Below are 144,179 nucleotides of genomic sequence, written 5' to 3' on the forward strand. Positions count from 1 at the left end.
AAACTTGTTTTTAAAATCTGTACAAACTAAGAAAGATCCATTTCTAGCTGTATTAGATTATAATACAACTCCAAAACAAAATTTACCTGCTCCTTGTGTGTTGCTAACTGGAAGAAATTTCAGAACCAACTTACCAGTCAGTATGGAATTTCTAAAGCCCAGACATTCTAATAAAAGATATTTTACACAATTGAGAGAAAATCAAAGAAAACAAAAACACTATTATGACAAAGGAACAAATAGGTTACCAGAATTAAAATCAGGACAACAAATTTTACTTCAAGAAAAGAAAAGGAAATGGAACCCTGGAGTGGTTATGGCAAAGAAAGGATCAAGGGATTACATGGTTAAAGTAAATGATACTGCTTATAGACGTAATAGACACTATCTTAGACCTGTACGGTCAGAAGCACAGCAACATGCAAATGCAAATTGTGAGCAAGCATATGTGAAAACTAGTCATGAAAATGATATTGTGACTACTGGAAGGACAAGTATGGGAAATATGAGAGCAGTTCTTTGTCCTGATGTACCTGATGATACAAGGGACTGTAAAACAAATAACACTATCAAAGATATTGATGTACCTTCAACATCTAATAGAACATCACCCATCAATGACATTAATGTACCTTCTACATCATACAGTACTTCACCTGGTTTGAAAACCTCCAGAAGTGGTAGAGTCATTCGCCCTCCTGATAGATTTACCTATTGATATATTTGTGAATTATTGTTATTTATGTACTTATGATATATTATGTGAATTAATTTTTGTTTATTTTGTTTTTATTAAAGGGGACGTGTTATGTATGGTTTTCATGTACGGATATACTTGGCAACGTTGCACTTGGCAAACGGAACCTTAAGTGACAGCAGTGACATGACAACCACACATGACAATAGATTCAGGTCATGTCATGGACTACATGTGAACTGAATTAAGGTTAAGTTATACAATTCTTATAAAGCTTAATAAATTAATAAAACCTATCGTAAGTAGCTTTATGTTATGTCCAACAGTCCTAAAGAGGAATACATTACAGTGTTTACGATCACTGGGACACGTTATGAGAAATCAGCACCGTTACTCCCTGCCGCAGTCTATATTGCAAGGTAAAGTCAAAGGTAAGCGAGGACCCGGTAGAAGCAGAATATCATGGCTGCGGAATTTAAGAACATGGTTTAAGAAAACCTCAACGGAGCTGTTTCGAGCCGTAGCGAGCAAGGTTAGCGAGGCCAGAAAAAGAATACACTGTATATATCTGTATATACGTTCGTAAGTACACTTGTCACGTACATGTACAATTAAAAAAGTTATAAACCATTTCTGGTTGTTCATTTTTAAACAGTGTTAAATTATATCAACTGTTCTTTCCAATTGTTATTTGATTTAAAGCAGGTACAGACGCAATACAAAATTACAACTCATATTTACTTGATTCGCAAATTCTAATCGCAACTTACACGACAAAATGACCTGATTTTATACACGCGCACACAGCGTTCTTGAATTCCACAAAGTTAAACAAGGATGATGCTCCTTGTGTTGTAACTCACATTCTAACAATGATTAAATTATCTAAAGTTCGCTTGACATCAACAGAGAATCTCCTCTTCATTCAGGAATGCCTCAAAATGTGTGTAACTAACCTAACCTAGCTGGAACCGTAACATCGTTAGGGCATCTGTAGCTGTAGTCTGCCTCGACATGGCATTGTGTCATCATTAAATTAATTTCTGTTCGTTCGTCTTAAGTAACATGGAAATGTGATATTGTTTAAAGACAAGATGTTCAAAAGCGTTTCTATTATATAAGTTATGTTTGCCGTTATAATTGGAGATTTTTTTTGATTGTATTAAGCTTTTATCCAAAGAATACAATACAATAGTTAATCTTTTAATTGAAACTTGTTAGCAAACGATTGTTTTTCTACTAACATAAATATCGATATTAAAGGTGTATTAGTACATTCTGCATAAATTAACAGTGTTAAACTTCTAATCAAATTGAAAATCATATTGAGAGATAGAGCAAGTTTTTCTCAATTGTATGATCATTAAAGTGATCAATAATTGATAAAGACACTCTGTCGAAACGGCGTAGTGATAATCAGCATCATCAGTTGGCGCTACAGCCCTTCGTGAGCCGTGGCCTGCTTCAAAACATTCTTCCATCCTTCCCTATCGAGTGTCTGTCTTCTCCAGCCCCTCACTCCAATCTCCCTCAGATCTTCCTGTACATCGTCCAGATATCTGAGTTTAGGTCGCCCCCTTCTTCTTCTTCCGACCGGCCTGTTTAGCATAGTTATTTTAGTGGGATCACTCTCATCCATCCGCATAACCTTAGGCGGTTTATTTTGATGGTCTTCATAATATCTGCATCACCAAAAAGTCTATAGAGTTCAAAGTTATATCGCCTTTTCCACAGACCCTGTTCGTTTACTCCGCCATATAATGGTCCTCAATACTTCTCTTTTAAAGTGTATGTGAGCACTGGGTATTATTGTTTTATAAAGTTTGCACTTTGTTGCTATTGACATACTTTTCGCTCTTAGTTGAGGGCCCAGGCCAAAATAACAGCGGTTAGCCATGCATATTATTCTTTTTTTTATCTTGTTGGATGTGTTATTTTTGTAGTCTACCAAGTAGTGATTACCAAGTAGTACATTGTAGTGTACATAAACGTCTACGAAGTAACGGTCGAATCCATCACCTATTTATATTTTTATTCTGTTCTATGGCTTCTTCCACTTATTGTTGGTATAATGTTTGCATTTCTCTTATAATCATTGTTCTAGTTTATATTGTTACTTCCTTATATCCGTCTGTTTTTTGTTCTTCCTCTTTAAATAGTGATCTGTGCTTTGCATTATTTATTTTGTTTTTTTTTGCAACCAATTTTCATTTATATTTCCTTTTTTAACAATTTGTAGAGCAGTCTCTGTTATTTTTTTGTTAGTTTTTCTGTCATATCTTTTATGTTGTCCCTACTACTTATATCGTTTGCAGATTCTTCTCTTTCTTATATTTTTCAGTTGTTTTTGCTGAATTTTATGAAATTTATTTTTGGTCTGTTTGGTTTTAGTACTGCTATTTTTTTCTCACCATCCTTTACTCACTTTCGGTGTCAAATGAGTTAGGCACTGCGAGACCTTTTATTTTAATTTTTTTATAATAATAGTATGAACGTTACCGTAGTTTTTATTTAAAGAAAATATTTACAACAATTAATGTCTGATTTTTTATGGAAATTTGAAAGCATTACTATGGCTCTTTGGTTTCTGCTACCTATTCTAAATTTTTCCATAAACATTTCTACGTTTGAACTTTGTTTTTGAATAATCGCTGTTAAGTCTCCTATGGGTAATGGTATATTTATTTTCTTCAATGACTTTGGTTATGTTGCTAGGCTTTATATCGGTTTTTTGAGCCCTGTTTTCTTTTACAATAGATAGGATGCTAATCTGGCCTATCAAATCTGCTTTTTATTCGGGCTTAGGACAGGCTACAGACATGAACGCGACTTCTGAGCTACTCAATTCACCTAGTTCTCGACCTCATAACCCCTAGGCAGAATCGTGTGTAAAACTAACACAGTGTATATCAGTACAAAGTGGAGTTAGAGAGGGTGACCGTTAAGCTCACTTGAGGGACACTGCTATGAGGGACAGGGCGAATGGCTGATTGACTGTTAAGGTAAGATAAATCCTTTTTGTTTCTTAAATTGCAACCTTGTACGTTGCAAAAACAAAAATAGCAGTCATCACTATGATTTTTGGCCTCCCTCCAAAACGTAAAGACTGCTTTTTACCTTGAAACCATTGCCTTAGTTTTTCAACACACACTGAACAAATTTTGTGTGGGGCCCCAGGCTTATCTTAATCACCTGACCTTATATCAAAATAAGCGAAATATACTTTTTTAATAAAATCGGAAACGTTTCTTTCTTGCTTTTTAGCGGTATAGTTACCGCAAATGTAACAGAAGCAATCTGGCGAGTTTATATATCCTGTGGTAGCTATTGTCCAATGTCTATACAACACAATAACTTTACAACACAAGAAAACAGTCACAACTGCACCGAGTGAAGAGCTGCTGTGACACATAGAACAGTATCAGAGGCTCATTGCTTGGTAATGGCGGTTAATGGGAAATGAAACAGCGACAGATAGGCACTGATATAAAAGAAGGCGCAGTGAGGCAGCAAGTGAATGGGAAGGGGGTACGGCAAGAACAAGTGCTGACATAAAGATACTGCTGATTTCTCCTTCTTCTTCTTAACATGCCATACACTAAAGTGCGTAGGCAACTATCTCATTACTAGAATTCTGTTCTTGGCGGCGTGACACAGCTCGCCTGTATTGTGTATTCCTGTCCATTCTTTAATATTCCTTAACCAGGATAATTGTTTGCGGCCGGCTCCTCTCCTACCTTCGATCTTCCCTTGTAGGATTAACTGTGGTATTTCATATTTTGCTCCTCTCAATATGTGCCCAAGGTAATTAATCTTGCGTTTTTTAATTAATTTAAAGAGTTCTCTTTCCACGCCGGCTCTCTTAAGGACGTCATCGTTTCGAACTCTATCCACCCAAGGTATGCGCATCATTCTTCTTAATGACCACATTTCAAATGCTTCGAGTTTGTTGATAGATGTTTTTTTAAAGTCCACGTTTCCATACCATACAGCAAGATGGACCATATGTAGCACTTGACCATTCTGTAGCGTATTTCGAAATTTAGGTTTTGATTACATAGGAGCGGTCTGAATTTCACAAAAGCTTGTCTTGCCATTTGTATTCGGGTTTTTATCTCTTGTTGTGGATCCGATTGTTGGTTTCTCCTAAATACTCTTTATTATATCATTTCGTTGGGCCGCCTGGGACTAAGGGCCTTTTTCTAGTTTGTGTCATGTCATTTACGGGGAAAATTAGCCATTTCACTACCACGCTGGCAAGTGCAGGTTGGTAGCGGAATATATCGGGATGTGGTAAGGATTGAAAAAAGGGTAGGAAGATAGGTTGGGGACCTAGCCTCTCCTAAAGGCTTGGACATAGGAGAAAGTCAATAGCTAGCGTACGACAGGGACGCCTCTCCCTGTAGCAGCCTGTCGTCTACCGGGATCGTAGAGGAGTGCTACCCGCTACCCGTCATCACACCGTATCACCACAAACTGGATGCAAGAAGCTCAAGATAGAAATAGGTGGAAAATTTTACGGGAGGCCTACGTTCAGTGGTGGACAAATATAGGCTAATTGATGATGATATCATTTTGTAAAATAACTGTACGTTATGGAAATTTTTTCACTTTTTTCCCAAAATCAGCGTTGAAAACAGTATGAAAATCACTTATTGAATTTTAAACAAGTTTTTGGTCGCAGATCTGTGTTTTTATATGTAATGTGTTATTTATATATTTTTGCTTTATTTTAAGTAAATTCGTCTCCAAAACATTGTATATAAATTCCGCTGTGTTCCAAATTAAATCCCCCAGATTTATTTGTAAATTAAAAAAGGGTGCCCTACAGACTATTTATGTATATTACAAGAAGGAGGTAATTAAGGTTTAATAAACTTAGTGTCGGATACAAATACGAGCCTCAGGGAGGATTCCGCCCTTTACGGCGTCCTAGACACTTGTGATAAATGATGAGGAGTAATTAAGGGTTGAAATGTGGGCGATCTACTTCTTACCTACACAATCCGGGAAGTTCTACAGGAATCGTTTACTCCCACTTATGAAAGCCATTTCTGGAAGAGCTAAGCAAACTAAATGGGCTCGATGGGGATTAAAATAATAAATATGGATTTGTGAATATAACGGACGACTTATAAAACTCTAAAGTACCCTATTTCTGTTTATTATTTTGAAAAATATCTTATTAACTACAAAAATAAGTCGTAGAAGTTAAGTTGGTCTGGTAAAATTGTATATCGAGAGCTAGTATGCTTGTAAAAAGTCTAGTACATAAAAGCGAAAATCTGTTAACAAAATGTATAAAAATAATGTTAAGGAAATTTACCTATAGGCAATCGGAAAATTGAGTATTAAAAATTTGACATTCTCTTTGACAAAATGGCATAAAAACTGCAGTACAGTTTAATATTTTCATGTCTTTTAAATAAATCGTAATGTAAAAAGCCTTAAATAAATACCGACGAACAGGCAATAAAACAGATCTTATACATTTTAAAAAAATGAGAGCCATATCGAAACGTACCCTTAAGGTAAGCAAAAAGGATTGATGAAAAAAATACGTTAGCTCGATTCATCATATAAAATTCCTGCACTTATCTAAATAAATTAAGTTATTACAGATGACCAGGAAAATTCAGAAAAAATTGCTGAATATTTTAGCAACAAAACGAAAGGTAACAATATATCCTTAGAACACCAAACATTCACAAAAACCTATGCGACAAATTCCAGTCATATAGAGTGCACAAATCTTCCGTTTTCTTTGTTAGAACTCGAATTTGGCATTTCAACTTAAGAATTCGGCAGCAGGACCCAATATGATCCCCTCAATTTTCCTCCAAAATTTACATCCAAATACGCAACTAAAACTACTTGAATTATATATAACATTCTATGGGCAAGTCAAAAATTACCTTTTCTTTTACCTGCCTTTTACATGCCTTCGCCAGCAACAGGGAACTTATTGCTGTATCTCTCGATATTGAAAGCGCATTTGATACAGTTCAGAAACCGGTAATCCTAATAACACTATAGAAAATGAAATTATATGGTAATGTATATTACTGTCTTGAGAACTTTTTGTCTAATAAAACCTTTAGATTCTCTACTAACGGAAAATTCTCAGCAATACATCTTACAGAAAATGGCATACCACAAGGATCTGTCCTAAGTACTATTCTATTGTTAATAAGCATAAACAATATTAGTACACTTCTTCAACCCCCAGTCAAATATGCAATATACGCAGACGATCTAGTAATTTTCTCTGAAAGCAAAACCACAACATCCACTTGCTCGTTAATTTTAACTGTTAAAAATGATATTTACAGTTGATTAAAAGGAACAGGATTTAAATTTTCTTCAAAAAATCTAAAATAGTTCATTTTAGTAAAAAAACATTATCCCAACTTAATTAATTTAACCATAAATGCAATTCCACTACAAGTAGTATATTAACAAAAATTTTTAGGTGTAATCTTTGATAAAAAGTTATCTTGGATATATCATATTCAAGAATTAAAGGGTATCTGCCTCAAAAGAATAAATATCTTAAAATCATTAGCGCACCATTAATGGAGAACAGACAAAGATATATTGCTGATAGTTTACCGATCTTTATTTCGTTCAAAAATTGATTAAAGTAGTATTGTTCAGCAGTCAACAGTGCAAGAGCCGTCCCTGCACGGACCACAGGGCGCATGGATCGAACACTAGCGACAACGACGGCGCGTAGCTGTCAATGAGAAATAAGACATTCCTTTTTTGGGTTTTGTTAATTTTAAGTTCTTATAAAATTATTATAATAAAGGTGTTAAAGTCAGAATAAATATTTTTTATACAAGGAATACAGTCCACAATACTTCTGAAGGCTCAGAAATAAAAACATTATTCATGGTCCTTCGAGCCGGATTTTATCAACAAGCAACAAGTTAGTGTATTTTTTATCGGCAAGTGAAAAAGTTTATATGGCATGGTATGTGGTGAGTACACATTTTTCATTCCTATAATACCTATCCTGGAATAAGAGAGATATTAATTTGTGTCACAAGGTTATTATAATTTCGGTTTGTTAGGATTTATTAATAGCAAGCTTTAAACTTTATTAATATTATACATAGTCGATGCAATGGATCAGTTAACAGTTTTAAAAAGAAAGCGTGGTATCTTTAAGGCACAAATTACAAAATTTGATTCATTTATAAGCAGTTTTACTCACGATAAAATAGTAGAATTACAAGTTAGGGTTGACAAATGCAAAGAATGGTGGAATGATTTTGATCAAATACAAAGTGAAATTGACTTATTAGACACATCAGAGGAACAATTACAAGAAAGGTTAGATTTTCAGGATGCATATTTTAAACTAATAGCCTCTGCAGAAATTATATTAAAGAATGAAGTTAATTTAAACGATACTATAGCAAACTCAGGTCACAATACTAGTTTAGATCGAAATAGCTTAAAAAATGTACGGTTACCACCACTGGAGGTTCCAACTTTTAATGGTTGTTATCAACATTGGTTAGAATTTAGAGATAGTTTTACTAGTATGGTCATAGAAAATTCTGATTTAAATGATGTTGACAAGCTTCACTATTTAAAAAGGGCTTTGATAGGGGATGCCCAGGATGAACTGGAGCAGCTAAAAACTACTAGCAAAAATTTTACTATTGCATGGCAACTTTTATCTGAAACATATGAAAAGAAAAAACTTATTGCACGTGGTCATATTGAAGCTATATATGAATATCCAAAAATAACTCAGGTAAATAGTTTAGAATTAAAGAAATTGTCAGGTTGTATAAAAAGAAATTTAAAGTCACTAGGTATGTTAGGTTATCCAGTTGAACATTGGGATGTTCTTTTACTTTGTACCATAGAGAAAAAGCTTGATTATTACACAAATAAGGAATGGCAAGAAAAGGGTCCAGTTAACGAATTTTCTACGATACAGGAATTCTTAGCATTTATAGATCATAAAGTACAACACTTACAAAATTCAGAAGGGGATAAACAAGATATAGAGCAAATATCAAAGGAAACAAAAAAAAGGGTGCAAAAAATGACATTATCAAAGTCATTCATTGCAGCGTCCAAACAATGTGCACTTTGTAATTTACCGCACTATTTTTATTCATGTAAAAAATTTCATAATTTATCAGTGTCGGCTAGAAGACAAGAGGTAACAAAATCAAAAGCATGTTGGAACTGTCTAAAGGATGGACACTTAGTACAACATTGTACATGGGGAGGTTGTAAACTTTGTGGAAAACAACACAATACTCTTTTACATATGGATGGTAAATTTATAAACAATTCTCATTTACAAACAAATGCAACTCAACTCAACGGATCAAAGGTTGAATCACAAATTTGTGGTATATCTACCCAGAAAGAAACACACACACAGGGAAATGACATATCTAATCAGGGAAAGGAAGTACATATTCAGGGACAAGGTGCATTCCATAATAATTCAATGGAAGGTACATCTCAATTAAACTTTTTGGGTCAGACAGGTTTTTTGGAATCACATTCGGGTGATATAGGTCAGACATGTTTTTTAGAATCACATTCGGGTGATATAGGTCAGGATTCAATTAATTTTTTAAATCATTCTAAGCAAGGTATATCATACAGATTAAAAACTGATATTTTACTTTCAACGGCCTTAGTATATATGCAAGCCAAAAATGGAATTTTACATGAATGTAGAGTTTTATTGGACTCAGGTTCACAGTCAAATTTTATATCACGTTCATTTTTTGAAAAATTACAATTACGGGCAGATAAGGTACACATTCCGGTTAAAGGTTTAGGTCAAGGTATAACAAACATTTCTCAGGCATTAAATGGGACACTTTTATCAAAGTTTAGCAATTATCAAACAAATGCATTTTTATTGGTAATTGATAAAATTTCTGACAATTTACCAACTTCGGATTTAAACTTGGATTTTATAAATATTCCTAAAAACATTGTACTTGCAGATGAAACATTTGGGGTTTCAAAACAAATTGATGTATTACTGGGAGCATCAGTTTTTTGGCAATTATTATGTGTGGGTCAGATAAAACTTGGCAAAGATCAACCAATTCTCCAAAAAACTAAGTTGGGATGGGTTATTTCAGGGCCAGTTAGTCAATCAATTAAGGTTAGCAACAATTCAGTGGTATGTAATTTTTCGTCTAATGTTTTGGAAAACCAAATTGAAAAATTTTGGTTAATAGAAGAATTTGGTGCAAAAAAGGTTATGTCCAAGGAGGACATTTATTGTCAAGAGTTGTTTGAAGCTAGCACGATTAAAAATGAAAACGGTCATTTTGTTGTTAAATTACCAACAAGGTCAAACATTTCTGACTTAGGAGATTCTTATAGTAATGCACTAAAAAGATTTGAATTATTGGAAAATAAATTAAATAAAAATTTGGAAATGAAAATTAAATACCATGAGTTTATGCAGGAATATATCCAGTTGGGTCACATGTCAAAGGTTGAAGATAAAACTGACTTCAATTCAGAAACACCCAACTACTATCTTCCACATCATGGAGTTTTAAAAGAAACGTCTTTAACTACAAAATTAAGGGTAGTGTTTGATGGGTCAGCTAGAACTGACAGTGGTTTGTCATTAAATGATGTTCTAATGGTCGGACCAAAATTACAAGATGATTTAATGTGCATTCTTCTTCGTTTTCGAAAACATAATGTAGTTATAGCTTCAGACATCGAAAAGATGTATCGACAGGTTTTTGTTTGCAAAACTCAGCAAAAACTACAACAAATATTATGGAGGTTTTCGGATGAGCAACCAATTGAGACATACAAGCTGAAAACGCTAACATATGGGACCGCTCCAGCAGCATTTTTGGCTATAAGAAGCTTACAACAATTAGCTCATGAGAATCAATTGAACCTGCCTCTAGCTTCCCAGGTGATTTTAAAGGATTTTTATGTTGATGATTTGCTTACAGGAGGGAGTTCAATTGAAGAAGTAAAATCATTAAAGGATGAATTAAATAATATTTTGTGCACAGCAGGATTTTCACTTAGAAAATGGGTATCAAACAAACCTGAAATTTTTGATGAGGATATTCAAATAAAGGGAGACATTGAACATTATCTTGCAGATGATGTTACAACAAAAACATTAGGGCTTTATTGGAACTCAAAGATAGATTCGCTTCAATATAAAATCAATTTTTCTAATTACACAAAGGTTAGCAAAAGAACAGTTCTGTCTTTAGTTTCACAGATATTTGATCCTCTTGGACTAGTAGGGCCAGTTATAATTAAAGCTAAATTAATAATGCAATCACTATGGCAATTAAAATTAAATTGGGATGAGTCTTTACCTTTAGATTTACACACAGCTTGGAACCAGTTTAGGGAATCAATTGCAGATTTGGAGAAAACTCACATTAGCAGGCAAGTTTTGTGTTCTAATCCAATTAATAGACAATTACATTGTTTCAGTGACGCTTCAGAGTCTGCTTATGGAGCAGCACTCTACATTCGGTCACTGGATCAAGGTGGTTCTTGCTTAGTTCATTTATTATGTGCGAAATCAAGGGTAGCACCCTTAAAAACAATATCTTTGCCTAGATTGGAATTGTGTGGTGCTTTATTGGCTGCCAAATTGGCATCGGCGGTTATCGCAACAATAGGTGTTAGCTTTGATGAGGTACATTTTTGGTCTGATTCAATGATAACTCTTCATTGGATTTTGGGTGAACCGTCACAATGGAAAACCTTCGTTGGAAATAGGGTGTCGGAAATACAAAGGCTTTCTAATGGATATAGCTGGCATCATGTTGACTCGCATGATAACCCAGCCGACATAATTACGCGCGGATATGAACCAAAGTTATTAAACACTTCAAAATTGTGGTGGAATGGGCCACCATGGTTAGCTTCTCATAAATTGTCTTGGCCTACTAAGGCTTTGTCAAATTCACACATTTCTATCATACCTGACCAGAAGGTAATTCAAACATTTATATCAACTGTGCAATTTGCTGAAATTTGGAACCGTTTTTCCAGCTTAGCTAAATTGCAGCGTGTTTTTGCATATATACTTCGGTTTGTCACCAATTGTAAATCATCTAATAATAAGACAACGGGTCCTTTTACTGTAGATGAAAAAGAAAGAAGTTTTTTCTGTTTGGTATATATGGCACAAAATGAAGTATTTCACCAGGAAATACAAACAATAAAAAAATCAAAACCAATACATAAATCGAGTAAAATCTTATCATTAAATCCTTTTCTTGATGATACAGGACTATTACGAGTTGGTGGACGTCTTCAAAAGTCAGAATTGTCTTTTGACCAGAAGCATCCAATCATACTCCCGGACGGTCATGTATTAACTAAACTTATAGTGATATCGTATCATCATAAATACTTGCATGCAGGTCCACAAGCATTGCTATCAATAATTCGTTTAAAATTTTGGTTATTATCTGGACGTAGCACGGTTAGGCACATTCTGCATAAATGTGTTACTTGCTTTCGTGTCAAACCTACATTGCTTGTACCTCTTATGGGAGATTTACCTAAATCTAGACTTCTGCCTACAAGGCCATTTTATAATTGTGGTGTAGATTATGGGGGTCCCTTTGAATTGAAAACAAGCTATTTACGGAATTGTAAAGTAGTTAAATGCTATATATGTATTTTTACATGTTTTACAACAAGGGCGACACATATTGAACTTGTATATGATTTAAGTACTAATTCATTCTTAAATTCATTTAAACGTTTCATTGCTAGAAGAGGTCTATGTAAAAATATGTATTCTGATAATGGAACTAACTTCGTTGGGGCAAATAATCATTTGCAGGAGTTATATTCATTTATGAATGATGCAACGGTAAAATCAAATTTTTTAGATTATTTTTCGGAACATAAGATTCATTGGCATTTTATTCCAGCTCACTCACCACATTTTGGTGGCATCTGGGAATCAACTGTAAAATCGGTAAAGTTTCATATACGAAGGGTAATGTGTAATAATAAATTTACATATGACGAAATGTATACTTTGTTGACGCAAATTGAGTCTCTCCTAAATTCCCGTCCTTTATTACCTCTGTCGGAAAGTCCAGAAGACCTTGGTGTACTCACCCCTGGACATTTTCTAATTGGAGCACCACTTGTAGCACTGCCACAAGAAGAGCTAACTGAAATAAATCCGAATAAGTTGAAACGGTATCATCACCTGACTCAGATAATTCAGAGTTTTTGGGTACGCTGGTCACGTGAGTACCTCTCTTCACTTCAGCAGCGAACCAAATGGAGAACAGCAGCTGACAACGTGAAAATTGGATCATTGGTTATTATTCAAGAGGATGGTCTTCCTCCTACTAAATGGGAATTGGGTAGAATATTGCAACTACATGCTGGGACAGATAATGTTGTGCGGGTTGTGACTGTGCGTACTTCTAAAGGTGAATTCAAAAGGCCTTGTGTAAAGTTAGCCGTCCTGCCAATGGATGAACAATAATGGTTATGGTTTACAAGAAGCGTTGTTTGAAAGGCATCACTTAAGCCTTTCAAGGGGGGCGGCATGTTCAGCAGTCAACAGTGCAAGAGCCGTCCCTGCACGGACCACAGGGCGCATGGATCGAACACTAGCGACAACGACGGCGCGTAGCTGTCAATGAGAAATAAGACATTCCTTTTTTGGGTTTTGTTAATTTTAAGTTCTTATAAAATTATTATAATAAAGGTGTTAAAGTCAGAATAAATATTTTTTATACAAGGAATACAGTCCACAATACTTCTGAAGGCTCAGAAATAAAAACATTATTCAAGTATACTATACAAGTCAGCTCCCAACTCTCAACTAAACTGTCTCAACATTCAGAACACCGCTCTTCGAATATGTCTTGGTGTTTTTAGATCTAGTGACACAGAAAGTATTCTATTCAAAGCTAACGAACCACCTATTAATATTCGTACTTATTTTGTCCTACTTTGTCAAAGCATTAGCTAATCCAAATAATCCAGTCAACGGGTTAATACAAAGTACTACTATGCCATCCTTAATGTACCTTATTGAACAAATTTCAAATATATGAAAAATATACCTCAAAACTACACACAACCCAAAAATTTAATAAAATAGTTTAAAAATGTAAAAATATGAGAATGTGTTGACATTTTTTAAACAAAGCCCTTTACGATAATTATAGTATTTGACAATACATTATATAGAACAATAATAGACTATTAGCGGACCGGATAGCTCAGAAATTAGAGTGTATATCTTTCATGTAGAAGGCCGGGGCGTCGGAAAAAATAACTAGATATTTTTAAATATCCCAAATAAGGCTAGGCGCAGATACAGAGGAAGTTTAAGGGCTAATTGGGTCTAAAGGGTCCAATTTCTGCTGAAAATCTTCAACAAAAACAAATGAACACTCCTTACGAAAAGAGGATGGATATATGTGTAATTTTTGGGAGATACTCCAGCATACCAAGTCATCTATGGCTCGATAACACGGAAAAAGTCCCACCAGAGCTTAATCCTTTTGATACCTGAATTTTCCCCTTAGAGGTAGTGAGAGCCGTATGGGTAAATCTAAATCCCCCTTTTTATACATATCTAGATCCCCACCTGAATATGATAAATACAACAAGATATAGAATATAGAATAGATATAGAATAAGATTATATATATATAGAAATATATATCACAACACAAATATTTAAAAATGTAAAAATATGAAAATATATTGACATTTTTTAAAACAAATTATTTGTTTAGCTTACCCATGGTATTTAATTCTGATAAAAAATCACTACCACTAATAAATTAATTAAAAATTTTATATATTCTGAAAACGACCGCCCTTTGGGAAATTTATTATCGAGGTATATAAAATATCACAGGAATATTTATTTACCATCGACATATTTTTAAAATGTAGGTAAAATAATATTCTGGTATCGAAAACGTTTTATGTTTTTCATTTAAACAAACATCAAATATTAACATATATTATCATTTTTGATTAATTAACTAAATTAGATGCGGAAATAATAATTTTCCACTATGTTTTAATGGATATAACATATATTCATTTGAAAATACATATAATTTGTATAAACATTACGAGTAATAAATTTGTCACAAATGTACTTAAAGTACGATAAATTTTGGTATGGTTGTAAGATAAATGAAAATAATTTTAAAAAATCACTTCTGTACAGTTTAGTTCATTTTTTTTTTCGATTTTATTTTATTTTAGATACTACTACTACTTGTCGGTTTATAACGTTCTCCACCGTTTTCCGACTTCCAATCGCCACTTAGACCGGTTGTTCTATAAATCTTCTTCTATGGCCCTCTCTCTCAGTTCTTTATTTATTCCTTCGCTCCAACTTTTTCTCGGTCTACCTCGTTTTCTCTTTCCTTCTGGTTGCCACTTTAGTATTTCTTTTGGCATTCGTTGTTCGTCCATTATTTGTATGTGTCCGAACAAGATAAGTTGTTTTGTTGTTAGGTCATCTGTGATTGTTCGTTTGATTCCCATTATTTCTCTAATGCGTTCGTTGGTAATCCTTTCTCTTCTAGATTTTCCTGCGGCTCTTCCCCAAAAATCCATTTTCGTCGCTTTCAGCGTTGACAGTGTTCTTTCTTTCAGTGGCCATACCTCACAGCTGTATAAAGTGATACTTTTTTACAATAGTCTCATATATCCTCTTTTTATTTTCTTTGCTGATGGATTGATCCCATAAAATGGTGTTTAACATTGTGATAGCTTTTCTCCCTGACGTATTTCTCTCTCTTATGGCTTTGTCTAATGTTCCATCTTGGGAAATAGTGATACCTAGGTATTTGTAGTCACAACAGTGCTTTATCGTAGTGTTATCGTCTAATATGAGATCTTTTTGTTCTGCTCCAATGCACAGGTATTCGGTTTTCTTTTTATTTACTTCTAGACCCCATATATCATACTCTTCAATTAATTTTCGTGTCATATAGTTTAAATCGTCATAATCTTGAGCCATTATTACTTGATCGTCTGCAAAGTTAAGCGTATATACTATAGTATTGGTGAGCGGTATCCCCATTGTCCTGCATTTTTGTTTCCATCTTTTTAAAGCACTTTCGAGGTATATTTTAAATAAAGTGGGAGGCAAGCAACATTCTTGCTTTAATCCTTTTGTTGTAATAAATCCTGTTGTTATTTGTGTCCCTGCTTTTATCTTTGTTATTGGTTAATTATATAGCACTTTGACGGCTTTTATTAATTCTATATTAATATTCGTGCTTTCCATTGATTGCCACAGCTTCTTCAGTGGAACGCTGTCGTAGGCTTTCCGTAGGTCGACGAACAACATATGAATCTCTTGATTCCTTGCCATCTTTTTTTCTATTATCTGGGTTAAGGAGAAAATGTGGTCAATAGTGGATCGACCCGTACGAAATCCTGCTTGTTCTTCTGCTTCATAATCTAAGTATTCTCTCTCGATTCGGTTCTTTAACACCTTTCCATATATTCGACTCTTAGATCCGGTTACAGATATTCCTGGGTAATTTTCACAATTATTTTTATCACCCTTTTTATGTATAGTGCTGAGGTATGATATCTTCCATTCCGTAGGGATTTCGCTTGTGTTTATGCATTCTTGAAAAAGTTGTCGAAGACATTCGTACATTTTGTTCATTCCGTAGTTAAACAATCCTCCGGGTATATCTCCTGGTCCGGGTGCTTTGTTCCTCTTCAGCTGTTTACATACATTTTTAATTTCCTCTGTTCTTAATCTTATTGGCGAGCCAACTACTGAAATTCTATCTTGGTTTTGATTTCTATGTTCCTGAAATTCGACTCTATTCTCTACCAAAAGTCCTTTGAAATACTCTTCCCAGTCTTCAGGTTTTATGCTCTGTATTACTTCTTTATTCTTTTCTTTTGTCAATTTTTTTATCAGTTTCCAGCATTATTTTAGATTCATATCACTAATTCTTTAAATTTGTCTAAATTAGTTGCCAAAAATCTCTTATAATAATAAAATACATTCATTTTTACATATTTATGAGAAAATTTTTTCTATTATAATCCCTATCTTTAGAAAGAGGGTATTTTAACATTTACAGTTAGTCGTATTTAGCGGTTATTATTCGCTACGTATTTATGTGTTTCTGAGAAGGACAATATGAACGAGTTTGTGTAATTTACCTTTTCCACCAAAATAAAATTTTATAGTTTTTAGGAACGACCTCCCCTCTACTAGGGACTTCTGTTATGCATTTTTGTAGCTTAAATTTATTTTTGTAGTTAGTAGCCAGCGAAACTAAGCTCTGTAAACATGTATAGTAAGCAATAAATAGTTCTTTGAAAGTTTTCGTCGTATATTATTTTAATTTGATAAAAAAAAATTATAACTATTTGCAACTATAACTCACAGTAAACTAATCATGGGCCAATTCAACTTTAAATGTTCAAATTGCTCGCCGTTTATCTGCTGACAATATGCAAGCCCATTAGTAAATTCGTAATTCACTCTTTCTAAGACTTCTCCACGTATTAGTTCACATTCATTATAAATCCTTTGTTTAAAATCCTGTAAACATGTTGACCGCACAGTGTAAATACGTGATTTTAAAAAACCTCAAAAAAAACTAACTGAATAAGGGCCGGAGAATATGAAGACCACTCTATGAATCCTTTATGTCCAATCCAACGATTCATTTAGAAAATTTCTAACCTGTCGATAACAATAGAGAAGCGCTCCATCTTATTAAAACTAAAAATGTTGTGGTAAGTGGCCATTCTATTAAAGTGCAGGAATAATTTGGTTGTTAAGTCAATCTAAATACTATTCCAGTCAAGTTTCGGTCTATGAAAAATGGATCTATAAGCCTATTTTGGACAATTTTCATTCAAACATTCTACTTTTTTGGATGCTTACAAATATTATTATTCCTAAATACCAAACTGTATTTTGTCAAATTTATTTTGGTTGAATTTGGTCTCCTAACGCAGAGGAGTCAAGCAAGAGATTTCAGAGTGGAAAGATGTTTGGGCGATTTTGAATCGGGAGTCGATTCAATTTTTTTGTGTAATGTCTTAAGACCGGTTAAGGTGATAATACTCTTTGCATAATGGCAAAGTTTAGAACAGAGTAATAATCATAAGATTTATGCAGTACACCGGAAGTGAAGAAATTTTGGAAAATGATTATATCGGATGTCCCACTAGCTTTGTTGCGTTTGCCTGCTTGATCCAACCCCATCTACGTCAGATCTTCATTCCTGCATAGCGAAATGGTTTCCTTTTTGTCCCAGTTGAGAGTTTTGTCCTTGCAGCTCGAATCCCAGAGAAAGCCAGTTTTTTTTTTCAAAGTTAAGTGGCAAAGTTTGTGAAATTCAGGCAACTTTTTAAGCGATTAAATTTTAAAGTAAAGACAGACATTTTTTGCTAAAGTAATAATTGCTTTCATAACAATTTAAAAATTGTAATATTTAACAATTTTAATTTGATTATTATATAGAAGAGATATTTCATATATAAGGTTAAATTTTAAGATATTTTCATAAACAAGGATATCCTTAATTTTTAATAATCTAATTTGGCCATATTAATAAATAACCTAGGAACCATTTCGAAGATTTTTGTAGCAATCTCCTTTGTAAACAGATAAGCACGTAAGTTTTTGTTAATTTTGTTATTATGTTATTTAGTATGCTTCTTGTGCAATCTGTATTTTTGATAACTGTTTGTCTGAGACAAAAATAAACGTTTGATTTGTTTCTCTGATCCATTTTTTTGTTTTTATTTAGAAAAGTCTCCTAACCCTTGTATGTATTCTTGATTTTAGGGAAGAAGAAATTTTCTTTCTTTTTCCAGCAGGAAGTTTTCTTCGAAGCGGCGTCCGAATAAAAATAGCTAGAGGTAACCTTGTCTGCCATATCTTGTTTCATTTTGTCCAGGAGATTTATGTAAGTACCCCTTTATTTCATTTTTTTTTGTAGCTGCCCAAATCCGAACCCTTGTCGTTCACTTATCCACGACCCCAGCTCTCCAGCTAACCCCTGAGTGCCGTTCGCACAAGTAACGATTGTTTTGCTTGCCCTATCTTCGCCCCCATAGTTTCTGTCCCCAATTTTCTACCCCCATATTCTTACCCTGAGGTAGGCAAAAAAAATTTCGTTACAAACTAAGATTTGGATGAAAGTCAGGTGAAGAAATCAAAAAATTGGTTTTGGAAAATGTCCCATTGGACACGCAGAGGTCAAGAAGCTCTATTTTGGCTCAAATGAAATGTTTGAAACATGTACTACCATAATGAAACTAGCAAAAATTCTCGAGGATTAGGCCTTAAACATCAAAAAAGGCAATGGCGAAGACTATAAAGAATCGTCTGTTAAGTCAATGTGGAATACTACAGCAAAAATGGTACAAGAAACATATTTTACGGAGTACAGCATAAAAATCAACCCTTTTAGATATATCTTTCAAATGTACCAAATGGGCCAGAAACGCCAAGCGGAGGCAGTTTCAAAGTATTGAGGAAAAAAGAAAACTCAGTTAAAAAGCAATATCCACCGAAGATTTATTCAAAATTATAAAAAGCTACGACAAGGAAACCGCCGATGGAGCACAAAAAAAGTCTTTTCACATTTGCTCATTTGTACTTTCTTGGAGAGGCAATGAGGTCGTAAACTGCAAAATTCACTTTTTCCAGAATGAATTTGATGTTATGGGAGAATTTACGGACCGAATTGAATAGAACAGCATTTTTTCTAAAACAAATCAAGGCAGTTCGAAAAGTTTGGCAAGCATCAAATGACTGGTAAGAAATTCATCAAGCGAAAATTCATGCCCAGTTAAATTATTTTTGAAATTAATAGAAAAAAAGGGACTCATTTTTACCGTTCCCCCCAACTGGAAGGATGGATCTTTGTTCAAAAACTGGCCACTTGAAATTAACACCTTATCTAAAGCTGAAAAAATTGGAATATAGACAAAAAAAAAAACATAAAATAACAAACCATTCTCATCGATCGTTAGCCTTATTTAATCAAGGTGGTTCTAAACAGGAGTTAATTAAATTAACGGGTCACTCAAATGCAAGCTCTCTAAAACCATATTTGAGAGCTGGATTCCAGTCACCACCAGAAGTTGATCGAAAATCTCAGAACAACGAATGAAGCTGGACCTTCGAGTTCCCAAATCATCATCATCATCATTGGCTTTTACAACCTTCGTGAGTTTTTGGCGCGTTTACTATTGCCTTCCATTGATTCCAATCCTGTGCTATTATTTCTCATGGCCTTACTTCCATCTTCTCCAGGTCTTCCCTGACTGCGTCTTTCCACCTTTTTCTAGGCCTTCCTGTCGATCTTCTACCATCTGGTCTTTCCCAAAACACATTGCTAATCAGTCTGTCGTCATCACTCCGTACCACGTGGCCTGCCCATCTTAATCTATTGGCTTTTATGTATCTTACGATGTTTCCTTTCCCAAAGAGAGTCTCTATTTCATTGTTGTATCTGCTTCTCCATTCATTTGTCACGCTGTCCCTGCAAGGACCATATATAATTCGCAGGATTTTGCGTTCCCATACTAATAGCTTATTGATTTCTTTCTTTCTCAATGTCCATGTTTCACTTCCATATGTCACTGCTAGTCGTATTATGGTTTTGTACATTTGGATTTTGGCACGCCTTGAGAGAAGCTTTGACCTCATTAGATATTGAATGGCAAAGAATGATTTATTCCCCGCCAGTATTCGTATTTCAACCTCCCGTTCTCCTGTGTTTTCACTGGTAATTGTTGCTCCTAGGTATTTAAATTCTTTGACCACCTCAAAATTATGATCGTTTATGGTAATGTTTTGTCTTATTCGCTGTAGTTCCTTTTTTGATACGACCATGTATTTAGTTTTTTTTTCGTTTATTTTCAGGCCTACGCTTAGTGTTGCTTCTTCAAAGTTCGATACTATATCCTTAACTTCCAGTGTTGTCTGTGCTACTGCATCTACATCATCTGCAAATGCGAGAATAATCTTTGCTCCTCTGGCAGTTATGTCTGTTTTGACTCTGGTATAGATTTTTCGCATTGCATATTCCAATGCTAGGTTAAATAGTAATGGGGACAGCGGGTCTCCCTGTCTGAGTCCGGTGCTTATGCCGAAAGCCTTTGAAGTTTTGCCTCCTATTCTAATTTGTGCAAAGGAATTGTTGACACATATTCGCGCAATCATGGTCAGCTTCTTTGGTATGCCTAACTCCATCATTGCACTCCACAGTTTTAAGCGATCTATGGAATCATATGCTTGTTTGAAATGTATGAAGATCTGGTGTACTTGTTTATTATGTTCCCAATACTTTTCTAGCATTTGTCTGATAGTAAATATTTGGTCGATTGTTGATCTTCCAGGCCTAAAGCCGCATTGGTAATCGCCAATAATTTCCTCTGTATATGGCAGTAATCATTTTAGTACAACTGAAGCTAATATCTTATATGTAGTACCGATTAGTGAGATTCCCCTGTAGTTGCCACATGTATCCTTTCTGCCTTTTTTAGGTATTGGCACGATAATACAGCCACTCCATTCTTTTGGCATTATTTCTTGTTCCCAGGCTTCTTTCATTAATTGGTGTATTTTAGTTCTAAGTTTATGCCCTCCTTTTTTAATCAGTTCTGCATCAATATTGTCTAGTCCCGGGGATTTGTCATTTTTTAGGGTTTCTATCGCCGTGATAATTTCTTCCAGGCTTGGCGGGAGTACTTCTATCTCGGCCGTTTGGTACTCACAATTTGCTTTATTTCCATCCGCGTCTACCTGGACATTTAGAAGACTTTCAAAGTATTCAGCCCATCTTTCGATTATTTTATTTTCTGCTGTAATCATTTGCTCATTTTTATCTCTCACAAAGTTCGGTGTTCTTATATATGCACCTTTCTTATGTTGTCTTACTTCTTTGTAGAATTTTTTATTTTGCTTGCTTCTGTATTCACGTTCTATTTTTTCAATTTGTTGTTGTAAATGTTGTCTCTTTTTTCTCCTTACTGTTCTTCTGGCTAAGGCTCTCTCTCTATTGTAGTGTTCACGCTTTTCATCCGTCGGGTTTGCTAGGTAGTCGATTCTTCTTTTGTTTGCTTCTTTTAAGGTATCCTCGCATTCTTCATCAAGCCATTTATTTCTTTTTGCTTTTCTCTTCCGACCTATACACTTCTCTGCTGTTTCTGTAATGATCGTTTTAATGGAGTGCCATTTCTGGTCTATATTTTCTCTTTCATTTTCTTTCGTTTCCAACACCTGGAATCTGTTTTCTAGTTGGTATCGTCTCTTTTTCTCTTCTTCTTCCAATTTAGACACATTCCTAGTTCCCAGTTCCCAAATGCTACAGGTCAATAATACACAAAACTATATTTTGGTAGAAAAGAATGGGCAAACTACTATAGCCTATTATAATTGTATATTTATTTAATGCTCACATTTAAAGTGATTACGATATATTGTATTATTAAACAGACAATTTTATATTATTACTAATTGGATGTGGATGGGATAACATTTACGACTTTTTACATTTGTGATGAATTTTGTCGTTCGAGAATCATTAAAGATATCGACTAGATAATTTTAGTTTTAATTTCATGAAAAATATGACGGTAGTACAATAAAGTGGTTTAAAATGTTTTCTCTTTTATTTTCTCCTATGTTCTATTTTAGTTTTGTTTATTATACATTTCTAATTCGTATTTTTTTATTAATTTGCTTAACTCTTATTTTTACTGTCTATCCAATTTTGTTGTTTTTTAGATTACGGTTACATCTCTCTTCTTGGAAAAAGATTACGAAATAAACTCTCTCATTGACTGAACAAAATACCTTACGTATAATAGAGATAAAATACCGCTATAAATAAGTTTCTGTAATACCTGAACGAAATCGGTAGAATTTTGCCCGAATGCGGTAGTTAAGTAACATATCGAAGCATTGTTCGCTACGAAATCAATAAACTACTGCACCTTTCAAGGAGTTTTCAATAAGAAGACAAATCCTAAACGAAATCTTCACGCCGGAATTTTCGTTAAAATTTATTTTATATTTCTTGTTATGCTCTTTCCTGCAGCACATCTGGAACTCGAATTTGGGCTGTTACGATTTGAATAGTGCTTTATCGAGAAATTCATTTTATTACGGATTTTATCTGATTTGTGTCGGGTTTTTTTTATTACGTGTAACATCAGCGATAACGCCTTGTAATCCATGATTATTGGGAATAAGGGGGTAATTTTATGTTTTATTTACTGTTACGTCTCAATATTACAACATTTTAAAAATATTCTTCAGATTTACATTAGAATCAGTTTAAACGTAAATTATCAGTCAAAGTAAAAAAACGATTTTAAAAAATATTTTAGAATTAAAAAAAAACTACAATCTTAATAAACTAACATACAATACTGGGTGTTTCAAAAAGGTATGTCATAAATTAAATCACGCATTCCAAGGACAAAAATAAATTGATTGAATCCAACTTACCTTAGTACAAAAGTGTACACAAAAAAAGTTACAGCCCTTTGAAATTACAATATAAAACTTGTTTTTTTGCATTATCTCCTAAACTACTTGACATTTTGTAATAAAAATGGACACGTTACTTTCTTGTTTTGAAAGCATTTTACATAAAAAAGAAACAACAAAATCTAAACGCACAGAAAAATTTTAAGGGGGGTGTGCAGCCGTAAATCTTCCCAAACTTTTGAGTACTTCAAATCAAATAAATTTTGTGGCATCATTAGTTTAACACATTATTTTTAAAAAAGTTTTGCCTCGTCACTTTTTTCAAAAAACAGTTTTTATTGGCTTAAATGAATTAACAAGTACAAAAAATGTCTATAACCTCTATAAATATGATACTACAATAAATGTTCAAAATGACCCCCATTTTCTTCAATTCACATTCGGTATCGTTTTAATAAGGAAAACCGAATGCGCTGAAAAATCATATTTTTTTGACGAAATTGATTTGCAGCTTTAATTATTCTAATCCTCAATTGTTGTTCGTTCTCTGTTGTTACAGAATACACTTGCTCTTTCACAAACCCCCAAAAGCAAAGTCAATGGGGTTAAGACCTGGACTTCTGAGTGGACAAGAAATAGGTGCGTCACGACCCCTTCCAATCCACCGACCAGGATACTGCCTGCAAAGGTATTCCCGGACTTCATTACTCTAATGCAGTCATCTTGTAGAGACCACATATTTTGCCTTATTGCAATATTCACTTCTTTCAAATACACTTGTAAATCGTTTGCCAAGAACTAAAACCAATTATTACCATTTAAATTGTTGGGAAGAAATACTGGACCTATTAGATTGTTATCCACAATTCCTGCCCAAACATTAACTTTGAAAGTCCTTTGGTGATGAGTCGTCTTTTTGGCGTGAGGATTTTTGTCGGCCCAAATGCTCGTTATGATGGTTTGTTATTCCATTTCTACTGAAGGTAGTCTCGTCGGTAAGCAAAATATTTCTAATAAAATTAGTATTTCGAGTGTTTTCCATTAACAACCAATCGCAAAATCCAATCCTGTTATGATAATCTTCAACCAATAACTCTTAAACCGTTGTTTAAGCAGCTGATCCTTCAAATGCCTCCAAACCCTTACGTGAAGAACATTTAGTTGAGCAACTATTACCCTTGTACTTGTTTTATGGACTTCTTCAATGATTTCTAAAATTTCTTCATCAGTTGCACTCATAATTGGACGACCACTATTGCCAGCAACTTGCGGCTGGAATGTACCCGTTTTCCGTAAACGACGATCAATGGTCAGAAATAATCGTCTATCGGGTGCATTTCGATTGGGATATTTTACTGCATAACGCCTTGCGGCTGCTGCACTATTTCCTTGACATTCACCTACGATATTCCGATAGTTTATTGAAATCATAATTTTATCTGATCCAACTTACCCAAAGTTAAATGCATATCTGCCATTTCCTAAAATGTGTAGGCCATTGTAATATCAAAATTTTTAATATTATTCTTATTCACACAATAACTGATAGCTTCAAATTATTGACTATTATTGATGGAACTGTTTGTAATTATTTTATCCGTAGAAACTAATTGTAATTTTATGGCCAAATAGGAAAAAACTAGTTTTTCGAAAAAGTGATGAGGCAAAAAAGTTTTAAAAATAGTGTTGCCTCTAATGATGCCACAAAATTCATTTGATTTGAACGTACCGAACTGTTTGGGGGGATTTAGGGCTGCACACCCCCCTTAAAAATTTTCTGTGCGCTTAGATTTTGTTGTTTCTTGTGTATGAAAAATGTTTTCAGAAGAAGAAAGTAACCTGTCCATTTTTATTACAAAATGTCAAGTAGTTTAGGAGATAATGCAAAAAAACAATTTTTATTTTGTAACTTCAAAGGGCTTACTTCAGTTGTCTTACGTCTGTGATGAAATTTATTTTGCTGGTTTTTTTTTAGTAGTTTGCTTGAGCGATTTTCCATTTGGTTATTTTTAAAGCTACTTTAGGAACGCAACAACAAAAAATGAACATTTAATTATAATTCTGCACTACAAACGAATTTCTACTATTTATTTTTAGTGTTTATCCATTTATACAGAAACAAAAATATTGCGTTTTCTTCTTTCATTAACAGCTTAAATAAACAATGGAGCTCATGTAATAACGCGTTCGTTCTACAAGTCATAATATTTCATACGGAATCAAAGAAGGTATCAAATAAAAATGCTGGTGTTATTGGTATACAGAAAAGCTTTGTGTGCAATAAACCGTTATGAGAAGGTAAGCCAGGGGAGAAATGAATGTTAGAATTACAGCAGGAACGTACAAAATGCTTTTTATGAAAACTGTTGACTGTTACTACGGTACATTGTAAGTCTACATTTTTTATATACCAGGATTCCTCAAATAAAATATGTGTAAGTAATAAAAGGGGAAAATCCCAGTGGTTGACTGTATACCATAGTATAAATAAACTTACAGTGAAGTGAAAAATTTCTAGTTTTAAAATGGTATACATTTAAAAATATTTAAAAAAAATATTGGCGTTGAAAATATTTGTCTAAATATTGATGAAGGGACTTGACAAACCAATTAATCGTGTATTATAAAGAGCAAGTCACTTGCCCTTTATAATATCTTTATAATTAGGTATTGAAAAAAGCCGATTCTGGAATTTAAATATGATCCGCCAACTGAAAAATATTCCTGAATAATTTTTCGATTAATTTTAGAGGAAAATAAGATATTTATTTGGATGATTTACAATCAAAAATTTGGCATGAAGTTGCTGCTTTTGAATTGTAAAATAGAAAAATAGAAATGATGGCGTATTTTAATTCATTCAAAATACTTTCTTAACAATTAGTCAAAACTGGACATATATATATATATATATATATATATATATATATATATATATATATATATATATATATATATATATATATATATAATATATATATATATAATATATTACATATATATTACATTACAATATTACATTAAAGATTCCTTTGAGATGGTAAATAAATATAATGGCTACATACTACCATCAAATTATGTCCTCGTTAGCCTTGACGTTGTATCCTTATTCAGCAATGTTCATCTAGGAATATGTTTGACATCAATAGAGATCAACTGGGACCGTATTAGAGGTTGTTGTTCCATGTCTTACGACAGATTCATCAGCATCGTCGAATTTCTCTTTAACAACACTTACTTCTCATTTAATGATAAATTCTATCAACAAACTTTCGGTACCCCTATGGGAGCTAAGATTTCTCCTATCATTGCAACTTACGTTATGGATTATGTATTAGACTCAGTCATTCCTTTACTATCCTTTAATATTCCATTTATTAAAAAATATGTTGATGATATCATTTTGGCTATACCCAATGACAAGGTAGATGAACTATTAGATACTTTTAATGGTTATGACCCCTACATCCAGTTCACTATATAGAGGGAAGATGGTAATTGGTCCTTTTCCTTTCTCGACATAAGGATGATCAGGGAAAACAACAACATTAAAATAGATTGGTATCAAAAACCGACCCATTCTGGTAGATACCTTAACTACAACTCATACCATAATAATTCTACCAAAGTCAACTTAATCAAACAGATGAAAAATAGAGTAATAAAACTATCAGATCCTTCATTTCATACAAAAAACCTACAAATCCTACAGAAACTTTTTATTTCAAACGCTTATCCAACACCATTAGTTAATAAGATTTTGTTTAAAACTATCCATGACGAAGATATTTCACCTTCCTTCGCGACTAACAATGCTGATCCTGATGTCTTAAGTGGGAACCCAGTCTCGGATACTCCTATAAACAAATATTTTTCATTACCATATTTCAGAGATATCACTCCGGGGTTAAAAAGGATTCTGAAAAGTGTTGAAAATAGCTTTGGCAATAATAATAACAACATTAAACTTAATGTGGCTTGTAGATCAGCCCTAACAATTAATAATCTTTATTCTAAGATAAAAGATAAGACTCCCATAGATAGGCTTAGTAATATTGTCTACAACATTCCATGTCTCTCTTGTAACAATTCCTACATGGGTCAAACATCTCAATTATTGAAATCACGTATTACACTACACAAAAGTGATTCTCGACTTCACCCTGACCGTTGTGCATTAGCCAAACATAAGAACACTACAATTCTCCACCGTGAGAACAATAAATCTAAAAGAGAGTTCATTGAAATGTCTTATATTTTCCTTAACGATTTCTCCATTAATGTTAAGAGTGACATTAAGAATCTAAGCGATATATACCACTTGTTACTTAAATCAGATACCAAAAACAATACTTTATCACAGATAACTAACTTGACTGACATATCCATTAACAACTAACATACCTTTATAATTAATTTTCATTAACAAAAAAATATATAACATTCCCTTGCTTTTCTTAGATACATCTCAATAAGATGCAATAATACATGAACAATAGAATATAATTAAATAAAGAAAATCAAAATAATATTTCCCTATACTGGGATTTAATTTCATTCGTTTTTACCAATGAACCTTAACGACATAAAGATTCATAAGAACTACAGAAGTTGTCTGCGCTTGCGTTCTGGCTAAAACAGAACCTCACTTTTAAACTTTCTAAAAATCAAAAATTTAGTTATTGCCGATAATTCAAAGAATTACCTCCTTTTAAATGTAGTTACATTGGGTTTTTCGATTAACCTTGGGTAAGCCTTTACGTGTCAAGTTCAAAGCTACCATACCTTTCAAACCTTAAAAAAACTTTTTTTGCACATAGTAACAAAAAACACCACTATGTTACTAGCAAAGTTTTTTAATATTCTAACTCTCCAATTCTATTTTTTTTGTGGTTTTCTCAAAGAAAACATTTATAGGCATCAGTTTGAAAGGGCCAAAAACCTAGTCGAATTAAGGGCAAAAATACTTCATTTCTCTGCAAGCATTACACCATCCCTACTCCAAAATATGAGGAGAAATATGTATGACAGATTTGGTTACTATTTAGCACAAGGAGGAGGAATATTTGAGCCCTTAATTTATTAATCTGCTTTCCCAATTTTTATTTTTTGTTAGGTACATTTTACGAAGTTTGTAGGTTCTTAATTAGGTAGTATTTTTTATGTTTAAGTTTGGAAGAATTTTATTGTTTTTTTTTTATTTAAAAGTACAAACGTTTCTTATTCTGATTTTTTTCTTCTTTCTTGTCTTATTGTTATAAGCTTTGTCCATAAAACTTGTACAATTTTCAGAGACAATAAAGCATATTACTTATTTACTTAATAGTAGTAAATAACCAAAAAATTAGTTAGAGCATTATAATAAATATACTCTAGAGATGTAATTGCAATAAATCTTAATTCCTATGGTCAACAAATCAATGTTGTTATCTTTATAGCATTTCCTATATGTAAACTCATTACTTTCCGAGATATTTTTAGTTTTTAGTTAATTTATTTTCACTTAATTTGTTAAGAATTCTCAGACACGGTGGTTCACTTGCAGATCTATTCCACTTTTTTGAGCGGCAACTTCGTAGATTAGAACTGACGTGATGATAGCTAATCTCCGTTTAACATTGTTAATAGCCATATTTTAGCCACTATTCTTTTTCCCCCAAATATTTTTGCACCAAAATTACCTTACTGTACCTATAATTTTATTTTGTAATTCTTTTCCTAAACTCTCGAGATTTCCTTTTTTAAAAACCTTTCAAAAGCACTTCGAGAAAATAAGAATTTCAATATCTCTTTTACCTTCTTTTTAATGCTCGACAGACTAAAACTTATAATACTAATTGACCTATTTGTCTTATCAGCTATTATCTTTTTCGTTCGTTCTGAAATTTCTCCGGTCATAAAATTTCACTGGTACGTCAATTGTAAATATCACGTCGTTCCGTATTCCCCTTTAGGGATACATTTTTATTTGTACGCCAAAGGCGGAGGTCACGCATTTGAACAGGGCTTGTTTAAATACTATTAAATATTTAAGTGGCGTTTCTACTATAATACAATAACCAATAACATGTCTGCACAATATAATAAAATAAATGAATAGGGTAAAAGTCCTTTACAGAATTACAGAGTGACCCAATATATCAATCGAACTTGTTATTCTAAAATTTAGAATATATACCTTTTTAGTGTGTTAATCGTTAATCTTTCGTAAAAAATTATATGTTTTCACAGGAATGTGATATAGAATCAATAAATATTCCCTACCTATCAAAAAAAGACACGTAAACAAAAACTAGGTATCTATATAATAATAGCGCAGTAGGTCTATGTATTCCGACAGCAGGGTAACTTTCTGTATGCAAGGAAGGGTGAATAGTTAAAATTATTCTATCTTATGTAAAAATTTTTGCTGAATACGAATATCTACAGCTGATTCCTAAAAAAAACTGATACGACTCTTAAAGCGTATTTTGTAGAAAATTGAGCAGTGTATTTTGAAGGATAAATACTTATTATTTACATACTATCACTGTCACTGCCAAATCTTAAAATTGTCAAATAACTTATTCGGTTCAGCCTCAAAAAATGGCTCAACATGCTAGCAAGGAACTAAAAGCAAGAATTATAACGAAATTAGAAGATGGTTGGTTACTATCTGCCGTAGCGAACCATTTCAACGTAAGCACAACAGTTTTTAATATTAATAAAAGATGGAGAGAACAAGAAACTCTTGAAAGAATGCAAGAGAATCCTTTTGAAGGTGCGAAAACTGCAAGAATTATGTTACAGTTTCCGGGAAGAAAAACAACAATTTGGCGAAGAAATAAAGCATCGCGTCTTAGGTACCGAACTGCAGCAAAAAAACAAGCTCTTGCACCACAACAGAAGCAATCAAGACATATTTGCTTTAAACCATCAGCTACAAAATGAAGATTTTTGTGACAAGAAAATATTTATAGATAAGAAAATTTTTCAATCTTCTAAAAAGGCAAAATTGGGGTGTATAGACCAGATAATAATAGACTTAATCCTCTATATGTTGATAGATATTGAGCAGCTGGTCATTTTAGCGCCAATCTATGGGGATGGATTTCATATAGAGGAATAGAAATGATATGGCGTATTGATGGCGGGTTTGTTGGGCAGACTTATATGAATATTTTAGAAAACATCAGGTTTTCCAGTGTATCCAGAAAATAATTTTATCCTCCAGCAAGATAATTCTGTTCACACTGCAAATATAATAAACCAGTTGCTTCAGAATAAGAACATCGAAACTTACCATAGCCCAGCTACAGTCCAGATTTAAACCCAATCGAGAATGTGTAGGAGGTTATTATAAAACAGTTGTATCGGCGTAATTTTATACCTTAAAATGCTGAAGAGCTGTGGCACGGTATACAACAGATTTTGGAATAGCCCTCTTTATCGCAGATGGACCGAAGACTACAAGCTCTTACTTGTATCAATACTGATACCTTAATTTAGTATAGTATTGATCTTCTAGACCCTCGCTTTCTTTCGATAGTTTCTTGTTCACTTTTTTATTAATAGAAAAACTGTTGTTCTACTTATGTTAAAATGTTTTGCTGCCTCTGATAGTGCCCAGTTATCTTTTAATTTGGTAACAATTCTTGCTTTTGGCCTTGGGGAAGATTTGGCCTTTTGGTCCTCATAACTTTTTAGATGGTGTATTGTTCTCTAAAAACTGCATGTAAATATGAAGTTTGAGCCTATTTCGACAATTTACTATTGAAAAAAAATTATAAACTTTCTGTTTCATTGTGTTAACCAGCAATATAAACAAATAGCTTCTCGCCCTTGCAGAATCACAAACACAAACCGGGCGGGTAGGTGTTGCTGTTACTCCCTGCATCCTGTAGTTATTGAAATTTTAAAATAGCTACTATTTAGCATAAAATAATATAAGAAAACAGAGAGAGCAATAATAATCTACCGCACATACACCAAGTGGCGAATTTCGAACTGGTAGACAGATTTATATACTTTGGCTCCCTGATAACCAACAATGGCGATTGCTCCTTAGAATTGAAGCGTAGACTAGCAACGACCTAAACAGCAACAGTTAAACTGATTAAAATATGGGAAGGCTAAACAATAACAGAAAATACTAAGCTCAGGTTGGTCAATGCCCTTTTTTTCCCATTGCTACATACGCAGCTAAAACATGGACTCTTGGCAATGGAAGCAACAAGAAAATAATATTAAGAGTGTTACCACGCTCTGACAAGGGCCCAAGGAATGAAGAAGAGGACTATAGGAATGTGGTATAACTTCAGCAGTTGTATAGAAAAGAGATTATAAGAACAAACTTCTAAAGAACAAACACTATTAGTCATATATTACAGCAAAGCCAGAACTTATGAAGATGTTACGTTTAGAGACTTTAAGCGTAAGACTTTTATGGTTATTTTGCCAAGTTTGATTTTTCAGTGGCATTGCATCTTATTCGTTAAATCATATCATGTGACACCTCGAACCTATCTGTGAGTTGGTCCGTTTAGTCCGTTTATCAACATTGCACCGTTGTTCCTCCCCGCATTCCCGACCCATTATTTTTATAAATTTTAAGCCGTTTAAGCACTATAATATATTTTCAATGATGGCTCATACGTTGATATACGGTCATCGAGTTCTACACGTGTGTGACTTCAGCGGTGCATCCGCCATGAATTTATTGTAAAATAAACATGCTTTCACAACATTTAAGAGAAGAAAATCAACAACAAACCAAATAAACATTAAATATCTAACATATGAAGGGCTTCTGGTATACCTAAGAATGCTACATTTAATAAATTATTGTTTTTTGCAATCCAAAATACCTGAAACGTGGCAAGCGGCACAAGTTTAATTACTGTTTAAAAATGGCGATCATAAGAATTATCAATTCTTAAGCATTTTTAATACTGCATTCGAACAAAAAGCATCGAAAATGTCAAATGAGATTTTGACAAAACATCTACAACTTCCATTTTACGAAAAATAAATAACTAACTTTCTTTTTCTTCTTCTTGTAAAATTACTAGGTTCGGCCCTTTCTGTGATCTGCCTTCTTATGACGTTGAATTCCAGCTGTCATATCAATGTTTTGGGGACTTACAATTCAACGTCATGATTCTAGTGGTTATAATTTGTTCCACTTTACAATTGGATCTGGACCCGTCTGTTCCTTGTGCCTTTTTTAACAAACTACACCCATTTGACAACTTCCTGTACTTCCAAGTTTTTTATTTTTGATCTTTTGCTTTTTTCTCTGCAGCGTAAATCAGTATTGTCCTGACGCAGGTTTTTTTGATTCGCATCTTACTCTAGACGGTAATGTATTTATCTCTCCATAGTATATCCTATAAATACCCTAGTATTTTTTCGGCTTTTTGTATCTGATTTTTCACTTATAGATTGGTATATTGAACGAAGGTATTTCCTTTTCTTATTGTTTCGTCTTCTAACGAATATTAGCAATTACTTCTTTAAACGCTTCTTTATCTTTTACAATGTGAAATATCTGTTCAACACAGGTTAGTCCAATCTCTGATATTCCTCAGCCAAGATTTTTTCTTTCTTTTCAAGCTTTTTCTTTCCTCTACTCTTCCTTGTATGATGACGGATAGTACAGAGTATTTATCGTTTCGAAATATGTGGCCAGATACGATGTTTTTCTTATTTTAATTGGGTGCAAAATTGACGGTCACTTCAAGCCTTTTTTCTAAGAGAACGGTTCATTCTCCACAAAAAGTGCTAATAAACATTTTTGTTTAAAATATTTTTTCTATGGCCTTGAGATTCTTGGTAAAATGATTTTTTTGAGTTTTTAAACCCCTAAAAGGGTCCCAAAATTAATATTCTCGGCAAAATTCAGCTTTTTCGTATAATTTTTAGGAGTGAACTCTCTGACGACTGGACTATAAATTATATAGCTTAGATGAAGATCCAGTATTTTAACTGTTACATGCTTTTAATTATATTTATTTCTTACTTACTACTATTGCTACCTTCTGCTACGAACGTATACATTTTTATTAAATTATTAATGAAAATTATGCAAAATTTCCTTTAACTTCAACATTTTCAGCTCAATAAAATTTAAAATCCCAAAATGTGTCGATACGATTTTCCACTCCACATCAGCTTTGCTATGATCCTTCCAACCTACGCTTCTCCTACACCCTTGTCTGACACCAAATAAACCAGAAGGGTTCAGAAACTCAGTTTGGTTTAACGCTTTCTAACCCTGGCATCCTGTTTCTTTTTAATGATTCTTTGCATCCGATCTTCGAGGATCGGTCTACTACTCTTCCCTTTCCCACCCACTTTCTTTCCCGCTCCCGTTTCTTAGCGAGGTAAATCCTTGATATCATCCTGCAGTGGCATCGATCAGAACTGACGTAACTTAACTTATAATATGGCATATCAATCATTTTGGAAATGAGAGTGTTTCGTGATTAATTTATTTAAGGTTTGATGTATAATTAAGAAAGTTCAATAGATTTGTTTTAAAAGATAAATGTTTGTGAGAAATATTATCTCTTAATTGAATTTTACTCAAAACATCTTTTAAAATCAGTGGCACGCCAGTTTTTAAAACAGTTTAAGAGAATAGTAGGATATTAAAATGAGAATGATAATTTTTATATATTAACCTTTTAAATGCCGCTACTAGATAGGATTAAAATTTTGACTTGCAATTGAGGTATGGTATCATTGGAGGTCTATGTATGGATAATATTTTGGTTTTATATAAAAAAATCACACATTTCATTTTTATTATATGTTTCCAAAATGGGAACGTTGGCATGTTCCAAGAATAAAAAAAATTTTTTGACATGTTTGTTATAAGAACGTTTATTTTTAATTTGGTACATAGAAATCATTATTTGCTATGGCACGTAATGAAGCACAGCTTATGCATCCTCTTCTCACATTTTCTACAACGCAGGCGCGTATTTTTTTGGCAAACAATACATCTACCTTGAGTATCGGTTGTCAGTATATGATTGACTCCGTCATACCTGATGTCCTGGATAACGGACGCCGTCGGCCCACCCAATCTTTGTTGGGGGACTATTTCTGCCTTCAGAAGAACTAGTGTCACTTGTCGACGAACAGTTAGATGAGAAATGTTTTCCTTTGGATATAAGTGTTGATAGAATCTAAAAGAAGCAACGACTGCCATATTCAAGGCATTAGAAAACAGATTACACCACCATTTTTTTGACCGCAATCTGGGCGGTAGGTGCTCAACATTCGATCCAGAAGATCAACTCCCCCCATTCCTTCGTTATATTTTCTTATTAGGTCCGGCTGAGGCACATCTTTCCTACTTTCATGTTTCACCCTTCGTTTCGCTGTGTGGACTGGTTTGACTGTGAAATGATTACTTGCGACTGTAACGACAGAGTTATCATTCTACTTGACACAAATGACTGTTCCGTCTGAACGAAAGTCGTAAAAACCACGTTGCTTTTTTTATCTCCTTTCAGCTCATTAGCGGGCAATTAGCTGTACGGTTCTCGCGAATTGTTCCACAAGCTCGGACTCCTTGCTTTGCCAAATCTGTCAATAATTTGTGACTTGTGAAAAAATTATCAAAGAACACTAGATGTTGTTGAGGATTTTGAACAACGGCAAGGAGGTCATTAACAACACGCGTTCCCAGTGGCGCTGAACAATTTTCTGATTTCCCACAATAGATTTGAGCATTGTATGGATAACCGTCTACTCCACAAAGCATCCATAACTTGAACCCGAATCTTATAGGTTTATTTTTTATAAACATTTTTGTAGAATGGTGTCCATGATATGGAACCATTTAAAATTAATGGGGAAAACCCCGTAGTTGGCTCTATACCATTGTTTAAAAAAACACAGAAGTTAAAACACTTCACACTTGTATTGTGGCATAAAAACATATAGTTAAAACTTTATAAAAAGTGTCGTCAAAAATTTAAATGCCATCTTGCCCGCCCTTCCCCTAACTTACCCGTAAAACGTTTTTGGGTTCATGGTAAAATTGGAAAATAAGCTAACTAAATATTCTAATTTAAAATGTTTCGTAAATTATGCTGAGCAAAGACTACAACAATACACTGCTAGAACGAACCAACTACAATTTGTTATCGGTAATACCACGTATTAGAAAGCTATACTTTTGACACTTTTTAAGAACAAATTCGTTTTATATAAAGACAATTACATTCATTACCATACTAATAACTAAATAGAAAAAAAAATATTGAAAAAAGATCTTTTTATTATATTTAAAATGTATGTTCCCAAAATGGAAACGTTGGCATGTAAAAGTTTAATACATAATTTTGGTCACGTCACTATTTATTGTTTATATTGTTTTTATTTATTGTGTATTTAAGTACAATTATTTAATTAATTATTATTATTATTATTTTATTAATTCAAATAATAATAGAGATAAGCATATTTTAGAGAATTTTTAATATTCTTTATGTTACAAAGTATTTACTTAAGTGTTTACTAGTAAAATAATAACAATAACAATCACAATTTTAATGAGAAAATAATAATAACATATTACATTGCAGTGGATGTAAAATTATTAAATGTTTAAAAACTCGATTCAAATTTACCTAGTGTAGTAGGTAACTTTGAATCCAAAGGCTGAAACGAGCGTGGGCAAACAATACTAGAATTTCTATTACAACAAAATCTATACTAGATGAATAGTTTCTTCTCTAAAAAAGACAACAGAAGATGGACGTAGAAAAGCCCAAATGGCAAGATCAAAAATGAGATAGACTACATAATCAGTGACAAAAAACATATATTCAACGATGTCACAGTCCTTAATAGCTTTACCACAGGCAGCGATCATAGAATGGTAAGAGCCAAACTAAAAATAAAAATTTTTTTTAATTTTGATCAGGGTACTTATAGATACGACATATTGTAACCAACGTCATGGCGGCTTACGAGTATATCGAACTCTTAGAAAATGTAGTAAGTTATTATAACTCAAGGTGTTCTCATAAAAGTGTGGTTTACGTCATTTTAAATCATAATCCTTATTTTTTTATTTTTATTAATTTCAAATAAAAACAGATGCAAATGTGTGTTTACTTTAAATAAAATATAGCAAACTAAGCGAATACCATTTAAACAACGTTACAGTTAACATTTTTAGGAATAATTAAAATAAAATAACTAAATAATAAGTTTAAATCTTGGCTTTCTTTTTTTGATTTTTGTTATTGTCTTTGGTGATTAAGTCTTCGTGAGGCAGCGTATCATAGAAGTAGTGCACATCTGCGGGTAAAACAGACTTTAGATCTTGAAGGTCCTTCCATTTCTTTGTGGTTATTTTTAATCTATTCGAATAAAGTTCGTAAAGTTCGAGTAAAGATCGTAAACCAAATCGTGATTAACGGTGTTCTTTCTCTGAGGAAGGAGCTGTAGCGAAAGTTTTTAGAGTCATTGTAGTTTAGAAAAAAAGTGTGGGTGAGATAGGATACTTCCAAAGGTGCAGAATTCTTCCTGGCTTCTAATATTACCGAAATATAGTCTGAGGGTAGGAATATTTGCCGATTTTTTAGTCTTCGTTCAATTAGACTGTGGGTAGAGTCACACTCCATCTGAGTGTGGCCTCTCTCTAGAAATTTTTGCTCAATCTCGACTTCATACTTGGAAGCTAAAACCGATAAACCATTCGCAAGGAAGACATTCCTATTCTGATAACCACAGCCGTCCGAGAATATTATAACATTTTTCTTTTCAAAGGTCAAATATTGTTCTAGATGTTTTATTAAACACGTAGTGAATACAGATGAATCAAGGTCTGCATCAGTCTCATTCCAAACGAAATTCATGCTGCGATGGTTTTCCAAGTTATATACTGTAAGGTTATGTACTTGTAGCTTTGTTTTATAGTACAAAGAACTAGCCTGTAACACTGCACACACTGGATGGCTCTGGTTTTATCGGTTTCTTTTTCGACGCGTGCTAGGTCTTTTGCTTTAATGTGGGATGCGTATTGTTCATCTGTAACCTGTTTCATCTTGTAAGATGAACATATATCACATTGGTCCTTGCGTGGTTTAAACAATGCTAAATTCATTTCGTCAAATTCTGTAGAGAATTTACAATTTGATAATGGTACCTCCCTGTCTTTACATTGTTCTTTATAAAGATTATATACTTCAGTTTTCGATTTGAAATTATGTTCCAGGTATAACTTTCCAGTAGACTTGCGGCAATAGTGGCTCTCTATTTTAGGCAGCCTGTTCAGAAACTCTCGTAAATTCTGTACTCGCAAAATGTCCTGTTTTGCTTTTGGTGTAGACTCTCTTTTTTCTTTGATCCTTGTTTGCATCATGTCACAACTTTCTAGAAATCTTTTCGTGCCGCACTTACCCAGTTCTGTACCATCTTTTCTCCTACTCCTAGTGTGTTAAGAAACATCAATTTGCAGACTTGTAATTTATCGCCTTTTACTGTCAGAAAGTATTCGTACGTACCACTTCGCCTGGAAGGTCCATCTACATAACATCTTTTTTTCTCCTTGTATGTAACCATATGAGCGAAGAACATCCTTTTTTGTTCCCAGGACATTTTCCAAAATTTTAAAAAAAAATTTCTTTTCTTAAGTTTTCTGATATAGTTTGGCAAAAGCTAGTCGGCGCGGTACCGCAAAACTTCGAGACACAGGCTGGCTTCATTTTACGTTCAGGGCGTAGAATGTCATGTTTCACAATGTTTTGTAGCCTTCTATAACCAGTATATTCCCTTCCTAACATTCTTGACTGTTCTGTCTGGTTTTTATCCCAGTTCTCCGGATTCGCAACTTTGCGCCTTTTCATTAATCGGACTTCTTGATCTTCTGAATCTTCGATTTTTCTTTGAGCCTCTCACTTTCTAAGTCAATATCTTCGGGTTCTTGTACATTTCTTTGACCTCCCAGCTCTGCGTCATTAACTTCTTCTGATTCAATGACTTACCTATTTTATAGCTGATTTATAAACTAATTTTAAAGGTCAAACGAATTACTACCAACACGCTTTGCCATTCAAGCTACACTTGTTAGGTTAGGACTTGTTAGAAATCACGGGAATGGCCACCTTACTATTTTATTTAGGTTACGAGAATTTAACAGCATATAGGGATGCACGGTTGGTTGACTTTGACACAAAAATATGAATTTTCAATTTTTTGTGGGTTACGATCTGTCAGCATTAGGCTATCGATATGCAAAAGTTGCAAAAATGGGGGAGACCTATATCCAGCAGTGGACAGAAGAGGTTGCATGATGATAATGATGATGACGCTTAAAAACTCGATTCTCTTGTGAACACTAGCTCTTTCACACGAGGCTATTTTTTTCTATTATCTTCCAGTTTGAACTTAAACCCAATTTGTTTAAAAACTATCTAGATACTCACCCTGCAAATTTCTAATGTATTTTTGTCTTCAAATTTTTTTAATACAGTCTTTACAGAAACACATTAGTCTGATTCAATTACGTTGCCACCAACAGCCATAATTGCCGTATCATCAGCAAACGTAGGTAAAACATTTTGCTCTGAAGCTGGCAGGTCTGTAGTATACAGGAGATATAGGACGAGTCTCAGTACACTTCCTTGTGGTACTCTTACACTAATTTTGCTTAGTTTAGAATAAGCATCTTCCTGTTTAATCCTGAAGTATCTCTATGACTAATATGAAACTATGATCTTTGAGTATTGGACAGAAAAAAACATTTTTAGATTATTCTCCAATCATTCATGTCAAAAATTGTCGAAGGTCTGTGCTACATCCAAAGACAATGATGAACCAATCTTTTTTCTTCAAGTGATCTTTTGATCACGTCCGTGATACGGTGGACTTGATCAATTGTAGAGTGCTAATTTTGGAATCCGAATTAGTGATCAAGGATGAGTCATCTTTCTTCGATAATAAGTTTCAGCCTCTTGAGAAAGAGCTTTTCGAACAATTTTGACATAATCGGTAGCAAGGATATTGGCCAATATAACTAAAAGTGTGTCTGATTTATATATAACGTAAACCCAAGCGATCAGTTCCTTTAATTTTAATTAATGGATTCATTTTTTCACTGAAATCTAAAGCTAGTTTACGTACGTAGTACACGGACAACCTAGGGTAACGCTAAATCAACTAGCATAAACGCGTTAGCAGTGCAAAATGGGAAATTCTCCATAGATTAATAAAAGAAAACGATGTTGACTGGTCGCATTCAGGAAACGCACCAGAAACTGAAGTTTTATCGAGTTCAATATAAAAAAACACTGACTTAGTGTTTGACACTGAGTCGTTTCCAGTGTCTACGGGAAATGTTGAACTATATTAATAGGATCGACCTAACCAGGTAGCTCACATAGGAAACCACGTGTTTTCAAAGATAATTGAAACTCTGGTTTATACTAGAATGAACGCATTCCTAAAAAAGCATAGTGTCTTGCATAATTTTCAACATGGTTTTATATCTTCTAAGTCTACAACTACAGCTCTTGCAAATTTCGTCAGCTTAGTGTTGGATGCTTTGGACAGACGAGAGAAGGCATGTGGTTTATTTCTCGATTTGTCCAAGGCTTTTGACACTTTGGATCATAATTTGTTGCTAATAAAACTTGAGGGTATTGGTATTCGTGGTGTAGTTCTAAAATGGTTTACTTCCTACCTAGAGAATAGAAGACAAAAAGTAAAGATAACATCTAATGAACTTGTAAACGAATCAAACACATTGGATATCCATTATGGTATCCCTCAGGGTAGTGTATTGGGTCCTCTACTTTTTATAGTATTTATTAATGATATGGCTTTGTTAACTAATTCACTGACTGGGGTTAACATCATCAGTTATGTGGATGATACTAACATTCTAGTCACAGGAACGTCTGATCAAAATTTGCAAAATAAAACCACACAGATACTATCCACCATCAACAGTTATTTCTTATCCAACAAATTAGTTTTGAATAAAGAGAAATCAAAGTATATGATTTTCACGTCAAATAATTTATTAAACCATCAAGCCACTATAGAAGCAGCAATAGATAAAACAGACTGCACGAAGTTGCTGGAGGTACTTCTAGACAGTAATTGTAAATGGTCAAACCACATTTCTAATTTGAAATCCAGATTAAGTAGCGCATGTTATGCATTGAGAATTCTTTCACGTCTCTTTCATACATCAGTATTAAAAACAGTATACTTTGCCCTTTTTTACTCAATAGCCAAATATGGCATTGAAGTCTGGGGTTGTACCTCTGAGTTAGAGCAGATATTCGTACTTCAGAAAAGAGCTATTAGGATAATGTATAAAATGAAATTTAGAGATTCTTGTAGAGGCATCTTTAGACAAAACAATATTCTTACAATTCCTGGTCTGTATATATTTTCGTGTATAATGTATTTACATAGCAAAATTTATGAATTTAATAAATTTCAATTTAACCATGTTTATTCAACAAGATTCAGAGACAATCACTTTATGCTTCCACAACATCGTTCTGTTTTGTTGGAAAGTAGCACACATTATGCAGCCATAAGTTTCTTTAACAAATTACCAATAGATATACGAATGAATTTACATCAGCCAAACTTTCGGAGGTGTGTACATCAATACATTTGTGAGCTAGAGCCATATTCTAAAAATAACTTTTAAGTATGTTTTATCGTGTTTATTAATTTATATACTTTTAAGATAACTGTGTAAAATGTAACTTTGACTTGTCTCATACATGTACTTTGTATAATGTCGCATGTGATCAATAAATTTGACTTAACTTGACTTGACGTCTCTCAGGGCACTTTTAAAATACCGTGAAGGAATCAGAGCTTTAAAACTTCTAGTGCATTCAGTTTCCTCTACCGTGATTGTTCTTATCTAAAATAATTTTATGTTAAAACTGTTACGAGAGTAAACAAAGGGTACTAACTTATCAAAAAGAATTTAAATTGCAAGATATTTGTACTAGAAGAGAAAACACCAACTATGTACGAAGATATTTTATGCTAATTAAAGTGGTATAAAGAACTGAAAGACTAAGTAAACATTTTGGAATCCCTTTCTCTGGACTTTGTTTAATTCCAGGTTGTTTTGTAGCTACTGCTACCCATATATGTGTGCTCTTGTTAGTAAGTAATTACGTACAAATATGAGAAACGTTTGTTTGAGGTTAGATAATTTTGTCTGTTAAGCAAAAAGGTAAACTTTCATCGCTTGGCAAACTTACGTAATTCGAAGCGCAGCGAGTATACACAGGTAACTGTTTTAAAGCTTAATAAAATTTTATGTATAGAGTGTTTAATTAGTATATGTACTTTAAAAGAGATAAAGTCATATTGTCGCATACAAAAGTAACCAAAATTAGTCTCAAATAGACTATTTTTAAAATGAAGTTTGGTTTTGGCCTTTAAAACTAGGGTTACTAACTTGTCACACATCGATTTCAGGGACAAGAGACTAAAAAAGTTTAGATCTATACTACAAGAGAACTCCTACCCCATAGGGCTTTTAAATAAACTCATTTTCGGTTCTCCTTTTTCCTCGCAATTATCCAACAAACAAAATCTTCATAATAACAATGAGGTCCGACAAGTGACATTGACAAACAACACTTCAATGATACCATCTAAAATAACTTATAGTTCCTTACCCTACATTCCAGTTCTGACACCTAAGCTAATGAACATTTTCAAAAATGTTAATGGCTTGAAAATTGCTACTAAGAATGTGAAAACGGTATTGAAGTTATACACAAAGACAAAAGATCCTTTCAAAATACAGGAGTCATCGAATGTTGTTTAGTCTATACCGTGCGCCAATTGCAACAACGTTTATATCGGAGAATCATCTCGTAATTTCCACAATAGGGTGATCTCACATCGCAGTGACATAAAAACCAACAAAATAAATGCATGTGCACTCGCAGAACATGCAATAACTCAGAAACATGAGTTCAATTTCGAGGATTCCTGTATTTTGGCAAAAGAATAAAACCATACAAAACGTGTTTTCTTGGAAATGTGTTGCATAAAATCCAGTAGATCTTGCATTAATAAAAAGTCTGACATAGATAAATTCATCAACATTAATTGTTATTTAGAAATAGCATATACATAGAAAAAGACCACCCTAAAATCTGGGCACACTTTATACCAATATAATTCAGAAGAGAACCACGGTCAAGGAGGAGTGGCTTTCATGGTCAACCGAAGAATAGAACACCAGATTGTAAAATACTCAGCAGTGTCGGAAAGAGTGATATATCTTGTATTAGAACTGAATAAACGATATAGCTTACAAATAATACACTGCTATGCTCCAACTTCCACTGCGGATGACGAGTCAATAGAACAACTCTACGAAGATATAACGCGAGCTAAAGACCTAGAAAAAACACATTATGTTATCATCACCGGAGATTTTAATGCAAAAATAGGGCGGCGAATACTAGGCGACTCAGACTACATAGGAAACTTCGGTCTAGGCAACAGAAACACCAGAGGAGAGACATTAGCAAATTTCATAAGAACCGAAAAAATGTTTTGCCTGAACACGTTCTATAAAAAACAAATACAAAGAAAGTGGACATGGCGTAGCCCGAACGGCCAGGTTAAGAATGAAATAGATTTTATCCTTTCCAGTGATAGATCAATATGTAAAAATATCGAGGTGCTGAACAAATTTAATACTGGCAGTGACCATAGACTAGTTCGTGCCGATATACATATTAACGTAAAGAGAGAAAGACGAAAACTATTAACAACAAACCCTTTACCGACGGCAGACATCCTAGCCAGTAATAAAGAGAAATATCAAGAGGAATTAGAACGGAAACTAGTAGCAAATACCTTTGAGCACAAGAATATAGATGAACTAGCTGAGAAAATAACTAAAGACATACAAACAGTCACTAAGAAACTTTGTTGCAGAATAAAAAAACAAAAAGAAGCTAAACTAAAACCCGAGACTCTAGAACAGATAGAGAAAAGAAGAAGAACGAACAGAGATAACCCGGACTATAAAGCGCTCAACAGAAGCGTTAAGAAAAATATTCGAAAAGACCTCAGAGCTTATAGAACAAACCAGATTCTTGAAACCATAGAGAACAATAAGAACATGAAAGTACTAAAAACATGTAAATCCACTGGCAGGAATAAAATCATACAGATAAAAGACGACCGTGGAACATTGTGCTCGCATAAGGAAGAGATCGTTAGAGAAATCCAAAAATTTTACGAGAAGCTGTATACTTCTACTATTCCGAACCCCGGTATACCAACAAAACATATCTTAAATGTGGGCTCAGAGGATCTCCCTGAAATAATAACATCAGAAATTAGAGCCGCCCTAAAACAAATGAAAAATGGGAAAACACCAGAAGATAAAATTACTTCAGAGATGCTAAAAATGGGAGGCACTGCATTAGAAGAGGCAATGAGAGCATTACTGAATAAATGTCTATTGGAAGGACAAATACCAAAAGCATGGAAAAATGCGGAAGTCATTCTACTCCATAAAAAAGGAGACGCCTTAGTTAGGTTTATATAGAAAACTACCGACCAATAAGCTTGTTGTCACACCTTTACAAACTACTAACCCGAATAATAACAAATAGATTGACAGCTAAGCTAGATGCATACCAACCGGTGGAGCAAGCAGGCTTTCGTAAGGGTTTTAGCACTATCGATCACTTGCAAACAATCCGGACAGTTATTGAAAAAACAATAGAGTACAACATACCACTACATCTGGCATTTGTCGATTATCACAAAGCATTCGACAGTATCGAGAAATGGGCTTTCTTAACAGCATTGGACGACGCCAGAGTAGATTCAAGATATTATGCTGCCCTCCTTAAGAATATATACGATGATGCTACTTTTCACGTAAAAATAGATGATGATCTGGAAACTATGAAAATAGACCTTGGCAAAGGCGTGAGACAGGGTGACACCATCTCACCCAAGTTATTTACTTTGGCATTAGAAAATGTCTTCAAAAAACTAAATTGGGTCGAAAAGGGATTAAAAATAGATGGATTATATCTTAACCATTTGCGTTTCGCAGACGACATAGTACTAATAAGCACAGATATCCATGAACTAAAATCAATGCTACAAGATTTAAATCACAAATCGAATCAAATAGGATTAAAAATGAATCTCGACAAAACAAAGATATTAAGCAACAGCCTAGAAAACATCACGATAGATAACATTAATGTAGAAAAGGTAGAACAATATATATATCTAGGACATGCAATTAAAAACGAAAAGGAAAATCAAACCCTAGAAATTAAAAGAAGGACACAATTATCATGGGCTGCTTTTGGGAAGTTGAGCTTCATTTTAAAAGACAGAAAAATCCCAATACACTTAAAACGAAAAACCTATGACACTTGTATACTACCAGTTGCAACTTATGGATTGGAAACTATGGCAATAACAAGAAAAATGGCAGAACAATTAAGAGTAACTCAACGGGCCATGGAGAGGGCCATGTTAAATATAAGCCTCAGAGACAAAATTCCTAACACCGAAATACGTTGAAGAACTAAAGTAACCGACATCATGGAAAAAATAGCGACATTGAGATGGCAATGGGTAGCACATGTAGCAAGACAAGACACCAACAGATGGTCTCATAAAGTGACATTCTGGAGACCTCGAGAAACAAAAAGAAGCGTGGGAAGACCCAAAAAGAGATGGATAGACGATATAACAGCTGTAGCTGGAAAGCAGTGGATGAGAATTGCAAAAGATAGGGAAGCGTGGAAACAATTGGAGGAGGCCTATGTCCAACAATGGATGAATGAAGGCTGAAGAAGAAGAAGAATTGTTATTTACTGGAAAAACATCATATAAATAAAATATATATAAATGTCTAAATATTCTTGTATGCATACCATTAAGACAAGTTAATAATTAAAAATCAAAACTACTCAAATATGAGCCTCTTGGTTCTTAAAAAAAATAAATACAATAACAACAACTAATTACAATTTAATCACATTGTTTTTTCTTTCTGTTCTCTATGTATTAGAGTTAAAACAGACCATCAAAATATGTCATGAAATAAACTAAGTTTTACTACCATGACCAAAATTTTTAGAATGTATTGTCCATTATTATATTTTAAATTTGTGTTTTTAATGTTGAGTGTCAAAGTTTATTTTAAATAATCTCAACGACTAGTAAGTTGCACTGACGAATTGTGATATTTTGTAAATATTTACACATTTTTTTTATAATAATATACATTACAGTGTCTTGAAAAAGGAATAAAACCATTCCGAAAGCTCGACAAAAAATCAAAAGAGTGTTTCTCTAACATCTCGGCCAACCTTCTGACTGCAGCCCTAATAAACTTGTGGTTTTGTGTATATATATATATATATATATATATATATATATATATATATATATATATATATATATATATATATATTATATATATATATATATATATATATATATGTATATATATATATATATATATATATATATATATATATATATATATATATATATATATATATATATATATATAAGCGGGGATCCTACAGCTTCTGCCGCTTCCCGCATTTCGATCGCCATCTTTTTCTATCTCTCCAGGTGTCTTCATCAATGGCTCTGTCTTTCATGGTTTCCATAACACCTTGTATCCAAGACTTGGCTGGTCTTCCTCGTTTCCTTCTATTACTTGGATTGTATTCCATAGCTCTTTTTGGCCATCTGTTGTCGTCCATCCTCTGTACTTGTCCATACCATATTAACTGTCTAGTTTCTAGTCTTTCAGAAGTTGTATGTACTCTATCTGTTTTTCTTCTAATTTCAGAATTAGGTATACGTTCTACTCTTGATATACGGCAAGCTCTTCTTAGGTAGTCCATTTCAACCGTGTCAACTTTTTTCTTTCTTTTTGCTGTCATTTGCCAACATTCTGCTCCATATGTAAGAATTGGCTCTACAATTACTTTGTAGATAGTCATTTTAGTTTTCATAGTAGCTTTGTTGGACCAAAGGATCGAATTCAGAATTTGAACACTCTTCCTGCCTTGTTGCACTTTATAGTCTATATCTCGTTCCGTTGTTCCTTTACTGCAGATAATACTTCCCAAATATTTGTATTCGTAGCACCTTTTCATTTGTCTAATTTCCAAATCCGGGTCTTCGTCTTCACTGCCTATTCGCATATATTCTGTTTTAGACATATTCATACTCATCCCCCATTTTTCGTATTCATCTTTGAGCTTTCTAAGCATATAATCTGCATCTTCTTCACAGCTTGCAATTAGTACTTGATCATCTGCAAAGAACAGCGTTGTCAGATAATGGTTGTTAAGCTTCAACCCCATTCCCGCACATTTTTGTCTCCACTGGTGCAGTGCTTCTTGGATATATATTTTGAATAGGGTGGGGGAAAGACAACATCCTTGTCTCAAGCCTTTCGTTACTGTAAATACCCTTGAGAAAGTATTTCCTGTTTTTACAGTGCTTTGAGGACATTTATAGATGTTCAGTATTGCTTTTAGATATGTTTTACTAAGGTCCGTTTTCGTCAAGACACTAAATAAGAGTTTTAAAGGAACTGTATCATAAGCCTTCTCCAGATCTATAAATACCAGATGCGTAGGGAGGTTTCGAGCTGTTCGTTTTTCAATTACTTGTTGAAGGGTAAATGTGTTGTCCACGCACGATCTTCCTGCTCTGAAGCCGCTTTGTTCTTCAATTTCTTTATACTCCTCTTCTATTCTTCTTTTCAATATACGACCATATAACCTTCCCAGCGAGCTAGTTACGCTAATGCCTCTATAATTTCCGCATTCTTTTCTGTCTCCCTTTTTATAAATGGGGCTAATGTGGGCCAAATTCCAATCGTCTGGAATCGTTTGGCCTTCAATTAAGCATTTATTAAAAATATTCACTAAGCTTTCCAAAAGAGCATCCGGTCCATGTTTCACCAACTCGATGGGAATGTCTCCAGGCCCGGGTGTTTTTCCATTTTTCATTTGTTTCAATTCTTTTTTCAGTTCTTCTTTGTTTATCTTATGCACCTCTGAGTTTTCTGTCATTGAGATATGGTCAGGTCTTTCCATAAATTCGTGCCTACTTTCTGTTAATAGCGTTTCGTAATATTTTTCCCACTTTTTATTTTGAATCAGGTTTATATTTCCCTCATCTTTTCTTTCTTTTCTAATACTTTTTATGAATTTCCAAGCTTGTGTCACTTTATATATATATATATATATATATATATATATATATATATATATATATATATATATATATATATATATATTTATAAGTAAAATGTAATATGCCAAGTCTCGCAAAATAGAAAAAAGGTAAATCGATGGAATTTCATGTGGCGTAGGTGTAAACAAATTACTCCGAAAAATGGAAGGTTTGCTTTACTCTCCCAACATGATTTTTTCTTTACCTACTTCTGTTGGTATTTATATAGCTAGCTATCAATTGGCCCAAGGTCGACTCACTTTCTCAGAGCTAATCAATCTTTTAGGGATGAACCCTCGGCGGGAAAGCCGTTCTCGGCGGACTGGGTGGTTTGCATGTTACGTAAGTAGGCCAAATGAATCAAAAGATGTAAAATGCCCTATGCATTCGGCAGAATGCCAGTAGTTCAAATGTATTTCCTAGAATGGATGAACTTGACAGCGTGAGCTGCATTCTGCAGTAAATACAGGTTTATGTAACTAATTTGGGATAATTTGTGTTATTTAACCTGTATGTGTACATACTACTTAATGCAATTATATTACTTGTTTATTAAAATCTCCCCACTATAATTGTATTACGTTAAAGCGTATTGGTCCTTGTTTGTACTTTTTCTTCTTACAATTCTTTCTATTTTGATTTCTTATATAAAACATAACATATAAAACTCGGGGCTAAATGATCCTATCAATACTTACTTTTGTGGCTTCAAATATTTCTCAGTGGTTTTCTTATAGCGATAGAAAAAAGAGATTCAAAATAATACACATATGGATTTCAATTAGAAATTATAAAAATCGTTTATTTTATCAAAAACGGAAATTGATATTCAGTATTGCAAATTTTATTTATTCTCCTATCTTATTTCATATAACAATTAAAAAAAAACCTTATTTCTTTTTGTCTCCAATTTTTTTTTAAATCAATAACTGTGAATCTCTTTACTTCTGCTTTACAGAATGTTTTCGATGTTCAATTTTCTTGATATAAAAACAATTTTTATTTATTAATATTATTGTATCATAAAAAAAGTCAACTAAAATGATTTACAATAAGCAAATCTGATTGAAATTTGATGATTTTATAATAGTGAAATATGTATTTCCATATGCCCTGTGATATTTAACCCGAAAAACAATACATTCATTCAAACAATACATTCATCAAAACGACTGACCTTTGTTGATGATTATACACTGTCTTCACCCATAACACGTTTCCTTACTTGCTGGTGTTTCGATCAAAGGAAAACTTGTCCACGTCCCCCAAGAATGTCTCTGCTCCTCTGCTAAATTTTGTTCTCCTTTCCGTTCACTGTTTCGTACCGTACTCGTTCCGGCTTTCTCCTGATGCAATATTTCAAATTATTTTTGAATCACGTAACACAATACTGGATACTTTAGACTCAAGAATTGGCTTATTACTCGTTCCACGATTTTCTTGATGATTCTTGTAACATTTCAAACACAAACCGGCCTTTTCCTTTTTTGGTACACTGTACTCAAAACTGGACTTCTCCTTTCGATAGAACACAACACACTGCCTCACTCTCCTCATTTATTCTTCGACTTCCAAATCGTTCCCCCACAATTAATTTTCCATCCAATTAAAACCAACTTTCAATCATGTCGCATTATTTACCCAAAATTACCTCTCTCCTTAATCTAAACAAATTTTTAAATTTATGTATCTTTTTGTCTTTATGGAGTTCCAAGAAAGAAATAAAATTGCGTATCCTTATTCTACTTTCTACAAATAATCAAATTCTTATCTATTTTTGAGAATCTTAATACAAAGGTAGATTTTCACTATCTACTATGTACCATACGGGCTCATGAGTTTCCTACCCGCATATCTCGAAAACTTAATGGTATCTCCTTTGTTTAACTATAACATATTGTCCGTGGTTTTAATAAACATTTCGACGAACACTTTCTTAAATCATCAACCTAATCGTCTCTAATTGTTTGCTTGAAATATATTGTTCATGGAGCTAGTAAACAATTCTGCGAAAAACTCTCTTAAAACTAGCTATAATTCTTTTTACAAAATTTGTCATATACAGGGCGTTAAAAATTTATATGTTCGTGGTTGAGAAACATGAAATTTTTTATTTTAAATTAAATTTTAAATAGGAATATAGTTTTTTATTTCTCATGTCAAATAGGAATATAACAGTATATATATTATTACATATTGTTTGGGAATAGTGATTCGTTTAGTTTTATCCCATGCGATGCTCCAGTTACCCAGTCTGAAAGAATATTTAAAGTAAACAAAACCTTATATTTGGGAGGTTCAAAATAATTTTTTTTTTTATAAATTTTTTTAAATCTGGTTTTAGTAACACATTTGAAAAAGTCATGCGTCGCCACTGAGAAAAAAGCATATTTTTGTCAACGAGATTACAAGCTAAGAGCCCGAAAGAAATACACAATTAGTTTAAATAATACTAGTTTTTACAAAACTATAAAAAGAGTTTTAAAAAGTATTTTATCATGCCGTTCCAAATTGAGTACACAATATTTTAAAAAGTAACATTGAGTGTGAAAATAAAAAGGCTATGCATACTTCTCTCCAGTTTATCATTTTAAATGTACATTTTTAAACGATAATTTGTCTCCGAAACTCTGTATTTTGTACAACGAGACTGTAAAACGATTTATCCTGAAAATCCAGGCCGTCCAAAAATATTTCCACAACTATTTCCGAGCTTTCGCCTCTCGGACTGTTTCTCGTACGAACGATTTGGTCGCCCAACAGTAACAGTAAAAATAAATTTGCGGTGAAACGCTAAAATTTATTTTCTTTGCAAACTTTAGTAAATAATGAACCACCAAGCACGTGGCACATGAAGTAATTAAATATGGTATGAATATTTTCAAATAAAAACGGGTCACTACTTAAAGCACAATTTTCCTCCTTCCTCCTTAATTCAAACTGCTTTAAATGATATTGATTTCTTGAAAACATCAAATTGTTGCAAATCTTCCAAAATTAACACTCTATGATCAAGTTTTAGAAAACGTTGAGGAACTTAGATTTCTAGGTACGATTTTTGGTTCAAAACTTACTTGGAACTAACACATCTACTTACTTAAAAAATTATGTTTAGAGAACATAAATATTCTTAAAGTACTAGCAAATCATAACTGGGGCGCAGACACAACACAGCTACTAAATATTTACAAATCCTTAATCCGCAATAAATTAGTTTATGGATCAATTGTATATCATTCAGCTAAGGACTCAACATTAAAAAAATTAGATATTGTACAAAATACCGCACTAAGACTAGCTCTAGAGGCCTACAGAACCAGTCCAGTTGAAAGTCTTTAGTCGAACCAAATGAATCTCCACTTTCTACTACGTCTCAGTTTACAATACGCAAACAAGGTATCAACTAATCCAAACAACCTGGCCTACCCCTATGCTTTCTCCACACATTACCATTCTAATTACAATCATAATCCTAATCTTCGACCATCATTTAGCAAAAGAATTAGCAACTTCATATTTCCGGGTATTATACATACCAATATTGATTATGCTCCCCCTTGGACTATACAAATTCCATATTGTAACACAGATCTGTCAACTTATACTAAGGACAATACCCCTTCATCTCTTTTTCTCCAATACTTCTACAATATTAAAAATAAATATTCATCCTGTCAACTAGTTTATACCGATGCATCAAAAACACCCGAATTGGAAACAGTAGGATCCGCCATTGTCACAGACGATTTTGTGCTCAAGTTTCGACTACCTAAGGACTACTCAATATTTTCTGCTAAACTTTTTGCGATATCCAAGGCAGTACAACAAACTCTTAACCGACCTGAAGACATGAGAGTAATATTCACAGATTCCTTAAGTGCAATCCAGGGAATTTAGAAAATATTTCCGAATCATCCGATTTTAGAACAGATTAAAAAAGACCTTGTGACTCTACAAAATAATCATAAACAACTACATATTGTGTGGATACCATCTCATGTGGGGATACCAGGAAATAAGATAGCTGATCAAATGGCCAAAGAAGCTTGTAAAATGGAGAGATCCGATGATAGAACTAACCAAATTTCTCACTCAGATATGAAAAAATGCATTAATGGGTACACAAAAAACTTATGGTATGAAGATGGCAACTCTTTGATGGTATGAAGATGAAAACACCAAATTTCGGGACCAAAGCGAAGGGACCAGGTTGTACTACATCGTACCCGAATAGGGCGTACCAGACTGACTCACCTGCTAAGGAAGGAACCTCCTAGAATATGCTATGCCTGTGACACCAATATAACTGTAGGTCACATTGTTATAGACTTTCCATTATATCAAATGGAAAGACAAGCTACTGGACTACCAAGTGATATAAAGTGAGACAGTGCGAATTGTGTCAAAATCATTAGGTTTTTAAAGAAAACGAAATTGTATAATCAAATATAAGTGATACTTCAAGAAAAATTCTAAATTATAATCAACTTTGTAAAAACTTTATAGTTTATATTTTATATTAATCATTATAATATACTATAGTCTATATTGTACTACCGCTAATAACCTTCTATGGTTGATGTTTGTTATTCCCAATAAAAAAAATTATATTGACAGTTGGTAAAAAGGAACAGGATTTAAATTTTAATCAAAAAAACTGAAAATATTTTATTTTAGTAAAAAACAACATTCACACTTAATTAATTTAATCTCAAATGGGACCCTACTACAAGTATTATATCAACAAAAAATTTTAGATGGAAACTTTAACAAAACATTATCTTGAAGATATTACGTTTAAAATTCAAAATTTGTTTGCTCAAAATAATAAATATTTAAAAAATCATTAGTGTACCATCAATGAAAAACAGACTAAGATATGTTGCTGAGAATTTACCGATTTTTAGTTCATTCAAAAATAGATGATGGTAGTATATTATACATGTCAGCTTCCAACTCACAACTAAATTGTCCCAATGTCATTCAGAACACCGCTATTCGAATATGTCTTGGTGTGTTTAGATCTAGGCCCACAGAAAGAACGAACCACCTACCAATATTCGTCGTCAGCGACTTTTTTTGTCCTACTTTGTCAAAGTATCAGCTAATCCAAATAATCCCAATAGTCAACGGGTTAGTCAACCCTATCAAGTCAATAACAGTAAACAAACCCAGAGCAGTAAAACCAGCTTCACAATTTCCTAAAGAACTAATTGCATTGCCCACTATAAACATCAGTATTTCAACATATAACAAAAAAATTCTTAGTTCCGTCCTAAACTCATCTACTAAGACTAGAAGGGAAACAGAATCTAACAATCAACAAGACTTGACTGTAGAAACCAGGCCTCAAGTTATTATGGAAAAACTGACTGACAAGGAAAGGTTATTTAAAAGAATTGAAAAAAGATTGATTGCTCTAGAATATGGCAATAAAGGAGCCATCCCAAAAAATATATAAATGGCCAGCGGTCTTAAAATAATGAGTTGGAATATCAACGGATTGATGCAAAGACAACAAGAATTGCAACTAACTATGGATATATAAAAATAATTTAAATTGATGTAGTGCGGTTGTAATCAGAGAAAATCATCAACATAACGAAGAAGTCCAATTGGAAGCTGAAAATATTCAGGCAATGGTGGTAAACGTTAGGACCAAGAACTATCACCTGACAGTTATTGGTCTATATAGTATAAACACAATATCAAAGCTGAAAGATATAGGTTAGTTGGGTGTAAAAACACGCACGGTACAAAAGAACTCATTTAAACTTGCCGCTAATGTCCAGTTTAAGCCGATTTTAGTTACAAACTTTTGGTAACAGTGTGCCATATGTATTGTTCTAAGTTTAAAGCTGATTCAAGGCGTTGTTTACAAACTATGAGGTAAATATTATTTTTTACTATTATTCTGTAATATTGGCATAACAAAAATAATTTGTGATAAAATCAAATTGGCATTTTTCGTTAAATTAGTTTATTTGGGTGTTTTCTTGGCTTCATTTTGAATTATTATGTTAAAAGTTTTCGATTGAGGTTAGGTCCTTAAAATCTCAACAGATGGTTTTGACAATGTTGGTGAATGAGGAAAAAAGACACGAGAGTTACGGGGTAAAACTACGAATGCGTATTTTTATCCCATGATCATAAATTAATTTTGATTCTACTAATTTCCGAATTAAATATTCAATTCATCTAAATCTTGGTTTCTGTTTTCCAGAAACTACAAAAGAAAATCAGAGTGCAAGCCTTCGACAGAAGTTATTGTGTGCGAAGCTCGTGAACTTATTAATAATGGCGTTTCTATTTTCTATACGTCAGACAGCAAAAGCTGGAGGATTTCATAAAGCAAGACTACGGCAAAGGTTGAAAAAAGAAAATGGTGTCCAGTCTTTAGGCAGATTTAAAGCAGTTCTAACCAAAATCCAAGAAAACGAAATAGTTGAGCATTGCAAAGAACTCGACCAACGATTTTATGGAATGACGCTGAAGTCATTGCGTTTTTTAATTTACTCTTATTGTTTAAGAAACCTTATTAAGCATCCATTTTCACCTGTAAATCTGTTGGCTGGTCGAAACTTCAGTAGGTCTTTCATGAAAAACAACCGACTATCTTTACGAGTTCCACGAAAAACAAGTATTGCTAGAACCATGGGCTTCAATGGAGTGCAACTAGTTCAGTATTTTGAAATTTTGGAGAACACTATAAAAAAATATAAGTTCCCTTTCAACCGTATATACAACATCGATGAAACGGGCATTCAGACAGTCCCAAACCATCTGCCCAAACATGGTGCCCCAGTTGGAAAGAGAGATGTAGCAAAAGCCGTAGATGCCGAGCAAGGACAAACAATTACGGCTGTTTGCTGTATGAGTGCAACTGGTTACCATGTCGCTACATTTTTCTAATTGGCTCGAAAATGAATGCATTTTCTTCCAATCAAAGACGTAACCAGTGCCTGCGACATGGCTGTTACTGATAGTAGTTACATAAACACTCCCACGTTTATCAAGTACTGGGACTATTTTAAAAAACATATGAGAAACTTATGAGAGTGTCGCTGATAATTGGACCAGTTCCCATCCAGGACAGGTTATCTCCATTTACCATATGGCTGGTCTCTTTTCCACAGCATTTGCAAAGTTACTACTGTATATATAGCAAGAGATGGCTTTTAGTGTACAGGAATCTACCCATTCAGTTCTATATAGAACTTGTTACTGATGTGATAGAGCCCCAGCCGTTATCGGAAGTCAGAATTTCTATACCTGGTCCTTCAAATATTAAAAACAAGACTGTTACTGGCACAAAAAAGCCCTAGCCGTCAAGGGTTTAAAATCAGAACAGTCAGTAATTTCACCTTCAGGCATTATTTTCTTCCCAAAAATTAGGATAAAAGGGAAACAAATTAGGAAAACTTTAAAGTCTACCCTACTAACATCGACCCCTAATAAGGAGCGACTTTAAGAAGAACAGGAAGAAAAGAAGGAAGCCGAAAAGAAAAGGAAAGGAAAGCATTTCTGAAGAATCAAAATATGATATCTTAAAGTGCTAAAGATCGTGCTACCGAAAGGAAAGATTTCGACGAATTATCATCTAATGAATCAGTAGTCCTCTAGAAAGAATTGATTCTTGTGACATTCATTTTCCCAATAACGATGAAGAGCAAGACATTATTGTTGTACCAAATATTGTACCTGATGACTTTGTCGTAGTGAAGGTTTTTGAAAAAAAAATCATACAGATTATTTGTCTTCAAAGTCTGCCAAGTAAATGATCATGGTTATAAAGGCGCACTTTTTAAGTGACTGTCCACAACATTTCGTTTTCGTGAAACAACAAAAGATGCCTTTTTTCGAAAGGACGATATTGTTTTAAAGCTTTCAAAGCCAATAAAAACCAGCTCTTTCAGATTTTCAAATTCAGTAGGATTCTCTGACGACCTCGACAAATACGAACTGTATTTTAGGTTAACGTTTTGTATTTTACGTTTAGTTTTTTTAATAAAGATTGGTTTCTTTTAAACGCCTACCATCTCTTTTATTTTGGGTTTTATACATTTTATTTTTGGGGCAAAATTTCGCACTTGCGTACTACCGCCCATTTGTAGGGGTAAGAGTACGCAAATGAAGATTTTTTAAAAACTTTTTTTAAATTAGTAATATTATATTATAAACTTATAGAACTGCTGTCGATACTTAAAATGAAAAAACAATATGTAAGCTTTCCCGTAATAACATTGAAAAAGTTCTAAACTGTTATAATTTCTGAAGACGACAGAAGATAATGAAACAACAACCCTACTACACTTTTTGAATTCTCGAGTAATCTGTTCATCATGGAACGTTCATAACAACAAAGGGTAAAGAATTGCTCAACGTTATAAATAAGAATAAGTGTGAAGAAATTTATGATTAACTTTTTAGTTGGACATTAGTTGGACAAAGTTGTCCCCATTTTCGAGCATGGAAGATGTATGTTCCTTTCATGCGAAATCTTATAACATTGACCTAGTTTCAATAAAATATTTTTTTTTATTTAAACACAAAACCACATCAACCGCGCAGGGTTATTAGTGGATATAACAAATACATGAAATATTATAAAATTGAATAACTTGATGTCTTTTAAATAGCTTAACACTGTCGAAATTTTTTTGGTGAGAACTGTCTTGAGATCATCATCTGTGAATCCGTGGGATCTTCTTTTTTCCTTGAATTGAGGACAATCAAGCAGGATGTGTTTCACAGTCAGTGGGTTAGAGCAGCTGGAGCAGATAGGTAGTGGTTCTTTTGTTATTAGGTATTTGTGTGTTAAGGCAGTATGGCCAATTCTTAAACGAATAATAATGACTTGAGTCTTCAGGACATCAGTTATTTTTGGGCAAATTACATTTAATTTAGTACCTAATTTTTCCCAATAATTTTGCCAAGTATTAATACAGTGGATTTTAACCAGGTTTTTTAGATCGGTGTACGGATATGTCTTCAATTTTGCAGGATGTTTTTAGTTCATTCCACTGCTTCCAGTGCATTCCAGTTGGTCTGCTTTTTCATTTCCGTAAATACCTGTATGTGAAGGTACCCAAATAAAAGTCGCTTCCTTTCCTAATGATCGAAATTTTTCTAGTTCGTTTTTTATACTCTGTATAATAGGGTTGTTGGTATATATTTGTTTCAGTTCCAGTAATGCATTTAATGAGTCTGTTACGATAATGCACTTCATCGTTCTACTCTTTTCGAAGAAGATTAAGGCTTCCAAAATAGCTGTAGCCTCACCTGTTAGTATACTGCAGTTGGTTGGTATCGATATGCTATAAGAATTTTCTTTACAGTAGTAGGCAGCCGCGTGACCATTTGGAGTTTTAGAGGCATCGGTAAAGATTTGCAAATAATTAGGATAGTGGTCTAGAATTTCCATGAATAGAGATTTAATTATTGTGGAATTTGTAGTTGATTTGGGATACTTGGTAAGTGTTACGTCAATAGTTAATGGGTGGCTTGTCCATGGGGGATAGTTTGCATTTATATATAGCGATACATTGAGATGATTCATATCTAAAGTTGTGAGCTTTATTCTTTCTATGAGGGGTGTAGAGTTTTTGGTCTTATTGTTAGGAAGAAGGCTAGGGTTACAGATGTGGAAAAAAACAGGATGCTGTTTCTGGGATGATATCTTTGCAATGTAGTTCAAGGATAGTTGCTGTCGTCTTATATGTAAGGGAGGTTCTCCAGTTAGAACTTGCATACTACTAACCGGACTAGTTTTAAAAGCTCCCAGTGCTAATCTCAAAGCTGTAGATTGAATATTGTTTAGTTTTTTAGACTGGTTTTACATGCAGCATCGTAACATATGCAACCATAGTCGATTTTAGTTCTAATGAGCGATTTGTAATGCCTAATTAATATTTTATGATCAGCACCCCAAATTTTGTTGGATAATATTTTGAGTATATTTAATCTCTTTTGACAGGAAAGCTGTAGTTTATTTATGTGCGAATTCCAATTTAAAGTTCTCTCAAAAGCTAGAAAGTTTATTTCTTTTGACTGTTCTAAAGGTAAATTATTTAATGTTAGACTAGTTGTGAGGTGGGTTTTATTTTTATTAAAAATAATGTATCGTGTCTTTTCAGTAGAAAAAACAAATCCCGTTTTTATCGTCCAATTACAAAGCCGATTTAGGAAACTCTGTATAATTTTAGTTGCTGTCATTACATTATTCGATTTAGTATAAATAACAATGTCATCTGCATAAAGACTAGCTTTAATGGGTGCTTTAATTACATCCATAATACTATTAAAAGCGATTAAGAATAAAGTTGGACTAAGAATCGAACCTTGAGGGACTCCATTATCTAGTATTTAGATGAGCTTTTAATACCATTTATTCTAACTTGAATCGAGCGATTTTTTAAAAAAAATTTTATAAATGCAAGTATGTTACCTTGAATGCCAGTATCTTTCAATGTTTGTAGAATACAGTGTCTCCATGCTCTATCGTAAGCTTGGGTTATATCGAAAAATATTGGTATTTGTTTTTGGTTATTTGCAAAAGCTTCATTAATTGAAGTCTGTAATGCAACGTGATTATCTAATGTGGACCTGCCTCTTCGAAAACCACTTTGAAAGGGAGTAAGAAAGTTATTATTTTCTAAGTACCATGTAAGGCGGAGGTTTAAAATTTTTTCTAGGATTTTGCACATGCAACATGTAAGAGAGATGGGTCGGTAAGAGGTAGGGTTGTCTTTTGGTTTGTTAGGATTAATAATGGGAATGATAATTGCTTTAGACCAAAGATCTGGGAATTCATGCTTTAAGAAGCAGGTATTAAATAAATCTAACAGAATTAATTTGGCGCCGAATGGTAAGTTTTTTATGAATACTGGTAGAATAATAAAATATTAAAATTCATCATGATTTACATGTAAGATAAGGGTTTCTACATCTGTTTACGTAGCTAGTTTCAACTACTTTTAATGTTTTTGGTCAGTGATGATGGTCCGACTGAACCGAAAACGTTCTGAAGATTTGTAGTACTTTTGGATAAATTTTGAAATTATTTTTTAATAAAAAATATACCATTATACATATGAAGTTCTTACTTCTAAGTAAGTTTTTTTTAATATATTTTATTTTTTTTAAATAATTTTTTATTCTTGTATTTGTTCTAACTGCATGATAATGTTATAAAACATCTGTCAGCTAAATTGTTCTGAGTGAGTAAAAAACATTATACAACTATTACCTAATATAAAATAAATCTAGGAAACGTGAAGTCTAATAAAATCAAACAATTCTCCATCTCTATTCTAATTTCATTAAAACTGTCATTAAGTTATTCAAATAAAGCCAATATAGAGGATATATAGAGGATATGTCTTTCAATTCGCGCCAGCTAAACAATTATCTTAATGAAAAGAGCCGACAGACTAAATCAGGACAATTTAAACAATTTCCATATTTGTAAATTGCTCGGTTCAGAAAACAATATCGTTCGAAACCTTTGTATCAACAAGGTTTCACATCGACTTCTACGATCTAACTTCTAGACCAGCGATGCAGCGGCGGAGCATTTGATAACTTAAAGTTAAGATGCGAAAATTTTTGGATATATTTGAAGAACTTAAAGTTTTTACTGATCCAAATGTTTAATATATTTTTTATAATAATATATATAAAGCTATCGGAAAAAATCGCTATTAAAGTCTGTTGTCGACTGTTTGACTCTTCAAGATGTAGCTGCTCCTTCTGGGAGTGGGATTGGGTAACATAACCATCCTGTTGTACTTCGTTTTGTTGTGGTGTTAATCAGCGTGATGTCAAATTTTCTACCAAATTACAAGCTCCTTGTGTAACACACGATTTCTTTCAGAATTTTTGTACTTTCTTAGTAATGCTGGAGGTAAGCTGTGGCTCTTCTGGGATGGGTATCATTGTGTAATATGATTGGCAAAAAGACAGAAAATCAATCTCCTTCTTTACTTCTTGTATTAAATCGGCGACTCGTAACAATGGTGTCGAAAAAATTCCGTTTTCAGTGTGTAGGTTGGTAATTTTGTGTTTGAATTATGAATGGTGACTGCCGAGTAAGTAACCTCAGGGTGTCATGAGGATGTAACGGTTATCAGTTTTAAATTTGGGTGAATATTTGGTTGTGTTGTTGTACGTCGACGTCTATATGGAGTATCCGTACATGAGGTAGGAAATCTCGTTACAAAAACGAGCAACGTCGTTCCTTTTGTAGACTTTTATAGGGAAGACATTGCAAAGGATCACAGATATGAAGTAGATTAACGACTTCATTTCTGACTTGAGTTCTTGTATAGGAGTTTTTTTAAGAAAGTCACCAGAACCAGACGGAATAACCAACGAGCTTCTAAAACACGGAGAAGAAAGTATAACCCTAGAGATGACAAAACGTATACAAAAACTAATATTGCACCCCACTGCAAGGTAACTTGCCACAAAATCAATAAACTAACAACTTTATCAGAAAAACAACAAGAATTTATATCCGGAAGATCCTGCGTAGACTCAGTATTTGTACTAAGACAAATATACACCTACTGTATAAAAGAAACATACCAATCAATATTATACAAACCATCGAAAACATCTACTTCCATAATCGAATACAGGCAAAGATAAATGGAAAACTAACACAGTGTATACCAGTACAAAGCAGAGTCACACAAGGCGACTCATTAAACCCTTCTTCTTCTTTGTGTGCCATGCTTGTATTCAAGCGTTGGCTATCGTCATATTGACAAGCTGATGAAATGATTCTCGGTCAGCAGCTAGATGAAACAGTAGAAGAAGAAGAAGAAGAGGAAGAAGAGAAAGAAGAGTTTTGTAAAGGGTGGTAACAAGGTAGATTGGATGCGGACTGGTTGGTGAAACTTTTCTTGTGGGACGTCTGAAAGAAAAGGCAGGGTGATTAACTCAGCAGTCTGGGTAGATTGAAGCATTTGCTGTGGGGCAAGAAAGCGATTTGTATCGTTGTCCATAGTTAGGACAAATAACGATCTTTTGGGAGCATTCGGTATTGAGATGTCTGCTTTTGCAACATCTCGAGTAGTATTTTAAACATTGCGATGACATTGTTTGATCTCGAGATCTTGCTATGCAATTGTTTTCTATTAACCCTGATATCTTTTAAATGTGCTTCGGTAAAACTAGTCTCAGAGTCTGTAGAAGACCTTTGGGCTGGACAGAATAACACAGAACCAACCTGTTAATTCTGGAAGAACTAAATGTAAAAGATATGCTATTAAATAAAGTAATTAGAGCATATCTAGCTTACTTAAGACACATAGCCCGAAACACAGAGACTATGGAACTATTGGTAGTAGAAGGGAAGGTAGGAAGTCGAAGACCAAGAAAAAAATCTTGAACACGAAGAATAGACCAAATAAATTTTCTGGTACTGCTCCATGAAGCCGTAGATCTGGGACAGGATCATAGCCAATGGAGACAGCAAGCTAATAACATTTAGAATATAACCGCGCTGATGTTTTGTTGGATTTTTGTTAGAAAGATCAATAATTCAAACGACTTTGGTAAATACTATTTGGGTTTCAAATGAGCTATCCTTCTGTCTTTTTGGGAGAGACTTTGGTCCACGTTAGCAATAGCTAAGTAAAAAATGGTTTAAAGATGTCTGGAAGTAGGATTTGGATTGTTGGTGACGTCTGGGGTTATAGGAATTTATTTCATATTCTACAGTCTGGCATAATTTGGTCTGGAAGTTGTGGATATCGATGCTTTGGTACGTTCAAATATTACTTACCTTTTGAGAGGTTAAGACAAGATTGTCGATGTTATTTGGTAAAAGGCTGAAATGATTAGGAAGATTCTTCGCTACTGACAAATGCTAGGAGGATTTCTTATATTCTGTATTGGTTTGGGATGTCTCTTATAGGTTGTGTTCTGAATGCTTTGGGTAAAGGAGGAGTTTGTATGTTTCTAGCTTGGTCAGGGGAGATTACAATGGTTAAGCTGTTTGATAGGTTTGCGGTTTAGATTCTGAGGGTCCTAGTTTAGTCAGGGGAGGTTGGTCTGGTGAGGCTGTGTCATGCAGGTAGATATTTTGCTTGTGTTGGTTGCTTATTGGTGAAGGATGTATTAGTTGGTAGTTTGCACTTGGAAATGACTATTTTCTATTGTCGGTGCAAGATCTTCTAGTAGTAGTCGGATCTATGAGATGAATAAGTGGATAAACAGAATTGCTTATTGTTCGTCAGATTGAACATCTAGATACTACTGCAGATATCTGAGAAGTTTAAGGTATTTGAAAATTCCAGGAAGTTTATTTTGACTGGAGATTTTTTTTTGGAATGTATATGATGTAATATTTGCAGCTGTACTTATTTGTGTGGTGTTCGTCTTGTGATTTAGAAGTTGGGTTGAAATTATTTAGGTTAAAAAAAATTTAAACCATGATTTAGATTATGTATACGTCGGCCTACGTTAGTGGCTGAAATCCTAACCAGCGTTATTTTTATTACAGAAAGCTATTTGCCAGGAATGTCATGCATGCAAAGTCAGTCAAGATTGTTTTTCATATATTCTCTAAGTCAATTTTAAATTTTATCAAAAGTTCTAAAGCATTTTGATACTTTATAAAATCTATTACAATTATTTTGGATCGCAAATTCCAGTGGTGTCGATGGTGTGTAGTAAAGTAGGAGATATCTTTGGTAATTCAAATATTCAAAAAAATATTAAGCCTAAAATTATTTCTAAGTTCATAGAGGCCAAAGCAAATCTTAAGTCCATTAATGAAATTATATGGATTATGTAAAAGCATATTTACAAGAAAAATTTGATCAAATGTACAATAAACTGAGAAAGTTAGTAGTATAATTATTGTACTTATTGTAGAAATTATCAAAAAGGATCTTCACCTTTATTTAAGTATAAACTTGTTGATGACTAATAATAATAATAATAGTCTCCCGTTTTTATACCGCTCGCGGCTTTGGGAGTATAGCAGGGTAGTCTGCTATATCTAGGGCCTACGGAAGGTAACATGGCCAGTGCTACGCTTCAACCGCCTATTATTACCCCTGGTTTTACCCAAGGTACTCATTTTTATTTCAGGCTGAGTCGACCTGGGGCCTATAGACATTTTTAAAAATGTCTAGTTATTCTTGCCGGCGGTAGGATTCGAACTCCGGACCACCGGCATGCGAGGCAAGCACCCTACCGCTTGCGCTACGCAGGCCCTGATGACTATCTTATTGATAATTTCAAGTCTATTAACATGTTATATGAGCAATTGAAAATAAAAATATTGTATAAAAATGACCACACCAACAAGTACAGCAACATAACTACAGTATTACCAGATGTCATTTGTCAACTTGTTTGGGTAATCAACTATTGGTTATAATAAAATATCCCTATATAAAATAAACTTTTTTGAAAATGTTTTCCGTGGTGGAAATCAAAACGTCAAATAACAATTATAAAATATAACTTTCATTAAAGAAGAAATTCTCAACGACAACGGAGAAAGACTTCTAGAATTTTGTTTAATGAATAACCTCCGACTTAACAACACATACTTTGACCACCCAATACAACATAAGATCACCTGGTCAGATACAAGAGGACGTATTTCTGTGATTGACTACATTATAACCAACAGACAAATACCTGGTCCGTCCATGGCCTGGTACTAGGAAAAATAAATATAGCAATTACCACACAAGGCAAGCGAAATACAAAAGTAAAAGAAAAGTTAAACATAGAAAGCTTAGAAGAAGAAGAGGCACAAAACTTGTATAGAAACAGACTAAGAGAAAAGCTAAACAGCCATAACCTAGAGACTAAAAAGGATATAGAAGAAACCTGGAAAATTATTAAAAAATGTATCCTACAAGCAGCGGAAGAAGCTTTAGGTAAAAGAAAAGTTAACAGAAATAAACGGGAATACAAAACTTTATGGTACGACGAAAGGGTGAAAGCACTAACAAATGAAAAAAAACAATATTTCCTAACATACAAAGGAGTGAAGACACCGGAGGCACGAGAAGACTACATGAGAATCAGGAATAGAGTAAACCAAGAAATAGATAACATCAAAAAAGAACACTGGGAGAAATTGACCAAAGATATGGAATACGACCTCTATGGATCCCAGAAAAAGTTGTGGAAGATGATAAGGAGCAAAAAAACAGAAATGAATGAATTTGTACGCATAGATAACATTACGGAGGAACAATGGACTAATCATTTCACGAAATTATATGGAGAAGGAGAAGAAGAGAACAGAAAAAGAATCATTAACGAAACTCACGATAGAGTACTAATATAAGACGAAGAGCAACAAGAACGAATAAAAAAATTAAAAAACAGAAAAGCACCTGGTCCTGATAAGATAAACAATGCACTACTAAAATATGGAGAAACAACACTACGCAAATGGCTCCTAAAATTATTTGTCGATATAATAAATACCGAAGTAGTACCAGCAAAATGGAAGGAAAGTCTCCTGCTGCCAATACTTAAAAAAGAAGACTCGAGAAATCCTGAAAATTATAGAAACATTAGTCTGATAAATAGTAAATTAAAATTGTTAACGGCAGTCATAACAGATAAAATCGAGTAAAAATCGAACATGGCAGATGAACAACAAGGCTTCCGGAAGAACTGCAGCACAATAGACGCAATTTTTATTATTAGACAAATAATACAGAAGTCTATTGAATATGGAAAACCAGCATACATGTGCTTTGTAGATTTAAAAAGTGCTTTTGACAGGGTGAAGCGAAATGACATCTTAAATTTATTACAAGCTGAACAAATAGACCATCATATAATAAGGACAATTAATAAAATTAACAAGAACAACAAGACCAGAGTTATAATGCCAACAGGGGAAACAGAATGCATAAAACTAAAAGCAGGAACCCGCCAAGGAGACTCGCTCAGCCCATTGTTATTCAGTATGGTGATGAATGGAATAATTCACGAAATAAGAGAACAACACGCATACCATATGTTAGCGCATAAAATTACGATACTATGCTATGCCGATGATGCAGTACTAATTGTTGATAACGAAGATGACCTACAAAGGCAGCTAAACACCTTTAATATCACAGCAAACAAACTTAATATGAGAATATTAGTAGAAACAAATAAATGTATAGTGATCAGTAAAGAGCCGCGTAGATGCAAACTAGAAATAGAAAACAAAATTGTAGAACAAGTAATGAAATTTAATTACCTAGGAGTAGAGATTACTAATGACAGGGATATAAGAACAGAGACCACAAATCAAGCATGAAAAGCGGCAAGAGTAAGTGGTTGCCTCCGAAAAACCATATGGAGAAACAAATATCTGACCACGGAAAGCAAAATAAAAGTATACAAGACAACAGTTAGACAAATCCTAACATATGCAGCGGAGACAAGGACCGATACAAAAAAGACAAAACAACAAATCAACAATATCGAAACGAAAGTATTAAGATCAATAGCGGGCATATCATTAAGAGACAGACAAACCAACAGAAGTATATGCGAACAATGCAAAATTCAAAACATTAACAGGTGGATAAAAGCAAGAAAAAAACTGGAACGAACATGTAAACCGAATGGGACCAGATAGATTAGCGAACATCTGTAAAAACAACAAGCCGTATAGCAGAGGACTCGTTGGAAGGCCGCCAAAAAGGTGGAAAGATAATGTACAGTCAACAACGACTGGAACAGAATAAGAGGCAGACAAACAGAAGTAATCCTAGTCGCACGAAGAAGAAGAATTTTCATTACAATCATTTGTGACTTAATACTGTATAAACTTTTAATCATCCAGATTTTTCTCACCAAATTTATAAGCAACTAAATAAAAAATTAATCCATTAAACTAAAATATCTTATGGTGCACCTGATACAGGCTTGACAGTCTCCGGCACTGGATCAAATTTCATGTATCTTCCACTTCAGGACGCTTTCAATTAGTATTAATTGGTTTATGACAAATCACCAGTGAAACAGAAATTACTTGTTTACCACTTGCTAGTTAGTAGAATCTAATTATTTGTCGGATTTAAATTTCTGGGGCATTTATTTTCTGCATGTAGGTGACAAAGTTAAGAGATTATTCAAAGTGAATTTGGAGGATAACAGTTGTTCGAAATTGTACAAAGAGATGTTTTTAAAATATGCATATTTAAATGAATGCAGTTAAGTTTAGTTTGTTAATTGCGTATACATGTATAACAATCGTACCACGGATGCGCGACAAAAGAAGAGTTTATTTTTAAAATGATTGTTCTCCTTAACCCGGCGACTGTGTGGTGAAATTTTCTGACAGGAGCTGTGTGTTGGGGTAATTATCACCCCATTTTTTTTTATTTATAAAATTGAGAAAATATTTTATTTTTACATGCAACCTTAAGATTTTAAATCATGGTTATATTGTTATATAATATTTTTCAAAGATAAATCATTTAAAAAATTTCCATTAAAGTTCAACGATTTAAAAAATATACTAAAATTTAGTTTATATTTAAACCACTACCACAATTTTTGTTACCAAAATTTTTATTAGAGATATAGAATAAAAAAAAATACAAATTTTATAAAAAGTAACTAGGAACTTTTGTTTAAATAGCATAATTAACAATTATGTGCACATTTAGAACAAAAATATACACAATGTTCAAGACAAAGAATAATGTCACATTTCACACATTTTTCTTGGCACTTTCTGTCCTTTCCACGGGGACACACTCCACATCTGGATGTTGTTCGTTGCTTCTTGTTTGGAGGTCCTTGAGAGTCCTCTCCGCCATCATTTCTTTCTAGTTTGGCTCTTATGTCTGATGGTATTCTTTGATTGTTACCTCTTTTTTCAATATATTGTTTAATTAGTGCCAAACCAAGTTCTTTAAAAAAAAATCTGCGTTTTAGTGTTTCAGTTGGCTTGTTATGTTGATATAACATAACTATTTATTCCTGCATTATTAAGCAGTGAAAAAAAAATTGTTAGAGGCCATCGCTTGCTATTACGAGACACATTATATAACGCAGACATTTCGTCAACCATATCTACGCCACCTTTTGTGTGAATATAAAAGTTTATAATCTCAGGTTTATTTGATTTGTGGTCAAATTCTGTATCATGATGAAGTGAAGAAGCTACTAACACTATTTTATTTTTCTTCGGCACAAAGGACACCAAAAAAATGTCTTTTTTAAATCCGAAAATTGCGTGGTTTTCAGCTCTGTTTTTGGAATTCAAAAAGATTGTCGGTATTTCCATCTTGTTTTTACGAATAGTTCCAACAATGTTAACCGATGTTCATTAAGCAAATGTTCCATTAGCGGTATGCTGGTAAACCAGTTGTCGAATGTAATGTTGCGGTTAGTACCACGGATTGGATTTACAAGCCTGTTTACTACATCAAACGGTCTATTACTAAATTGAAAAGGTCCTTCAGGCTGTGAGCCAACATATACCTCTAAATTTAAAATGTAGAATGTTTTGGCATCCACTAAGGCAAATATTTTAATTCCATATTTGGACGGCTTATTGGGGATATATTGCCGAAAGGAACAACGTCCCGGAAAAGATTCTAATTTTTCATCGATCGTCAAGTATTGACTAGGAATAAAATATTGTTGACAATTGGATACAAATCGATCAAAAACAGCTCGTATAGCTGCCAGTTTATCTACTCTTTTTCGTTCTTCTCTATTTTCGATATTATCGAATCGTAGGCATTTTAAAAGTAATATAAATCTTTGCAGGGACATTGTTAGCCTGAAAATGTCAATTGCTGTTCCATCTGTAGCCCACAGATTTAACCTGTTGGCTTTATAAACGCCTGATAGATATAATAATCCGAAAACTGCACGAATTTCTTCTGCGTCCGTAGACTTGGTGATATATTTATGTTGGTCATTATAATTCTGAGCGACTAAACTGATTTTTTTATTAGTGCAGTGGACAATATCTTCCACAATAATATTATCCATGAATAATTCCCAGCAGGAAATGGGCGACTTGCAATATTTTGCATTATTTCGAACACCGGGAAGTAAAGTTATTAAATTTTCTTGTCGTGTTCTAACCGATTTATTAGGACAGTTCTTTGCCCATTTTGTTTTCCCATCCCGTCCGATAAAAAACTTAGATTGCCTTACTTTATTATCTTCAAACTTATTGTTGTCTTGAGAGGAATCTTCCGACGATGATTGATTTTTCTGATTAGAACTTCCAGGCTGACAATTTTCCACTGATTGAAGTTGGTTTTCTAAAACATCCTCACTGGGACGAAGGCTAACCTGCTGACTTTCATTTTCAGATTCGCTTTCTGATCCTAACTCTGATCCAGTTAATTCATCCTGCCAAAGCTTCAAGAGAACTTCTTGTTCTTTCTCCCAACTACACATATTTCTATATGTCTGAAATTAAAAATATCTAATCAATTTTCAATATTCCTACCAATTACATTATGTTTCTGTTAAAAAAATAAAGATAAATTGTGCTAGTATAAGAACTTACCTGTTAATAATTAACCGGTGTTGTGGGGTTAAAATTACCCAAAAACTAAATATTACTGCACTTCAACTGTGTGGTGGGGTTAAAATCACCCAAAAGTCCAAAAAACACGACACCACTCGTTCAAATCTTATTTATATACTGAAATTTATGATGCAATACAAGATATTATGGGAAGGTACTCGTGGCGACAGATGAATCTGGCGATGTTGATACTATTTTTAAAAGCGCTAATGAACGACGTGGGTGATTTTCACCCCACAACACAGTTGCCGGGTTAAATTAATATGAAATTGGAAAATTGGTAGCTTTCCTAGGTTTTTATTCCATACTACAGAGTCGAAAATTTTAAATCTAATTGTATTAATTTTTGTATGCAATATACCATGTATTTGGAATGTTTTTATCAGGTTACCTGTATTGTTTTTTTGTTTCAACCGGTTTCTAAGGAACACAAAACAAAGGTGCTGTAAATTTATTAATGTCGATAAGAGGTTAGTGTCATTTTTCAGTCGTTGTGTAAACTATGGCTGTTTGGTGGTAACATTTTGCTATTGTTTTAATTAAAATTCAACCCGAATCGAGAAATTTGACTAATACTAGTGTGCTCAAATAGTGGTTTTGCACGAAGAAGGTTGGAGTTACAGACATTTAGGGGAAAGGTTCGGCGTACACTATACATCGGTCTCACGAATGATGGAACGGTACAGAGAGACCAGTAGTCACTCTAGGCGACCAGGACAAGGTCGACATCGTGTAACAACGTCCGTTCAAGACCGTTTTTTACGACTTCGTACGTACATACAATATGAGAGCATATTGTCTTTACAATTGTGATAGGCGTATTTGCGTGTACCGACGTCAGAACGAACGGTATGCACAGTGTAACATGCGAGGAATGACGTTATTCGGTGGAGTGTCGGTTATGGTCTGGGGTGGCGTTTCGTTAACGGGTCGTACAGACTTGGTGCTGTTGAATAACGGTACCATCAACGCTGACCGATATATCGTTGACATTCTTCAAGACCACATTGTGCCATTTGCTCCTTATATTGGCGTAAATTTTGATCTAATGCAAAATTATATAGAGGAAGTTGGAATCGACGTTATGGAATGGCCAGGGAATAGTGCCGATCTCAATCCTATAGAGAATGTTTGGGACTTGCTTGGTAGACGTCTACGGAATTTTCCTAATTAAACAAATACTTTGCAGGAACTGGAACAACATCTTGTCCAAATTTATAATGAACTGGATCAGAATACTTTAAGACCGTTTATTTTAAGTATGAATCGTAGATGCCAAGCTGTCATTCGTAGAAGGGGTGAAAATACTTCTTATTAAGCAAAAAAAGTTAAACAATTTCTATTTTTAGAATTAGAGATTTTGTTGTTAATTGTTTTAAGACTGTGTTAAGTTTATAAATATTGAAGATAGTTAGCGACAACATTACTAAATATGTTTGTTTTACAAAGTAAAGTAATATGAAATAAAATGCTTTTCATTTCAGTTAATATTTTCCTGTTATACATATGGTAAGTTTTAAAGTGGTGCGTTAATTTCTTGGAGCAGTGTACTTACTAACCCTTCCACTTGTTTTTTTTTCTATGACTTCTTCTTCTAATTCCATGGCCATTATTGATCGTTAGATATTATATTGCTCTAAGTAGTAGCTGTAAGTAATGATGCAGCCTATTTTCCGTACCACTGTCTTAGATTTTTCAGTCATGATGTTTTTCTTGTACCAGAACTACGTTTACCTTGGATCTTTCCCTGAATGATCAAATGTCGAAGTTAATATTTTTCAGGATATCTCATTATGTGATCGAAGTATTCCATTTTATTATATTGACCAGTAGCACTAGAAAGATGTAGCAATCTGTCATTTCAATGCGAAAGTCAATACCTACCGATACGAAAGATCGTGACTGGCATCATATAATGTAAAATTTAATGTCCAAAGCTTCCTTTTGTAGAAACTAATACAATTGTTTGTTAGTGGTGAGGGCAAACATTTTTGCAAATCACCAGATAGTACTTTGTGTTTTGGTGACTCTTTAGCTATTATAAAGTCCAATTGTTTTAAGTTATACAGAGTCTTAGATTCAATTAGATGAGTACCATGATCATCCTGTACACTGGTTAGTTCATCTGCAGTAAGATTCTTTTCAATTGAGCGGTGAATGTACTGCATGTATCACAAGTGTATTTTAAATGGTTCAAACAACCACTTGAAATATTTAATAAAAATTTCTGCGTACAACTGCTTTTTTGCTCTTATCGTTGGATCCACATGTCTTTCATTGCATTTATCAATGTATATTTGATACATCTTTTCTATTGTAAGTTCTGTGGCCCAGATAATATATCTTGCTTCTTTCTCTGAAATAATGACTCGTACTTTGGGAAGGAATTGATATGCTGATGAATACTATTTATGGTTTCGGTAGGAGTTTTATTGATTGGCGTGTGTCTACCTTTTGATCAGCTTTTATTAAACCTCCTGGCTCAATTTTTTTGTAACATATTCACTACTACCAAATTTAGATATACAAAGTGTGTTTAAAACATAACCCTACACACCTTCAATCGCTGATTGTTCACTGTAAAATTGTAGTGTAGTGTATTATTTTTAGTTTGAGTCTCTTTTTCTTGATCGAACTGTAGGTTTGATGTCGACACGTGAAAAGATAAACTGCTTTTTAACATCTGAAACGTTTGTCTCAGTCCAGAAGATTTTTTGTCTTTCCTATTCTGGCAATCTTTCAGAGAATTTCATGGTAACTTTATTATGTTCATTGGAATTGCCTGCATCACTGCTTAGGGATAAATCGTCCTTAAGAAGATTTTTTGTTTTTGCCGTAGTAGTCGTAGGAGTAGTAAAAGCTTTCTCTTTTACCTTTGCTTTCGCTGGTTTACCTATACGTCTCACATCATTGTCGTCTGATTCTGAGCTTTTACCACTTAGAGGCTCATAGGTTTTATCAATATCCGCATCATCATCTCCAAACAAATTATCATCTTCGTCCAGATTCCAGATCCATCCGTCAAAAGAATATACAATACTAAATATTTGAGGTAAGCAAAATAATAAATTATTGTTATTAAACAATAGCTTACCTGTAGGTGTTGTTTCATTAGGAATATTATATGACAGTAATTGTAGTATTTTTTTCCCACGAGAATTCGGATCCATTTTGTAATTATTAAACAACGGATGTACTGTACAACTTTTAACAATCTAATACTATTGCGATCTAAATAAAATGGTTACAGGTGCCAGGGTACATAACACTATGTCCAGATGGTAAATAACAGTGCACACATTTAGTAGAGATAAACAACACCAAGTCGACATGGTGTTGTTTACCTCTGACTGAAAGTGGACTTGGTGTTTATTAAAAAGTCGGTAACTTACCAGAAAATTGTCTCTGGAAATAGTATGGCTTACCTCTGTGTAGAGCTAGAAAAGTTATAATAAAAAGTGCAATAATCCCAATTTTGATAAAAATAGACATAGTGTCTTTTACCTCTTGGGTACAGAATGTAGCTTGGGTTCGTTCTATTTGGATTTAAATTTCCATGGTTGGATCCCAGCCCTCACTAATATAACTGCCGAGTTTTCCGAGATCCACGAGTTGTTCTGTTGTCCATTAAGGCTTTCTTAAATATTTGCTCTGAATGCAACTTAAAGAGTAAAGGCAAAAATATACAGCCTTGTCTTACGGATTAATTATGGATTTGTAATTATTTGTAGATCTTTATCTTCCAATCCAGTTATATTCTATATTCCACAATATTACTATTTAGAGATATGGTATTTTTTACAGTAAAATCATTGCACGTCACGATTTGTTTAAACTAAAGTCACATGGATTTAAAATTTCCAGAACGTCAACCTTAGAGTTCAAATTTCCCTAACACAGCTAATAATACGACACCCATACGGAACTGCTCGATCTGTCATAGGCGTCAACATGGTAAAATAATAAGAAAAATGTAATCGAAACTGTTGCGAACGGCTCTAAGGTTTTATTTGGAGAACTGGATATGGAACGTGGATAAATGAATAAAACAATGGTATTGGATTGGGGCAACTACAAAAATGAAATAAAGGTGTACTTACATGAGTCTCCTGGAACAAACAAAACACAAGAAGGTCCTCTAGCTATTTAAAATAAGGACGCCGCTTTAAGGAATCTTCCTGCTGGATGAACAAAAAGAGTTACCTTGGTTTCACTAAAATTTCTGGGGTTAGAAAATAGTCTTACACATTCTGCCACACGAACAAATTCATCTCCAAACTGTGAAAAAGTATTTTAAAAAGGCTTCTTAGGACAAAGCAAATTGAGGTTGAAATTGGCACTGGAGGCAAAATTTGAAGCTCAGCTTCTTAAAAAACTGGAACTATGTCGGTATTTTTGAAAATTGTTGGAAACGCCGTTTTACAAATATCTCAGATGAGAGACAAATAAAAAAACAGTGGTTACTCTTATCGGAACTGACACATTACATTGAGTATAAATCACTTTTTCTAACAAATTTTTGCCGGCTTCTTCAAACTATACACCGACGGCTGTTCTGAATGACCAACCATTCAAACCTCACTTTTAACTGTAACTGCACATTTAACTTAACACTGCTACACATTTTTCATGAAAAGGGACAAAAAACTAAAAAACGTTACAAATTTGACGTAAAATTTGGGCCAACGCTGAAGACAACTGCCCCTAACAGCGACCTTAGCGAGAGTGAGTTAATTCTTAAAAATCATTCGCTTAACTTGGTATAAACAAAACACATACGGTTAAATTCCTATTTATTTGACACGCAGAATATCCTAAAACCGGCTTTCGATCCAAAGAATGCCGAGAAAATACACATCGGTGATATAAACAAACTCTAAAATGGTTTATTATCAAATCGTCGACGCAAAAAGGATTGAAAGAATACTTCGGTATTTTAACTTGTACGAAAGGAAATAGAAATACACTGAAATTATTCTTCGGTGTTTTAATACATATACGAGGGGATTTCAATATATGCCAAAGAATTTAAAAATGCTACAGTTTTTTTAATAGTTGGACAAACAACTGGACCTTCGTGCATTCTCGATAAAACTAGAACGGTTTTGTATTTTTTGCATTTATACGACACTAACGTGTTCTCTCAGTCAAAGAAAAATCTTGAATTTCCGATTTCTCTGTTTTTCAGATTAATCATTTCAGGGGATATCTCTCGTTTATTTTGCCGCAAAATACCAATAATTGTAAGGTTGTAAGGAGGCTTCAAAAAAGTATCTGTAAAAAGTAAACCAATTGTCCATTGTGACGTTTCGGTAACTTCCATAAATAGTTTCAGTCAACTTGTCAATATAGTATTCCCTTAGAGATTCTCCATTTGTGTGCGTATGTTTGCCGAGGTAAGGATTTGCGTTCAACATGTCCTTGGTACCAAATCGCAAGTCATCACAATTTTAAATCCGTACTTGGCTGGCTTATTCGGGATATATATCCTAAAAGGGCACCGGCTCCACCACCCAAAAGCTAATAATTGCTTGTCAATAGATACATAGCTACCTGGTCGATAGGACTCTTCACAATTAAAAATAAAGTCCTCCCATATTTCCCGGATAGGGGCAAACCTATCTATATTTTTTCTTTAAGTTCTTGTGGTTTTATCATCAAAAGTAAGATTATGTAGAAGAAAATCAAATCTTTCGCAACTCATTGTTGCTCTATAAACGGATCCAGATATTTTGGAATCAAACATCTCTCTACTATGAAGATGGTTATCAATTTGGTGCTCCAGAAGATATAAGTATTTCAACAATATGAATTAGTATGTTGAAAAACTTTAAAATTTCTAGACCTTAGGCTGATTGGAGTATTGGTGTGCAACAGAATTTTTTCGAACATAGAATCGTTCATTAAACACTGAAATACATCTAATGGTGTATTATCATATCATCTTTTGCCTGTCCAGATGGTCCTTGTACAATATGCAAAAATATGTTAACACAATGTTTTCGGTTTCTCGCTCTTCAGCTTGCTGAAAACACACTTTTTCATTACCTTTTTCGTTTTGATGAGGCTGAATTATTATTTGCTGAAATGAATGGTCTTGTTGTGCTATCAGCGTTCGTAAATTTTACGAATGGTTAGTGTTCACCTCCTTCAAGTTTTTCCGATAGTCTTGTAGATTTTAATTTAAAAATGCGCTTTCAATATAGGTTTCAAAGTTCATTAAAATCGGAACAAAACTAAAAAAGTCATTTAAGGTCAAAATGGGTTTCAAATAAATTTAGCTCACCGTGTATATATATATATATATATATATATATATATATATATATATATATATATATATATATATATATATATATATATATATATATATATATATATATATATATATATATATATATATATATATATATATATATATATATATATATATATATGTGTGTGTGTGTGTGGTGTAAAATTTAATCGACTTCACGCTTATAAACATTTTTTAGGAAACAAATGCTGCAGAACATAAACGTTAATGAGTTCTATTACTTCCAAATAATTACCTTTCTTGTAATTTAGTATGATCCATCGCGTGTCTAATTTACATAGTGAATATTATGACGGCCATGAAATGAAGGAAAGATCCAGGTGACATTTCCGCCAACCATCCTAAATTTTGCTCTATTATTCCTCATTTAAATGATAGTAGTCTGTGGTTCTTGCTTTAAATAAACTTCATAAATCGCATAGGCGTAGTTAAAGTTTTTTATTAACAATTCTTATTCAACACGTTTTCATCCTAAGAGAGATAATATAAAAAATAATAGAGAAGGAAACTAAATTATGTATTTATTACTATCATTTTGATTAAATGGCTTTAATTGGAATTAAATTCAATTTCAGTTTAAAATACTATTACAATTCTATAAAAAAATTAACTTTGATTGAAATCACAAACAATATTAAAATATTTGTTAATAACTTAAAACTGAATGACACATCGATATATTTATAAGGATGGAAAATGTTGATATTTTTGCATGTAACTGATAAACGACGGAACTGACGCCACATTGGGCGACTTTAATGCTTAAGTCGGTCGAGAAAAAACTGAAAATATAGTAGGAAATTTTGGGTTAGGTAAAAGAAACGAAAGAGGTGATAGACTAGTCCAGTACTGCCAGGAGAAAGAATTAGTTATAACAAATACATACTACGACCTACCCTCACGAAGATTATACACGTGGACTTTTCCAAAAGATAACACCAGCAATATAATCAAAAACCAAATAGATTTTATAACGATTAACAAAATGTTTCGTAACAAAGTGCAAAAACCTATCCAAGCGCAGATGCAGATACGGACCATAATCTATTACTAGCAAACGTCAACATTAAACTCAGAAAACCGGAGAAAAAAGTTAAAACCACCATAATAAACATTAAAAACCTAAAAGACGACAACTGCCAACAGCAACCAAAGGCAGAGATAAATAAATTAACTGAAGGAAGCGTGGAATGGGCAGATATGAAAAAAGCCATGCTAAAAGCGGGAAAAGAGGTCCTAGGTGAAGAAGAGAAAATCACTAAAAAAGACTATATGACACCGGGAATAGTTGAGCTAATAAGTGAAAAAAGAAAATGCAAAAATAAAGAAGGAAATAAATATAAAAAGATCAAGAATAAAATCAAATATGAAATCAGAAAGGCTAAGGAGGAGTGGATGAACAAGGAATGCCAGGAACTGAAAGAACTCAGCAACAAACATGACACCTCAAACTTACACAAAAAATGAAAGAACTTACAGGCAACATCAGACAAATAAGAACACTCATAACAAGAGATAATAATGGAGGAATACTTACTGAAGAGAGCAAAATAAAGGAAGTTTGGGAACAATATATAATCCATCTGTTCCATGACGAGAGGGAAAATGAACAAGATATAGGTGAAGAAGAACAATACCTACAAATTTTACCCTCAGAAATAAGGAATGCCCTACAGAATGCAAAACAATGAAAAGCACCGGGTCATGATCGAATTCCAGTTGAACTGTTAAAAGGTTTAGATGGCGGTAATATAAAGAGACTCAGCCGAATTCTCAACCACATATATGTAGAGGGCAACATCCCGGAGGAATGGCTTAAATCGATATTTTTACCTCTACCAAAAAACAATGATCCCAAATCATGTAATGACTATTTTATACTTATACACCCTTTAAAGATTCTCTTAAAACTTGTTCAAAACCGAATTTACAAGAAATGTGAGGAGCAGATAGATCAAACGCAGTTTGGCTTCAGAGGAGGCATGGGTACAAGAGAGGCATTATTTGCGTTGACGGTACTCTTGCAGAAATGTCGGAAATATAACAAGAGTGCATATGTATGCTTCATAGACTTTAAGAAGGCCTTTGACTGAGTGCAGCATATGAAGTTAATAGACAAATTAAAAAACATTAAACTAGACAAAAAAGACAATGAGTTTATTAAGGCTATATACTGGAATCAGAAAGCAGTAGGAAAGGTGAACGATATAGAAACAAATAATATACCGATTGCGAGAGGGGTCAGGCAAGCATGCGTCTTGTCTCCGACGCTTTTCAACGTGTACTCACAGGTTATATTCAGAAAAGCCTTATGGGAAAGAAAAAAAGGAATAAGAATTGGTGGAGAAATCGTAAACACCATCAGATTTGCAGATGACATGGTAATTATGGCCGAGAGTATAGAAGAACTACAAACTTTACTAGATGCAATAAATAGTAAATGCATTCAAATGGGACTTGACATCAACACAGTAGTTCAAATCTACTGTGTTGATACTACGGTTTTCAAAACTATTATCTGAAAAAAGTTTATCGTAATAAACTTGCGGCTTAAAGGGTTAAGCACGAAATATAAATAGTACTCCTTCTATAAGGAAAAAACTATTGATTTTAAAATTTTTCCACAATCTGGCACGCCATTGATCGAACAAACTGCACTGATTAAAAAGTGATAAGTAATTAATTGCAAACAAAACAAACGACGAAAACTGTGACGCTCATGCTTAGTTTTTATTTAGCTCAAATAGTTTTCATGCAGACATCGTCTGCTCGCAAGAAATATCAATAACTTTAAATTTCCATTTTTGTTCTAAGCATTACAACAATCAAGACAGTCTTCCAGTTTCCTCCGCGGAAAAACGTCGCAAAATTCGTGATAAGAGCTTTCTTTTATTTTTATTCGTGTGTCTGCACCGGGACGATTTGGTTTCCTGCGTCTTGTGTGGGTGTATATATTGGAAAACTACATCGTTTTTCTGCTAGATTGCCGAAGTTTATTTTATGGAATCCAATCGATGATTAAAGAAAGTGGGGAAAACGGCGAGGGTTTTCGGTAAGACGGATATGATCTGGGAGAGAACTTTTAAGAAAACGTAATTGATAAAGCCAAAATTGCTGATTTTATTGAAGGTAGATTTTACGACTTTTGTTTCTAAGTAAATGTTTATCTCATAAAGAATACATTACAATCTAATTGGTTCTTATTTAAGCATCTGTTCTATGTTTAATATAACTTTTTCATATGATTTAAATAAAAAAGTAATTATATTAATTGTTTTACTCTTTTCAATGATCTATAATCATTTTAATATAGAATCTTCTGGTTATATTGGGCGCTATATGTTATATGTACCTTTATCTCTGGGATTATTTCGGAACCTTAATTTAGAATTTTCTTTGAAATGGCTGTTTGTATTCCTGTACTTTATTTAAATATCCTTTAATCTTAGAGTTTCAATAACTCTCTATTTAGGATGTATTTGTGGATAAAGAAAAAAAAAACTGCGTACATAAAATAAATTTAAAGATGCAATAAATTATATAAAGAAGCTTAGAAAAACTATCTGTTAAATTTGGACAGATAGGTGTTAAAAATACAATTATTCACCTATGTGCATATCAAAGCAGATCTTTAACGACAGCTGACAGGCCCTGTAGATTTGGAAGCACTGTCGTGGCATGTATATGTATGAAGTTCGTGAGTGTGACCTATTGATTAGAACCTTATCCACGACGACCCTATTTATCAGGTGGCGGTATATCTGAGGGCCTTCGCGGCCTCGATGCAGGAGGTGAAAAGGGTGAAAGGAGGGCGACATTTGAGTCCTTTCGCTGAGAAGATCAAGGCAAAACGCAACAAAGAGATCTAATCCTTCCCTTACATGTTCCCAATACGTGTAATGCAGGGTGTCCTATGCTAATAAGGATGAAAAGGCATTCGCAGGAAGTTTGATTGATTATCGTTCAGACGTACAGAAATATTTGAATTGCCACTTGAAATGTTTTCATTTTACAAAATATTATAGAGTTTTAATACAAGGGTAGATTAAAAAGTAAAGTGCATTTGCAAAAGAAAAAATTATTAATAATATTTGCTTCACAGACCATCTAGACGTAATACCCAATATAATTGTTTACTTACTTTGTAACTTACCCTTTTTGGTCGCTACTGACTATTACTTTTTTTCTAATTCCTCAAAACTATTGTCTTTTCTAAGAGTATACAAAAATTAACGAGTTAAACAAATTCTAAATTAATAACCATTGTCCACATTGACCAGCATTTTACATTTGACAAATTTTTACAAATTCTTACTTTGGGATTCAGTTTCAGATCTCATTAACCAAAAATCATACCTGGTTTTGACATAGCTTTAGTGATAAATTTAAAGTTCCGTTTATATTAAGTTTTAAGTTGCCATCCTTTTTTGGAAAATATGGAATGAGTACTCTAGGCACCATTATGCAGTATAACTACATATAATATTTTTTTTTGTTTATTGGCTTTGGCTTGGAAACTTTAGCTAATATAATAAATTAACAATTCAACAAAGGATGACTTTATTCTGTATGAAAAATCTTAAAACAATTAGTTACATTTTTAGCATTAAACTTTGGCAGTACCTTTACAATTAGGATATTCATATCTTCCTTTTTCTTCAAAATAAAAGGGCCAACTTCTTAACAAGGAATCTGTGCTGTTGTATGGTTTTTTTTCTTTTCCTCGTATGACATGAACGCATTGGAACTCGATGGACTTTTAGAAAAATTTACCTTATTTATCAAAAAAAGAGTTTGTGAAATTTCCGCTTTAAATCTTAGTAGAGGTAACATTTTTTTGGTATTTTTAAAGAATTAAAATCTATCCCACGCTTGCACAAGCATAAGGTCAACAAAGTATTGTGGTACCATTTCTTGGACCAATTTTATAAGAGAATGGATCATAGACAATCAAAATCATTGTTTAAATATATTGCTCAGATATATAGATGTATTTTTAGATTTATTCATCTCTTAGCAAAGTATAGTAAAAAGACTTGTTCGTGAAAGCTCTAAAATGTGACCAAAAGATAATATTAATAAATCTAAGTACATTGAAGTCTCGAGCAAAAAAAACAAACACCAGTGGCTCATTTAAATTAAAGGTGAAAGATGGATTAATCGAAGAATTAGAAAAGGTATATGAATATATGTACCTAGGTACCTTTATTGATCAGGCATGTAAGGAAGGAACCTGAGACTGACCAAGAACAACAGATGTAGGTACTGTGGCTATGAACAAAATAATTAAGACCAAAAGTATATTTCATAATACATCAATAAGAGCTGACAACACTATAATTAGACCCACAAAAAGTAATAGGGGAAAAATGAAGAAGACGAACTAAAGCAGAAGTATACCTATTATATGCTAACCCTACAATAACACAAGTAGTGAAATATAGACTAGAATGGCTCAGACATCTAGAAAGAATGCAAGGTAATAGATATTGGTTCAGACAGTAGTAAATGGTTGGCGAGTATCTGAGGGCAAAAAAAGAGGGGAAGACCAGGAAGGAAATGAAGAGATGTAGAGACGGAAGATGTGAGAGGCATGACAATCAGAGATTGGAAGCTGACAGTTAAGAACAGAAAACGATGAAAATTATCCATCCATCGGGTCTAAAAGGCCTGTTAAAGCTATACCTATATAGATTCCCTATAGTAATGCTTTATAGTAATAGCTTTATAGGTTTTCATAACAAATGTTATGTTTATATTTTTTTTATTATAATATATTAACATATAGACAATTTCCCTAACAAATTAAAACTTTTAAGAATTTTTCTAGATACCTACTGCATTTAGAATTACATTTGTCAAAAAACATATATATATATATATATATATATATATATATATATATATATATATATATATATATATATATATATATATATATTAATGTGATATCACGAATTTTAATTTTAAACTCGTGCTTCAATATCTATACTTTATAGCTGATGGGTTAGGTCCAAAGAATAACGGAATAAAACAACATAATATGATATGAAAATAATGTAATAAAATAAACTGATTAAAATACCTCTAAAAATTATTAGCATACAATGTTTCATCAAAAATCAAACAAAATTCGTTCTACGTACGTGAACCTTCAATAATGAATGGATAATATAATACAATTACAATCTAAAATCCAGCTTATTATTCTACATAAACAAATCAAATAATATTCAGTGTCCTTCCTAATGCAATTTTGATATATCGATTGTACCAAGAAAAATTTGTATGAATTATCCAATTCTCTCCACAGCTCTGTGTCCCCTCTCAGAACAAATTTGATCTCCTTCGACTATCGACAACTTATTCACAAGTTACTAATATGATATAATATTATTTCACCCAAAATTCTCAAATTGAATATCTTATGAATGTTTCTCCCGTTGAAACGCTTCCTCTGCCTTGAGTTGTCCAAGTCCTCGTTCTATGCAAAATTAACTATCAGTTCTCAGCAGCCTTCTATGTAATTTGCAATATTAAATAAGATATTGCAATTTAGTGTCTTCAATGCTCTCCTTCGAATGCACGTACCTTTCCAATGATACCAGATTCTTTTCCTCTCGCCAAACTTAATCTCTGGTTCCGAAATAAACAGCGATACGTAGAATACAAGTAGGAAAAGTTTACTTATAAATTTGTACCAGATCAGCTATCGTCGGACACACTTACTTCACTAACTCACAACTTATTCTGTATCACTTACTACCCTTGGAGACCAACTGGAAAACCAACCATTCACTTTAAGAAACTGCAACTAACTAACTCTCTCATCTCCTCTATCCATTCATCCAACCTCTCATTATACACATCCTTAGCACCACATTCCAAATTCTCGGCCAATCAGAAATTTGCATACCACTCCCCACATAAATCAGAAATACCTACAAACTTTCCTAATTCATATTATTTCTACAAGGACACTTAATTTCTACTGGGTATTTACATATTCCGAAAAACTATTTTTATTGTCCTGTTCATGGCGCAAACACGGATTACGGAACACTTTATGGCTTATGGGAAAAAACCATCGTTAACTTCTATTCATTGTACTCGCACTATCCACTTATACAAAAGATTATTTATGACTAAGATTACCTTTGGTTAATTCCAGGCAGCTCGGAATATTTTTATTTTCTATAATCTCTGAAATATTGATTTCATCGTACATTTAATATTTTTACTCTTCAATTTTAAATACCACAACAATATATATATATATATATATATATATATATATATACATACATAGACTCAAACATTTGTAACTCAACTCAATGCAATAATAAAATTAAATTTTTTGATCCCTTAATATATTTAGGAGTAAGCCTTACATATAAAATACGCATTTTGGCTTTTATATAAAACGGCGCGATTTAAGTGTAAAAACTCAAAGTGGCCAAATGAAAGGAAAATTAACACAATGAGCAACGATCTTACCTCTTTAGCTAGAAAATTAGTCTGCAAGAACGCCTTCTTGAAGGTGAGTGTGTTATATAACATTGTTATTTCATTATTTTCGTTAAATATTTTTTAATATTGCATATTTGTGTATGTGTGCGTGTGTGTGTAGCTCAAAATTTTATTAAAATTATCATTTATATGAAAGTATATGAAATATGTATTGTATATTCAAAATAAATTACACCACAATTAGGTATTTAAAAGCTTGAGAAATCAATAAATATAAAACTTAAAAACAAAATTAATCCTCTTAATGGCCAAACAGATCAATAACCTCAATATTTTGATCAAATAAAAGGCAGATATCGAGCACAGTTTTCTTAATTTAATTCTGCCCTTAAGAGGTATAAGGATAAGTGCAAAAAGCTCGGGGGTGTTTTTATATAAAAGAAAAATTAACAGCAATATTTTACAAACATTACACATCTAATTCAAGCACATAGGCAGATTCTAGAAAAGTCAGTAGAATATAACATAGAAACACACCATCTCTTCATTGACTTCAAAGCAGCCTATGACAGTGTGAAAAGAACTTCATTATATAATGCAATGATAGACTTTGGGATCCCACTCAAGTTAAGTTGACCCACCTAACAATGCAAAACGTAAGCTCATGCGTTAGAATTGAAGGAGAAAACTCTACGTTCTTTGACATTAATAATGGTCTAAGACAGGGGGACGCGTTGGCGTGTCTGCTCTTTAATATTGCCTTGGAAAAGGCAATCAGACAATTAAATATTAGAATGAATGGAACTATTTTTAATAGATCGATGCAAATTCTCGCATTCGCTGACGATATAGTTATAGTGGGCAGAAGTATGAGAGACATGGTGCAGTGTTTTACAAGGCTTGCGGACGCAGCAAGTGAATTAAGACTTGTGGTAAACGAGGAAAAAACCAAATATATGTTGGTTTCTAAAAACCCTCGAAATATCCAACAAAGAATTCAAATTAACAACCATACCTTTGAGCAAGTCAAAGAATTTACATATCTTGGATCGCTAGTAAACGCAACAAACACGACAAGCGACGAAATAAAAAGACGCATAGCAATAGCAAACAGAACTGTTCACGGCCTCCAGAGACATTTAAAAAATAAAAATATAAAACGTGCACTAAAGCTTAATATATACAGGACCTTAATAAGACCAGTTTTGATATATGGGGCTGAAACGTGGATCTTATCTCAAAATGATAAAAGACTTCTTGGTATTTTTGAGAGAAAATTTCCTAGAAAGATTTTTGGGGCCGTAAATGAAAATGGGCTATGGCGTCGAAGATACAACTTTGAACTGTATCAGTTATACACCGATCCAGATATTATGAAATTCGTTAAAGTGCAGAGACTTAGATGGGCTAGACACATTGCTAGGATGTCAGATCACGAATACACGAAGAGATTAACATTTTCAAAACCAGAGGGCACAAGAAGCAGAGGACGACCACGAATAAGATGGATTGATGATGTGGAAGAAGACCTACAGATTCTAGGGGTTAGAAGATAGAGGGAAGTTCCCAGGAATCGACAGGAGTGGCGACTTCTTTGTGAGCAGGCCAAGATCCACAACGGATTGTCGAGCCACTTATGATGATGATGATTTTACAAACATATTCTTGAGATTGTTGATGTTGTCATCAGTGATCCAGAGGTTCCCCAATAATATCTTTATCTTCCAACATGACAATTGCCCGGTGCATAAGAGTAGAATTGTTCCAGAATGGTTAAAAGAAACTTATGTTAATGTTTTTTTGGTGGCCTTCCTGGAGTCCGGACCTTAACCCTATCGAAAATGTGTGAGCAGAATTGACAAAGAAATTAAATGAAAGAAACATTAGGCCACAGTATAGAATTGAACTATGGGCAATTGAGCAATTAAGCAGACATGGGAGGAGTTTGTTGAATACAACATGACAAGATTGGTGCTATCTACGAACAGAAAAAAAACATACAAAGTTTTATTGACAATCATGGGGCTTCCTCCAAATATAAATTGTGTTACTGTTTATAACTATTTAATGTAAAATAAATTTAAAATAAGATGGAGATTTTTAAACCAGACTTCCTTATCTTCGTTATTAAGAGCATTATCTTCTTCTTTTTTACGTGCCATCTCCGCGACTAAGGTTGGCAATCATAACTACTATTCTAACTTTTGACACTACAGCTACACTAAGAGTTCAGTTAAGCTGCATCCAAACCATTCTTTGAGGTTTCTCAGCCAGGACATTCTTCTTCTACCTATGCTGCGCTTTCCTTGAATCTTTCCCTGCATTATTAATTTTAGGAATTCATATCTGTCACCACGTGTTATATGACCCAGTCCCAGACCCATTGTTTCATTAATGTTTACCCCTAAATAGTTATAATTCGGAACTCGTCCTTTCGTCTTATTATTTACGTGCAGATTGATGTATCTAATATTTTTCTTTGATATAACCATGAATTTTGTTTTCTTTATGTGTAACGTTAGGCACCAATTTGTAACGTTCCAACGAACATTCATTGGGTGCCAATTTGTAACCCTTCGAGGATCAATTTGTAACATCCCAACGTTGAGCTGCTGTTGTCAACTTGTAACCGCAAACCTTAGTTTGCTGCTACAATCCGACTAACATCACTAACAACGTTGGAGTGACAAATCGTTTCCCGTTGGGACCAATTTTTAATGTCATAACCCCTAATGTATCAATTGCAAAATTGCTACATTAGACGTTATACGAAACACTCCCTGGCTAGCTCACTCAGGACGTGAATATGGCCTACTCTGGAGCAACACACGCAAACAAGTAAAAAGAAGAAACAATACACAGTTAAACTAACACATGTTTATTAAAATATTAAACAAAAAAACAGTAAAATACATGTTTAACTAGGATATTGAATTTAAATAAAAATTATTCGACTTCTTGCTACAGTGTTACATTATAGTAAGGAAAAATGCTTGTCACCAAATCCTAGGTTTTATCCTGGTCTTCTCTGCTATGGTTGTTAGCAAGCCATGTTGTTAGTTGTGGATTTTCTTGCCCTGGAGTCAACTCTCCTATCGGAATGATAGTGCCATTCTCAGGCCGGTTGGTCTTCTGGATGTTAATATAATTTGACCCGCACCTGAGAAATGTATCCCGGAGGTTGACTCCTAATTCAGGAGACGACACAACAATTGGTTATTATACTTTTACAGAAGTCATGAAAAAAATCGACATTTTTAGAAATAGAAGCAATTATATCGACTTTTGTATCGAAAGGGAAAGGGGAAATGTCAACAAAAAGGAGTCTTTGTCACTAGCATTAAACTAAACAGAGAATAAAGATGGCACCTCTCGTTCCAAAGTAACAGAAATAGAGATGAAAATAAAATTCATTCTTTAGAAACTTGAGTAAAAGATAAAAATGATGATTATTAAGAAAATAGGAAAGGTAGATACTGAAATATATATATATATATATATATATATATATATATATATATATATATATATATATATATATATATATATAAGAAGATAGATTTGGACGCCAACTGGTTTTTATACCAAATACCAGTAAAAATGAAAAGAGAATAATGAATCAATTGAGTAACGACATAATTCTGATACAATCTATATCTGAGAAAATATATAGAAAAATAAGAGATACAATGGAGGATATAGAAGAATATGAATTATGACAGAAGATATGGAAATTGGAGAACAGAATTAACGAAATATATTAACATAAGAAAGAAAGCAGGCAATGTAGCAGTTATAACGCTACATATGTTTAGTGACAGACCAAATTCTTCACTCGCTGCAACAACCTTATCTAGAATTCTTTGTAGATCCGTAATATTTTCTGCTATTAGTATTATATCATTAGCATATCTAATTTCACTTATGGGTTGGCTATTTATTGTTATGCCTGCTACTTCATCTTCTAATGATTTTTTGAATATTTCCTCTGAGTATGTATTAAATAGTGATGGCGACAAGATACAGCTCCATCTAACACGTCTTTTGATTTTTATTTTATTAGTTTTTAAATTATTCATTCTTATGGCAGCTTCCTGTTCATAATACAGATTATTTATTATTCTTATATCCCATGTGTCGATGTTCTTTGTTCTCAGAGAGTTTTTTTAACGGATTATGTTTCACTGTATCGAATGCCTTGTTATAATCTAGGAAGCAGATGTAGATGTCCTGGTTTAAATCTAGACATATCTGTATTGGCACATTTACTGCATATAATGTATATATTTTATTTTCATTTTTTTTTTTATTTTTAATCAACTTATTCTGGGTCTGCCGTTGGTAATTAACGTCACTTTGACGTAACATGTGCTTTTAAATAAGGTAAAAATTCAAAAAGTCGCCTACTAGATATGTAAGGGTTCAACGGCCGCAACCGCACAGTGCCAAATATTGCAAACAATCCTTAAATTATAATTCAATTAAAACAAGAAAGTACCTTGATCTGAGAGAGATAGACTAAGCTATTAAACAGAGCTCAGGGATCTCTAGAAACCAACTTTTTAGAATTAGTTGAGTTTGTTTTGTACTTTTCCCTTCCATCCATTAGATCCATGATTTCTTGCATTATTCATTGTTTATTCCTGTTATTGTTGTCAATGTAATGTCTTCTCCTTAGGCCTGGGTAATTTTTGTTCCACCTTTTAGCAGTATATTAATTTTGTACTAGGTTCATTTCTATTTTTTCCTTGACTTTAAGACATTTCTGTTTGCTTTTTTTTTGGTGTGTTCTAATCATGCAATGTCTATTTTCTTTGTCATTTTTTCTCTAACGACTTTTAGAAACCTTTTGAAAAATTAAATTAGAAATAAAGTCAAAAATAATAAAGATATACATGTTAATTTTAAATTAATCTTGCTTAAAATCTGAAGAAAACAATGTAGTGATACATTTTTTCTATTTGTATAATGAAAATGTTTAAAAATAGAGTTTACCTGTAAGACACGTTATAATTCATCTTTATTCTTTTATATTTTAAACTGTAATTAGTTTGCTTTTCTATAAACGTTCTAAATAACGATAATATCACGATTAAGTGTTATTTTTAGATGTATAATGAAATGAGATGTCTTGAATCTTAAAATCTCAAACTAAATCGATTCCAAGCCTTTACAAATTCACGAATTTACCCCCCAGAGCTATCCAATTTCCGGCCTAATTACCATTAGAATACGCAAAATGAAACGGTTAGACATATCTTTAAACGCAACTTCATAGATCGTGCAGGAAACAGTTGCTATTTCGGATCCATCCGAAAAGTTTTAACGTAATTTGCAAGAACCCAGCAGAAAGGACGAACGAAACAGGTAGGATTTCATTAACACCTGAAATCACGAAAGAAACTCATTACTTTTTATTGCTTCCTTCTTAATTTGGATTCCGAGCGGTCGTCGCTAAAATAACAAATTACTGTAAAAAGAGGGATCGCGAAAGTATCTGGTAGGGTAAAATCTGGTGTAAGTGGAAAAAATATTTTTCAATAAAAACATAAGTACACAATTTCTTGTTGATTCTGATAATAAACTTACCCACAATAAAAGATTCTTTTATAAAAGCGGAGTAATAAAAATAAATAACAGACTTACTCACAATCTAATTATTTAGTAAGCGTAAAACGGTTGGTCTTGGAACAAGGAACGAAAGGGGCGATCGACTTATACAATTTTGTCAAGAATAAAACATGAGAGTTACCAACACAGGGTTCCAACTCCACCCCCGTCGCCTTTATACTTGGAAATCTCCAGCCGATAGAGCTCAGAACATAATAAGAAATTAAATAGACTTCATTCTTATCAACGGTAGATTCAGCACAACTGTCAAAAGAGCTTGCACATACCCTGGAGCAGATGTCCCTTCTGACCACGTACTATTAGTGGCCGTCATAAAGATCGCTCTTTCATGCAAGAACAAGCCTGAAACAATAGATAGCACTGGATAAACTGAAAGACCTAATGATACAAGCAGAAATAAGCAATGAAATAAACGCACAAATTCAAATATTGACGACAAACATTGCCGAAGATCTAACACCAACATGGAATGCGATTACAAGTGCTGTAACAGACATCATAAAAAACAACTTAGGGTACAAACGAAATAACAAGAGGCAAAAATGGATGACAGAAGAAATATTATTACTAATGGAAGAACGACGAAGACACAAGAACAACCAAGATGGCAGCAATATGTATGAAAACATTAACAGGCAAATAAAAGCAAAAATAAGAATAGCAAAAAATGAATGGCTTAAGCAACAATGTATTGATCTAGAACATTTACAACGACAGCACGACGACCGTAATTTACATAAAAAGTTTAAGGAGACTGCTGGAATATACAGAAAACGAAGACCAACTACCATAGTTAATCAAGATAACCAGATAGTACTGGGTAAAAAGGAGAAAATTGATATATGGGAAAATTACATCCAGGAGCTCTTCCATGACGAAAGACCCATGAGTGAAGTTTATACAGACGACCAGCTGACTGGCCCTTCAATCACCAAAGAGGAGATAGAAAAGGCAATATTAAGTTACTGTATATAAGGTTAATTTCAGCACTACACAAAATATTTAACTTAATTTATGAAACTGGCTGCTATCCTCAACAGTGGTTACGCTCTACCTTTATTCCCCTGCCCAAGAAAGTCAATGCAAAAAGATGTGAGGATCACAGACTCATTAGCCTGATGAGCCACACTTTAAAAATATTCTTAAAAATACTACATCAAAGATTATACAAAAAATGTGAATGAGACATCAGTGACTCCCAGTTTGGGTTTAGGCAAGGTTTAGGAACACGAGAAGCAATAGTAGCAACACAGGTGCTGGTCCAAAATTGTCACGATCAGAAGAAGGATGTGTTCCTATGCTTTTTAGATTACCAAAAAGCGTTTGATCGTGTCCAACTTCACAAGTTAATGCAGATCCTCAAGAAAGTTGATATAGACCAAAAAGACATAAGATGCATTGAAAACTTGTACTGGCATCAAACGGCACAGTTAAAAATAGACCATTCTATATCCAAACCCATACATATAAGAAGGGGCGTTCGACAGGGATGTGTGCTTTTCGCTCTTTTAATTAACATTTATTCGGAAGCCATATTTCAAGAGTCTTTGGAGGATGCAAAGATGAGAATCAAAGTGAATGGAGTATTGATCAACAACATACGATATGCTGATGATGGTGTCTTAATTTGTGACAACATAGTCGATCTTCAACAACTTGTCACTATAATCGGAGAATACAGTAAGAGAGTGGGATTAGAGATTAATACCAAAAAAACCAAATTTATGATCATCTCCAGAAACTTGGATGCACTTGAAAACTACACCATAACACTGAATACTAAGTCCATTGAAAGAGTGAGTAAATTTAAATACCTGGGATCGTGGCTTTTTGAAGACTGAGCATCGGACAGGGAAGTAAAATCTCGCATTGAGCAAGCTCGACAAGCTTTCGTAAAATTCAAGAAGGTACTGACTTGTCAGAGTTCGATCTTCAACTGAGACTAAAGTTTACTAAGTGCTACGTGTGGTCAGTGCTGCTATATGGCGTAGAGGGCTGGACACTCAAAACGAAGGATATAAACAGATTAGAAGCTTTCGAAATGTGGCTCTATCGCCGTATCCTAAAAATACCATGGACAGCGAAAATCACAAATATAGATGTCCTTAAAAGAATAAACCAAGAATGCCAACTTTTCGAAACCATTAAGAAAAGGAAAACGGCCTATCTAGGTCACATCATGCGAAATGAAAAATACCAGTTCCTCCAACTTATAATCGAGGGTAAAATTGAAGGCTAGAGAGGAATGGGACGTAAGAAAATGTCCTGGTTCCGAAACATAAGGCAGTGGACAGGGATTAACGACATACAATCTCTAATACATATTGCAAGAAATGGAGAATTAATGGAAAATGTGATCGCTAACATCTATTAGTGGATTTGCATCTGAAGAAGAAGAAGAAGAAGAAGAAGACCGGTTGGGACCACTACAGTTTTCTGGACATCATCAGGTAACCGGTAAAATACAATCTTTATAAAGCTAAAAAAAGTAAATATTGTAATACTGAATCGTAGAATATAGAAACTATATAGTACAGTTTTCTGAGCATCATCAGGTAACTGGTAAAATACAATCTTTATAAAGCTAAAAAAAGTAAATATTGTAATACTAAATCGTAGAATATAAGCAGTAGGAACGCGTGATCAATTCATTAGTAATTTCTAGAGATGCTGAAGAGGTATCTACTTGTTACAAAATCACTTATACTGTAACTGATTATATGTAACTGTTCTGAATTTGACATTATTGATTACCAAAGATCTGAAAAAACATATTCAGTTGGTTTTTAACTAATCGTCTGTCTTTAAACAATCCAAAATCACTTTAAATTGATACTGATATTGAACATATTACTCTATCATAACATGCAACCGAGGCGACGTTACTGGGGGTACACTTTGATGCATGACTAACCAGGGTACAACATTTATAGTAAGTTTATCGAAAAAAGATTTTCCGACTCCGTTTTCTTTTCAAAAATCTTGTTCAAGTGACTTCCAGGGTCATATGGACCCTATCTAGGTCACATGTCTTAACAGTTTATCATAGTAACTTCTTCTCTTCTTTTTCTTCTTTTTCTTCTTCTTCAAGGGAGAAGAAAAAGAGGAAGGACGAGAAGAAGCTAGAGAGAGGGAATTGAAAAAGAACTAGAGGAAAGAGAAATCCCTCCAGGCCTATGGTTAAATAGAGAAGAATGGCGGTTAGGAGTCAGAAGGCGTCGGGGAACACTGTAAACCGATAGTAGTAGTATCATAGTAACTTTTGTTCTCATCTAACTTGTGCTGTTTTTTCTGGATGTTACTCTTTTCATATTTATAAACTGTTTGGACAACAAAGAAAGTGTGTTCGTATTATCTCTGAGCTTGGTTATAGAGCAGATTGTAGAAACTCCTTTAGAGCTTTTAAATTTTAACTTTACCTTATGTCTGTTATACATTAAAAAAAATATTAACCAATACAATGCGCATGTAGAGTTACACACTTATCCCTCTAGAAACAACAGTATCGTGTACCAAAATTTGACCGCCTTGTAAGATCTAGTAATGGTTTAAAAGTTTTATAAGATAGTGCCAGTTGAAATAAAAGCTCTTCAGTTTTATCAATTCCAAGCAAAAATCTGGAGACACCTTATAATGAATGCCGTTTTTAATTTAAGGAGTTGTTTTTATTATATATTCGACTATTGACTTCTTTATATAAATATATTTATGTGTATATTTGACTTGTAAAGCTACTTTTTATCAAGAGAACAGAATTCTTTGTGAAAAGAAGAACAATCCTTTCATCTTATTTTCTTTTTGTTGTCGAGGAAACTCGTTTCTGTGTTCTATTATTTTGTTTTTAATTAATTATATTTAATCTTATATGCCACCATTTCCTATAAGAATCATTACTTTGTTTTGATTGTTGATATTTTTATGTTACGACGATGATTCGTAAAAAAAGGTTTATGCCACTAACAAAAATGCGTACTGGGAGAAATCTGGCGTCTCACTATCTTACGCACCAACTCTCCCTCTCTCACCCCAGCACTAACGCATCGCTACAGTACCTACTGCCGGCCTAGCATCCTTCTAAGATGGAGCTTTCGATCGTTGTTACCGTCAAATGCGAAATTTGTACGATGATAGGTTTTTTAATATGAAAAACGTATTTCACCTATTGACATTCATCGTCCGTTAATCAAAGTTTATGGGGAAAAGTGCATGTCTGTTTAATATGTTTGCAAATGGTGTAAAGAATTCAGTGAAGGCAGAACGGAAATTCAGGAGATAAAGATCGGAGCAGAAGGCTTTCAGTTTCAGACGAAATTGTCGAAAAACTTAAACGAATATTGTTTGAAGATCAGAGGTTTACCAATAAGGACCTTGCTTTTATAGTCCTGTGGTTTCCCACATCACAATGCATGTCCAGTGGTAAGAGACTTCCCCATGATAACGCTCGACCTCATTCCTCACATCAAACTGAACAACTGCTATAGGATATTTTGGCTGGAATATTGTGCCCCCCTCCCTTTAGTCCGAACCTAGCACCAAGTGATTATCACTTATTCCCAAAATTAAAGGTACACTTAGGTGTCTTGCGCTTTAGTACCGATGATGAAGTCAAGGAATAGATTACTCGATTCCTCAATAGATTGGCGGAAGAATTCTATAACATGGGGATAGGAAAGTTGGAGGTTGCAAAATTTTTTGGATAGAAACGTCGATTATGTAGAATAATAAGTTTTAAAATGAACCAAGGACAAAAAAAAGCAATCCATTTTTAAAATTCATGGGAACTTAATTTATAATTGTTTGCAAATATTTATACAATATACGAGAATAAAATAATTTGTCCTAGTATATTGTTTGCAAATAATATCTATACGCACAATAACATGTCAATTTACTTACTAAACCCACTTCTACTATACAAATATAGCCACATACAATGTGGATTTGCGGTAATACTATAAACCAAACCAATTAATAATTTAATTGAGCCCATTTAAATCGAAATTGCTCATAAAGTTTCATTACACGGTGTACGTCTATATAAGAGTTACGATCTTCATAGCTAAATATGAATAAATTTTTATTGAAACCGCTGTCACAAAAGTACAGCTAAATATGGTCATTAGGCTGAGCTATAATTAAATTTAATTGAATTTAAAGTAAATAAGCACTATATTTGTTGATATGATTAGTTAAATTTACTACATTTTCGCAAGCTTAATTTTAAAATGCACATATAAAAGTAAATTACAATAATAATAAAAGTGTTCGTCAAATCATTTATGGATTTCAGAGCACGACTAAACAAAAAGTGTTTGGAAAAGTATTTAGTTTAAGGATTTTATTATTTTTTTTTTATTATTCCTAATATTTTTAACGTATACGTTTATTTAAAACCTAATCTCATATCTTTAAATTTCTACGTTAAAATTGGTTTTATTCATATTTTTGTCCAGTCTGAGAACTACTTGTCTAAATTACAAGTTTTCGAAAAACCTTTAATTTTACCCCAAATCGCTTCAGATAACAGCTTTAAAGATTAAGAATAATCTAATTTATTACGGTTCACTCGACGTTCTAAATATTCCTAGACTATCGCAGCTCACCACCTCTAGGTAAGAGGGTTTGTTTCTACGAATATTGCAAGACTAAGCAAGGTATTATAGCAAGCACGTCTATCGTTAAGTCAAATTCATTTGACGATGCATTGTTACGATGCGCACGGCGAGCTTTCACGCTGTTTTTTTCCTGCTAACCATAACATTTAAAAAAGAAATGGTAAATGCATCTGTTTTAAATTGATAATGATTTATGAGTTAAGCTAATCGAGTTTGCTTGTTTACAATTATATATTTTATTTTATTGATTCTATCTATCTATCTATACAGCCCTTGCTGTCCAATTTTGGACACAGGCCTCCCCTTCCTTCTTCCAATTCTCTCTAGTGTAGACAGTTTGTATCCACTTCGGACCTGCGTATTTCTTTAAGTCAACTAACCATCTCATTTGTGGTCTTCCTCTTTTTCGTTTGTAACTATATGGTCTCCAGTGTATAATCATCTTATTCCATATGTCGTCTTTCTGTCTTATGGTATGTCCAGCGAACTTCCACTTAAGTTTTGCTATATGCGTTAATACATCGGTCACTTTTGTTTTGTTGCGGATCCAAGTATTTCTTTTCTTGTCTGATAGCCTGATGTTCAGCATTTGCCTTTCCATGGCTCTTTTAGTCTTTGCTATTTTTTCCATGTTTTCCTTTGTAAACGTCCAAGTTTGAGAACCGTAGGTGAGAACAGCAAGTATACATTGGTTGAAGACTCTTGTTTTTAAATATTGGGGATATTTTCTATTTTTTAGTATATAGGAAAGATTTCCGAAGAATACCCAAGCCAACCGTATCCTTCTCTTTATTTCTCCGGTCTGATTTTCTAACTAGTTGTCCCAAATATACATATTCTTTTAATTGTTCTATAGTTGTTTGTGCAATTGTAATTAATAATTCTTCTGGTTGGTTGGTCATAATTTTGTTTTATTATAATTCATCAAGTATTGGCCATTTATGTTAATACCCCGTTTTTCCCATTGTAATTTTCCCATAACGTCTTCCAAATCTTGATTGAATAGTTTGGGTGATATAGTGTCACCCTGTCTGACTCCTCGCCGTATCCTAATGGGCTCCGTTTGTTCAACTATTTTGATGGATGTTGTTGCTTGATCATATATATTGGAAATTAAGTCCGTATATCTATAGTCTATTCTCCCATTTTGTAAAGACTTCTTTATTGCCCAATGTTCCATCTAATCGAATGCTCCTTCAAAATCTACAAATGCCATATACATTGGGATTTGATATTCGTTGACCTTTTCAATTAATATTTTTATCGTAAGCAGATGGTCGCTTGTACTGAATCTTTTTCTAAAATCGGCTTGCTCTCTTGACTGGTAATTACCTAACTTAGTTGTTAATCTGTTTGTTAATAGTTTAGTTAACAGTTTGTACATTACATTCAGTAGCGTTATGGGCCTATAGTTTTTCAGATCTTTTCTATCGCCTTTCTTAAATAGTAATTGTGTTATTGCCTCGTTCCATGTGGTGGATATTTTATTCATTAGTATTTTAAGGACTTCCACTGTAGTTGTTCCCCCATTTTTTAGCATTTCCACAGTTATTTCATCTTTCCAGGAGATTTGTTAGTCTTCATTTCTTCGAGTGCCTTTTTTATTTCATTTTTACTGATTTCTGGTTGTAGGTCAGAGTTAACGTTCTTTATTTTCAGTTGTAACTGATTACGAATTTCTCTGGTTGGTTTTTGTTCTGTTTTATAGAGATTTATATAATATTTGTGTGTTATCTGTAAAATGTCATTTAAATTGTTGGTCTCCACTCCTTCTTTGTTCTTTATGCTATTCATTTGTATATTTCCCAGGTTCTGCTTTAAGCACTTTATGTTTCTATTTTTTTCAATTGTTTTCTCTATCTTTTCTTCCTGTACTCTCCGTTTACACTCCTTGATATTTTTTTAATAGTTTTGTTTATTTCTTTGTATTCCATTTTATTTCTGTTTCCTTGTTTTTGTAATGTTCTTTTTGTGTTCAGAAGAAACTTTGATTCCTGGGATATGAGACTTTCTTTTTTGTTGTTGTCTGTGCCATTTCTTCACCCACTTTCATTAGAGCTTCTTATTATATTTTTTTCATGTCTAATTTCTGATTACTTTCCACTTTCTTTCTTGTTTCAAATCTACTATCAATGATCAGCTTGGCTTGGACTAGTCTATGGTCGCTACCAGTTAAGAAGCGATTTAGGGCTGTTGCGTCTTTAACCATGGATTTTTGCGTTGAAAGAATATAATCAATTTCGTTTTAGTTTTACCATTGGGACTAATCCTCGTCCATTTTCTTTGAGATTTTTTCTTTAAGAATGTATTCATTGCATATAGTTGCTTCTCATCCAAGTAATTCATTTAATTGATTGCAACTTTAAATATTTACCACCTATTTATATATTTTCTTCTTAAATAAACATTAAGATAGAAACATTTTTCTCCAATTAAAGAAACAATATTGAAAAGTACTTAGAGAAAGAGTGGGAAATTTTTAATCAAACAGAAAAAAAAATAAAAAACTTTTTCGTGATATCAGTAAAACAACACGCAGTGCATTGATCATATTATAAGAGGAGATTGCTATAAGTTTCTTTACAGTTAATTAAAGAAGAAATTAAATGAAAAAAAACAGTAATATAGTTAAAGGCAAAATTTGCATGAAAATAATTAATGCAGAATGCTTGTAATTATATTATTAGAAATTTTCGGAGCTTTCAGGTCTTCAGTATATCGATGATCAATAGATTCGTTAACATTCGTGTTTACATAAAATACATGAATCCAAAATGAAGGCTTATACAGTATAATTCGTTAATAATGTCCAATCTCTGAGTTCTAGATACGGGCGCTAGTTACACTTGGTAGTATTTTGTAAATCAAAACAAATGTCTTTATTGGCTGAACTACGGGTAAAATAATAAAAAAATAAGAAAAAGCGTTAAATTTTACAAATAAATTTGCTTCTGTTTGATTCAATTACTTTTTCAGTTATTTGCTTCTAAAAAGAATGAATTTTTATTTTACAATAAAAACAATTATTCTCTAATTATCTAACAATAATTAAGAACCTTAAAGTAAATATTTAAAATACCCACCATTCACTTCAAAATACTTTTGGTTCAGTTTTGCAAGGATCCCTTAATATCAAATAAACCTTCGAATTTAGTCGTAATTTAATGGTTCGTTTTTTTTCTTTTACAAGTAGGCTTGTGTCATTGTCAATCATCATCATCATCATCAATGGCTCTACAACTCTGTCATTGTCAATGCATTTATGAATTTATGAATTTAACCCATCGAGTTAGAATCTATGGAGAAGCTATGAGCATATTAACGTGTGTATTAAAAACGGCGTAGGTAGGCGTGGCTAACGATGATACCAATATGGCGGTGGGATCATGGGCGGACTCAATAATATTAAAACTACTATAAAAATATGACTAGTTATTCAGAAGTTTTAATCATAATCTAAAAAAGTGCAATACATTTTTATTAAACTATGATTTATTTATCCCGCGGTTAACACTAAAAACACGATATATTATACATAAAGATAAATTAATACAGTCAAATACTATTAATTTATTCTCTGAAGTACGGGCCATTACTTTGTTTACATATTTGTATACTAACCTGTAGAACGTTATTTCTGAAGATTTTTTATTATCATTGCTTCTGCTACTGCAACTACGTTGAGAACTATACACCATTATTATGCACTATCACAATATATTATAACAGTTTCTATAAAAGTATTATAAAACTAAAAATATTCGAAAAACAACAAACGTAAACAAACATATACGATCTGTCAAAAGTGTCAAAACAATCTGAACAATATGGCCGAAGTGAGGTCGTTTTTAGTCACGTGGTGCCCTCTCCATAGATTCTAACTCGATGATTTAACCGTAGTTTAACGTTCATTTTTTCTAGTAGGCTTATGTCACTTTAGACAGTTTGTGTAGCAATAAAACTTCCCGTTAATATTATTTGAAAATTAGTAGTATCTATAAATATTTACAACTGCCTAGGTGAGACGTGGTCTGTACGTCCTAAAAGTCAAAAAGGAGCTACAAAAACTATTATTTTCGATGAAAAAGATAAATTTTACCTCATGTTAAAGAGAATATAGATATCATTTCTCGCCGATTAAGTCTGACAACATGGATAAGCTCATCATTTGTTTTGAGAATATTGAAGAGTCTGCATCTATATCATTATATTTCTGTTCAGAATTTACTACCTCATGATTTACCTGCGCGTCTACAATTTGCTCAATTTTTACAAAATAAACAAAACATCGTGAATACAAAATATTGTAAAATTAAAATTGATTGGACTCTTTAGAAGGAAATAACTTGATAACCGATCAAATTACATTTCGTAGAGACACAACTTTTTTGTAGAATGTGACGGTTCTTCATTTTTGTTTCTATTATTTTACCCATAGTTCAAAAAAATTTGAGTTACTAACCACAACAAAGTGGTAACTAGCGTTCTCTTTTAATAATGTTAATAAAGTAATCCTTATACCAAAAAACGTAAAATTGTAAATTTGTAAATATAAACTGTGAATTTAAATACAAAATAATTGCAAAAATTACAATCCATATTTAAACTTTAAACACTCAGTATAATGGAAACTAAAGGTCTAGAATCTACAACTCAGAGTTTGAACATATAAAAGACTTTGTACAGAAAAGTAAGAATAAAAGTCTGTTACCAAGTTTTTTAAAACAAAACTATCATCCAACTTAAGTGTACCTTATTTTTAATTTTATTATTTTTTAAGGTGACTTCTCCGTCTTTGTTGAATTCTGAATCAGTAAGTTTTAAGATAAATCAAAAATACCAGTAAATAGATACGAGTAGAACCACGTAATAATCCAAATAGTGTAATTTAAAAGTTGAGAAGAATAAATTGTAGACAGTTAGTATATTTAGAGTCACATAAAGCACTAAGAGCACGGTTGAAATAGACTTTATTGATTGGATTGTAAAAGTTTTGTAAAATACTTAGAGTGAAAGATATTTGATCATTGTTGTATACAAAAAAATTCATTAAGCCGTGAGATTTAACTACATTATCTCTAGGAAAGTATCTTGTAGCTCGCAGAACACAGATATGTCACGGTAATCGTGGCATCTCATTTTGTCACCTCTCTTGTACAGCAGAACTAATACTGTCTGAATGTTTTTCGAAAATATTCAAAATTAGGTCATATATGGTTTCTGCGAGTTTAATTCCCCCATTTTAATCAGTTCCTCTGGTACTTCAACAGAGCCGGGAACATTATTATTTTTCAGTTTCTGTATACCTTCATAAATTTCGTCTAATGTTGGCAACATCACCTCAACTTCCACTGTTTCGAACTTTATTTGGTTCTCTACTTGACTCTCTGGAAAATTTAAAAGCTCTTCAAAGTCGCTATATTATCTCTTTGTCATGTGTTCATATATTTGTCTTTAATTGAGGTTATTTGTACAAATCCTTATACCCATATTTTTCATTCCCTATTTCTTGAAGGAATTCCCTTTTTTTTGCTTGGCTGTAATTTACTTCTAGTTGGTTAATCTTGTTTTTGCAGACTTTAGTATCAGTTAATAAATATTCTCTATTTTGCAATAAAACTGTGTTGTCGATAGGGATGGGAAAAACCTACCGGTTTTAACCGAAAACCGGTTTTTTTACTTAGCAATAACCGGTTTTATCTGTCGTTTTTTTGTCCCGGTTATAACCGGTTTTTTATTTTTAAAGTAAAAACCGGTTATTAGGTTTTTACGGTGATTAGGATTAGGTTAGGTATTATTTTGGATCCCAATCAAAATTATTATCTTCAAGTAATTATTCCAAACAAAACCATAATTCAAATTTTATTTTATTTTATAAATACAGAAGCAAACTGAAAGTGCAAACTCTCATCATCCAGAAACAATTAAGTTTTATTATAATATTTCGTTGAAAAGGTATTTGTAATCATAATATTTACATAAGAAGTGATCTGGTATAGGTAATTTTTCACACTTGACATTGAAAGTGGGTGAATGGCTGTTTCTGGTTACCAAAAATAATGTTCTGACTATAAATATCGAATTACCGATTACGAATACGAATCTCCAAGGATTTCCCTACGTTTTCAAACCGATACACCCATACAGGAAGTATTAAATGAGTTAAAATGTACCTATTATACAAATATACAAACGTGTTAAAAGTAATACATGATAATTTTTTTTTGATGGTAGTAAAAATAAAAGATGAATTGCATTATTCAATTTATTTTTAAGTAAAATATTTATGTTGATATTATTTTTTTTAAATCCCATTTGAAAGAGTCTGGGAAATTTTTTTATAAGTTGAAATGGTTGGGGTGGGGAATTTTTTGGGTTTGGAAGGAGAGGAAAATTGGTGGGTATTTTAGAGGATTATATTTTTTAATGGTAAATTAAATTTGCATCATTAATTGAATACAATAATTGCATATTATATTCTACTCTCATTATATTCATTGACAATAGAACCTGAATTATTTTAGCGCTCTCTGTTGAGCAGTAGTATAATAATTTTGGTTTACTGCTCTCTGCATCTGACTACAACCAGATAGAATTCTGTCTACCATATGCTTAAAAGATTCACACTATTGTCCCCATATATAGTTGCAATATTGGCAAATCCCTCGATTAAAAAAGCACCAAGGATGATTTCTGGTTCAAATATAAAACTAATCACTGAAATTGTAAGCATTTTATCGCCTTTCAATGAGGTCACAAAGGAGATCTCGGGTTCCCAGTACATTACTGCTAGCCTTGTTATCCCCCTTGTGTCTATTATCGAAAAAAATTTAAAAAACCTCAAGCCAAACCTTAGTACAGCTCAAAAGTTATGCCAAAAGCTTATAACTAGCCTTTAAGAGTGGGGCACTAAGCTTTTACGAAATCCCCTGCTTTGCCATACTACAATCACGGACCCGAGGTTCAAAAAACTATATCTGAATCTGTCTATGGCGAAGACAGTCACATCCAATTTAGGCTCGTAAGTTAGGACGTATCTTACCGAAATCGAAAAACTTTCTCCTTCCTGCTCCTTCAAGAATGAAGAAGCCAAAGTGAGTTTAAAATCAAACCCTCTTTGGTCTTCACACGATCTGGAGTTGGTGAACAGTGGTTTCAGTTCAAGTTTTCAGGACACACAGATTCAAAGTTCTTTTTCAAATGAACTGACTCTATATCTGCAGCGGTCTTTGCTGCCAAGTGATCCGTTTTCATTCTGGGATCTGTATGCCAGGCTTGGCTTTTATAGCTAAAAAAATACATGTCGTTGGTCGGAAGTTCGGTGGCATCAGAAAGACTGGTGTCATCATTGAATGATATTGTGTCAGATGAGAGAAGCCGCTTAACGGACCAACATAGATATGAACGAGTTTTTCTCAATAGGCTTCATGAAAAATACTGGCCAACATAATGCTAAATCCATTTCATATAATATAACCTATTTGTAACCTTCTAACCTATACTTTTTTACTTAAAATATTACTTCATATTCTTTTATTGTATATTATTGCAATATCTATATATTAATCTTACGCTATATTATATTTAATAATAATCACTAAATATATATTAATAATAAAATAATAAATAAATATAATAATTAATAGAATAAAATGGTTTTACTAAAAATTGTGTTTTATTTATATTGATATTGATGTTCTTTCGATAGTACTAATTTTGATCATATTGATATCGAGTCGAATGAAGTATCGCAAACTAAAGGGCATTGTAAATGTAACTTTGTAACTATTGGATTAAAAAAACCGAAAACCGGTTTTTGGAAAAACCGGTTTTTTTGGCCGGTTATAACCGCCAGGTTAAACCGTAAGCAAAAAAAACGGTATAACCGAAAACCGGTGTTTTGTCAAAAACCGCCATCCCTAGTTGTCGACTTTTGTTAGTTAAAATTTTGGCGAATGCGCCGGTCGAATTTTTTAAAAATGTTCTAGCGAAAATAACATAAACGTTTTGACCAGTCGGTATATGACATTTAGACACGGATCACTCGTCCTATTTACCAGATTTAACACTCTGTGACTAATACCTGTTCCATAAATCAAATCCTGCTTAAAATGTTTTGTTCTGTCACTTTAATAATTAAAGTAAATAGTTAAAAAAATAGTTTTTTGTCCGTTTATGTACTTGTATATCTATTTAAAAAAAATTTTCTTTATCTATCTACGTGAATTTGCTTATATATTGATACAAAAAATATAGTTATTATAGTACTGTTTGTTTGGTTAAACTCGTAGATAAATTATTCACTTACCCTAAACTTGGAACCGTTTTAACCTATATTTACTCAGAAACATCGAATTGCTTTTCTTTGTAGGAAAATTTGAATTTATGTATGAATATAAGGTAAGGTAACTCCATTTCGACCTAATCGATATGAAGTTAGGATTCTAAAGGTGTCTCTGTTATTGAATAATATTTCAAGATTACTTTTTACCCCGAAAGCATTTTCGGAGTGACTACTTCTGAAAATATTGCTACTACGAGTTGCCCTAAATTTTTGAGCAAATATACAGTGCAAAGAGTGAGAAATTTTTAGTTTTTTATAAAGAGAAAATTACTCAACAATTTATTAAATTTCAACTACATTTCAACTACATTTATATTATATATAAAGGAAAACTGCTGGAAAAACTAGTAAAACAATTTTATGTAGAGCTATAACAAAACAGTAATAAATTTGAAAAAGAGCTAAAGAAGATCAGCAAACTGGAGTAATAAATCGACAATCTAAGCAAATTGACAAGATCACATTACAAGGGATAAAAAATATTAAATATCCAGGCAAACATCAAATAGACACAGAATATTTACAAAAAAGTTTTTCAATATATACAAATATATTGCCTCTTTCCCACTAAATTGAAATAGCATTCTAATAATCCTGATTAAATTAATAATTAAATTTTTGTCCAAGAGGTTGTTTTCACTTTTCCAGTTTTTATTCTAATCACTTTTAAAATTTCACACTAACACTACATCATCAGCATACAATAAGCACTAGCAAATGTTACCCTGTAGGTTCCCTGTTATATGATCCAACACTAATGACAACAAATGCAAGGAGTAAGCTCCAAGCCCTGGTGCAATCCTACTTTCACATAAAATGTATCAGTCCCTCAGACCTATCCTGACAATAGTTGTTTCTTCTTTACATATGTCTCTCACAATCTTCACATCCGGAAGTTCCTTTCTTATTGGGTACCCACTACAGAATTTTTCGAGAAACTCTATCATATTGCAATGTTTTTAGTACTTTTTGTTTACGGTTTTTAGTTTATGTACATTCCAGTTATGTTTTTGCTTAATTCCGGGGATTACTTGATTGTCTCTTCGAGCGTTAAAATCCTCCAATGTTATCATCTTCCCTCTGACTTGATCTACTACTTACTTGTTGTAATTGGTCATAAAACGTTTTCCTTGTTGTTTGAGGCTTGTTATTTTCTGGACCATATACTCCGATAATGTTTAGGTCTTCCTTTTCTACTCTTATCTTTGCTGTTACAATCCTTTCTGATATGTATTGACACTTTTTGATGCGATTTTGGTACCTTCGGTGTATTAGTAAGGCTACACCTTCTTTGGCCCTGCTTTCTTTTGCTACTTCACTGTAGATTCACCTTATTTTGATTGTCCTAATCAATATATTTTTTTGACCACAAAGACCAACACATTTAATAACACCCGTGGAGAAAGAACTATGATAGATTATGTTGTAACCAACGGAGATATACATCCATCGACAATAATCAACGTAAGATGCCTTAACTCAGCAAATGTATGTGGAGACCATATCCTAGTACATGGATGCACAGACCGCGGCCCGCGGGCTGCATGCGGCCCGCGCCGGCCGAATACTGGTTGCCCGCCGACAGCAAAAATAATACTCTTGTATTTAATCAAATTTAGCTTTAATGTTGGCCAAATATTAAAATAAAACAAAGAAATTACTATTTTTATCAGAATTTCTCTGTAATTGTAATTGTAATAATTACGTCATTATTTCAGATATAAAATCTGTATAAAAATCTTAAAATTTCTTATGAATAATATTCAATCAATTATTTTTGATAATTTAAAAAAGGATGGGTAATTTAAGTAGGTCCTGTAATTGTTTTCAGGTGCTGTGTTAATCCTAGCCAGGATTAGAACGCAACATGGAGAAGCCAGGACCTAGAAAAAACGTAAGGTTAAAGATGAAAATCGGCAGTTTCAAGAAATTTGGACTGAGAAATACTTTTTTGTATGGTCGCATAACAAAGTCGTCTGTTTAATTTGCAAAAATTCTGTTGCGATTTCAAAGGAATATAATGTAAAAAGGCACTATGAAACGCAGCATCCTTCTTTTACCAAGTTTACAGGCGAATTAAGAAAGCAAAAAATGTTGTCTTTAAAACGGGAGCTTATTGGTCAGCAAGCTATGTTTACAAAACCCATTCAAGATTCAGAAACAGCTACAGAAGTTAGTTATGAAATTTCTCGAATGATAGCAAAGCGAAATCGCCCCTTCAATGATGGCGATTTTGTAAAAGAATGCATAGAAATTGCCGCTAAGAAAATGTGTCCAGAAGCATCAAAAAAGTTTGAGAAAATTTAACTGAATCGTATGACTATCCAAAGACGAATAATATCTTTGTCAGGTAATATTGCGAAACAATTAATTGAAAAAACTAAGATCAATGAATTTTTTTCATTAGCACTCGACGAATCCACTGATATTAGTTCCACAGCTCAACTTCTCATATTCATACGAGGTGTTACTCAAGATTTTAAAGTCTTAGAAGAGTTATTAGGAATGTGTTCATTGAAAGGTCAAACCAAAGGAGTTGATATACTCAATGTTCTTTTGGATGAGTGTTCAAAAACTGATTTGGACTTATCAAAATTATCGGGAGTTGCGACTGACGGTGCTCCTTCGATGATTGGTGTCAATTCCGGGCTAGTTACTTTGCTGAAAAAACATCTGCAAGAAAAAAACATAAACGCTGAAGATATTATGCAGTTTCACTGCATTATACACCAAGAAGCCCTCTGTTCTAAAAAAATTGAATTTCAAAACGTCTTGAAAGTGGTAGTTTCGATTGTAAATCTCATAAAATCACGAGGACTCAATCACAGACAATTCAAATGACATCGAAAGCGAATACGGAGATTTACTGTATTATACAGAAGTAAGGGGGCTAAGTCGTGGATTGACACTGGAACGATTTCTAAATTTAATAGAAGAAATTGGAATATTTCTGGCGGAAAAGCAAAGGGATGTCCCGGAACTTAAAAATCCTGATTGGTTGTGTGATTTGGCTTTTTTAGTTGACATTACAAATCATTTGAATGTCTTGAACACACGGCTTCAAGGCAAAAATCAACTGATATCCCAGCTCTACGCTCATGTATCATCGTTTCAATGCAAGCTGACACTTTTCAGATCACAGTTGAATTCTGAAAATAACAATCATATTCCGAATTATAAGAAAATGACTGAAAAATTCAACAAAACCGCGATTAATTTCAGTTAAGAAGAAAAGCTAGATATTTTGATTCAATCTTTTCAAGAAAGATTTTCGGAGTTTATAAAAGTGAAACCTCTGTTGGGCATATTCAGCAATACTTTCACGATTTCAGTTGAAAATGCGCCAGAGTCAATGCAGTTAGAAATTATCGACATTCAAAACGACCAAGATTTACGCAACAAATTCAACGAAGGCGACTTGCTGAACTTTTACCGCTGCATTGATAAAAATATGTACGAAGAGTTGCGCATAAACGCTCTGAAAAGTGCCAGCTTCTTTGGTTCTACCTATATATGTGAACAAACTTTTTCAATAGGTACTAAATAATAATAAAACAAAAAATCGAAACCGCCTTGCAAATGAAAGTTTGGAAGCAGTTTTACGTGTTGCTACAAGTAAATTTGAGCCAAATATAAAGAAGATTGTAAGCACTATGCAGTGCCACGCTTCAAATTTATAAATTATTTTTCAATTTTAATAAATTATTATCAATTCTTTATTGTCTTTAATTACCTATACTTCTGGCGGCCGGCCCGCCATCAGTTCATGATTTTCCCGAGTGGCCCCTAGTCTTAATAAGTCTGTGCATCCCTGTCCTAGTATTATGTAAAACAAGAATCATTCTGAAATATTTCACACCCAAGAGAGCGGCACCAACACAAACAAAAATCAAAGTCAAAGGACTAAATACAAAATACACAGAATACCTTTACAGAAAAAGATTATCAGAGAAGATTGCTGGGAATAAAATATTAGAAAACGATAACATCGAGGAAAGCTGAAAAGAACTCAAAAATCACATAACTAACGCAGCAGCAGAATCACTTGGAGAGAGGAAAGTAACGAACACTAACATATCAAAAAAGAAAACATCTTGGTTTAGAGAGGAAGTGAAGACAAAATCTAAAGAAAAGAAGAAAGCCTTTTACAATACACAACACAATAAGTAAAAAAGGCATATAAACACTATAATAAAGATTAGTTATATTTAATATTAAAAATTATACAATTCAAATAAAAATATGTGTAGAATGTATTGAATAAGATCTTTTAATATTATATTACAAAAAACACAAACATAAATTATTATTTTTATCAGAATCGCTGCTACGGTTGTAAATTTGGTCAGCTTTATCATTTTCTTCTAGAGCAGATACATCTTGAGATTAAGCAACTAACAACTAACACAAATGCAATATGTTTTTAGATATTGAAAAACTGTGAAAAAAACTATTACAAATATTAGTTGCTTTTATGACAACGTGTCTCACAAATGTCGGGAGCGGTCCTTTAAACCAGTGGAACTCATATCGTTAACTTTTAACCATTTTCCAAAGCCACCTTTCCGTTGATACTTTTTGATCTGCATTGACCCAAATGCTGAAGATGTATGCACAGCGATTAATCTGTATAATAAGCTCAGATCTGCAATGCGGAAGATTTATTGCAATGTAACTCTTCGGAAAATCAAAAGATTCCCGATGAATGGAAAAATATGTTAATCGTTTAATCGTACCAATACATAAAAAAGGAGAAGAAACCCAATGCGACAACTAAAGAGCAATTTGCCTAGCCCAAGTTAACTATAAACTATATATATATATATATATATATATATATATATATATATATATATATATATATATATATGTATATATATATATACATATATATATATATATATATATACATGAATAATACTACTACTACTAAGGATTTCCACAGTTTTCACTGTCTTCCTTCACTCAACCGTTTTCTCCAATTTTCCATGTCATTCCAGTCTCCATCTCGCAGGGTTCTTTTCTCCATAGCCTCGTCGATTTCATCTCTGAATGACCTTCGGGGTCTTCCTCTCTTTCTTCTTCCAATCGGGCTCCATTCTGTGATTTTGTTTATCCAGCGTCCTCTGTCCGCTCTTCTGACGTGGCCGTACCAGGATAGTCTCTTCTCCTCTATATAGTCGATTATGTCTGATTGCACTCCCATTCTCCGCTTAATCTCTGCGTTTTCAATTCTGTCTCTTTTTGTAAGTCTACAGCTTCTCCTCAGGAACTCCATTTCTACTGCTCTTATTCTACCTCTATTTCTCTTGTTTATTGTCCAGTTTTCGGACCCATATGTCAGGATACTTCTTTTCAGGGTGTTATATATTCTCTTTTTTGTCTTTATCGTAATCTTCTTATCCCACAACACTGAGTTTAGTTGTCTTATACAGTTTCTTGTTTGTCTCAGTCTGTTGTTTATATCTTCTTCTGTTGTTCCCTGGTTCGATATTATGGTTCCTAAATACTTGAATTTATCTGTTCCATTTATTTGTCTTCCCTCGTCTATCTCTAGGTTTCTCATATCCTTGTTTTCTGTTGTTAGGTATTCGGTTTTCTTTAAGTTTATTTCCATTCCGTTGTTTTTATATTCTTCTTCTAGTTTTCTGAGCATAAAGCTGAGATCTTCTTCATCTTGTGCGATGACTACTTGATCGTCGGCAAAACTTAAGGTGTATAGGTATTCGTCTCCTACTGGTATGCCCATTCCTTCGCACTTTCTCCTCCATGGTTTGAGTGTCTTTTCCAAGAATATTTTAAACAGAGTAGGGGACGTAGCACAGCCTTGTAGAAGTATGACCTACATGAATAATATGTATATATATATATATATATATACATATATATATATACATATATATATATACATATATATATATATACATGAATAATAAAAAAAATAATCAGGGAGTACGTTGAACCAAATATACGATAGATCAGATCGAAGAAATAAGAAGGAATAATAGGAAAACTATTTATAAATAAAAGACGATAGTCATGAGAAATGCACGGAAAAAATGGCTTAAGGAAGAACCAGAATCTCAATTCAACGTCTTAAAGGGGAAAATGATAAGAGAAGAAAAAAAGTTACTCTTCGCATGGAAATAAAAGGTTTCAACGTCATCTTTAAATGAGTACGTTTCTATTAACCGTCTTAATTTTTTTTTACTCTATAACCGATAGACAAATTCTTCAGTTTTTCAATTAGATCCGAACAACTATCATCGTCCAACATGCTCAAATTCGCAAAGACTGTTTGTCTGGAAGTCATTGGATTCAACCACCAGATTGTGTGGTTGCTTTTTTTTCTAAATAATGCAAGATTTTAATCGCAACCACTAAATGGCTGCAGAGCTGGAAAAGCAGAATAAGTCGATTGTCTTGAACTCTTTTGAAGTTCAGTTATATTGATACATCGTGAGGCATTGCCAAGGCCAACTTCCGTCCAAGTCTTCACATCGCAGTTTAATTTGTTTATTTCCCAGGCAATATATCCGTATCGGAGCACTTGATACAAACCTTACCAGCAAATTCCAGATGACAAATTTGTTACACAATTTTTTAATATGCTTCTTCATATAAAGCGCATAAAATAACATCTATACCGCTTTTTAAAACCTATACTCTTTTTTTTACATAAAAAAGGAGCTATTTCAGCCTTTTCCCAATTTTGAATTACAAATAGAGAAAGGGCATCCTTAAACTTTATGTTTCTTAATTCCCAAGATGGGTCTGCTCTTGCTCAGTAATGTGGTAATCCTACTTTTCACTGCTGCCTCGAAGATCATGCTCCATATTTTTGATAGAGGGGGAAATATATATGTCAAAAACTATTGGAATATATCGCCTCTTTTGTTTTAAAACAGCTTTTAAAATTTGTTTTAATACGGTTCTAAACAGCATTAGTATATACCACAATAAATACATAAGAACTTTCCCCAGATCAATTTTTTAATTCAAATAAACAGCAAGCAGGCGTTTAAGTACATCCCACTGCAACCGCTCCTGTAGCTTGTCATTCAGAGTGATTTTTTGTTAACGCTTTTGTGAATGCTAATATTTTAATTTTTTAAATGGCTTTTCAAATCGATTTTAATCTTTTCCACATTTATCAGTAAATGACCAACTGCTTTTAGAAAATTCTCTACACTACAAATGTGCTCCATTTTAATAGCAATAGGCACACCAATGCACCTGGCGACACTTATTACAAATCTGTACCAGTCCAATATAGCAACAGCAGGAGTATATCAGAAATTCTTAAACCAATTTAAGACTGAGAGAGGTATTATACAAGGATGCATGTTGTCACCTGACTTATTCAACATTTATGGTGAACATATTATGAGGATAGCTTTAAATTGATGGGCCAGTGGAGTAACAGTGGCTGATAGGAAAATCTCCAATTTAAGATTTGTTGATGACACTGCACTTATAGCAGCAAATGAGCAAGAAATGTTTAATCGCCTGCAAAGAGTTGAGTACGAAAGCAATAAAGTTGGTCTGAAAATCAATAAATCATCATCATCATGCAACCTCTTCTGTCCACTGCTGGACATAGGTCTCTCCCATTTTTCACCACTCTTTACGGTTCTGTGCTTCTTGTTGCTATTTCTTGGATATTCGTCTAATGTCGTCCATCCAGCGTGTTGGTGGTCGTCCTCTGCTGCGTTTGTCTTCTCGTGGGCGGCAGTCAATTAGTTTTCTGAAAGACACAAGATGGACCAGAAAACTAATTGAAAATCAATAAAGCTAAGAGAAAACTAATGGTGGTCGGCAGATTTCACACTATTCAACTGACTAACATGTTTCAGGAATACCAGATAGTGGACAGTTTTGTCTGTCTCGGGTCTAATATAACTAACGATGGTAACTGTGAAGCAGAAGTTCGGAAACGTATTGGTATGCCAAAAAAACGGGTGTGGCAGTCCCGTGGGACTGCCGGTAGAAGTTACACTTCTATACACGCATTCGCCGTTACAAATTTATTTGGGAGTCAATCTGCACAATCATTACATATGTAATGCTATAGGTAAGACATAGCAGAAAGAGAAACAGAATTAATAACAACTTACTAACAATTAATAAACAACATTTGACCTGTAATAGGAGTATAGTAAATGAAGGATTGAATCAATATTTTGATGAAAATGTATATTTTTATTTTCATATATGTATGAAAGGAGTTGAATGAAAAAAATTTTTACACATACTCTGCAGTAAAATTCATTGTTTATTTTGTTATTATTATAAAAATACAATACAATACAATGCAACATAATTTAAATTAAGAATTTAGCTGGAAACTTATTCTGCGAATTATATCTCTCAGAGCAGCTGAGATAGAGACCAATGTAGAAAAATTCTTAGCAATATTGGAAGAAGTCGCGATCCTCAGTAATGGGGAAATGACAAGAGAGGGAGAGAGAGAGACAAATATAACTTAATTTAAGAAAAATAGCCTCATATATAGCCGTATATTTAATTTTTTTGTGAACAGGTAATAATACACTATATGAATATACAGGTAAAAGTACTAATTCTTTATTCGTCTGGCATTTGTACCTTTTCTATAATTCTAATAAATAAACCTGTTGGACAAAGTGTTCCTATTTCTAAATATTGATCTACTAAAAATGATGTTTATCGTCTAAAGCTATCCACACATCGCGCCTCCAGGAATATCATCTGGTAAAACTGCTGTACCTTCCTTTATTTCTTGAACCACTTTTTAATTTTTTTGGCAAATTTTTTATTTAATAAACTGTCAAAGTACTTTTTCCACCACTTTTTGGTATCCATTGAGATAGCGTGGTCTTACAATTAAAGAAAAATCAACAAAAAAATAGTATTACATAATAGAAGAAAACTACAGAAGCAAAGAAGTTAAAAGTCATTTATTAGAACAAAACTCTAAAACAAAAAATAGTAAAAAAACTATCCCAACACTTAAAAGCTATGGTCCTAAATAAAATCAAAATTTTCCCTTAAATATACAGAATACAACAACATTACATGTCAATGATTTTTTTTTGTCTTGTATATCAAAATTAGGTTTATTTTCAAAAACGTCAATTAGTCAGAGTCGCTGGACTACTTAATGTACAATTTATAACATTCTCTTATGTTTCCAATAAAAGTATTTCGAATAAAAAGCTATAAGTAGTCACTCCCAACATCTTTTTTTAATGGAATTTAGTTAAGATATTTGAAATTCACACGATATAAATAAGACATGCTTTACGACGGGATATAAAAAGAAAGAAAGTATATGACTCTGCTGATATATCACCTGATAATTTCTTATTTAACCGACTTAGACTACCGAACACCATAATAATATAAAAAAGGTCCTTGCGACGAATCTCTTGGGCCGTTTTTACAAGCGTTTTACTCGGATACTATCAATAAGAAACTTCTTTTTATGGAATATTCTCCACTCCTGATAGATATCGAAGAAATTGGCGAATTATTGTCTCTTTTGAATTGTCATTACAATGTATAAATGTATAAATAAATTCTGGTCTACTTGTTACGTCCATTTTTTACTTCGAATGAAGATGTTTAAATACGGACACTTTGTTAGGAACCCTACTTCCTTAATCGAAAGAAAATGTCTATTCAAGACTGTTTAAGTCTTATGTTTTAATTACTGTTTAACTACTGTTTTTCCCAACATATGGATAGATAGGCGAGTAAGTTTAGAGTAGGCAGCAAGACCTCCTGGTTTAGCTTCTTTTGATTTTTTGTTTGTGAGGTTATCTTAAATCTAAAGTATACATAAATAGACTAGGAAATATTAAAGAGTTAAAAGATAGGTACAATTGGAAATGAAGTAAGAATGATTCTCCCAGAAACATTAAATAGAGTTTTAGAAGAATTTCAATAACGTCTGGTTATTGTCAGGAAGTAAACGGCATGCAGTTTCAACATTTAATTTAATTGTAAGATGTATTGTAACACGCGAAATAAAAACAATTGTAATAAACATTGTAATAAACATTTATCTCTAATTCACGAACTAATAATTTTAAACTATAAGTCTCCTCACAAAATTCAAAAATGAAAAAGAATATTATCGTTCCATTTGAAAAACATCGATGACGTCATGTACGTGAAAATGGTAACGTCATCATCATCATCAGGGCTTTTCATTCCGGGTGGAATGTTTGCCGCTCTTACTTAGAGCTCTCTGATTTGCTTATTGCGGTGAATCACTCCACATTCCACTTGTATGTTGTCAAAGTTTGTTGTATGACTTGGCTTTCGTTGCAATTTCGGTCCACTAATTTCGATATGTGCATAGTTCCTCCAGTTTCTCACTTCCAGAATTTTGATATCTCTCATGACCGGATTCTCCCAACTCTCTCTGGGTCTTCCCCATGGTCTTTCAGTCGCTGGTTTGCATCTGGTGATCTTCTTAATCAGTAGGTCGTTTTTCCTTCTCTATATGTGTCCCAGCCATCTCAGCCTCTGTGCTTTAATAAATCTAACTATGTCTTCTCCCTTCGCTATTTCTTTTAGTTCATGGTTCATTCTTCTTCTTATTTCTCCGTTGTCCATTTGTAATGTCAACATAGCAAGGAAATAAAGAAGAAAAAAATAAGGGGTAGTTAGCCTAGAAAAGAGTAATAATTATTTAAATAATTATTATATATTCCAAATTGAATAAAGAACAAATAATTCATAGTTAGTTAGTAACATAGTAATGTATACATTTCACATTAAACAAAGATTGAAAACTCGACCTAGTTTAAGTGTATTACACGAGTCTCAAATATCAGGTCGCCACGGTTGTTTAAAAGAAAAAAATCACGTTTAAAAACATAGACCTTCGCTGGAAAATAACACGGGGACTCAGTCAGCAAAAAAAAATAAAAACTCGACCTTGGTACTACGATCGGAAATTGAGAATACGGGCTCATAAAAAACGAACGAAGCGGGCCAGACAGGGCAGTAAGAAGGAGGCACTTGAGAGTGCTCCACGCAAGAAGCACGGGCGACCGAGACAATACACAGCCAGTGAGCGCGCCATTGTAACCCGACGGGGTAGTGTGACGTATAAGTGCCGGTATCTGGAGATTCGAAGTTCGTGATAGCGCGCGTACTTCAACATACTGATCTTGAATTCCTGTAGGACTGGAGGCGTATTCATTAGCTAGACCCTAAATACGCGAGGGTAACTAAGATCTTTATACTAACCCAAGGAATATAATAATACGGATTGTCCACCCTTTAATTCCTTGCTTTGTCTCTTCTCGTCTTCCTTCGCGCCTGGTCGAATCATTATTGGTCATAACTAATATTTTGTTATCTTAGTTGTAGTATACAGTCTATTTAATACATTGTAAACTCGAAATTTGGTTTTATTGTTCTTCCCGGCCGTTACAGGTAGAGACTAAAAGAGATACACATTTTTTGCTTATGCAGTTCTCCAGCTTCTAAAGCAAGCCCATAGACTCACTCGTTACAGTACCTGAGACCTAGAAGTCCTTAATCCCCTTTCTCCCAAATCTCCCTACCCTCTTGTAAATCCGCGAGGGCGAAACCAGTCAGTCCAGACTAGTGGGACCAGTAAGCCTTGCCCCGCTCGCAGGGATAAGTATCCCCTAAGAATTGTAGACGCATCTAAGGATATTGAGACAGGCGTCTTCTACAATGATGACAGCAGCATTCATTAGAATGGTGACAGTAGGGTTCCCGCGAATATTATAATCGTTTCTCCAATTATTTACAGGGATCCCCCAAATATTAGAGTGGTGACAGCGATTTATTAGACATTCTTATTGGGCCCATAATCCGTCTTAGGATTTTCTTTTCGAAAATTCTCAATTTTTCTTCATCTTTTTCCGTGAGGCACATTGTCTCAGCTGCGTACGTAACTACTGGTCTGATTGCATCTCTGTATATTTTCAGTTTTGTATTTCTGGATAAGTTCTTGTCCTTCATAAGTCTATGATATTTCCAGTATGTTTTGTTGCCTGCTAGTATTTGTTCCGTTACTTCTTCACTTCTCTTGTTTTGGGCATTTACTATTACTCCCAAATATTTAAATTGTTGGGCACTTTCAAAAGTGTAGTTTTCTATTTTGATTTCTCTCGTCCTGTTATCTTTTCTTCTAGAGCAGAGTAGATATTTTGTTTTTCCTTCGTTAATTTCAAGACCTCTTTTCCGTGCTTCTTTTGCCAGGATTGTTACTGCTTTTTTAATCTTTCCTTGTCTCTTCCCATAAGAACTAAATCATCTGCACATGCAACTATTTGTGTTGAGGAGTGGGCTATAGTTCCTTTAATTTTGTTGGCCTTGACTATTGCTTCTACTGCTATGTTAAATAATGTGGTTGACAGGGAATCGCCTTGCCGCACTTCTGTTTCTATTGCAATTGATTTTGTGCTACCTTCTTCTGTTGTTACTTTAGCTTGAGCTCCATCGATGGTCATTTTTGTTAATCTGAATAATTTTGCTGGTATATCTTGATTTTTCATTTTAATAAATAATTTATTTCTTCCAATACAGTCAAAGACTTGTCTAAAGTCTACGAAGAGGATGTGGAGTTCTATGTTTTTCCGCATCTGTAGTGGATCTGCCTTCTCTAAATTCTTGCTGGTAGTCCCCAATTTTTTTCTCTGTGAATTGAGTGAGTTTTTGCTTGATGGGGGCTGTTAGAATTTTATATGTTGTGATCAGTAGAGATATTGCTTTATAGTTGTTACAGTTTGTTACTTCTCTTTTCTTAAATATTGGTATAATTCTGCATTTTTTCCAATCGTCGGGCATTTGTTCTGCTTCCCATATTCTAACTATTAGGTTATGGATGCTTGTTAATAACTTTTCCCTTCCGTTTTTAATCAGTTCATTGGAAATTTCATCTGGGCCGGGTGTTCTTTTCTGGTTTATGTTTCATTATTTTAATGATGTCTAAATATTCGTCATATGTTGGTATCCCTATTTCATTATCTCTAATATCTTCCATTGCGCCTACTTCCTCTTCCGAGCTTTCTTTTGATCTATATAGTTCTGTGAAGTGTGTTTTCCATGATCTATTGTCAATTTTAACTACTGATCTGTCTTTTCTTTGTTGAGCTTTTAGGTATCCAAATAAATTGGCGCTGTCTTTACTATTCTTTTCTAGGTCCTTTAACAGCTCTTCCATCCACAGTTTTTTTTTTGTTCTTGCAACAATTATCCAATGCTATTTTTTTCCTTTATATTTGTTTCGATGATGTTCTTCTTTAATTGACATCCATTTATATCTTGCTTGGTTTTTCTGTTTAATTTTGATTTCGCATCATGCATTAAAGCACTCTTTCCTTCTTTTTATTTCCCTCTGTTCTAGCTGAATTCAAAATGGATTCTTTTATATTTATCTGTTAGATTTTCCTTTAGGGTTATCTCATATTGTTCTCTTAGCTCCTATACTTTAAACTTCTAGAGATTCATCTGGTAACGTCATCAGTATTTCGAATTATACAAACCGATGCCCAATCCAAAATATAATCGACCTGCCCGAGGCTTTCGTCAAAATATTTTTAGTTACAAAAATATTGAATTTATGCAAACCTTCACGTTCTCACTGTCTAACATATTCACCCGGAGCTTTATATTTCTTACAATTCCATCAAAAACTATTTATAAAGTGTATTTTAATTTGGCAAAATGTAGCGGTAAATCCCACTTACCGCCATTTTGAGAAGTCACCTTTTGCAAATACCGCTAGCGGAAACGCTAAAGTGTATTTCATTTTAATATATGGCCTCAGTAACAAGTATCAGCTTTAACGAGAAGATGAACGACACTAACGAGAAAATAATCTTTCCAGGCAGTGCAGAAATGGCCAATTTGTAACTTAACGGCAGTTATAAATTAGGATATAGTAGGTAGTTCTTAAGTATTTATCGGAAAATTTAATTGTTAAATTAAAAAGCAATTAAATGAAATTTATAACGGAGGGGTACATTTTGTATAAGTATATATATATATATATATATATATATATATATATATATATATATATATATATATAAATAAGAATAAGAAAAAAGAAGTACTTGTGACTCGTTTGGAACAAATATATAACTGTTTTGGATGGGTTGGAGTCAATAAAAGGGCTATTGGTTAACTATTTTTTTTTTATTCTCGAGCTTTCAATTGTGTTTACAATGATTATCAAGAGCTAAAAAAGACAAAATACTTACAAGGTTGAACTAAAAAGAAAAAACAATTTTTGTTAACTTACCAAATAAAAATTAGTTTAGTTAGTAAAAATTACTGCTTACATCTTCAAAATATTTAATACAAAAATGTTTTAATCTAATAAATGTTTCTCCGAAAATTTTTTATAATTTTGAAAACATTTTTTTTAATATAAAAATAATTGAATTTATAAATAAGTTCAAATAGCAACCAATTACAAATAGCCTCAATGTCATAAATGCCAACATAAAATTTTTATTTTTGACAATTATATTGCCAACAGTAAAATTTCGTTTAAACATTCTTTTTTGTTTAGTAACAAAAAGAAGAAGATTTATTCACCGTTGACAGATGTCTGAAAGAATGTGACAGATATATGGAGAATTAAATATGACATTTTACAAGTTTTATAATCATAAAGAAAGAATATAATTATAAATTTTGCTTAAATTTTGAATTTCTGATCTTTTGTTTAAACTATTATCATTTTTGCTAATACAAACCATTTCCAAAAAAGTCCTTTTAAATTTATTACTTTCACTACATAAAATTTTAATGTTATCAAAATCCATAATATGGTCTTTATTGATTACATGTTCTGCCAAAGCACAAGATGGTTTTTTAATTCTGCAATCACTTAAATTAAAAAACCATTGAATTTATAAATAAGTTCAAATAGCAACCAATTACAAATAGCCTCAATGTCATAAATGCCAACATAAAATTTTTATTTTTGACAATTATATTGCCAAAAGTAAAATTTCGTTTAAACATTATTTTTTGTTTAGTAACAAAACGAAGAAGATTTATTCACCGTTGACAGATGTCTGAAAGAATGTGACAGATATATGGAGAATTAAATATGACATTTTACAAGTTTTATAATCATAAAGAAAGAATATAATTATAAATTTTGCTTAAATTTTGAATTTCTGATCTTTTTATTGTTCTGAAGCTATTTTGAGAACGATTTCCGAAGTGGAAATTGAAACGTCAATAAACGTATTTTAACCTTTAATTGTGGCTTATTCCCAGTTAAATAGTAATTAATTCTGATCTTTTGTTTAAACTATTATCATTTTTGCTAATACAAACCATTTCCAAAAAAGTCCTTTTAAATTTAGTAGGTACTTTCACTACATAAAATTTTAATGTTATCAAAATCCATAATATGGTCTTTATTGATTACATGTTCTGCCAAAGCACAAGATGGTTTTTTAATTCTGCAATCACTTAAATTAAAAAACCATCTTGTGCTTTGGCAGAACATGTAATCAATAAAGACCATATTATGGATTTTAATAACATTAAAATTTTATGTAGTGAAAGTAATAAATTTAAAAGGACTTTTTTGGAAATGGTTTGTATTAGCAAAAATGATAATAGTTTAAACAAAAGATCAGAAATTCAAAATTTAAGCAAAATTTATAATTATATTCTTTCTTTATGATTTATATATAAAACTTGTAAAATGTCATATTTAATTCTCCATATATCTGTCACATTGTTTCAGACATCTGTCAACGGTGAATAAATCTTCTTCTTTTTGTTACTAAACAAAAAAGTATGTTTAAACGAAATTTTACTTTTGGCAATATAATTGTCAAAAATAAGAATTTTATGTTGGCATTTATGACATTGAGGCTATTTGTAATTGGTTGCTATTTGAACTTATTTATAAATTCAATCATTTTTATATTTAAAAAAATGTTTTCAGAATTATAAAAAATTTTCGGAGAAACATTTATTAGATTAAAACATTTTTGTATTAAATATTTTGAAGATGTAAGCAGTAATTTTTACTAACCAAACTAATTTTTATTTGGTAAGTTAACAAAAATTGTTTTTTCTTTTTAGTTCAACCTTGTAAGTATTTTGTCTTTTTTAGATCTTGATAATAATTGTAAACACAATTGAAAGCTCTAGAATAAAAAAATAGTTAACCAATAGCCCTTTTATTGACTCCAACCCCTCCAAAACAGTTATATATATATATATATATATATATATATATATATATATATATATATATATATATATATATATATATATATATATATATATATATATAATATATAAATTTAGTATTTCTTGGGTTTAGGTTCAATAAAATATATATTACATGTGGAACTAGATTTTAATTTCCATTGCAATCAACGTTTCGGCAGGAAACCCTTGCCTTTGTCAAGATTCTAAAATGTACATGTATAAGACAAACAGTTATTGTAAAATATGTATATATGACTTACCAAAACGTAAAACGGGACACAGACATTAATTAACTGACACAATAAATAAAAGTTGATATCTGATATCTCATGGTTTACTGTCATTAGTATATAGTTATTTTTATATGAGCGTATCATTGATGTTTTCGAAAAAGGTAAAATGGAGATATGTTATGACTTAAAGAGCTTTTTATGGTGTTATATTTATTATTATTTAAATCAGATTGAAATATATTTTATTTAGGTTTTGTGTATCTTTTTTGTCATTTATTGCGGTATTTCTTTTTATTTCTATTGATTCGTATATCTCCCTCTTCTTTTTGTTTTGTTCTGTTTTTAAAATTTTGATGTTTTCAAAATCAAATTTATGATTCTTCTCACTTTCATGTTTTATGAGCGCAGTGACGTTGTTCTTGTCATATTTGTGAGAACGAATTCTGGTTTGAAGCAGTTGACTAGTTTGACCGATATAGACACCTTTACAGTTAATACATGGTATCTCGTAAACAACATGTGATTTTTTAAGTTTTAGAGTTTGTGTTTTTAGTTTTGTGAAATATTTATTTAAAAGGTTGTTGCCTTTGTATATTTCAATAGTACGTAAAATTGTTGTGCTGTTGTTTTCTTTTGACTGTGGACTTAATCCATTAATCCAATAAAATCATAGTTTAAAATTAAGTTGGTCTGTGTCGTTTTAACTGACAAGTACCACTTGTTAAAAATCGAACAGGGAGACATGTAGTCCCTAAAGTAATTAAAATTTATCCATTGTCATCGACCTAGAGTCACAACATAATCAAAATGTAACATTTGGAATGATGTAAACCCATATAGGAGGTCTCACATATAACTTTATTGTTAGTTACAATTACACAAGGCACTGAGGATGATCTGTTTAGATCGAAAACGTTATGCTAGAACTTAAATTTTGACGACACTTTTTATAAAGTTTTAACTATGTTTTTTATACCACAATACAAGTGTGAAGTGTTTTAACTTCTGCGTTTTTTTAAAATCACAGTTCTTTACTTAAATTATTTACTTATTTATTCGAATGAGATTGCAATACCAAGTTTCTAGAGCCCCATGAGCAGATTCGTTTGATGAGATTTAACAGCTTTTATGTGGTTACATTCTGTTTGGAAAAAGCATACTTATATTATTCACTCAGGACATCACTGTATTTATTTTTCTGTCCAATTTTGGTTTTGTAGTCTACTTTTGACATTTTGGCCACCAGGCTATATTGTGTTATACACTGTGATTTTATAAGAAAGCCACGTTTTTTTGTTAAATTCGATTAGTTCAGTTCTTATGTCCAAAATTATTTTCTCCCGAATATTATAAACTATATTATTTTTGTTCAAAGCATTTTTCAGTGAACGAGTACTATTTCATGTAAGAATAACGCTACTTTTAAAATCGGTGGACTAGAACAAACAAATAGACCTGTCTTTATAGGACAAAAAGGCGCTCTTCAAATAATTTAAATCTGTTAATAAATCTGCGGAACATCTCGCTGATTCGCTACTTTATGAAGATAAATTAGAAGCTCTCGAGGAAGTTTTCAAAGTGAGAGAAAGAAAAAGCACAAGATCAGTATTGATTTATATCAAATAGTGGCAGCTGCAAAATTACACTTTAATGAAAACTGTAAGAGCCGTTTGGATGCTCCAGTTCGTACGATGAGTGCAGGCAAAAATGATCATTAAAATGAAGTAGTTGTGAAGTTGTTAAAAAAAAATCTAATATACAGAGTAATTTAAAAAGAATTGATAATATTTATAACTATTACTAGAATAAAATATTTTACTTGTCTATATCGATAGTATTTTTGAAAATGAAAATGTTGTCATTCTCTAATCAATCATTTATGATAGTCCACGACTTTTAAATATCTAAGTTTATCTAAAGCATTAGACTTTTCTAATGTTATTATATGGATATAGTAAAAGTGCTACTATTGATGATAAACCAACTGCCAATAAATATTTTACCTATTATACCTATTTCTGGAGAACAAGCAACATTTGGATTATCAGATTATTGGAACTATGTCCGGTAGAGCTCTTATCAAACAGATATGGAAACCAACGACGTATTTATATATGAAAAAATAAATACCAATGATTAAGTAATTCACTGTTCAAATGGGGTAGTAGAGTATTAAACTAAAAAGATTGGAGCAGAAAAGAAGAGCAAATCAGATAGACGTCAGTCATTTATGTAACCTAGAGGTAAAGGAGAAACTGCAAAAATGTATTAATAATAATTTGAAAATACTTCATGAAAAAGAAACATCTCAGTCAACGAACAACATAGATAAAAAATGGCAAAACGTAAAAATGGCGATAACAGGTCCTTTGAAGAAAATTCTGACTAAAGAAAAACCAAAAATAAAGCAAAGGTGGATGACTGATAAGATCCTTCTGCTCATGGACAATCGGAGAATATTGAAAGGAAAAAACGAACAAAGGTATAAACAAATACAGAAAGAAATCAAAATAGAAATCAGAATAGCAAAAGAAGATTTTTATAAAAGAAAATGTGAAGAAATAGTGCTATTGCAGGCAAAACATGATATTTTTAATGTACATAAAAAAGTGAAAGAACTTGCAGGTACACAAAGACGTAAGCAGCCAAATACCCTGTATAATGTCAATGGAAACATAATAACAGAACTATAAGAACAGTTGAAGACATGGAAAAACTATATTGAAGAACTCTTTGCAGATGATAGACAACAATCTGAGCTAAGTAACATACAAGGAGACGAAGGTCCAGAAATAACGGAAGAAGAAGTAATGTACGCACTAAAAAGAATGAAAAATGGTGAAGCCCCAGGTCCAGATGAAATACCAACGGAAATCCTTAAACTAATAGAAAAAGACTCGATTCACATTTTAGTTGAACTTTTCAATAGCATTTATATATCAGTAAAAATACCACAAGAATGGCTTTTATCCACCTTTGTTATTATACCAAAAAAGATAAATGCCAAATAATGTAGTGATTACCGTACAATCAGTCTGATGAGCCATGTACTGAAAATATTCTTGAAAATTATACACTCTAGACTACACAGAAAACTGGACATCAATAATACCCAGTTTGGATTCCGAAATGGACTTGGAACAAGAGAGGCGTTGTTTGCACTGAACGTTATGTCTCAAAGATGTCTTGACATAAATCAAGATGTATTCATGTGTTTCATAGATTACAACAAGGACTTTGATAAAGTGCGGCATGATCACCTAATCAGACTCCTGACAGAAAAGAATTTAGATAAACGAGACATCCGACTAATAGCAAATATGTACTATAATCAGAAAGCAGTAGTGAGAGTAGAGAATAATACCACTGAAGAAATTGAAATAAAGCGAGGTGTGAGACAAGGGTGTATACTGTCACCAACCCTGTTTAATCTCTATTCCGAAGACGTAATGAATAGAACACTCTCTGAGCAATCCGTAGGTATTAAAATAGATGGTGTTAGATTAAACAATCTGAGATTTGCCGACGACCCCGTTCTGATCGCAGAAACACTTGAAGAGCTACAGACATTGGTGAATAAGATAGTAGACTGCAGCGAAGAATATGGACTATCTTTGAACATAAAGAAAACTTAATTTATGGTAATATCGAAATCAACACAAAATGTCCAAAATTTATATTTACACAATGAAATTATCGATCGAGTTAGCAAATACAAATATTTAGTCACTTTTATAAATGAAGACAACGATAGCTCAGCAGAAATCAAAATAAGAATAGAAAAAGCCAGATCCATATTTACTAAAATGAAGAGAGTGTTTTGCGGAAGAGATTTGAGCCTTGAAATGAAACTTCGCCTGATGAGATGTTAAGTACTTTCTGTGCTGTTCTACGGAATGGAGTCATGGACGTTGAAAAAGATTGATACCAAAAAATTAGAGGCATTTGAACTGTGGATGTATTGCAGAATCCTGAGAATATCTGAGAATCCTGAGAATGAATAAAGAAAAGGAAGTCATATTTACGATCAAAAAACGAAAACTTTAATACTTGGGACACATTACAAGAGGCGAAAGATATGAACTGCTTCAAATAATTATGCAAGGGAAAATAGCAGGAAAAAGGTCCATAGGAAGAAGACGAAACTCCTGGCTAAAGAATCTACGGGAATGGTATAGCTGTAGCAGCAACGAATTATTTCGGTCAGCAGTTTCGAAAATACGTATAGCCCTGATGATCGCCAACCTTCGGAACGAAGATGGCACTTGAAGAAGAAGAATGGGGTAGTGATGCACAAAATATCACGCTGGATCCTGTTAGCGTCACTAACCTCTCCTACTCAATTCCAACTTTCACCTCTACGAAATGGACTCTGGTAGCTTAAGCAACTCTGTGGAAGACTTTACTAAACAATTTTAATAAGAAATAGGGGTAAAGCTAACCAGATCAGAAAAAATGGTCCACCGATGAACAGGGATGGACTTTGGGCTAACAACTCATTCTTGTAAAAAACTATTGTTACGAAAACTCTAGGAAATAAAACCTTGTGGAATCTAAGGTAACAACGTGCCAAATATAATAGGGATATAAGATTATCATCATAGAATATGCGTATGATGGCGTTTCAAGAAATAAGGTAGATAAAATGGGAGAGAATCTGCTGGAAGCATCATATAGTCATAAAGTCACCGAATCTGCTGGAAGCATCATATACAAAGAGTCAATTCTTTAACTATAATGTTATAAATGCCCACTTCCCATAGAGAACAAAAAAATGTTGGACAAATAAGATTTCTATGAAGAACTGAAAACTACATCTAGATAATGTCCAAAAAGTGACGTGAAAAAAGGCATGAAGGCTACAGTGGGTCAGGAGCGGGTCTTCTTCATTATGCAAACATTAGACAAACACAGTAACCACAAAAAAAGTAATGAAAATAAAACCCGACTGATTGATTTTGTACGTCCCTGAATATGACAATATACAGCAGATGGTTTCAACATAAAAACAAAAATATACAGTGCTATAAATGAAAATGGTATATGACTTAGACGATGTAACTTTAAACTGTAAAGACTCTATAAGAACCCACATATAGTAAAAGTGGTAAACCGTGGAAATCACACCAGAATATCTATGTTTTAAAACCCACTAGAAAGTAGAACTGAAAGAAGATATAAACTAAAATATTTCGACGACGTGGAAGAGGATTTCAGAATAATTATCATTAGAGGATGATCAAGAAAAACGTTTAATAGAGACAAATGGACGTCCTGAAGCAGACCAAAGTATACAAAGGGCTGTAGAACCATGATGATGATGATAAATTAAATAAATAAAATATTTAAATAACCCCGTTGCAACATGTTGTTAAGAAGTCACCTATATCCCCATTAATCTCGAAGATACTATTTATAGAACAAAGTTTTTGCACAGCTATTCCACTAATACAATGGATTCGCGCGTTTCAGTGTAAACAAATCTAAAATTAGAAAATCCAGTCCTCGATATTATTTTTCTCAGTGTGTTTAAAGGACGAGAATGTAAAATGTTCCTTTTTCCACAAAACGGCCGAAATATCTGGGTTTAAGGTACAATAGAGAGTTTGTAGAGATTAGCCAAATATCAGTATAAGCGAAATTCTTGGCAAACCTTTTGAATTTTAAGATATAGGCCGCTGATAAAACCTTGCCAAGAAAATAGGATTTTGCATATTTCCGATTTAAACATTTGTATACTTAGCAAGACTCCCGGTAATTACTGGAGGGCGGAATTTATTAATATTTTGACTTAACGTCACCGAAACATTATACTGAAAATAACTATGGAATAATATATCAGTGGACCCAATTGACAGAGTACTTATCGTAGTTGGTGAGCGACAGAATAGTTAAACTTTTAAACAAGAAATATAACTGAGATAATTTTGAACAAAAATGTCTGTTAGCAATTTTTGAATCAGCGATTTTCAATGTCAGGTACATGCTTATTAATACTCAAATGTGAAGAAAACGTGTTATTTTACAAATGTTTATCTGTATATAATTTAAAAAAATGTTGGTGAACATAGTATGACTAACCAACACGTGACAGGCAAGCGACTGGAGAAAACTTAATTCATATGATAGAACCTTAAAAAAATCGAACACTTCTTTTCCTTCTATAAAAACGCATTGTAGTAGGGTTTTAACCCCTAAGTATTAAAACACAAAAGATTTATGAACTCACAAATAGAATAAACATTTTTAGTGACATTTTAAACAAAAGCGGATAGCAGGTAGATATCTTGCGATTACAGCAGAGGATAGATCCCTTGCAAACTCATGGTTTTGCCCCTAAATGCCTTTCTCCCCGGGAACAACCTTTTTTCCCTCCCCATCCTACCCAACAAAAATATGGAGAAAACCAGATGCAAAAAATCTGGTAAGTTAAAGTGGAAGTTGTCATGCTAAAAGCGTTACGCGGTCGCTAACGATACTCTTAGGATACTGGGCGAAATCTCATTAAATATTAACCTTGTTCCTGTACGCTGAGCTCTACAGGAATGGACCAACAATTCCCAGCTACTCGTGGGAATAAATATGAATACTCGCCAACATGCAAGGCAAGCACGGAGTTTAAATGCCAAAAACTCGACCACTGTAAATCAAGTCTACTCAAAGTGCATCAAAAAGATAAAACCCAACATTACCACATAATGCTCGGTCACTCTTTTTCGAGGGAATATTCTAAGAAATGGAGAAAGAACCTTTAAACGTGAATTGGGATTGCATTCCAGCGCTTTGGTGGCCGCAGAACTTGTTCATTTCTACCTACAACGACGATCGAGGAACTTTTTAATATACTATAACTACGAAGAAACACACCCTAGTAGAAGTAAACAAATCAAAATCTTACCAAGGAGTGAGTGTAGTAGTTTTTTTAAATACTCGAATATTTCGACCAATGTATATTTTTACTTATAAAAAAAAAATCTTAATTGAGAAAACCAATGAATACAACCTTTCGCTGTACTTAGCATTCGTAGATTATGAAAACGCTTTCGACAGCATTGAACACTGGGCGGTGGAAAAAGCTCTGGTCAATAGTAGCATAGATTCAAGATACCGACAATTGTTACATGATATTTACCAAAACGCAACCATGACCGTAATTCTGGACGACAAATTAATAACGGATAATATAAAAGTTAAACGAGGAGTCCGACAAGGCGATATAATTTCACCTAAACCGTTTACCTTGACCCTCGAAGGTATAATAAAATCAACAGATTGGGAAAACAGGACGATGTATTAACGAAAAGCACCTGAATCACCTTAGATATGCGGATGATATACTCCTGATCTCCTCGGAACGACAAGAACTAGAATTAATGCTGAATGAACTTCATGAAAAATCACTGCAAAAAGGCCTAAAAATTAACTTCAACAAAACAAAAGTAATGACAAACACGGAAGACCAAGAGGCAATAAAAATACAAACAGAAAAAATAGAACAGGTAAATGAGTATATCTATCTAGGACAAGCAATCATAAGCGCAGAAAAAGCTTACATATTTAGTGCTTTATTAACAGATCTTTACTATTAAGATATGATTTATTTAGCTGTTTTACTCTTTGCACAAACTCAGAAGTTACTAAAGTTTTCATTTGTTTATTTTTAATTTTCCTCGCTTGCTTTACTCCGAGATATTTGTATATGTCATTTTCACTCGCTGTCTTGGTGTTTTGGCCATCTTACATATCAAAATCTCCGGACTAAAACTTTTTTCTGACTAAATTTAGAATACGGCTCTTGTCTAATTTAAAGTGCATACTGATATTTGAGAGTTTTCCACAGTTTTCAGCACAGTTTTCAAGCTAACAGAGAAAATCAAACAGCCGAAATATCGAGACGAGTAAGAATGGGATGGGCAGCGTTCGGCAAACTTTCTTACGGTTTAAAAAATTAAACAATCCCTCTATACTTACGAAGCAAGGTATATAACTCCTGTATAATACCGGTGCTCACCTATCGAGCACAGACATGGACATTTACACAGGCCAATTTGGATAGGATAAGGAAGGCACAAAGAGCGATGGAGAGACAAATGATAGGTATATCACTTAAACATAGAAAACGTAACCAGTGGATTAGAACCAGAACAAAGACAGTAGACGCGATAGAACAAGCAGCAAAACTCAAAAGGAAATGGGCTGGACGCAATGAACGTCTCCAAGACGGACGATGGAACAATGCCATCGGAAAGTGGCGTCCATACAATGCAAAGAGATCAAGAGGCAGACCACAGATGAGGTGGAAAGATGACGTCATCAGGAAACAAGGAGGTCCCACATGGCAGAGAACAGCTCAAGATAGGGAAAGATGGAGAGAACTAGGGGAGACCCACATCCAACAATGGAAGGATAGAGAATAGGTTAAAAAAATATATTTTTACCAAGTTTGGTTCAAATTGAATAAGTTTTACAGAAATAAAATATATAAAAAACGGAAACGCCGAAAAAGATGTTTTTGTTATAAGAAAAGTTGTAGATTTTTATATTTTTACAACTTAAGTATTTAAAATTTTTTTATGGGAAGCCAAATTTCGCAGGAAATTAAAAAAAAAATTAACCCCCTTTTAACCTTCCCAAAATACCCCCGAAACTTTTCAGCTGCTTTTATTAAACATTTAGCTAAATTTATTTTTAATTTTGTGTAGTATACCCCCATCTACCAATTGCCATTGAACAATTTTTTTTAAATTCTTACAACTTTTTTTTTTGGTAATTTTTCCAATGGATTTAAGAACAAACATCTGTCAGAAAATCAATTGCTCTTTAATTTATATAATAAAATTAAAGCGTTGATTTTCAAATTTGTGGTTAACTTCCAAAAATATTAACAATACCTGTGATACAAACAAAACAATTTTAAAAACAGTTATATACTTCTTTATACATGAGTCGAAAAAATTCCCAAACGCGCACATACTAGGTTTGACGCTGACAAATTATTTTTAACATTTAAACCTGAAAGTGTTACAACGCCCCCAACTTCTAAAGGTGTAATAAATAGATCATTTCCACATGCGTATATTTTTATTCCAACTTCTAAAAATAGGAAAAACAAAGCCGCCTAATCAAACTACCTCGATCTACACGAACGTTTTTGTCTTACCTAAAGTGGATTATTCCACGGTTCGATAAAACTAACCTAAAAACATAGACCTTGAGACTATTATTTACAGAATCGGAGTCAGTTCTAATGGATAACTCCTTTCTCTGGCTAATGGATTCGATTTTGCACGTGGTAGAAATTTGGACTATTGCAATTTCTTGTATCTTAAGTGCACCAAACAATATAAAATTTTTAAGAATGTGTAAATCTGTAAGTCCTGATAAATTTTGAGCAAAATTACTAAAACTTACGGATGAGTAAGAAATAAAATGGTTAGGTAGCAAGTATAATAAAATCTTTATAAATGTTAAAATTTCACAAAAGATGGTTAAATTAGATTATCTTAAGAGCGTAGGCGCAAGATTTCCGGCCAATGCTTTTTAAATGCATTCATTTTTTTTTAATCCAAAAAGAAATAATAACTATTTTTAAAAAATTTAAACGCAGAATGAAAGAATACATTATTACTGAGGGCCGAAAGTCTTCTGAAAACTTCTATAATGTTTATTTTAATAAGTTACAGGGGTGAAAAAAAAAGAGAAAATTTAGTGTGATATTTAATTTCAAATATCTCATTCAAAAAAATTTTTTGGTTATTCTAGGGGACTTTCGGCCCTCGGTAATAATGTAGTCTTTCATTCTGCGTTTAAATTTTTCAAAAATATTTGTTAATTTTTTCAGGATTCGAAAAAAATGATTGCATTTAAAAAGCATTGGCACGAAATTTTGCGCCTACGCTCTTAACTTAAAAAAAAAATATGCATAGGCATGCGATGACTATAGAATAATTAGACCGATAAATCATTTAGTTTAGACCTTTATAAAAGTAATCCAGAGCAGAATATACAAAAGATTTGACTAGAAAGGGACATGGACATAATTTGGGTTCAGCGATACTTCAGATGTACAAGCAATGCCAAAACCTGTTTTGGCAGAGACGGGCTATTCGAATTAGACCGATACATAATATACAGTGTGGATATTAAGTCTTACCCCCTCTAGTGAACTCCGTTATTTAAGACATAGATGAAAAACGCTCGGACCCGTCAATTTTTATTTTAATAGAGGTATTTTATAACATAAAAAAAAATCGGTTGCCTGTAAAGTCTGTTTTACGGGCGAAGATTTTACGTGACAACGTCTTTTTCTCGGTAGAATATTTATTAATATGAATATTATTAAATTGCACAATAGTTGTTTGCAGTTGAAACGCGCTGTTTCTTCTCAATCGACTGAATTACGATTGATTGCAGAGTGATTTAAACTAATAATTTACTTAACACTATCAACATTTGTCAATAGTATGACATAACCTATAAACTCAGTTTCTCAACTTTTGTGTCAATCTAACAATTAATCAATCAATCATAGTTTACGATAATGAAATATTAGTATACAATTATTTACCTTTATTGTTGTAGTTATTGTAAATGACGAATCTAAGCACTCCACATTTTCACTACAGACACAGCTGACGATACTTTAACCACACGTGTGAACTTGTATTATGACGCTTTCTCGGTTTTCCAACGCCAAGAACGCTCGAGAAAGACAGAGACACAAGCACGCACCGATTGAACGCGCCTAATTCTCTAGTGCTGCGCGCGCAGCGGACCGATCATGTTTGAGTGGGAGAGAGACGCAAGGCATTCGCCGGTCCGGCGGGCCTCTCTCTCGTTCGGTGACTCATCGTAACAGACGTGAGCGGGCGTTACACTTTTTCATAAGTGACTCCGAGCCACAACCTAATTTAAGACGTTGTCACGTCAAAATTGTCACCCCTTTCATCCCCTTCACTTGACAGCTACCCTCTCAGATTTTTTAAATGGCAATAGGGGTCGTGCGATAGTTCATGGGAAAGGGTTTGAAAAGAAGAATTCCAAAATCTATCACACTTTACTTTAACTTTAAGGATCTGTTTGTTAATAACGATTTATTGTTTGGAGATACACTTTGCGATACATCAATACAAAAGTGGGTACACTGGTTTTGCTTTAATATGGGACATTCGGTATAACAAAATTTATTTAATTTTTAGTCTTGAACGTTTATACCGAATTAGTTTTTTGCAGAATAAATACTTTTGTGTCGTTAAAATATATCATGGTTAGAACAATTTTTTAAATAATCTAGTTGGCGTGTATAGTTTTTAACAACTGTCATAAAAACCAAGCAATTAGCACTGTTGATTGTAAACATATTCACAGTTCTGCTCTACGGAATGGAAGCATGGACGCTGACTGTTGCATCTATGAATCGGCTCGAAGCTTTCGAAATGTGGTGTTATAGGCGCATCTTACGTATATCCTGGGTTGACAGAGTTACTAATGTGGAGGTCCTGCGTAGAATGGGGAAAGAATGTGAAATTCTCATGACCGTCAAAACTAAAAAGTTGGAATATCTAGGACATGTAATGAGAAATCAAGAACGTTACGGCCTTCTCCAGCTGATTCTCCAAGGTAAAGTAAATGGTAAGAGAGGACCGGGAAGAAGACGCATTTCCTGGCTTCAAAATTTACGAAAGTGGTATAACACGACTACCACTGAACTGTTCCGCGCTGCAATAAACAAAGTAAAGATAGCCGTGATGATCGCCAACATCCGGAACGGATAGGCACTTTAAGAAGAAGAAGATTGTAAACAAGAACTTGAGATTTGGTGAGCTTTAGTGGTAAACTGTAAATGTTTAGTATTAAAAATTCAAAACAATCAAAATGGCACCACCTCGTAGATTAGTAGACAAATGTGAAGCAATTTTAATATTTAGCAAAGCAGGCCGTAACTACCATGAAACTGTGAGAATATTTAATGAACGTTTTCCGAATCGTCCAATTGATCGATATTACTATAGACTACTTGTCACCAAATTTTGTGAAACTGGTTCTGTCGAAAACAAAAAACGGGATGGTAGAAAAAAGACTTCTGAGGTTTTCCTCAGAAGTTTTTTTTTTTTTGAGCAAGTAGATATTTTGTCTCAATTTGTAGTAAATCCATCCAGTTCAACTAGAAATGTTGCTCGCGAATGCGAAATAAGTCACAGGACTGTCTTAAACATTTTAAAAAAGCAAAAATTTCATCCCTATAAGATGAAAATGGTGCACGAATTGACAGAGGATGATCCAGATCGACGACTGCAATATTGTGAAACTATGGATAATAATATTTCACAAGATCCAAGTTAATTAAGACATATTTGTTTTTCCGATGAAGCTACATTCTATTTAAATGGCCATGTACATCGACAAAATATAAGATATTGGTCTGACGAAAACCCTCGATTGTTTCGAGAGTGTCATACTCAATTTCCCACTAAATTAAATGTTTGGGCAAGTATACTAGGGGATCACATTATAGGCCCTTTTTTATCGAAGGCAATTTAACGGGGGAAAGCTATCTTAATCTATTGGAAACACAAATAATTCCTGCAATGCATGATGTGCTTAGAAACAATCCAAGCGAATTCACCAAGATATTATTTTCCAGCAAGATGGAGCTCCGCCTCATTACGATGCTGGCGTTCGAAATTTTTTAAATAATTTGTATCCGAGAAGATAGATTGGATGTCGTGGATTCATTGAATTGCCACCAAGATCACCAGATCTTACTCCTCTAGATTTTTATCTATGGGGTTACCTTAAATCCAAACTGTATGGGAGCCAGTTGACGACAGTTGATGAACTCCGTCAAAGAATAATCGAAGAATATGATAATGAGATGAGATGTGAATTGATATGCAGACCCTACAAAGGGTTAGGGAGGCAACGAAACCAAGAATCTACTTCTGCCAGGAAGTAAATGAAAAACATTTCGAGCATCTCCTGTAGTAATTTAAGTTTTCTTTGGGGTAATTTGCCAGTTCCTTTAATTTTAAAGATGTAATTTAATACATTATTTTTTTATATTTTATTTTAAATAAAACCATTATGCCATACAAAATTTCAAACTTATACATTTTTGAATTCTTCTTTCCAAACCTGTCCAATAAACTATCTGCTATTTAAAAAATCTGAGGGGGTAGCTATCAAGTGAAGGGGATGAAAGGGGTGACAATTTTTTTTATGTTATAAAATACCTCTGTTAAAATAAAAATTGACGGGTCCGAGCGTTTTTCATCTTTGTCTTAAATAACGGAGTTCACTAGGGGGGGTAAGACTTAATATCCACACTGTATATTTGTTTTGTTGATTAAAAAAAGGCACTTGATAAACTAAACATAAATGAAGCGGTCATCGATAATGACCAAAGAATGTCTATAATATCTACTAAATCCAAACTGCTAACGTTAAAGTAAATGATCGGTCCCTAGAGACAATTTCGAAAGATAAAATGAGAGAAAATGAGGCATTTTTCACTTTGTTAATTAACATATACTCTGAATATAACTTCGCACTAGTACTGGAAGAACAAGAAAAAGGCATATTAATCAACGAAGTCCATCTAAATAACATAAGGTTTATTAAAGCAGTAGCTTTTGCAAATAGCTTGAAGGGGTTTGCGACCAAGAAAGTCACAAATACTTAACAGATTTCAGGGAAAAGATCATTTTTATTAGTACGTTAATGTTTAGAATGTTTAGAAGTATGTAATCATTATTTTTGTCCTAATGGTAGCTGGGCAAGAAGCAATATACAAAAGGCCAAAGTTTGCTGACCACCTAGAAAATACTTTTCAACCAAATGAAGAACAAGAAATAATTAACTGGGAGCTCCCTGATCAAGATGAAATGGAGATTAGGCCTGTAACTCCAAAAGAAGTATATTTGAAAATAAAAGACAATATAAATCCAAAGAAAGCTCCTAGATTTGATCTAATTACTATGGAAGTGTTAAAGCAACTTCCAAGGAAAGGTATAATAAAATGAACACATCTTATAAACGCTTCCTTTAGGTTGAGGTACGTACTAAAGATATGGAAGGTGGCAGAAATTAGAATGACACTAAAATTAGGAAAACCTCTACAAGAAACTTCTTCATATAGGCCTATTTCACTGTTACTTGTCATGTCTAAATTATACGAAAAATTTAGAGGAAAAAAAAATCTAATTCCTAATCATCAGTTTGGGTTTAGATCAAGCCACTCAACGATCAGGTGCATAGAATAACAGATATAGTAGAAAAAGCTCTAGAAGAAGGAAAAGTCTGTTCCGCAATTTTCCTCGATGTAGCGTAGGTTTTTGACAAAGTGTGGCATGACGGATTATATCATAAAATGAGATGCTACTTACCAAAGCAATATACAATAAGCAATAACTACTAAAATCATATATATCCGACAGATACTTTTGAGTTAAATATGAGGAAGCATATTCAGAATTAAGAGAAGTTAAAGCTGGAGTTCCACAAGGAAGTGTCCTGGGGCCAGTGCTATACCTGCTCTATACCAGCGATATTCCATCATTAGAACCTAACACAATTGCGATATTTGCAGACGACACATATATTCTAGCAGTCGGGCAAAACCACGAGGATGCCGAAAACAATGCTACAGAACTCTGTTGAACAAATTAACATCTGGATCAGGCGATGGCATATTAAACAATATATCCCAGTTAGTATAAATAGAAATCAAATACCTTATGCAAATACGGCAAAATATTAGGGTATAACACTTAATATGTGCTTTCCAAGCTACGTTGGAAAGCACATATTAAGAAAAAAAAGAGAAATTAAAAATTAAGTTCAGAAAGATGTACTAGTTGATGGAAAAAAATCAACTCTGTCCACTTATAACAAATTGTTATTGTATAAACAAGTCCTTAAACCGATATGGACATATGGGATACAGCTATGGGGCTACACAAAAGAAATTAACACCCAAATTATACAACGATATCAGAATAAATTATTAAGGAACATCGTTAACGCTCCACGGTAGTTCAAAAACTGTGATCTTCATCGAGACCTCCAGATGGATACGGTTATCCAGACAATAAATAAGTTTGCCGAGAGTCATGAACAAAGGCTCTCCAACCACGTGAATGACGAGGCCATCAAACTCCTAGACAACGCCAACCTGATAAGAAGACTTAAGAGAACGGAGCCGTTTGTGTTAGTGCTATAAGTGAGTGAAAGTGAAAAAACAGAGCAAAGTGGGCTAAAGTGTACATGTTAGCTAGTAGTACTATAATGTATTAGAGCCTAAGGAATATTGCTGAATTTTACCTCAGATAAGTTTTTCGTAATATTTGTATATAGAACTAACTTGCTTATTGATCATAGGGAATGATCAGATAGCAATAATCATAAGAATCCTGTTGGAGTTTTATTAAATTATTTTTATCATTCGGAGCATATGCTTCTAAAAATACGAGACATAATTTAAGATATTATGTTTAATCTTATTGATCCTCTTATTCTCACATTCTAAGTAATTTAAATTACTTTTAAGATAAATAAAAAATATATTTGAGAAAGCTAAAGATATTGATCAAAAAATTTACTGATTTTATATTGTAAAGATGATTTAGAGCCTCAAAAGTGATATTTTTATTAGTCATAAACGTTCTATCTTTCACGTCTAATAACAGCATGTCAGTCCGATTCTGAATACACTTTATTCAACTGACAAACGGTTCAATCACACCCGTTTGCTTGATGTAGAATTGCAGGCACTAAGAGAATTAGTCCTATTGATTTTTCCTTCAAGCTTAAATATAATTTCTATACTGTGCTTGCTTGTGATATAATTATTCATTTCTATTTAGAAAATATATACAATTTGCCCACTTAAGAAAGTCTACTCTAGTTGACCAAAAACCTTATCACTAAACTAATACAGTGAAAATATTTCACTGTTATTTCGCTAATAAACAAAAGTTTATTGTACTTAGATTTCGTTTTATACGAATCGTTTTAAAATATATGTTAGGTATATACATTAGATAATTCAATATATGTTGGAATTGGCTATCTTCTTCTTCTAAAAGCACCTCTACAGACTACAGATTTAAAGAAACTATTAACATTATCAGAAGGGGATCTATAGCAGTTTAACATGCACACTTTCTTTTTATTGAAATATGCTTTAGCTGAAATACCATTTATTTCAACATGCTTATCAGTAGATTATTTGTTAAGGCTTATTTCATTACAAAGTATTTTTTATCCAGTATCACCCCATTACTTGAGCGACAATAATTTGCCGCTAGATAAAAATTAGTTATACGTATATTAAGGTTTCCATATTTCAGATAAAAGAGAAAATTTTAAGAATTTAAAGCTTAATGTCAATTAATAAATCATTGATTTTACCAACCCTCAAACTTTACCTTTAAACATAAAACAATTGATGCTTTAGTTTGCTCCTAAACACAATTTCACTTTTTTAATTATCTAAGAATTCGTATTATATTATTTTTTAACAACTGGCTTATCTATAGTGACTTTGTTGTTAGTAATACTAAAATACATCAATACTATAAATGACCTAAACTGGTTAACACATTTTAATAGAGTTTTAACTAATATGGAAGGCAAAAATAGTCAAAGGAAACGCTGTCGGCAAAATTTTTGGGAAGGTAAAATAACTAACATATACAACGTGTATTGTGGACCCTACATAAAGAATAAAAATATGTTGTTCGATGACGTTGTTACTATGTGTAGTGATTTAACTGAAGTGCCTACGAGAAGTGTTTACAGAATTCTAAATCAATTCACACAACGTTAAAGTAAATCGGATAAGTCTGTTGAAAAAATTGAAACCAGAGTAAAAACACGTATTCGGCTTGCAAAGGGTATTGAGTATGTTATTCAGAGATAATTCCGGGCTTTCTTATTTCGAAATGAAATTCCTATTTTAAAAAAGTTGCAGCCGAAATGGGTTCCGACTATAGATACTACTATAAAAAACGTCAGGCCAGACTTATGCAAAAATAGCATTATATATACTAGAAAAAAAGAAATCATAAAATGGAATCTAGATACTAGAGTAGATGTTTCCGTTGAACATTTAATTATCAATGTGACTAATAGTGATTGCACTGGTTCATCATCGGACTAGTTTTTTTCCGACGATAGTTTTTGTTTTGACCTTTTATGGATATCGAACTACTTTGTCAATATTATTACATACGCTACTAATATTTGAAATCTAAGTAATCGTTTCATAAATATGTTTCAAATATATTCGCGTTCTCAAACGACTATAGGTGGCAGCACTTGATTTGAAAGATGGTGGACGAAATAGGGATATCGTTTGTTGACATTGTAAATTTGACAGGGAATTTTAAAAACCCCTAGTTGAAGGGCAAGCAATTTTAGATTTTAACCATATTATTACTTGTGGGATATTATCATGTAGTGGGAAAACTGCAGTGATACAAGCAATGTGCCTTTAAACGAGCAATTTAAGAGGAGTACTCCACCAAATACAAGTGAAAATTGAAGTGACTGATAATATTAAAAATGTTGTTTGTAATTTTACATGTAAGGCTGGAAATTCAGGAAAATTTAAACATATAATTGGCACATTACTATAGATTTTTCGGTAAGTGATTAAATAATGATTTGACAAAAGTAAAAGAACCATTTTGCTATAATTTCATGTTTATAATTCCTTTTTATTCCTTACAGACATACGTTGTAAAAATTGGAACAATTAAGCACCACCGACATCAAGCAACAGTAGGGAAAATTAAACAACATCTTCTTCTTAGAGTGCCATATCCCTACGGAACGTCGGCGACTACCATGCTTATAATATTGTTATACTGATCTCGGTCTTGCGCTACGTGTAGCAATTGGTCCGCTGTCAAACCTGTCCACTGCCGCAAATTCCTCAACCAAGAGAGTTTCTTCCGTCCTATCCATTTCTTTCCTTCGATTTTACCGTTGAGAATTAGCCGAAAGAACTCATATCTTGGTCCTCTGATTATATGTCCAAGATATTCTAGTTTACGCCTCTTAATATTATTTAATAGAGTTCGTTGATGTCCCATTCTTCGAAGAACTTCTTCATTTCTGGTTCTGCTAGTCCATGGAATTTTTAGTATCCTTGGATACAACCACATCTCAAACGCCTCGATTTTATTCATGATATCGGCGTTTAAAGTCCAAGTTTCACATCCATACAAAAGTACAGACCACACGTAACATCTTGTAAACTTTTCACGGATTTCCAAGTTTAATGAGTTATTGGATAATAGAGGCTTGAATTTTTGATATGAGTTTCTTGCCTGTTCAATTCTACATCGAATTTCGAAGGATGGATCCAGATTTTGGGTAATCCAACATCCAAGGTATTTGAATCTCTGAACTCTCTGCAGCGGTTGTTAGTTTAATATCAGTTGGGTTGCGCCGATATCTACGTTACTGGTCACCATGTATTTAGTTTTATCGATATTTATCGACATTCCCCAATTTGTGCATTCCATGTCAACTCTATTGATTAGCTCCTGCAGATCGTCGATGTTTTCAGCTAGAATCACAGTATCGTCGGCGTACCGTATATTGTTAATTATTTCTCCTCCTATGATAATTCCTTTTTGATCTTTTAAAGCTTCCCCAAATAGATTCTCAGAATACACGTTAAAGAGGGTGGGAGACAGTACACAGCCCTGTCTTACACCTCGTTCAATACTGATTTTCTTTGAACAACAACATAATGTGTATGAAAGTATGGTGCCAATTAACCAGTTTTTCCACATGAAAAACAACACTGCAATAAGTGAATTAGATACACGTCTAGAAAAAAAGCAGATACTGAGACATTAAAGATATTGCTCTCCGGAGCAGAAGATTTAGAATTAAGTCTAACTTTAAAAAATGTAGATATCTATCTTCTTCTTCTTCAAGTGCCCTCTCCACTACGGAGTTTGGCAATCATCATTGCTATTCGTATCTTTGAAGCTGTTGCTCTAAATAATTGGTTAGATGTGCACTGGAACCAGTCTCTTAAGATATACGTCGTCTCCCCACGCTTCGTTTGCCCTGAATCTTTCCTTGGATAATTAACTGGAGCAATCGGTACTTTTTCCCTCTCATCACATGACCAAAATATTCCAACTTTCTTCTCTTGATGGTGATCAACAGCTCCCGTTCTTTGTTCATTCTTCGAACAACTTCACTATTTGTTACTTTGTCTGTCCAAGGTATTTTCATATACTATACGTCACAGTATTATTGGCAACAGTAAAGTTCTACCAGTCTTTGCTGGTACATGGGTTACTGACATTGTATTAGAATATGATTTAACTATATTTTATACAAATAATGTTGGAGTAAGCTACAGTAATTCTGTTGAAATGTGTTCTGTGAAAAGTTTTTTTCTTTAGCAATTTTTAGTGCCCTGTAAATAGAGGAGTTGTTGGCGGAGGTTTAACAGTACTTTCATACATAACTAACTTTTTTTGGTTTTATATTGTTAATTCTATTGTTTTAACTGTCTGTTCTTTGAATTTTTAAAAACTAAAGAAACTGTGATTTAATTAAAATAAAACAAAACTCAATTGTTTGATAATTTAATTTTAAAATAATCTATAAATTTATATGATCTAGTTTTTGATAAAATCTGCAAACCTTTTACATTGATTTTACCCATGATTTGAAAACCGAAAACGTTTTGCTTTCGCTTTGATATCAAAATACGTAATACAATTTTTGCACGCCGTTTCTCGAAAACAATTTCCTCTATTACAATGGAGGTTGAACTTGATCGAATAGGTCGTAATGAAAATGTTATAAATGAGTATCGTATTTATATATCTCATATAATTCTCTTCCTCTCTCTTCCTTGGCCGCTTGTTTTCATTGATTTTTAGAAGGGTAATATAAGTTCAAGTCTAAATTATGTTATATGTATAACTTTTTAATTTTCTTTAACTTTACAACTATTTTTATTTTACACCAAAAAATCATGTTATATTCAAAATCCGTAAACTAATTTTCGAAACCAAATTCAGAATTTTGCTTTAATCTGTGCCTTCTAAGAATTGCAAGGCAAAACAGGCGTTGATAAAGATGTTATTAGAGACATGGGACATCTAAAAATTGCTTTCCACAACATATCTCCTCAACTAAACAAAATTCTTAGCGAATTGGTTTCTGGTACTCGTACAGAGTATATCGGAATAAAAAGGAAAAGACAGTTAAGATTTGATTTCACGTACAGGGCGCCTGTGCATCCGCTTATACGTATTTCGGCCTAATAGAGCTCTTCAGAACGGCTTTCACAGTCGCTAAGCAACTCTAACATGTTAGAGTTGCTTCCTAAGACAGAAAAGATTTATTTTCACGTTCAGAGCGACTGTGAAAGCCGTTCTGAAGAGGCCTATTAGGCCGAAATACGTATAAGCGGATGCACAGTACGTGAAATCAAATCTTAACTGTCTTTCCCTTTTTGTTTCTCTTATCATGTTATATTTATTGTAACGGTATTATCGATTTCAAGTAAATAATGGCATAATAAAGACACTAAAATAAACGGAAAGATCCAATAGAAAGGTGATACAATAATAATGTTTGAAAAATTATATCACGTTTCCTTGGAGGTCATACTAAAGATTAATATGAACAAGACACAAATAAGTACTAATATGGTGCTAAATCGAAATATTGCCATTGATGGAAGAGATATTATTCAGACTGAATCGTATAAGTACGTAGGACATGAAAATATAGGTTGAAGATGATGATGATTATCGATATATTTTTTTAAACTAGTGTCTTGTTGAATATGGTTAATTAGCAACGATACAATTAAACAGTGTACATCTAAATTCCTAAAAAAGATATTAAATAATTCTATCATAATTTAGAAAAAGTATTAGCATCTACAAAGAAACACGAGCTCAATATTTTCATAGATTTTAATTCCAATATTGGCGAAGGAGCCCAGGAAAATAGGGTCTGGAAATACGAAATGAAAGAGGCAGCTTTCTGTGTAGAAAAGCAATTAATGATAACACATACAATTTGTAAACTCTGTAGTTCTGTACACCTGGATATCACCAGCAGATACACCAGAACGAGTCGTTCATAGCCAAATAGACTCATGTATAAATAAAAGATACAGAGATTCAATAGTAGCAGTAAAAACATATTTAAGTGCAGATGTACCAACAAATCAGCAAGCATTTTCTTTTAATAGAGAAAATATGACAAATGTACCGTAAAACCAGAACAAATGGAAAGTACCAAGGAAAACTGTATGAGAATGAAATATATATTTAAGACCGTTCAGGAAACAAAGTTGAGTATAATAAAAACCAGAAGAAAACAAAAGTGGATGACACAAGAAATACTGAAATTTATGGACCAAAGAAAATAAGTCAGACATAAAGATAAAAACGAATATAAGAAGATTTACACAATAATCAGACAGAAGATAAGACAAGCGAAAACACAATTTCACAAGAAATTAAAGGAGATTGCTGAAAACAAAATGAAAAGACAAAGAAAAAAGAAATGAGAGAAAGACAAAACGAACAGCTAAAAGAATAACCTAAGGTATTAATAAACCGTTTAAAGAATGGAAAAACTAAATTCCTGTATTACTTTGACGTGACGGTAGGCACACACGAATTTTCAAAACACTGATCTCACCGTCTGGATATATTTCTCTCGACGATCTGACCAACTGAAGGCTAGATTTATTAATAAAAACAAACTTAAATGCCTTTTCATAAATATCTAACGGAAAGAGACTATTTTTCTAGTTACTCGCAAAATGTTTCATATTTCAAGAGAACTGATACGTGGATGGGATATTTTATATGTCTATAAAATCCTAATCAGAGATTTACTGTCTTGTATAAAACATGTTGTCAGCAAATAAAAGTTAGAACAAAAATGTAGCACTTTCGGATTTATGTTCGTGAAGATAGTAAAAAAGCAAACTACATATGCATTAAAAATTGGGACCAGACGAGGATACCATTTGGATATATGACTTTTACTGTGAAATTTACGTTAGAACGAAATGAGTACTTATGTATTTTTTGTGTGTTATTTTAGAAAAGAATTTACGGCTGATTTTGCTTTGCTTGTTTTTTAAACAATCTTTAAAAGTCAAAAAATCCTTTTTTTGCCTATAAAACGTTTCTTATACATCTTAGAGAAAAGTAGTTCAAATGAAAGTGGTAGATATTAAAATGTTCTTTTTTTTATAAGTTTCTAATTTAAAATTGACAGGGATAATTGCAGAAAACCCTTATTTTGGCAGTAATTTATAAATATTAATAATTTTGTTTTTTACATAATGATATGTAATCTTATGTAATCTAGTTACTTGAAATTATGGCAATTAATGAGATTTTGACGTGTGCCAATCCTTGAGCAATTGAGCTACCTATATCGAACAAAAGTCTTCTAAAAGTACTGAAGAGTATGAAGAAATGCCTTTATGGTCTTTATCTCAATGAAGTGAAACCCCCAATCTGCAGCTCCACGCGTTAGACGGGCAACACTTAAGTAGATAGCTTAGGTGGCTGACGCAGATGGGGACCGAGTGTTTGCCGGTATAAGTATTCAACGTTATTCTTAGGAATGACGCAAGGGCACCCTCTAATCCTGGGGAGGAGAAATCGTCCCGGAAGGCAGATGAACGACATCCCGTCGTCGTCGGCATAGGATGCGAAAGCTTGCTAACCTGAGAGCATGGTATAGAAAGACCCCAACACAGCTATTCCGTATAGCAACCAACAAAGTCATCATAGCCAGAATGATCGCCAACGTTCGGAACAGACAGACACACTAAATATGCGCTCATAACGGGGCGCCGATCCTCGCTCGGACCATAGGATGGTATCATGTTATCATCGCCAGGTAAAATAAATGCATTATTTAAAAAATGCCAGCGTTCACTGTCAAAGCGCAGTGCCCAGCCTCGAGCCAGGTATCGGACCATAGACTTGGACCATAGTATCCGAGCTTAGTATTTTTTCAACCCTAGTACTCTACGATCGACACTTCGAAACGCCGACCACCGACCCTAGCTGCGACCATCGTATCGATCGCCAGGTAAAATAAATGCATTTTATTTTAAATGCGAGCGTTCACTTTTGACTCATCGTTCACTATGATCTAGGCGAGAATACGATACGATGGTCTTCGTTATGAACGTATATATATATATATATATATATCTTTTTCTATCTCTCCAGGTGTCTTCATCAATGGCTCTATCTTTCATGGTTTCCATAACACCTTGTATCCAAGACTTGGCTGGTCTTCCTCGTTTTCTTCTATTACTTGGATTGTATTCCATAGCTCTTTTTGGCCATCTGTTGTCGTCCATCCTCTGTACGTGTCCATACCATATTAACTGTCTAGTTTCTATTCTTTCTGAAGTTGTATGTACTCTATCTGTTTTTCTTCTAATTTCAGCATTAGGTATACGTTCTACTCTTGATATACGGCAAGCTCTTCTTAGGTAGTCCATTTCAACCGTGTCAACTTTTTTCTTTCCTTTTACTGTCATTTGCCAACATTCTGCTCCATATGTAAGAATGGGCTCTACAATTACTTTGTAGATAGTCATTTTAGTTCTCATAGTAGCTTTGTTTGACCAAAGTATCGAATTCAGAATTTGAACACTCTTCCTGCCTTGTTGCACTCTATAGTCTATATCTCGTTCCGTTGTTCCTTTACTGCAGATAATACTTCCCAAATATTTGTATTCGTAGCACCTTTTCATTTGTCTAATTTCCAAATCCGGTTCTTCGTCTTCATTGCCTATTCGCATATATTCTGTTTTAGACATATTCATACTCATCCCCCATTTTTCGTATTCATTTTTGAGCTTTCCAAGCATATAATCTGCATCTTCTTCACAGCTTGCAATTAGTACTTGATCATCTGCAAAGAACAGCGTTGTCAGATAATGGTTGTTAAGCTTCAACCCCATTCCCGCACATTTTTGTCTCCACTGGTGCAGTGCTTCTTGGATATATATTTTGAATAGGGTGGGGGAAAGACAACATCCTTGTCTCAAGCCTTTCGTTACTGTAAATACCCTTGAGAAAGTATTTCCTGTTTTTACAGTGCTTTGAGGACATTTATAGATGTTCAGTATTGCTTTTAGATATGTTTTACTAAGGTCCGTTTTCGTCAAGACACTAAATAAGAGTTTTAAAGGAACTGTATCATAAGCCTTCTCCAGATCTATAAATACCAGATGCGTAGGGAGGTTTCGAGCTGTTCGTTTTTCAATTACTTGTTGAAGGGTAAATGTGTTGTCCACGCACGATCTTCCTGCTCTGAAGCCGCTTTGTTCTTCAATTTCTTTATACTCCTCTTCTATTCTTCTTTTCAATATACGACCATATAACCTTCCCAGCGAGCTAGTTACGCTAATGCCTCTATAATTTCCGCATTCTTTTCTGTCTCCCTTTTTATAAATGGGGCTAATGTGGGCCAAATTCCAATCGTCTGGAATCGTTTGGCCTTCAATTAAGCATTTATTAAAAATATTCACTATGCTTTCCAAAAGAGCATCCGGTCCATGTTTCACCAACTCGATGGGAATGCCTCCAGGCCCGGGTGCTTTTCCATTTTTCATTTGTTTCAATTCTTTTTTCAGTTCTTCTTTGTTTATCTTATGCACCTCTGAGTTTTCTGTCATTGAGATATGGTCAGGTCTTTCCATAAATTCGTGCCTACTTTCTGTTAATAGCGTTTCGTAATATTTTTCCCACTTTTTATTTTGAATCAGGTTTATATTTCCCTCATCTTTTCTTTCTTTTCTAATACTTTTTATGAATTTCCAAGCTTGTGTCACCTTGGTTCCTCCTAAGCATCGGTCCATCTCTTCGCATTTCTCTTCCCACATTTCGTTTTTTCTTTTAGTGACTTCCTTCTTTGCTTCCCTGTTGAGTCTGCTGTAAATTCTGCGGTCTTCTGAGTCTTTCGTGGATAGCCATGTTTGATAAGCTTTTTTTTGTCTTTAATTAATTTTCCTACTTCTTCGTTCCACCACTCAGGATTTTTTCTTTTGTCAGCTTCTTCGTACCCCAATGCCTCTTTGGCCGCCTGATGAATGCAATTTTTTATATCTTAATATTCTTTTTCAGCTGTTTCTCTTCGAGTTAAGTGAGTTAGTTTTGAGGCTAGTCTAAGTTTGTAGAGGAATTGTACTGATTCTTCTTTGAGGCTATCAATATTATATCTTATCTTTGTGGGAGCTGCTACCTTCTCCTGTTCAATTTTGTTCTTGTTTACTTTCCTGTAGTGTATGGTTATTTTTGCGACCACCATATAGTGGTCAGATCCGCATTCGGAGTTATGAACGTACCCTAAGAAAAAGAAACTCAGAATACTATAGAAAAGTCTAAAGGCTATTAGTGCGTGGATTACATTGCCTTTTACAAGTATACCTTGAACTAAGTCTTAAACACAAATAGAAAATATAAAATTGTATAATTTTTCACAATTTGTCTCTTATTATGTTCAGCACTAAGGTTTCGTCACTATTAATGTAATTAATAAAACAAAGTACAATTATAACATTTTTAAAGAATCTATAAAACCGACAACAACTATTTATTTTCATAAATGTCCATTTACGTAATGTATTTTTATCTTTAAAAAGAATTATAACGTACGTAAGTACTTACTAAAAGTAATACAATTTATTATTTAAATTGATTTCAAATAACCGCTGTAATTCTCACCGCGTATTATATACCAATAGCAAAAGTACACATTTTGGTTTTTTTATAATACTCAGGTAGGGTGTACATTAGGGTTAGAGAATTCTTAATATCGGATCAATACCCTGTCATTGACTTCTAATAATACATTAGTAATAAGAAAGTATACTAATCGAATAAAATAGATTTTTTATGTTACGCCGCAGTTTTTGAGGCGTAGTTTGGTCATTTGTGAAACGTATAGGAAGGTTTTACCTTAAAGATATTTTTGAATAATACTCCCAATTATTTATCTATATGCTAAATGGTTAAAATTGAAAATTATTTATAAATTAAAGATGCTCTAATGATATGTATTAAGATTATTTTAGAGAATATCTTTGGTAACTGGTAATATTATTATTTTAAAAACTTGCTCACAGAATAAAGAAGAACAATAAGGCTTCCGCAGCGGAAGATTGTTGTCTTCGCAGTCAAAGGATGGCGATCGTTAATAAAACACCGGTTTTTTTACTTGTACCTTTTTAACAGTGTCCGGTTTTTTATCAATAGCCAATACCCAATAGGTTTGACAATATAAACCGAGAATTCCTAATA

General features: G+C 33.2%; 1 protein-coding gene across 1 annotated transcript; it reads left to right on the forward strand.

Annotated features, from left to right (window-relative positions):
* The first annotated feature begins 68,866 nt into the window (after positions 1 to 68,866).
* On the forward strand, positions 68,867 to 104,218 carry LOC140443486 (general transcription factor II-I repeat domain-containing protein 2-like). Its single transcript, XM_072534796.1, has 2 exons — positions 68,867 to 69,146; positions 103,785 to 104,218. The coding sequence occupies exons 1-2, from the start codon at positions 68,867 to 68,869 to the stop codon at positions 104,216 to 104,218; spliced, it is 714 nt and encodes a 237-aa protein (XP_072390897.1).
* Positions 104,219 to 144,179: the final 39,961 nt, after the last annotated feature.

Source organism: Diabrotica undecimpunctata, chromosome 6 (genome assembly GCF_040954645.1).
Source record: "Diabrotica undecimpunctata isolate CICGRU chromosome 6, icDiaUnde3, whole genome shotgun sequence".
NCBI classification, from domain to species: Eukaryota; Metazoa; Arthropoda; class Insecta; order Coleoptera; family Chrysomelidae; genus Diabrotica; species Diabrotica undecimpunctata.

Excerpts from the sequence above, each read along its gene's own strand:
- LOC140443486 (XM_072534796.1), top strand. The coding sequence starts at position 68,867 with ATGCGAGGAATGACGTTATTCGGTGGAGTGTCGGTTATGGTCTGGGGT. Across the intron at positions 69,147-103,784 it reads GAATGTTTGGGACTTGCTTG|CACTCGACGAATCCACTGAT; the intron begins GTAGACGTCTAC and ends TTTTTTCATTAG.